Source organism: Pinus tabuliformis, chromosome 9, assembly GCF_031772625.1.
Source record: "Pinus tabuliformis cultivar Carrire ecotype Pingquan chromosome 9, CPIR1, whole genome shotgun sequence".
NCBI classification, from domain to species: Eukaryota; Viridiplantae; Streptophyta; class Pinopsida; order Pinales; family Pinaceae; genus Pinus; species Pinus tabuliformis.
In genome coordinates, this window is record NC_142307.1 from 1890726120 (window position 1) to 1890870298 (window position 144179).

At 37.6% G+C, this 144179-nt stretch overlaps 1 pseudogene; it reads right to left on the reverse strand.

Moving 5' to 3' along the window:
* Positions 1-23811: 23811 nt before the first annotated feature.
* Positions 23812-102772, reverse strand: LOC149156495 (galactinol synthase 4-like; annotated as a pseudogene).
* Positions 102773-144179: the final 41407 nt, after the last annotated feature.

The window sequence follows — 144179 nt, forward strand, 5'->3', positions numbered from 1 at the left end:
TTGGAAAGACTCATCATTAGGAAAAATAAAACATGATGTATTTTTTCTATACACTTGCTCCTAACCTCAGACATCAAGGAGAAATTGTTATCATGGAAAAATCATACAAATAATTGTACAATTCAAGCTACACTCAGCATTAGAAAAAAAACATATACAAATGTAAAAATTATCAATGAAAACATTAAAAGACCCAAAACAATCAAAGGTTTATAAAGGTTAATTAAAAAATCAAATTGTGCAAGTGCGCTAATATAGTTTTGCATAGTTCCCCACGGTTATTTCTCTCATAGTCAAACGAAACACTAAAGTGATGATTCAATAGCCCATGGACAATATTTGGTAACCCATTTTCAAACCATGCAATCTTGGTGGGAAGTTATGGAACCTTCAAAGGAATCATCGTGTCTTTTACCCATCCTAATCTCATTAATGGGTCAAGGGGATCCATGAGTTGATTTTGAGCCTACGAAGATCAAAGGAATTAAATCCAAGAAGAATAATATTTGAGTAAGGTTATGTTTTTGATATTTCCTATTCAATCAACATCATCTTGCATTGACAGAATTCACCATTTGAGGATTTTCTTTTCCTTCTTTGACATAATATTTTCTTGCAATTGGATTTAAGGGAACATCCTTTTAGAGAATTTGAGGGCATCATCTCTCACAAAACTCCCTCAAGTCCTCTAAATTCAGCTATTGTATCTTTTATAGTAGTCAATAAAGAGGATTTGGTTCTATTATCTTCATTTTTTATTTTTCTTTGTGTTCTTCATTCCCTTCTATGTATCTTATTCTTTGTTTTCTCCATTGATTACATGGAATTTGTGATTTTCCTTTAATTTCTAGCTAATATTATTGTGGGCTCCTTTGTAGGTTGCAACCAAGCTGCAAAAGAGTACTAGATTTTTTACACCATTACTCAAAATCCACAACCACACCCCTTCTATCCCTAACTCTCTCTGCTTCTCTCCTTCTCTCTCTCTTCCCTCCCCACCTCTCTTAAACACACTCTCTATCCCCCATTATTCCCTCTCTCTCCATATCTCTTACCCCTCAAACTCTAATTCTATCCCTCCCTCCATCCCTCCCTCTCTGTCACTCTCTCTTCCTATAAGTCTCCATCATCTATCTCTCTCTCCCACCCTCCCTCTCTCTATATCCATCCATCCTCCCTCCTCCTTCTTCTATTTCTCTATCCCCCCTCCCTCACTTATTCCATGCTTCATAGCAACCCCCCTCCAACACTCTCTCTCCCTCTCTACCCTTCAGTTCTATCTCTATATTCATTCCTTTATCAATCCCTATCTCTCCCTCCTCTCCATACCTCTGACTCCCTACCCTCTAGCTTGGTTTATACCCCCCCTCTCATTTTCTCTCTTTCTCCCCCCCACCTCTCTCTCTTGTCTTGCTATGTGTGTATCTTCATCCCTTTATCCTTCTCTATATCTCCCTCCTTCACTCTCTCTCCCTCACTCACTCCACAGCTACCATTCTCTTCCCCCTTGTCTCATCTCACTATCTCTCACTCTTCCTCTCTCTTCCCCCCTCCTATTTCCCTCTCTTTCTCTCTCCCCCCCACTCACTCACACATCATCTCTCTCTCTCTCTCTCTCTCTCTCTCTCTCTCTCTCTCTCTCTCACCCCCCCGGCCCCGGTCCTCATTCACAACACCACTCTCCAATTTTGTCTCTCTTCCTCCTCATGCCAACCAAAAATATCTCCCTCATCTTCCTTCCTCACCCTCTTTCCTTGTCCCTCTCACTTTTTGACTCTCACTCACTCACCAACTCATTCTTCCCCACATACTCTCTCCCTCTCTCCTCTCTCTCTCTTGGCCTCTTTATCATTCCGTCTCTAACCCTCTCCACTTCCCCAATCCCATATCAACCATTTCCCACCAATTCATTCTTCCCCGCCCCGTGCTCTCTTGATGTCTCTATCCTACTTTCTCTCTTTATCTCCCATTTCCCATCTATCCCTCCCTCTCTCACCATTCCCAACCTAATAAATCGACCTTGATAATTTCCCATCTTCATTATTTGCATGAACACAAGTGTATTCTGAGCACTAGGAACATGAATGTATTTTTCAAATGTGCACACATTGTTGGTACTAAAGTGTGTAAATGCTATTAACACAAACACACATTTTTTTGAATTTAAAATTTTCCTTGCAGGAATCCTACATGCACAGTGACTTGGGCTTTGGACATAGATTCAGGATCACTAAATTAGTGGTTCAGGCTACAAATACTTAAAATGTCCATTCCTGAGGAAAAACACACACACACACACAAACAAATATATATATATATATATATATATATAAACTAATATTTTTCACTATTTTCAATACATTTTTCTCCTAACATATCAAAATCTTAAAATACATCCCTTGTCTATTTCCGTTATAAGTGTTTAGGGCTTAAACGATTTGGAAAAATAGTTATATAGTGCACTAGATGGCATTAAGATATATAATCTATAAAAAAGGAATGTTTGATAATGGTAAGACCCTTTTATGTTGGGGCAATTGAAGGCCTTGTAATTTCAAAGATATAATGAATTTCATGATTTAAAAATATATAAAATTAAGATTATAAACTTTGGTAAAAATAATTGTGTACAAAAACAATATGTTCTCTACAACTCTATAAGTTTTTGTAACAAGATTTCATTATTTAGATGCACAAAGGTTGCATTATATTTTGCATGAAAAATAACTTGAAAATGTTAAAAAAACTCAAAATTCACATAGTTAGACACAATTTCCATAAATTAAAATTATATATTTAGAAATCAAACTCATTTCCCAATATTTCTCGTTTTTACACCAACTTCATATTAATCGGGTAACTACCTCTAATTATCCCTCCAAGTTAGTATATTGTTATTTTACTAGGTTTACATTACCACTAACGTGTTATGAGAGACCATCATTCATAGGAAAACCACCTAATATTGAAATCCTTGAAAATATCTCATACTCACTTAAATAACCTATTTACCATCAATTATTTCCCACAATAATTTAATCAAGTATTGGCATAAAAAATGGGTAGGAACAAGATGGAAATAAATGTACCTACCAAGTCTACCATTATGCACAAGTAAAAGTATAACTATGAAAACTTAGTAGTAGTTACTACCCAACGAAAAATTAAATTCCTTATCCCTTAGTAGGCAATTAAAGGATGAAGACTTTTCATGTTTGAACATAAACAATTTTGTTTATTTTACATAATGTTTTTAAGGATTAAAACTAATAATACTTTGTTCATATATTTAAAATAACATGAAAAACAAAAGAAGCTTCCCCCAAACAAATAAATTCAACATGTATATACATGGCTAGTTGAGGTAGTTACGTTTAGAGTCTAAATGGTTTCCCTAACCATTTAGATGTAGATTTTGATTTTGGTTTTGTCATTCTATTTCCAGCTCTTAAATTGCAATTAATGTCATTATCACTTTAAAACATTGGATTCTTCATTGATGTAAGTATTGATATGAGTATGTCATTATGGGTTTTTGAGTTTTATTCTAAAAAAAAAATTATAAACATTCTTAGGTTCTTTCATTCGTCGTGAAATATATGTGTTACACGTCATTTTGTCACCATTATGAAAATTGCCACCAATCTAGATCTTTCACTATCCATTCAAGTGTTCCAAAGCACAACCATGCAATGTTAGAAGAAAACAAACCCAAAGACAACGAGAATTTTGGATTAGATGGTCCAAAAACCCACTTTTTAGCAATTGCATAGTTCCCTAGCTAGATTTTGTGCAAATGAAAATCTTGCCATTATGGCCAGTGCAAATATGTGCTTTGTCTTCCACTATGAACTGTACAAATAACCTAACGTAACTAAAAATAAAAAGTGATTTCTAGAAGCTTTGCTGGAGGAATATTTACCAACTAAAAGATTCAAGCTTCTACGTACTTGGGCCTCATCCCTCTGTTCATGGAGCAAAATCCCTCTATTTGTGGAACCCTAATCCCTCCTTTTAAGGATCTCATCCCTTGAGAAGAGTATCTCAAACCTCCTCCTCCTATCCTATAAATTCAACACAAAGAACAGAGCTAGAGATGAATTTTGATTGTTAACTTATGCTAATGGAATAGGGTTGGAAATCTTGTCACCTAAGGGGAGGATTGGAGACTTTTGCGAGGAGGCTTACATCATCAAGTCAAGGTTGTATTGTTTCTTCTTACTCAAGATTAATAAAAAAATAGTGTTTCTTTTCCACTATATTGTTTAATGGAGTTGATGTATTGTGTGTTTACTTCCATTTTTCCATTGACAATAATATTATGCACTAGTTTCCTTGACCACTAGAATGGGTTTTATTGCATCATTTATCTATCATATGCTTTGATCCTTTTGTAGAAATTACTTGTAGATTTAAACTACTAATTGTAATTTACAAAAATAATAGACTTGAATCTACTCTACTCATTAGTAGAAACAATTAAATGATCATGAAATCATGAAGAATACAAGAGAAATAAATCAATCAAAACATTACACAATGATTTCCTAGGGAAACCCACAGCTAAAAACACATGTTATCTGTATACTACATTAGTAAGAAAATATGAGAACATTACAATGCTTTGCTGAAGCCTCAGCAACCTCTACATTGTCTCTATCTATCTCACTTCTTCCTAGACAATCTTCTACCAATAATTAACCAAATTTTGGCCTGCCCAGGTCCCTATTTCCTTGCATTGTTTTTTTGGGAATTAGCCCCTTATTAATTAGGGAAATTACTTTATATGAATAAAGCAGTCCTCATAGGCCTTCCTCTGACTAAATCCACCACCTATACAATTCAGATGATTATACAACAGATAGTACACCACCCTTGAACTCAAATCTCAACTAGGTAACTATCATATCTGACATGAATGAGTTATTTATGAGTGAATAATTAGTTAAATGATTGACCACATGAAGAAACACCCCATTGTCTGACCTCCTACTAGTTCCTCCATCAGTTGGAACTAGTTTAACTGACTTCAACTTAGTTAAACTGAATTAATTAATTACAACTCAAAATAAACTCAACCAGGGCTCCTATAATGTAGGAGACACTCTACATGACTCTATCTAGACCCTCAACATGAATTAACTAAGCCAACTAAGTCGACTTAACTTAGTTAACTCGTCCAAGTTGTCTTATGATGTGGAATTACAATTTTATTCCTAATTTATTTCAATGACAAAATTAAAGTAGGATTTTCTTGTTGTATTTTCAACACTCCCTATCAACAAGGAATGGATTATCATATACCCCCATCATGCCTCTATGGAACTCAAATTTTCCTCTTGACAGTGCCTTAGACAAGATGTCTACATCTTGTTCCTCTATAGGAATGTACTCCAGCAACATTATTCTCCTATACACACAATATCGTAGATGGAGATACCGGATGTCGATATGCTTGGACCGAGAATGAAAAAATGGATTCTTAGAGAGTTTGATACAACTCTGATTATCAAAGTAAATAATTGTAGGATCCATTTGCTAACCAAATAACCCAACAAGGATCTTCCTCATCCAGATAGCCTCACAAGCTACTTGACTAGTAGCCATGTACTCTGCTTCTACCGAACTGAGTACAATTGATCTCTACTTCTTTATGTACCAAGAAACTATTGTTGATCCAATACTAAAGATTCCCCCTGATGTGCTCTCGCTATTGGATGGACTCCCTGCCCAATCTGAATTTGTGAAGCCTTGCATCTTCACTCCCTCTATCCATCTATACCAAAGGCCAAACTGAGTGGTGCCTCTGATGTGTCTCAACACATGTTTATCTTCCTTTCAATAGATTTTGGTTGGCTTAACCATTTCTTGACTAAGTTGGTTAATTGTAAAACATTTGTCCGGTCATGTGCTTACCAAATACATAAGTGAACCCATAAGCTGCCTGTAAATAGTACCCTCCACTACTTCACTTGAAGTAGCATATTACTACATCCAATTCCCTGCTAGAGGAATCTCCATGGATTTACTGATCTCCGTGTGGAACGTCATTAGTATCTCGTTGGCATAATTTCCCTTAGAGATAAATAATTCCTTATCTCCTTGCCATACTTCCATACCAAGGAAAGAAGGTATGAGCGCCAGGTCATACATCTCGAATTCTCTTCCAATATCCTCTTTTAAAGATTTCACCAACTTCTCATTACCTATTAGAATTAAATCACCAACATATAATACTATAATAAAAAATTTACCTTCAACCACAATATGGTAAAGGTTTTCATCTGCTTCAACTTTGTTGAAGCCCAACTTGGTGAAATAGTTTTAAATCCTGATGTGCCAAGCATGGGGTGCTTGTTTCAATCCATACAGTGCTTGCTTGAGTCTGCACACATGTGACTCTTTGTTGAAGGTCTCAAATCCCTTTGGACACTCAATGTGCACCTCTTCCTCAATCACTATGTTCAGGAATGTTGTCTTCACATTCATATGATGTATCTTCCATCCCATGTACAAAGAAAGTGCTAGGATAGATTTGACTGAAGATTACCTTGCTACTAAAGCAAAGGTCTCCTCGTAATCAATTCCCTCCACGTAAGATAATCCTATGGCTACAAATCTAGCCTTGTTTTTCTCCAAACTCACATATGTTGCTTTCTTTACCTTGTAAAGCCATTGGGAACTCACCACCAACTTGTCTGCTAATCTTGGGACTATTTCCCAAACATTGTTTCTAATAAAGGAGTCATACTCCTCTACCATGGCATGAAGTCATACTAGTTGTTGCGTTGCTTCCTCGAATGAGGATGGCTCAATCTCTACGCTCTCACTCATAAGAGCCATGTAGCCAGTGTACCGATCTCATGAACTCCTCTTCCTATGTTGTGATGTGGGTACTCCCACATTCTCTCTAGCATCATTCATCAATCTATCAGCCTCTTTGTTGTGATTCCTTCCATCTCTGGAAGTCTTTGCATGAGTGGGTTCTTCCACTCTCTTCTCCTCTGCATGTGGCTGCTCCACATCATCCTAAAGCTCCTTCCTTAGAGATAAAATATCCTCATTTGCATGTAACTGAAGCTCCCTCTCAAGGGGACATCTCATGGTATTCTCTTCATCAAAGTTCACATCCTTACAAACCATTTCTATCCCGTAAGATGGTAGGTACACTTGATAGTTGTGAGGTGTATCAACGTACCCCACCAATATGCCCAACTCAGATGTTGGATCTAGATTTTTCCTTGCATCCTTGGTAACATGATAGTAAATTGATGAACCAAATATCTTGAAGTGTGCCACATCTGGTTTCTTCCCTCAAAAAACTTCTTTTGGTGTACTCATCCCTAGAATCTGATGAGGATTTCTATTTTGCACATCTATAGTTGTGTTGCAGGATTCAACCCACAAGTGTAACGGTAGGCCCTGATCATGTAACATCACCCATGAAACTCCCACAATACTTATATTCTTCCTTTTAGCCACCACATTTTGTTGCGGGTTATGGGGTGTTATTAACTCTGATCAAATTCCTTCTGATGCACATAAGTTCTTGAATTCATTCGACACATATTCTCCATTTTTATCACTCTTGAGAGCCTTCACTTTCCTACCATTGTCTTTCTCAACAAGTGCTTTAAATTCACAAAATTATAGAACGAATGATCTTTCTTTTGCATGAAGAAAATCTAGCACTTACGTGAGAAACCATCTACAAATATTACATAATACTTGTGCCTAGTCGTGGAGGCTATCAAGAATAGTCCACACGCATCTGAGTGAACTCTTTCAAGGATCACTTGCGCTCAACTATCCTTATCATGAAAGGTGGATTTGGTGTACTTCCCCAATGTACACTCCTTTCATGTATATCGTTGCTCTAGTGCACCCTTGGGAAGTCCTGTGGAAATATGTTGCATGATATTCAAAGGCCCGTGGTGGAAGTGGCCTAATATTCTATGCCACAATTCATCAATGTCTCAACTCTGCGCCTTCTTTGCTTTTGTGATTAAATTAGGACAACCTTGTACATCCAGTTTGTAGAGTTATTCACCCAAACCCTGATCCGCTTCACTTTTCCTGAGGCTATGTGATGAAGGAAATCCTTTCGTTTGCTAAATATCACATCGTAGCCACAATCCTTCAACATAGAAACTAAAACGAAATTCTTCTTTGGACCTGGAACATGCATGACATCTTTTAATGTGAGAGGAGAATAAGACTCCCTCTAAAAATTAACAGTATTAATGTTTATGTATTCACGCTTCTGTGATCCATAACGAATTAAGCAAAGTCTTTTGGTAGAAATCACATAAGAGAAATTTTTGGCCAACGCGTTTTGAACCAACAAGTGTGGTTCATCATCAGAACTAGATGAAGAGGCGGACCATGAAAGAGGCTTAAATAGAGAGAAATGTAGAGACATAATTTCAACGGCTACATTTGGACAATAATATTTAAATTATGATATTAATTTGTTAATATATTAAAAACAAATATTATTAAGTAAGGACTAGTTTTCGCTAACCTCATTATTATTATTATTTTTTAAGCCGAGTGATATTATTATTATACAAATTAATATTATTATTATTATTATTATTATTATTATTATTATTATTATTATTATTATTATTATTAGTATTAGTATTAGTATTAGTATTGATGTTGGTCGTGATATACCTTCCATCATCTCCCATTTTGATATGCATCCGGTGGTCCTTCTCCTCCAAATCACTGAAGAATGCTTTGTTTTCAGTCACATAGAATGAGGCTCTACTATCCAGATACCACACACTACCCATCACCGATGTCACCATGCAAGCAATGAGGGTGAAATCCAACCTAAATTATGAAGCAAGAGCTTCACCTTACACTCCTCGTGAGGGCTTCTTGCTAGCCTTCTTGTGCAGACTCTTTGTGGCATAGTGTCTAGCTCATGACAATGAAAACATTTAATCTTTGACAATTCCTTCTTCTTGCTGCCCTTATTAGAATCTAATTTGGAATGGGATGAATTCCCTTTCCCTTTATTTTCCTTTCCATATAAGGAACATTTATCCTCGTCATCATGCTCGGATGAGGATCCATCTCTGGTGTTCTTCCGAATTTCTTCTTGTACCAAGTCTGACCACAAACGCTCCCACTCTGGTAGCTTCTCCCTTCCATTTACCAAATCCTAGTAGTTGTGCCAGCTCTTGGGAAGGCTTAGAAGTGTTATATTGACCACATCATCTTTAGAAACTATAACACCAACAATTCCAATCTCATCTCAACATTGGGTGAAATTGGTTAAGTACTTTGGTATTGTGTTTCCCTTCTCCATCTTGATTTTCCTGAGCTTGTCCTCCAGTGACAGCTTCTTGTGGTAACTACTATTCTAAAATAGATTTTCCAAGGCCTTCCACATTGCATATGGAATCTCCTTCCCGTGGAGGTTTGAGACAATATGATCTCAAACTCCTTCTAGTATGATCTGTCTTACCTTTGCAACAATTTTTGTCCACTCTGCCAGATCTTGATCATTCGTTGTAGGAGGGTTAGGAATATCTTTGTCTATGAATTCCTTCAACCTGTTGTCTTCCAAAACTGCCTCCATCCTATCCTTCCAAACAATATAGTTTGAACTACCCTCAAGGGCATATTCAAGTCTCAATTCATAGAATGACATCCTGTTGGATCTAAAGAAGGATACTTCAAATTCGATTTCAGCTGCAAAAAACAAACTCGTATTCTCCTCTTCTAGAGTGAATTCTTCTATGATACCATGTAGAAATTCCTTATAGATTCAAAATGCTAATTGTAATTTACTAAAACAAGACTTTAATACAAGAGAAAGAATTCAATCTACACACTACATAATGATTTCCTAGGGAAAGCGACAACTAAAAATCCCTACTATCTGTATATTGTGTTACTCACAAAATATGAGAATATTACAATGCTTTGCTCAATCTCGAGTAACATTTGCACTATCTCTATCTGTCTCACTGCTTCTTAGACAAGCCCAGGCCAATACTTAACCAAGTTTTGGCTTGCCCAACTCCCCATTTCCTTGTGTTGTTTCCTTGGGAATTATCCCCCTATTAATTAGGGAAATTCCTCAATATGAATTGCGCAGTTATCATAGGCATTCCTCTGACTGCATGAACCACCTGTACAATTCAAATGGTTATAGAACTGATAGTACATTTCCCTTGAACTCTAACCTCAAATGGATAACTCTCACATCTGACATGCATGAGATATTTATGAGTGAGTTATCAGGTAACTGGTTGAACACATGAAGTAACACCCCACTCTCTAACCTCCTACTAGTTCCTCCATGAGTTGGAACTAGTTGAACTGACTTTAACTCAGTTAAAATGAATTAATTAATCACAGCTCAAAATAAACTCAACCAGGGATTCTATAATGTAGGTGACACTCTACATGACTCTAGTTAGGCTATCAACTCGAATTAACTGAGCCAACTAAGTAAATTTAACATAGTTAACTCGTACAAGTTGTCTTGTGATGTGGAATTACAATTTTATTCCTAATATAATTCAAGGACAAAATTAAATTAGGATTTTCTTATTGCATTTTCAATACCAATTTTGTTATTATGTTTGCAGGTCTGGTTTTTGAGCATTGAGGAGCTGCATCAAACCATAGAGAGGATCTTCATCAGGAATTTCATTGAAAGGTATGGATTTCATATTCAAGCATTCTTTCTTATGATTCAATAGGAATGAACTTAGGGAAATATTTACTAGTTTGTTTATTTGTTACTATATTCAACCATTGAATCTAGGGAGATTTCTCTTGTCCGCAAGAGTGATTTGTCTACCACAAAAAAATTGGTGACCATACTGGGGAATGATTGTTTCTTCATTATGTCCTCATGTGACCTCTGATCATAGTTTGTAGCCTTGTTTGACTATGATATGAACCTTGAAAGCTTAAAGTTCTAGATTTTTAGCTTTTTTTACCATTTTTCTTATTTTTTCTCAGCCTACACACTTTTTCTTTCGAAACAGTGTGCAAATTTGCACACTTTTCCTTTAGAAATAGTGAATTTGTGCAATTGACATAACTAGTTACCTACGCAAGCCTCTTAATTTTTGCAAAAATAGGGTTTTCATTTGTTGGGTCCAAAATATTTTGATTGTTGTAATTTCTTGGATCTATTTAGATTCTAGGAAGGTCCTTCTTATATGGCTTGTTTATTTTGAAGGAAGCATTAACTTTTTAATTTTGGGTATGCAAGAAGTTGTTAAGATTAAAATTTTACATTTTCTAGCTTCGATTTTAAGGAAATTAGGTTTCATTTTTAAAAATGAAACCTAATTAGGGAGGGTAAGAATCATGTATTCTACATTCTCTTTGATTTGTATTTTGAAAATGATTCACTGATTCTTGTATTGTTGAAAATTGAATGAAACCTTTCTCCTTAATTTGTTATGATTAATCAAAGTGAAAATACTACATTATCATATTCGATTGCATACAGTTTTGACTCTGGATTATAACACCACCGATTACATATCCATTAACCTAGTGATTAAATAAAACTTAAAAAAACTGCTGATAAAATAAATTATACTTTTTATATGTATAGGGCTCATTACACCTACATTAGATAAGATTGTAGGGCTTTGGAATAGGAAAGTGAGTTAACTTTCCAAAGTTTCAGACAAACAATGGAATCTTTAGGTAGGGACTAAATCCATTTATTATAGTTTGACTATGGCAAGGTCCTCTTATAAGGGACTTAAGCATGAGAGCATATCAAACCCAATGAAGTGATCATCCCTACTTCATTGCTTACGGTAGCACAATTTTCATGCATTACAAATGGTGACAAAAAGTGCTTGGGAGTCACTTGAAGGATAATCCTCAGGGTGACCATGTTGAGGAACCTTCAAGGGGATTGAGCTTTGTTACTCTACCCTTGCGTGTACGTTCAATCTTTGATTGTCCCCTAGGTTAAATTGTCATATGTGGTAACCTTAGAGACCATTATCTTACAGATTTTACACAAGGTGACGGCGGGGGGTAAATCCCTATTGTATCTGGAGCAGACGTTGACTAGACTCACTTGGACATTTTTGGAGGGTATCCTTCACTCGAGATGGAATAAGTGAAGTTACTTGCACTACATTGTGCTCATTAAGCATGTTGTCAATGTAGTTGATTCTACCTACTCTATATCTATCCACTTTTCACATTGATCTCTGTGAAGTTGGGTTTCATCACCAACTAACGATTTCGATGTGAAAAGTTTGTTCGCATGGTTTGACTCCTTAGATTGATTAGCGCATGTTGTTTGCTTATTTTACCTTCTGCAGACCTTAGGTGTGGATTGTGAATTTATATTATTAATATTGTTTAAATTCTTAATAAACTTACTAAAATTGAATCTATGGAAATAATTCTAGAATTTATCAATCAAGGAAACCCTTTTAAGAGAAACCCTAACCGTTTTCCTTTCTTTGAAAATGTTTCTCCTCCTTATATGGCTGCGTTGTCACTTCCCAGATTCATGATAGGTTTACTAGTGTGGTTTTTTTCAACTTCTTTAGTCCCAAGTACCCAAACGTTTCCACCTCAACTGATTTCATCACCTCAACCAAGTTCTCCATCACAAAAGACCAATTGTTTATTGGTCCTTTACCTTCTTTACCCAAAATGTCTTCCTCCCTTTCTTCTTCTTCACTTAGTAAAATCCTTCATGTTAGTAACCATGTGGCTAATAAGAAGAGAAAACAAAATAATAATAAGAAGAATCGAGATAAAAAAGAAGTCAACTAGCCAACCATTTCTTTGAGTATGAAAAAAGTTGAGGAACTATCGAAAATACGCCACAAGCCCAAATTCACTTGAAAGATTTGTAAGGGTGACCACCTTCTTATTGATTGTCCTAGTATTCCAAAGGTGTTAGAAGTGTGATATAAAAATTCTCATCAACTTACTATTGATCCATCAACCAATGACTGTCAAGTTTTGAAGAAAAAGGGTAAAGTTAGGTTTCCTTGTAGGTTATGAAAAGGGAGTCATCAAACTCACCTTTGCCCTCACATGGATGAAGCCCCAAAATTATTGGAAAATCTCATTATTCCATAATAACAACCTCCAACATGTTACCATATACTTTCTCCCAACCTCCCATCAGTTGACAGGGTGATTAATCTAATTCCGAGTACAGACAATCCCACTCTTCCATTGGAGAGTGAAACTCTTGTCACTGGAGTTGATGAACCATTTTTTGATCAAGTGGTCGAATCAATTCCATATTCATTCGATACCACTGTCTTTATAGAGAGAGAAATTAATACCACTCAGGTTCTTCTTATTACTTCAGATTCTTCTACACAAGGGAATTTCAACTGTTTCCATAGAACCCCCTCCAAGTACTAAGGTCATTTCCTATGATTGGAATAGACTGACAAAGTCTTGTAATCCTTCCTCCAACCCTTTTAGAATAATTGTGAAATATTATGGTAAGAATATATGTCACACAAATGTAAACGAAGGTGCTTCTATTAGTATTTTATCATCAACTTCTTCGCAAGTTTTGGGTTCCCCTAAGCTTGTTTCTATTACACAGAATCTTTTGGCTTTTAATAAAACCATCAATGAGCCTTTATGGATCCTTCCGAAGTTTCTTACTACCTTGGAAGGTAAACTATCTATATTGATCTTAGGGTAGTCCAAGACCCCTTGGATTTAAATTTGCTCCTTGGGTAAGACTATGTCTATTCCATGAAAGTTTTCGTCTCCACACTCTTTTGGGTGATGTATTTCCCTCACAATGGAAACATTATGACTATTGACGAGATTCTGTTCATTGGTCTTGATTTGATTACCAACCATCCAACACCCCTGAATCTTCCTTATATGGAAGTGGTATCTACCCCACCACGAGTTAATTATGTGGCAACTAGTCCCATAGTTTCAGTTACCAGTATAAGAAAGCCTCTAACTATTTTCTCGATTATTTTGTCTTAGATCTAGTAATTGACATGGTGAACACTTCAATGGGGACATTTTAACCCAATTTCCTTATCCCTATTGAGTCCCTTAACATGTTTTCCTTATAGAGAATTGTTCTTCCATCTGATGAAGATCTCTTGGAAGCCATGATCGATTTGTGTCCCTTGGCATGTCTTCCTTCAAGTTGGAGGCCATGATCAAGTTTCTATGAGGATAGTTCTTTTACTATGTCAACTTCATTAAAAAATTAAACAACTCCCTTTGAGTATGGTTCTTTTACTATGTTAACCTCGTTAAAAAATGAAACAGTTCCTTATGAGGATGGTTCTTTTACTGTGTTAACCCCGTTAAAAAAAGAAACATATCCCTATGAGGATAGTTCTTTTATTCTGTCAACCTTGTTGAAAAATGAAACAGGTCACCTTGAGCATAGTTATTTTCCTGTGTCAAGCTTGTTAAAAAAATGAAACAAACCCTCCCCTAATTAAGTCATGTCTTTCACCTTACCTCGTAAATGGACCTTCATTTCATCCACCTATTAGTAACGGGTAGTCTACTAAGGTGAATGAAACAAATTTTTGGGGCATGTACCTCTCCAGGTTATGCTAAGGGGGCATTAAAACTTATCTCAAGCACAAATTCCTCTTTTTTCCAAGCTTGTGTAAAAAGGAAACCACTCTCAAGCATAGTTTTACTCTATTTTAAGATTGAAAAAAAATGAAAACTATTTAGTGTCCATTTTGGTTATTATTTTCAAGACTTGTTAAACTCATGAAAATCTTGAGCATCTTTTGCTATATATTCATGCTTGTAAAACGTACATGGAAATGTTGAGTTCTTTCTATCTTTTCCTTCTCATTAATTAAATTGAAATTTAGTTATATGAGTATACTGTTATCACTTTTTGAGCTCTTTAAACTTTAAAAAAGGAGAAACCTTGGAGTTACCTTTAAGCTTTTTTCTGACTCCTGAAATATGAAAATATTGTCGAGTATGCTTGTTTATTTCAATCTCATTAAAGTAAATGAAAAATGTCTACTTGATATAAGTTTTCCCCTTTTACGGATCATGTAGACTATTTATGAAAAAGGTATACTTTGACTAATCATTGTTAAAAGAGTTATCTACTACATTATTTTACCCTTTTATGGGCTGGAGAGACTAAAATTACAAAACAGGACACTATGGAGTTTACTTATGTTTTTCTCTTGACTCTCTGAAACTAAAAAACATTGAGATTTACTTTTTCTGAGCTCGTTAAAAATATACGATGAAAGAACTCTATGCTTTTTCTTTTCACATCTTTTCCAAACTCTTTAGATGTGAAAATGACATCGAGTTACCCATTCATTGGACTCGTTAAACATAACAGTGTAGGACTCGCCAATCATGATGAGACCAAACCACAACTTCCTAGGGTTCGTTAAAAATACTCCAAAGCACTCATCCAAAGAATGAGCTTAAAGGACAAGCATATGTTATCCTCCTCAAGATTGCATAAAAATAAAAAGGTACTTGCCAATAATGGTTGGGGGGAATTGGAAAGAAATGTTTTTTTTATATTGTTAAAAGGTAGTATGTTTCTCTTCAACATGACACTCCATCACCTTTGTGTATGGGTTGGGAAATCCATTTTCCTCTTAATTGACCGCATCTTATTGAAAGTATTCAAATTGTTTTTTGGTCTTATGCTTAAGTCAAATTCTTCCAAGTCGAAATGCCATGTCACAAATATGTTCAAGAGAAGTCCAACCTCAGTTAAAGTTACCTTGCAATTCATAGCCCTCAATTGCGTCAGCAATCCCTATGTCAGTCGTGAACCACTCTGAAATTTGTTCTTCAAAACTTGACATGACTTTCGTGTTGCAGGCTAGGAATCACTTCCTATCGAATTCAAGTCATTGTCTAGGAAGTTGATCTAGAAAACTCCGTTAGTACCTTGGAGCTTCCATTCCTTAGTGGCAGGTTTCTCGCTTTCGATGACATATTCTCATTATTTACCTTCGATTGAATGCTTAAGTGAGTGTTCTACTTCAGCACATTCAATCACACTTCATAGATTGTACTATGGTACCTTGAGGACGATTTTCATTATTAGTGGTTTCTCTAGCACCCATTAATAGTTCACATCATTGATTGGTAATCAGACAGTTTCTACCATGTTTGACTATGAGAGATTCACTCGCATGGTTAGATTCATACTATGGATCGATAGAGATGAAGATTAATAGCCTGGATCTAGTTTCATCCATCCAAGCTGCATGGAGTTTCAAGATATTCATGATTGAAAAGATAGATCCATATTTGTGGCTACATCCATACTTTGTTTACTGTTGACATGGATTTTTGTATATTTCCATACTAATTATTAGAGATACTTTTACTCTATATGGAAATTCCTATCTCAGTGATGTTTATATGAAAATATTGTAACGTAGTCCTTGATTATTTGTTTCAGGTCTCCAACCAATTGGTCTCTAATCCAAAATTTGGCATGATAAAGTGCTTCAGACCTCAAATGTCCCTTTCTAACTTTGCACTTTAGGGGGCAATATGTTACATGGAATTTTTTCACTATTAGGCAAATCACCACAAATCTAGATCTTTCACTATCCATTGAAGTGTTCCAAAGCATTACCCTGCCATGTTAGAAGAAAACAAATCTTGAAGAAAATGAGAATTCTAGATTACATGGTCCAAAAACCCACTTTTAGCACTTGCATGGTTCCCTAGTCAAATTCTACATAGTCACAGTTCTTACCATTATGTCCATCGCGAATATGTGCTTTCTCTTCCACTATGAATTGTGTAAATAACTTAATGTAAGTAAAAATGAAAAGTGATTTCTATACGCTTTGTTGGAGGAATATTTCCCAACTGAAAGCTTCGAGCTTCTACATACTTGTGGAACCCTAACCCCTCCTTTTGAGGATCTAATCCCTTGAGAAGAGGATCTCAAACCTACTCCTCTTGGCCTATAAATTCAACAAAGAACAAAGGGCTAGAGAGGAATTTTAAATGTAAACTTATGTTGTTGGACTAGTGTTGGAAAGCTTGTCACATAAGGGGAGGACTAGAGACTTTTGGGAGGAGCCTTTCACTGTCAAGGCAAGGTTGTATTATTTCTTCTTACTCAAAATTAATACAAAAGAGTGTTTATTTTCCACTATATTGTCCAATGGAGTTGATATATTGTATGTTTACTTCCATTTTCCATTGATAATGATATTAGGTACTAGTTTCCTCGATCACTAGTATGGGTTTTATTGGCCATTTATCTATCATATGCCTTTGATCCTTTGTTGTTATTATGTTTGTTGATCTGGATTTTGAGCGTTGAGGAGTTCCATCAAACCATAGTGAGGATCTTCATCGGGCCTTTCATTGAAAGGTATGGATTCCATATTTCAACATTCTTGCTTACGATTCAAAAGGATTGAACTCATTGAAAGATTTACTAGTTTGTTTGTTTGTTTGTTACTATATTCAACCATTGAATCTAGGGAGATTGCTCTTGTCTGCAAGAGTGATTTGTCTGCCATAAAAATACGTACATAGTGTTTTATATAATTTCTTGTGTTTTTTTAATTTGTCAATCTTTCTTACTATTATAACAAGTTTTCATGTTTTTTATTCCTTCATATATAATCTATTGTTGTTTAGGTTTTGTAATTCATTTGATGTTTTCAGCAATAAGAAACATTTTATTACAATTTCTTTCTATAAGCATTTGGATACTTTGTAAATTATAGTGTTATGGTGATTGTGACTTCAAGAGATCTAGAATATTGCAACAACTATAGATCCTGTAATTATATCATGCTCTACAAAAGAATTTTGATAATCACTTAGGCTATTAAATAGATGTTTTATTAAAAGGAAAATATTTTTCATTATATTGCATTGTAATGTCTATGTAAATAATAATTTTGTCCCTCGTGAATTAGCACCCACACTTTTTCATCTGTTACATTTTTGACACCTTTGATGGATTTAAAAATAATTTTTTTAACTTTTTTAACAAGAATTGAACACAACTATTAAATATTAGGTTACAAATGATTTGATGCCATGGTTATTTACAAGAAATTTCTCCATATCAATATATTCCATAAAAAATTAATGGATTTGATGCTCGTGTGATGCTTCCCCATCGACAATTGGTCATACTTGGAAATTGTTGGCAGAAGCGATAAGTTTGAAGCTTTGAAGCCATCGTTACTTGTTTCTATTTCTGTAATTTGTGAGCGTTACAATATTGAAACCAATAAGAACACATTCTTCCCTTTAATTTTTTTCGTACATCAATAACATCCGTAGTCAAAAAAATCTACTCAATTTGATTTGAACTAGGATTGTGGATTCCCCCACTATACATGTGTATAGTTAAATTTTTCAATATAATGCCAATTTTACATTGTATATATTATTATTTGTTGTTGTTGAATATTGTATGACTTTGAATATTGTGAGAAGTGTAGATAAGAATCACAAAATGTTATAATGCATTTCCACTTACTTTATAAACAAGACAGAGTAATGGCACTTCTCATGTAATGGAGAATATTATAGTTGGTGATATCTTAAAGGTATATATATATATATATATATATAGATATGTGTGTGTGTGTGTGAGTGACAAGTTGTCTTATTCCTGTAGTGTGCTAAAACACGCTATTACCACTAAATGTTTTTGGAGAAAATGTAGGTATTTGGTCACAGTTGAGCATATCTTGATGTTTTTGTAGCCAAAAGCGTTAGCATATTGTTCTTTCATGAGACTTGAGGTTAGTAGATGAAGATCACCATGGCCTTGTTTGCAATGTTTTTCCTTAGCATATTCTATAACATGTAAGTAGACATCGGTTTATTTGAATTAATTTTGAAAGCTTAGATCTAATAAGCTTTCAGCAAGAAGGAATTAGGCTCATTAAAAACATTTGGCAAGGATCAATAGCTTCTCTTTGCTTCAAAGGTAAACCATTATTTAGAAAAATGGTTGATATATTACATTATTATGTTAAAGATATAACTTATTTAGAAAAATTCCTCATGTGATTATTTTAGAGATATACAATCGTTCTTTGGAAAATGTCTACTAAATTACATTTTTACTTCTTAAGATATATTTTTATTTAGAAAAATGCATCATACATGACATCATTTCTTTAAAGAAATATGTATTTAATTTAAAAATACATCATGAACTATATCTTTATTTTGCATATATATAATTTGGTTTTCTAGAAATGGCCTAGTAAATTATATTATTATTTTAAACATCTATTTTTCCTTTGCTTTAATGATATACAAATTTCTTTTGTGAAAAGCTTCATAAACTATATTAGTGTTTCAAAAGATAATTTCTTTTTAATAATCATTTCTTCTAACCATTTCAAGTAAACTCAATGGCTAAAAGCATAAACACATTTTATTTAAAAATTATTTCATATATTATATTATTATTCATACACAATTATTTTAATAACCTTAGTTTAAAAATATAATATAATTTAGTTTCATATATGACATTATTGTTTGTTTTAAAGATATGCATACTTTGTAAAATGCCTTATATTTTATATCATTGCTTCGAAGATATACATTTTTGTAATGAAACATTCATTTCATATTGTATTACTGCTTTAAAAAAATGAAAATGCCTTATATATGTCATTGTTACATTAAAGATGTAGGCATTTTGTTAAAAAAAATTACAAATTCAATGTTTTTAAAATTTACCGTTTTAATTTTTTTCTCAAACATGACATTATTTCTTTAAAAACATTTTTTTCCCAAATTGGAATTGGCTCATATGGCATTGATCATTTTAAGTTTAAAGAGAACACATGATTTGAAAGATGGCTCATGCATTACTTTCTTGTTTTAATTTATATATATATATATATATATATAAATTTCTAAAATTAATTGAAACAATTGAATTGCTTCATATATCATTTTAAAGGGTAAAGATATAAATTATTTTTGAAGTTGTTTAATATGGAGAATTTTTTAACAATATATAAGTTTTACTATATTATAAATTGTGATTTTTATGATTTCTATTTTAATTAAAACAATTACAAAAGAATAATACTTCTTATCAACATAATAATTTTAGTTGATATGTGAGGGTGTTTATTGTACAACTTTCTCCTCTTTCTTTGCTTAAAAAATAATATCTATAACAATAATTCACAATACTCTATTTCACATACTTTTTACAAAATATTAGTTATCAAGTTCCATATATTTATATATATATGACATAAACGCCTCTCTATTAAAAATATTGCTAGACATATATCAATTCCCTTTTTTTCCTCTCAGTAAATGCCTCATATATTGTATTAAAACTAATTGTTATGTTCTAGAGCCAAATAGAACTCATTGAAAGCCCCCTAGATATGAAAGGGAACAATATTATATCTATTAGACCCAAGTTAAGGTCAATCTAATTTCTTGAAAATGACAATCATGACACATAATTTGATGACCAAATCTAACATACATACATTGCTTCTCAAAGGTTTTTCATTATCATATATGCAACACAGACTTGTTCTAATTAACCTCCATGGATTCTATACACCATTACATTACCATTAATAGTTTTGTTCGGGAGCCAAAGAGAAGTCACTGAAATCCCCCTCGATACATAAGGGAGAAAGAATATTTGTATTGGCTTGAAGTTAAGCCGAACTTTTTTTTCTTAAAAAAGACAATCTTGATAGATAACTTAATGACCAGATCTAACATAGATTGTTTCTCAAAGGTTTTTCGTTACCTTGTATGCAATGCATACATATTCTAATTAACCTCCTTGGAATCCATACAAACCGTCTAATTTGTAAGTAATGAAACAATAGGTTCATCAGTTAAATATCAGTATAAGAAGAAGAGAAAATATTTAAATAATGTATGTATAGACATTTGTTAAGTTATTGGGTATCAATGACACAAACTAAATAATCTTCCTCAATTTACTATGAAGTTTAAAGAAAATAAATATGTCTTTGTGTAAATTAAAATATGTTCTTTAAAATTTAATTAACATTGAAATAAAAATAATAATAATAAGAAGAAAATAAATAAATAACCATATTTATAATTTATTAAAAAAATTATACATTATAATTATATATTTGTTTAAATAATAATATTAAAATACAAATACAATTTTTCCATCATATATCAATTTACAATTTCACAATTCTTTTGAAAACATAATATCTACTCAAAGACAATGACTACCTATTGATCGTCATTGACTACCTATTGATCTCTATTAAATATTAATAGTTTTAAGATTTTCAACGATCAATAAAATAAAAAAACAGCGTTACATAAAACCATTTTTTAAATAAAAAAAATTAATAAACGTTAAAAGAAAAGTAAAGTAACAAAAATAGAATAGAATTGATGCGATAAATTGAAACTTAGATTCCAATAGAAAGTTATTATAGATGTCGTGAATTGAAAGATACCACGGCTATCTTATAAATTTCTTGGTCTATGAATTTAGGTGTTAACTGGTTTTCTTCCTGGCACATAGCAAGCTTATCAATTGCATTGTATGTTTTTATTTTATTTATTAATAATTAATTTTATTTTAAGGTTAGTTTTTTTTCAAATTTTTAATTATATAATGATAAATATTTATAAAATTTATTAATATTATTTCTTTTAAATAATTTATTAAAGATTATTTATAAGTGTTTAATTTAAAATACTTTATTCATTGTCTTTACCGTGAGACAAGATTTTTTCCCTGATATGATTTTAAACAAATTTATTTTATATAAAAATTTATTATTTTAAAGTTTTATATTAACTTATTATTATGTTAATAGAGATGTCTAGTTTGAAATAAAGTTTTAATAATTTTGATTTACTTATAAATAATTATTAAGTGGATGGTAGAGATTTAACCTTTATAAAATATTCTAGGATATTCACAATAATATATACAAATCAAAAATTAAGATTTATTTCCAAAATAATAATGTCTTTTTTAACTCTTTGAATTAAACTCATTAATTAAAAAAATATCATATGAATAAATGTTATGGTTTTTTAGGCATGTTATAGATTAAGAATCTCCATAATAAAGTGTGAATCTCATAGCTAAGAATCATGTTTTTTTTTTAAATATACATGTTCAACTTAGATATTGATTCTTTTTCTTGATAATAATAATAATAATTCCTGCCTTGAAAAACACATTATACATCCCAATATGAGGATGATGTGTGGTTTTGTTTGTGGTCAATCTAGAGGTTATATGGGCACCTTTTAGAATAAAACTAATAAAATATTTTGATATCCATTTGAAGTAATCTAATTTTATATTAACTTTAAAAAGAAATAAAATGACTAAAAGCAAAAAAGCTTATATTTTTGCTTTTAATTATGAGTTAGATATATAATTTATATAGTTTTTAAAATTGTTTCAAAACAGCTATATGTACTAATTTTTACCTATATGTATTATTTTTATGAATATTTATATCTGCTAATTTATTTCAAGATCATTTTCATATGTATATAGAGAATGAGTTAAAAAAATTGTTAATGTTGACCGTAATGAAATTATTCATGGTCTAAACAAGTCATTAAAAATAATAAAATTCAATTAGTTATTAATATAAATAATAACAATTATATGTATACTTCATTCAATTCTTAATATAAAACTAACATGTGGAGTGATCTACATAATTTAAGTGGTCAAGGAAATTTTCAAGGCATTTGAAAATACAATTTAAACTATGAAAATGATATAGAAATATGTAAATAGTTTCATTTCAACCAAAAATCTATCAAACAACAAAAGGCACGAGACCAAATTTATTAAGCTTATTATAAAATTCCCATCAAAATTACCAATCATTTAATTTATATAATTACAATGGTTTCTATTAGAAATCTCTATAAATATAATTTTTAATTTTTAAGAAACTCTATCGCTGACTGCTTTTTGTTTCGATGCTTAATTTGAGAATGATAACTCGTTTTTAAAACTAATGTGATATCACTAATCATGAAATACGATATTATGTTCACAGATTTCTTTTTAAAAATTCAATTAAAAGTATGGCAAGCATTTGTTATTTATGTTCGTGCAAATAAAACCTTGATATATTTCTCATGAAACTGTGAACGAACAGCTCACATTTAAAGCCAATCTGTATAATATATGGGTGTCATCAAGGTGAGTGGACTTTTAGTAATAATATGTAATGCTTTGTTACGTCACTTCGCAAGCGTGTAGTCTAGTGCTATTATTGATGTTCATTTAAAGAAAAAACTAAATTATTCTTAAATTCCTGGAAACAAACTCTTGAGCTCAAAACTGATTTGTCCATCCACGCTTAGTGGACTTTATAATAATACTTAATGCTTTGTGACATCACATGGGAAGCGTGTAATGGTATTATTAATGTTTATTTGTATAAACAACTACATTATTCTTGAAGTACCGAAAGCAAAAGAGTTCAAACTGATTTTTCCATCCCATATGATTGGACTTCATAATAGTTATCATAAGTAATGCTTTGTGACAGAACACCGCAAGCGTGTAGTGTTATTATTGATATTCACTTAAATAAAAAACTAAATAGGTATGGGTGCCGCAACTCATACAGAAGGCAATTTGTATTTTCTCAAATATTAATCCAATGACTTTACCATCAATAACGGTCAACGAAACATCAGCATTTTATCTTCAGCATGTACAGTATTATCTTTTGGATACACAATATTGTCACCATCTACACCGGCGAATTATAGTATATATACAGTGTAGACAACTTTTAAAAAAATTCAAATCTCTTAAGCTGCAGGCGGAGCAGGCATGAAGTTGGGGGACGTTGACATCTCAGAAAGGAAAGAATTATCAGACACTTGTTGCAGATTATTTGGTTTTCTGTCACCCTCAGAAATCGGATCGGGAATTGTAGCGTGTCCTGTTCCTGAGTGATCGAGAGAGAGGTCATTGTATATGTCCCACCATTTCTGCACCAACATCTTTATATCTTCCTTCTCCATATTTTCTTCGTATCTTCCTTCTCCATATTTTCTTCGGAGTAGTCTACTCAGGTGGAGGAATTGCCCGGTTTCCATCGCCGCTGGAAAAACCTCCGGCTCCGGCGGCCGGCAATTCCTCCGCCCAGCTCCACCACCCTCCCCATTTAATGATGTCTGATAGGGGTTCCATCGCTGTCTTGCCACCATTCACACCTCAATTCGAATTTGGGAATTAACCGCGGGCTGCATTCGACCCAACACTCCCCTGCAGCTCACCAGTGACTAGAACAAGTGAAATCGGAAGGACAAGAACAGGTTTGAGGCTGCGAGCTGTGGCATCTCATTCGTTCATGCAACCATCGTTTGCATTCTCTCTACTCACTACATGCGCAGTAACCCATGGAAGCTTGATGCACCCAACACAGATTTAGAGAACAAAATCATGGAGTTAAGCACCTGCATATTTCATTGTGGACTTGCTCCACTATTTGCTTGCCAACCCATCTGATCACCTCTTTATATTTCACCATATTGCAACTTCCTTCTACCGAGTAACTTGCAAGTACTATGCACACCATGGACGGCTCTTGGCCATCTCTCTGATAGCTGCAAGGGAATCGATGACTCCATTACAGAATGTGTGGACTATTTCTCATATGGCTAAAATGGAGTCTGCCTTGGCCACATGATCGATAGTTCTGTTTCTCCATTTTTCACTGTGTATTTTACCGTGGTGAGGTGCATTGTTGTGCCTTGGTTGGCATGGAAGTTGGCCTCCTTCCACCTCACTGGTAAGACAGATGTCGTTATTCCTTACTGGAGGGCTAGATCATTGATGGTTACTATCATTCTGGCTCTTTTCGAGAGCCCCATCTGGGTTTACAAGCTCTGGACAAGTTTGATCCATTTCTATGTAAAGAGAGGGACTCCGGAGGGCAAGCTTGGAGCCCAAAAAGAAGAGTAACCATAGTGGAGCTTGATGCAATTGTTATAACTGCAATGCTTTTAGTTGAATTAACCAATTTTCCTGTATTTTTCTTTGTGTAGGTGTGGTATTTTAACTGTTCAAATTGATAATAATAGTTTGCTTTGAGGCCCATTTGTAAATATTGTACTTCAATCAACAAACTCTAGAAACAAAAGCCATGGTGCTATTCACTAGCAATTTTCAGGATTTTGGTGTTGTGTTATTTTTAAATTCTTGCTGAATCCTCAGAATTGGGGTAATTTTTTTCATTATCTTTAAAAGCCTGATAGGAAGATTACTAAAAGGGATGCAAAAACCATCATTACATCGAATTAACATCCCTAGGTTTCCCCACTATCGACGTATGCCAGGGAAAGTGCACTGGATCTAGATTGTACATTAGCTTTACACAAAATTTCTTAAAGCAATCAGATGATATGAAAATTGAATGGCTATATAATTGGAAATTGAAAATCCACCAATTATAGGTACCCTTTGTCTGGACAGATCTTCAAACATTTTGGTATAGAGGAGGTGAGAAGTTCTTTAAGCACTCATAGAGTTGCACACAAAGTGGGGGAGTTGGAGTGAGTAGAATATTGGTCCTACAGCCAATCAAGCAATATGTTAGAACTAAGCATGGGGCTCTCCTCCACTGTGGCACAGATCATCTCTTACGCTACTGAAAATTACCCTGATTACCTGCCATACATTCCAAATAGATTTATAGCAGTACCAAGGATCCTTGAAAAGGACAACCTATCAATAAAGTTATAATGTAAAAATACCCATAAAATGGTCTTATATCCAAGTCTGACCTCCTTAGCAAACTTGCACCTCCAAATAGGCATAGCTGCAATTTTGATCTATTAGTCCGGTTTCATGGAGCTTTCCTTTAGTTAGGAGTGCCATATAGATAATGGACCAAGCAAGGAATCTCATCCTAAATGAAACCTTTCATCACAAATAGCTAGCGCACTTTTGTGTCACAAAAGCATGGTCAAGCTGCAATTCCAGTTCCTGTTTTATGACGCAGGTTGCTTTAGTTGGGAGTGACATAGACCGAATGAACCATGAAATAACCACATCTTAAAAGGAAACCTTGGATTACAACCAGATAGGGGAAAATTTTGTGCCAGCTGTGTGCCATTCATGTTTGTCATCATTCGAATACCATTTTCTATTTATGTTTACTTTCAATAAAAGGTTTAGGGGTCATATTTTTATACAAGTTTACTAGCCTGCACATTAAGATAGGTGCCTAATAACTCTATCTCCAAAGACTATCCTGATTACCTGCCACGCATTCCATATAGATTTGTGGTATCACCAAGGATCTTTGAGAAGGACAGCCAGCCAATATAGTTATGATGTCAACATACCCATAGAATGGCCTTCTATCCATGACCTATTTCCTCAAAAAAAGGCACCTCCAAAAACATGATCAACATAGTCTGGATAACCCTAATATCTGCAATTTCTAGCTGTTGATCCTGTTCCATAAAGCATTCCTTTAGTTCAGAGGGAGCGCCCATATAGAAAATGAACTAGGCAAGCCGCAAGGAGTCTCATCTTAGAGGAAATTTTGCATCACAAATAGCTAGCATTCTTTTGTGCCAATTATGTTCATGGTCATTGGATTTCCTCCCCTTAATCGTAGTATCAATAAAAGGTTTTGGGATTATATTCTTTTGCAAGTCTCTTGGCTTGTGTATTGAGATAGTTAGTGTCTAATAACTCCATCTCCAACCTCTCCAATTCTTGGAGGAGGACAATGGGATTCATGTTCTGTTTTATCTATTTGTCTTCTCTCTTTACACTTTTTTGTCAATTCATTGATTTTTGCTCTTTTTTTCTTTCTGTGCTATTTGATCTGATTCATATGTAATCTATGCTTATGGATCATGATTTTGGACTTATGCAGAATCTAGAATTGATTACATACATATACATTTGCAAGAAATTGATGGGTTGCTAGACTGAGCACTTGTACTTCAGTAACATCTACAGTCACTAGTTTTGGAGAATATGCAGAAGTGAATTTCCCAAAAGCCTTTTTTCTGCAAATATTATAGTTGATACTCCTTTTCCCACCGATATCCATGACAGTTACATGGCTGGAAACTATATAGGGTACAGAAGCAGGCAACACAGGGCATGTTATCCTTTAGATAGCTATTCTACGAGCATTCACAAAATGTAATCCACATGAGCTTTGCTATAAATTAAATCGTTTGAATTGTGCTAGAGGATGATGCCCTAGCAGAAACCATCACCACAGCACCTAGAATTGCATTGGAAATGCCTTTTCTCTTCTGCATTATGCAACTGATTTTTTCAAGCATAGGAAGATCAACTTCCCCTAACTTCACTAGGTGATGGAGGATGCCTCTAACAGGTAGACATGAACATAGGAAGATTCAGAAAACACACACCCATAATTCAAGCAAGCTTAGAAACCAGATAAAGTTCTAGTAGCATTGTTCTGGCCAACTTGAATGAAATGGAATAATTGGATGCCCAAGATGCAAATGAAACACTCAAAGTCTTGTGGATTCAAAGAAAAATTCTATATGAACAGAGTCTAGAGAGAGCTCTTTGGTCATGAACCTGAAAAGAGTGGCATGCTTGTCAGATCTGCTTTAGATGAACTCACATTTTGCATTTGAAAATCTAATCAGATGTAAGAAATCAATTGTGTTTTCAAGCAGACTGTGAAAAATGTAAGACATGTAAGTTACAAGCTTATATATGTGAAGTGTAGTAGTCAATTTGTTGATGAGTATTCATTCCAAAGTAATAGATTGCCACAAATTGGAATGAAATATTTTTACGCTAATAGCTTTCACAGCAATGAATAATTCTAAATACTTAGAAGTTCATTCTATGGTCTGTTGAGATTGAAACAAGATGATGGGGCTTAGTGAAAATAGTCACCTTCACTAAGTGGGCCCGTAGGCAAATTATGGTGCAAGTTCTATTTTTGGATCCCAGCAGGGATGATCACAGTAGGAGTGACCACAGTAGGGATGATCACAGCAAGAGTGACCACAACAGGAGTGATCACAGCAGGAGTGATCACAGAAAGAGTGATCAAAGTCTATTTTTAGACTGGCTGTCCAAAATAGAAAAAGTAAAATATTATTGTCTCATAATAATATTTGGACTATAAACTTGATCTTATTCTCTTGGAGCACTTCAGTTTGAGCTAAGATGTGGCACATGCAGCTGTCAGAAGGAAGTATGCTTTTCTTATGGGTCAGTTGATTTGTTGCATGCATGACTTCAGTTAGAACTCAATCAGTTGAGTTTGGTGGAGTTGATTGTGGAGTTGATGGAGTTGTGTTCAGTTTGACTTGGTTAAACTAGTTGTAATTAGTCTAACTGCAAATAGACTAATGATGAGTTGTTAAACTAATTATTAACTCATAATGTAACTATATAATACATCAATTAACTCAGTTGCATGTCAGTGCATGTTCAGTTCAACAGGGACAGGTGTTAGAGGATCAGATTGCTATCAGTTGTGACTATAGTTGTGCATGAGGATTTTCACAATCAAGGGATTGAGTATGCCAATGAGTTTGCCCAAGTCTTTGCCCAGTAATATAGCCTCTTCTCACATCTTTCCCAGTGTGATTGATTCTTTGGAGGTAAATACGAGTTTGGTTAATCCATTCTAATTTCATTCTTGAGCAGGTATTGAGCAGTGGAGGCAGGCAAGTAGTGGAATAGATTTGGAGATCAGATCTTAGCTGTATTGTGTGTAAGAGGTAGAGCTGGTACTGGATTGCTTGTGATAAGCATTGTACTTTGTAATGTTACATGGTCTCAATCATTAATATACATATAGTTGGGATTTTTAGCGAGATGCTTTCCTCAGGTTACATATTGTGTTAATGTGTGAATGCTCTTGATGTTTTATTGTTATTAATGCTGCTATATTGATGATCAACGTAGAGGAGCTTATGTATTGTGTATGTATTCCGCAGTGGTACATGATCAGGATAATCTCCATTGAATATGTGTTAAATTATTCAAAATTTCTACATGGTATCGGAGTTGTTGATCATCAGATCTACTATTCAGGAAGTGTTTACATTCTATTTCTTCAGGCAGAGTCTGTAATCGGGCCAGGTAGCCTCTGGATTCATCCTTCCTTTGGAAGGTGAGATATCCGGTGAATGCCCATACAGTCAATCTCTCTACGAGAAATATTGTGTTCTCACGAATCTTAGATCCGAGGCGGTTGAGTTTGGAGCTGGTGGAGATCGAATTTGCAGCAGTGTTGTTGAAATGTCTTTCAACGGATTGCAAATGTTATTCCAAAGCAAGAGCGACCTGGTGCTCAAGGATAAACTCAAAAACAATAAGTGTGAGAATGGATCTTCATCAAAGGTATCTGATGAAGAAAATTGTGCTTTGGCTGCCAAAGCAAAGAAAGGGAAGAGCAAGAAAGCTTCTCAGTCTGGTGCGAAAGGCAAGAAGCAGGACATGTCCAAGGTGAAGTGTTTTAACTGTCACCAGCACGGACACTATGCCACTAATTATCCGCAGAAGAAGAAGAACAAGCAAGCTGCTGGATCTGTAGCAGGAGAGGCTCTAGCCTCGCAGTTTGAGCTTGATTTTTCATTGATCACATTCTTGGTTTCAAGTGTGATGGGATCGGTGTGGTTCTTGGATAGTGGTGCGTCTTTTCACAAGACGGGAGATAGAGATTTTTTTTCTAATCTCGAGGACAAAGATCTTGGAGTGCACATCGAGATGGGCGATGATGGTAGATACAGTCGACCGGTATCGATACCATTTCCTTTGAGAGGGATCTGGTAAACCCTTCGTATTGAAGAAAGTCATGCATGTTCTAGGATTGAAGAAGAATCTTATCTCTGTGGCGATGTTAGAAGACAAGGGGTATGATGTTGTTTTCAGTGAGGGAAAGGCTTTCCTGCGCAGCAAGACAACTGGTGAGACCTGGAAGATAGGGGTTCGAGTGAGAAACCTTTATCAATTGCATGTAGATGGATGCGCAGCAATGGTAGGCAAGGCAGAAGGATTGGTGAGCCGGGATGATGGCGAGTTGTGGCATAGGAGATTGGGTCACCTTCACCATGGAGCCTTAAAGATACTGCAGCAGATCACTACAGGGCTTCCTAAAGGCACTCTTGCGCAGTCAGATCAGTGCAAAGGGTGTACTTTGGGGAAGTTTGTGAAAGCCACCTTTCATGAGAAGGATAGTCGTACCATGAAAATCCTTGAGAGAATTCACACAGACGTGTGTGGACCTTTCTCAGTTGCTTCGACAGAAAAACACAGGTATTATGTGATTTTTGTTGATGATTTCTCTCGTAAGTGATGGATCTTCTTCATGCAGAAGAAGAGCGAGACATATTCAAAGTTCTTTGAAGTCAAAGAATTGGTCGAGAAGGAGTCGGGGAAGAAGGTGAAGGCTCTTAGGAGCGATAATGGTGGTGAATACATCTCGGACGAGTTCAAGGATTTATGTAAGGCAGAAGGGATTCAAAGAGAGCTCACAGCTCCCCATAACCCACAACAAAATGAGGTAGTTGAGCTGAAGAACAGAACGATTGTGGGTGCTGCACGGGAAATGTTGCATGATCAGGGCCTACCCCTTCACTTGTGGGCGGAAGCATGCAATACAACAGTTTAGGTGCAGAACCGTTGTCCTCATAGGATACTTGGCATGAGTACACCCAAGGAGGCTTATTCTGGTAAGAAGCCTGATCTTTCTCATTTGAGGATTTTTGGTGCTAACGTTTACATGCATGTGACGAAGGATGCCAGGAAGAAGTTGGAGCCAACCGCAGAGGTTGGGATATTTGTGGGGTACATTGATACGCCTCACAACTATCGTGTGTATTTTCCAGACAGTGGTAAAATTGTTGTGTGACGAGATATAAAATTTCAGGAGGAGAAAGCCATGAAGTGTTTGCTTGAGAGGGAGCTACACTTGCATGCAGATGAGGATCTATTAGTTCTTAAGGATGAGCTTCAGGATGTGGATCAGCCACAGGACGAGGTTCATGTAGTGGAAGAGAACACTCATGCAACGACAACAATCAGAGGGTGAAAGTGCTTGACAGAAGCTCAGTGACTGGCTCAAGATGCAGAGAAAGTTGTAGGACCACATACAGCCCAAAGCAGGCAGAGATAGTCACTTGATCGGTACACTAGATACATGGCTCTTATGAGAAAGTGTGTTGTGACTGAGCCATCCTCTTTCGAGGAAGCTGTGGAGGATCCCGCATGGGTAGACGCCATGGTGGAAGAGTATGATTCTATTGTCAGAATCAGTGCATGGGAGATTGTTCCTAGACCAGAAGGGAAATCAGTGGTGGGTTCGAGATGGATCTACAAAGTTAAGCAGGTAGCTGATGAGAGTTTGGAGAAGTACAAGGCAAGATTTTTTGCCCGAGGCTTTTCACAGATAGAGGGGATCGATTATGAGGAGACCTTTGCACCTGCTGCAAGGTATTCTTCCATACAGACGATTCTTTCTCTCTCAGTGTAGATGGGATGGCACATTCATCAGATGGATGTGAAGATTGTGTTCCTCAATGGAGTCATTGAGGAGGAGGCCTACATTGAGCAACCCGAAGGCTTTGAGGTCTTCAGCAGCGAGTCGCATGTGTGCAGGCTCAAGAGAGCAATATATGGGTTGAAGCAAGCACCATGTGCTTGGTACACACGGATAGACAGCTATTTCACAGGACTTGGATTCTCCAAGAGCGAGGCAGATCCTAACCTATACCAGATTTTGGTGGAGGGTAAGTTGCTTATCATTGTACTGTATGTTGATGATTTGATTCTAACGGGTGATGAGTTGTTGATACATTCATTCAAGGATGATCTTGCTAAGGAGTTTGAGATGAAGGAATTGGGCCTCCCTCACTATTTCCTAGGATTGGAAATATGGCAGCGCAGTGGTGGACTGTTTGTTTCTCAGGGCAAGTATGCTCGGGAGATACTGGAGAAGTTCAACATGCATGGTTGCAAGCCTATTGATACTCCTCTTCCTGGAGTTTGGAGGAAGGAGGATGCCACTTCGGGAGAAGAAGTGGATGCCACTATTTATCGATAGTTGGTGGGGTCGCTGATGTATTTATTCAATACGCGACCCGATATATGCTATGCAGTTAACCTGCTTTCACAAGCTATGGTTAAGCCTACCAAGCTCTTCTGGAAGGCGGGCAAGCATGTATTGCGTTATTTGAGAAGCACATCAGGATATGGTTTTTGGTACAGACAGGAGGATGAGGTGAAGCTATGTGGCTTCACGGATGCAGATTGGGTAGGGAGCCCAATGCACAGAAAGAGTACATCAGGAGGGGTCTTCAGTATTGGATCGACAGCATTTTCTTGGTACCGCAGGAAGTAGAGATCCGTGGCACTCAGTTCAGCGGAGGTCGAGTATATGGCAGCAAGTTTGGCTGCATGCGAGGCTATATGGATGAGGAAGATCCTGGTTGGTTTGTTTGGTTCTCATTTGGATCCTACTGTGATTTACTGTGATAACCAAAGTTGCATTAAACTCTCGGCTAATCCTATATTTCATGATAGATCTAAGCATATTAACATTAGGTACCATCATATCAGAGATTGTGTGCAGCGGAGGATCATGTTGCTCTCATACATTCCAACGGAGGATCATGATGCTGATATTCTGATGAAGGCTCTCACCATGAGCAAATTCGAATACCACCGAGGTAGGATAGGGGTTGCTGATAATCCATATATTGTCGAGAGTGAGTGTTGAGATTGCAACAAGATGATGGAGCTTAGTGAAAAGAGTCGCCTTCACTAAGTGGGCCCGCAAGCAAATTATGGCGCAAGTTCTATTTTTGGATCCCAGCAGGGATGATCACAGTAGGAGTGACCACAGTAGGGATGATCATAGTAGGAGTGACCACAGCAGGAGTGATCACAGCAGGAGTGATCAAAGTCTATTTTTAGACTGGTTGTCCAAAATAGAAAAGTCAAATATTATTGTCTCATAATAATATTTGGACTATAAACTTAACATTATTCTCTTTGAGCACTTCAGTTTGAGCTATAGATGTGGCACATGTAGCTGTCAGAAGGAAGTATGATTTTCTTATGGGTCAGTTGAGTTGTTGCATGCATGACTTCAGTTAGAACTCAATCAGTTGAGTTTGGTGGAGATGACTGTGGAGTTGATGGAGTTGTGTTCAGTTTGACTTGGTTAAACTAGTTGTAATTAGTATAACTACAAATAGACTAATGATGAGTTGTTAAACTAATTATTAACTCATAATGCAACTATAGAATACATCAGTTAACTCAGTTGCATGTCAGTGCATGTTCAGTTCAGCAGGGACAGGTGTTAGAGGATCAGATTGCTATCAGTTCTGACTATAGTTGTGCATGAGGATTTGCAAAATTAGGGGATTGAGTATGCCAATGAGTTTGCCCAAGTATTTGCCCAGTAATATAGCCTTTGCTCATGTCTTTCCCAGTGTGAGTGATTCTTTGGAGGTAAATACGAGTTTGGTTAATCCATTCTCATTTCATTCTTGAGCAGGTATTAAGCAGTGGAGGCAGGCAAGCAGTGGAATAGATTTGGAGATCAGATCTTAGCTATATTGTGTGTAACAGGTGGGGCTGATACTGGATTTCTTGTGATAAGCATTGTACTTTGTAATGTTACATGGTCTCAATAATTAATATATAGATAGTTGGGGTTTTTAGCGAGATGCTTTCCCCGGGTTACATACTGTGTTAATGTGTGAATGCTCTTGATGTTTTATTGTTATTGATGCTGCTATATTGATGATCAACGTAGAGGAGCTTATGTATTGTGTATGTATTCCGCAATAGTACATGATCAGGATAATCTCCATTGAATATGTGTTAAATTATTCAAAATTTCTACATGGTCAAGGACTAGTGCTTTTTTCTAGTGAATGGAATTTTGATCCATCCATATTTCAATTACTGAATTTAATTGTCAGTCATTTATGCTTGAATGCAATAACAAAAAGAAATAGTAAGGTTACCTCTTGAGCATGATACCCCAAAATTCATCAAAGAATGAGGAGTTGAAGGAGACTATCACTATGGAACCATGTAGTACAATTGTAATGCTTCAGTTCATTCAAAGATTAGGCTTCTGAGTACCCAAAGAGCAGGGATCAAGGTCTTAATCACATAGGTGTTTAATATAGTTATTTCTACTCTATAGGACCATGTTAGTCATGTTGTGTTAATATTTGGAGTCCTTAAATAGCTTTTGTTCTTCATCTCAATATTTATTCTGTCCGCTGAAAACTGGCAAGAGATTTCATAGTTGCATTGTGGTAGTCACCATATTACCACTGACAACCAATACTACTTGAAGATATGATAGTGGCTATGTGGAGTCCGTAATACACCCTTGTGAGTATTGAATGGATTCTTCATTGTATTTTTCCGTAGAAGTATGTAATAACTTGTTCAGGTAATTCATTATATTGTATGGTGGTTTCTACCTTTTGGACAATGTGACTCCAATATGTGGGCTACAAATAAATTCATCAGCTATTCATGAAGTATTTTAGAAAAGCTTGAAGTGTGAGAGGAAATAAGTTATTTAGGCCACATTTATGAGTCTGGATGGTGTTTTGGATCTTCTTTTATCTTAAAGAGAATGACTTGACCATGCTATTGAGCAGGACAGTTAAAAGAGTTAAATGGCAAGATTTACCCAGTTATAGAGCCAGTCAATCACTTGGCCGGAGTAGTTCTCTCAACGAATTGTGTTGGTTTTATACCCTTCCCTTGTCAGTCTGTTCTACCTAGACACTTGCAATAATGTTTGTTAAATTCCTATAGCAGTGGAGTAACTTGTACTTAACTGTAGTTTCATGAAAAGGACATAGATGCAGCTGCAGGGAAGCTTGCAGAGTGCCAGGAAACCATACTTGTTCTTAGTAAGCAGTTGAAGGCTCTTGCTCGCCCAGTGGACTCCATGGAATTTCCATACGAGGCAGTAAAGGTATAGTCAGGAAAAGGTACATCTTTCACTCTAGGGTGAGATTTGTTTTGCTAATAAGAACAAGTTGAGACTAGAGATTCAAAGCACGCTGAGGAGAGCTTGACAGATTGTCAATTTTTCTGTGGCAGAGAGCTGAAAGGGACCAAAGATATGAACTGGATGCTCCTTGGAGTCCTTGTATACAAAGTGCTTCATGGGCATCAGAACCTGAGAATATCATCACAGCAAATGGCAGAGGACGTGCTAGTGAGTGGACAAGTGAATATGGCTTTGTTGCTCTTGATATATATAAAGTGAACTTACCAGATTCACCAATTGTAGATTATTTGGATGGACGTTTAACAATGCATACCTACTCTGATACGGAAGAAAGCTCTCCAGTAGGGTCTCTAGTGAAATCTACATAACAGAGAAACAATTTCACATGTTTCTCATCAAGAAGTGAATTCCCAAAGTCTGTCAAAACATATGGAGGGGAGTCACCTACATCTTCTTCATCATCATCTTCTTTAGCATCCACTTTCTTTTCAAAGTCACAGGAGTAACTTATGTAAGCATTTTCACGTGCCAGAAGAAGTCACTAAATGGATAAGCAAGGAATTGGGAAAATTACAATCCGTTTTGCCAGCAAAGAGAATAAATGTCACTTTAATTCAATCTAGCATGGCTTGTGATGTGGCTATTGAGCGGCAATAGCCTTGCAATTAGAATGCATGTTACCAGGAACTTCAAAATTGTTACATTCAGTTTTGTATATTTACAGCTTTGGAATATGGCCTTCGTTTATATTGAAAACTTGTGGCCATGAATATATTGCCAACTAAACTTGATTTGTAGCTGTACTTAGTTTGGAAGTTTAATCGAGTACTTTTGAAGAAAGAGTGAAGATTTAGCAGGTTAATAATTGCAAAGCCATGAACCTATGCTATTTTTAGATGTTTTTGAACATTTTTCTATCTTTAGTTCATTTCGTGTTGAACTGGTAACAAAGAAAATTATTCCCTTATTAGTAAAACCTATTTTCAATCTTATGTGTTGTCAATTACCTAATTTTCCATTACCAATTGCAAGTAGAGAGGTGTCTACGTACAAGTAATTCTAACATCACGCCTTAGTGTTTACCTGGGGAAATATTATTGCATTATCTCATTTTTATAAAAGTATCACATCATTAACTTATATTGATAGTTTGCATTGTATTGAGCACTCCCCTTTATTAACAAGTTTATTCAAATTTTGTACCATTTCATCTCTTCAGACCTCTCTTTATGGGTCTTTCAGGTCTGATAAGCCTTCCTTTATGTTGCTTTGTGATGGTTTATGTTGCCTATCATAATATCTTCCCCATATGGGCTCTAGCTGAATATCGTCATCATGTTGTGCAATCATAATGTATATGTTTGTCAAATCTGTCATATTTCTTAAAGGTAAGTTTTTGGCTATAAACTGAATTTTGAGGGAGGTTAGAATGATCTCTAAGCATATGAAATAAGATGGTTTACTAGTTTGTAATATTTAATGATTGCAATATAATCTTGTATATGTAATAAGTTGGTAAGATAGTGTTTGCTATGCAAGCATTGCATGAATCAAGTACCTGATGATGTATCTCTGAAATAGTAATTAACTTTCTATGGCTTGGACTATCATTGAAACGGTTTTATCATTAATCATGCTTGTGGTGTTAATATTTATATCGCTTATATAATGATGGAAGAATTTGTGTTACCCATAATGCTTATGGTTTTTGTTCACCATTAGTTTCACTTTTCTCACAAATAGTTTGAGAATGAACAACAAAATTAGTGTTGCCCTTGATTCTTCTTGCTTTGCTCTCTCTTAATTGTTTTCATTCCTTATTATGAGAAGAATGGGTGAAATATAAAAAGAAGCCATATATGATGCACTTTCTTAATCCCGTCATGAAACTTTTGGTATCTTGTAAAACATAAGATCTGATAACTATCACATCATATTAAAATTGTTAACAATATGGACAGCGTTAGACAAATTGATTTTCAGGTTCCTAAAGATTGCAGAAAGTATTTGATTACTTTCAACAATACCTGAATTTTTTTATTTTGAATGGAAAATCTAATTTGACAATAACAAAGTCAGAATTATATTTTTGAAGTTCTTTAATAAAATTTTTGCCATCTTGTTTAAACATTTACGATCTTCAAAACTACATGGCTTGGACATTTTTCCGAAAAGATCAGTTGTATCATTGAATGTAATCGCGTGCACTCTTTGTTGTTTGTGATGTGAAATCTTATTTTATCACACAAACAGAGTAATGCTTATGAAGATGCCTCTAAGATCCTTGTCGAAAATTTGAAAATTTAAGTTCTTTAAGCTCAGACATAATTTAAAGCAATGTGAAAATACCAAAACTACCCTATATTTATCCACATTTTATAAAATAATGCAAAGGATCTAAACTAGTTTCTATTCTCGACAACAAATGTAGAAGTTTGTTTCTTGTACTCTTTCTTGTATTGTTTCTTGTCACTAATTGCAAGTAATCCTCTTAGCTCTCTTACAATAACAGCCAGAACACCAACTGCATATTTTCTAGTTTTTATCTAAGAATCCCTTAGTAGAGGAAAAACTAGTGCAATATTTGGAGGAAGTGGAGTGGTCACATGGGAGATTTAGCATAGTAGACCATCATGATGGATGTGATTTCTTGGAGAAATATTAACATTTCATTACTTATGAAACACTGGGCATGAGCAAGATTTTCTTTGATTTAAAAAGACTAGGTCCTTACTATCATGATAAATCCACAAGCACAAGATATGAAAGACAGAGAAGTCAAGCCAAAATATAGTTGTGATCTAGGAAAACTATTCGGATGAAATCCAAGGTGGAGACGGGAAGAGCGACTCGGTGATTGAGAAATAATAATGTTATTAAGATTAAATTCCTTATAAACATAGTAAAGAAACCTTTCATCACTGATCAACAACCAATGAAGAATCACATAGCATATCAATATCTCTCCAAAATTAAAGATCTAAGGTGTCTGGAAGGATCAAACAACACCAAAATTTATTAATGATAATCACAAAACCATGAACTAGTTACTTTTCTCAAAATACATCTATCCATGTACATGGAATATATTACATTTGTCAATATATTTGGGGAAAAATAAAACATTAACAGGTTCTTCTTTAGTGAAAGAACCATGCTATGATAAACCCCAGAAAAATGATAACAACCTATTCGCACAATGGGGATCTATATTGATGGTCATCAATGAGTTCTGTTGCAGTGGATGGTGATCCTATGTCATATTTGACATCTACATATGTGCTTAAAAATGCACTGGACATTATATTAGTGGACATCTTTTCAATATCTGCAGAGCGATTGATGGTAAAATGTTGAAATTGACAACTCAAATTTATTGATTCCTTATAAAGAGGTTTTAAATTGTCCTTCCGAACCTGATAAATGCCTTTCATCTGATTACATATCAACTCCGAGTTGGTGAAGACATCAATATCATTGACATCATGTCGTTTTGCCTCTTTTAGCCCTTCAACAAGGGCAATGTAATATGCCTCATTTTTTGTCGTAATTCTAGGCAATTCTCTCTTTCCATGAAATAAATGATTTGTTGTCATATTGTAAAGGACCAATTTAATAATTGCTCGACCTGGATTTGGAAAGCGGGACACTTCAATGCATAAACGCCACTTTTGCACCATTTTTTACACTTAAAAAACCTGAAAAATAAAATAACAATAAATTCATGTTAAACAAGTAGACAATTATCTATTTCCTAATACTCAACATGTTTTTCAATCATATATAATTCAAAAAGCAAATAATTTGTGTTCATTTACACTACAACACTTTCAATATTGGCAACTATTCTACAAAAAACACGTCTAGCAATCACCACTTTATTGGAATTGCTTGCAAACTCTAAAAATATTTATCCTTACCAACTGTCCATACACCAAAAACCACATAACCCTAGACTAATAGAGCATTGTATAAGCAAAGCATGATTCATGTATATCCTTATGTGTGAAAAAAATGTCATTTGTCATATAACATCACAATTGTTTTCACTTTTGACAAGGTGTGTGTTTTCTGAATCTTCCTATGTTCATGTCTACCTGTCAGAGGTAGCTTCCATCACGTATTGAAGTTAGGGGAAGTTGATCTTCCTATGCTTGAAAAAATCAGTTGCATAATGAAAAAGAGAAAAGGCATTTCCAATGCAATTCTAGGTGTTGTAGTGATGGTTTCTACCAAGGCATCATCCTCTACCACAATTCAAACGGTTTAATTTATAGCAAAGCTCATGTGGATTACATTTTGAGAATGCTCATAGAATAGTTGTCTAAAGGATAGCATGCCTTATGTTGCCTGCTTCTGTACCCTATGCAATTTCCAGCCATGTAACTGTCATGGATATCGGCGGGAAAAGGAAGAATGAATAGTCCAGATGTTGCTTATTTGTATTCTGTTCTCAATTCCTGTTATTTCTCCATGTTTTCCTCTGAATTAGTCCTAAATATGGATACTTCGTTGCTCATATTTACACTAGTTATTTCATATATGACTGTTATTTAGGAATCATTGATTGCTCCTACATAATGTTCATTCGCCTTCCCTCTGTTAGCATAATGAAAGCTGCTTAGCTATCTTTCATTCCCTGACATCCATTTCATCCTTATCCCAGCTTTGATATTGTTCCTTGTTTAAACTATTATGCTATGTAGTTCATCTTGTGACCAAGAAAACGCACCAACAGCCTTAATCCTTGACTCCATGCCCAATGGTCTAAACTTCTCCCACTATGCATCCCAACTCTGCTTGAAAACATCCTCCTTCCCACCAAAATCAAAACAAAACCCATGTACACCATAACTAGCCTAAAATCAACCCAAAAAAAAGGTAAATTAAAAAGAGAGAGCCCTCTCTGACTGCAGGTAGGCTAGGACCTGCAGTCCAAAGATTGGTTTGTGGTTACCTCGGTCGTATCCCTTAAGGAGCCAAGAGAAAACCTGAGTGATAACATACTAGCGACTCCACTGGGGAATCTTCAAAAAATTCCAAAAAATAAGTTAGAAGCTGGCTCCTAAGAGGAATTCACATTATACAAGGTCAAATCAAGACCCAAACCCCCCAGCTGCTTTTGAAAATCCCAATATAATCCCAAGGAACCTTAGGAAGCTAGAGCGAAGAGAGGATTCTAGTCCTGAAACAGTCCAGCCAAGCTATGTTCCAACCGCTGTCAAAGTTTTATTTCGTTCAACCCCCACCTCTCCTAGTTTTTCATCCACCCCTCAAAGAATCTTCTCCACTCCTCCATTCACTACACATACTCCTCCTATTACCATTGTTGCTACTACTGTTCCAGTCGTTCCATTTCTTCCTGTTGTTCCACTTATCCCTATAAATATGGCTAATATATATGCACCCCTACAGCTACCTACAAATCCAGGGGCTATGCCTCAGGATTATCAGACCAAAATCACATATTTTGATGGTACTGGTTCTTGCATAGCCCTGCAACATACCAAGAAAATGCAGGACTATTTTGAGAGTTATGAAATAGATGATGATCATGTAAGAATGAAGATTTTTGTCCAAAGTTTAACAGGTGATGTAAGGACCTAGTTTAGAGCTCTCACTCCAAATTCCATAGCTGATCCAGAGGCTCTTTACCGAACATTCCTTAACAGATGGGAGAAAAAGAAAGATCCCCTACACATATTATCAGAATATGATATTATCAAAAGAGGCCCTCAAGAGGCTGTCTTAGACTATTGTGCAAGATTTAACAATATTTATAATGCAATCCCACAGAATCTCAAACCTCCACCTGATCTTGCTTTGTATAAATTCCCAGATGGTTTTAATACCGACATGGCATATCAATTGAGGGAGAGAGCCCCTCAAACCTTAGCAAACATGCAGAATGTAGCTGTTAGTGTGGAGGAAAATCTGATTGCCAAACGAAATAGAGCAAGAGCCGAGAGAAGAACCACTTTTAAAGAAGAACCTTCAGTTTCTGATCAAAAGTTGGATGCAATCTTAAATAAGGTGAACAGTTTTGAAGATAGAATGGGAACCATGGAAAGAAAAACATCATGGGAAGGACAACAAGCCAATACTATCAGAAACCCAAATTTTAGGAAAAACCAAAACTCAAACGATGGAAGGGCTAGCCCAGACCATGATATAAGACCTCCTTTTCACAAAAACTATGCTGAAGCATCCACATCTAGTGAGCAGACAGAGGACCCTCATATTAACTTGATGGGTTTGAAGGGTGAGCAACAAGTTTTCCTAACCCAAGAAGACAAAGATGATCATGATATAAATCAATTTCAGACTAAGTCTGGCAAGTCTTTTGATTTTAAACAGGGTTATGATTCAGCTGTTTATGAAGTCCACAAACAGTATAAGCTGAGTACAAGAACCATAGATGTGCCCGAAAAGATTAAACCAAATGATACCAAGCAACCTAAGAAGATCAAAGAAAAGGCTGCCTTCATACAAACTACTGATAAAATAGTCCCAAATCCAAAAGAAGTGACCATAGAGGAGGTCACAGATATTCAACCCTCTAAAAATCAGCCTTTTGTATCTTTTCCCTCAAAGAAAAATGTAAACAGCACTCCTAAAAACCTTTCCAAATCAGAAATAGTTCAACAAATCAATGAAGAACAAGAGAAAAACACTGAAACTCCAATGGAAAGAGGGAAGCCTGCCTCTCACAATACTAAAACCCAATTGGATAAACCATTTGATTTAGAGGCAGAAATAGGTAAACTAAAGATATCTATGCATCTCTCTGAACTTGCCAAGCATGATATCTATAGGCAGAAAATCAAAAGATCACTGCAAATGCCAGAGAATAAGGATGATGTCAATGTATTAGATGATCAACCTGAGCTAAGTTTCGGTCTAGAAGTCGATGGAAAATTAGCACATGGAGCTGTTCTACCCTTTTATGTCAACCTACACATACATGACAAAGTTTTTCATAATGCCATGTTTGATTCAGGTGCCTCACACAACATTATGCCCAAAGCTGTAATGGAGAAGCTAAACCTTGAGGTTACAAGACCCTACAAAGACTTATTTTCCTTTGACTCAAGTCAGGTCAAGTGTTTAGGCTTAATCAGAGACTTATGTGTGTCTTTAGTCCAATATCCCAACAAAACAATCCTAATGGACGTGGTGGTTGCTGACATTCCACCAAAGTATGGCATGCTGTTGTCAAGATCATGGGGAGAAAAACTCCAAGGATCTCTCCAATTAGACCTCTCTTATGCCACTATATCAGTCTTTGGGCAACCAAAGAGACTGTATAGAGAAACACTAATGAAGTATGTGGTAAGTAGTGAGGAAAAGCCCCAAAAATTTCCTATCTATTCGATCTATTCTGATATGGATTCTTTTATTTTTTTTAATGATGAAACAAGTCCTCCAACTGACGATAAGCCTTTGGCTTTAGAGCAAGAAGAATGCATGAATGAGGAATCGGTTGCCCATACCCGTGAAACTGACAGAACAATCAATGCAACCAGAACACAAGAAGAACCTCCTGAAACAGAAAATTCAAATCCGCCCACTCCGACAATGGTTGAAACTCTCAATACTAGTCAAGAGCAAGAAATCCTATGGTATTTGGAGTTTGATGGTTCAGTTAATAAGCTAGGAGCAGGGGCAGGAGTGTGGATCCATAATACACAAAACAATCATGCAGAGGGTCATGCTTATAGATTAAACTTTAGATGTACCAACAACATGGCAGAGTATGAGGCCCTCCTTTTAGGCCTTAAGCTAATGAAATCTCTAGGAGTTGCCAAAGTTTCCATTCTAGGTGACTCCGACCTAATCATACAGCAACTAAAAGGCAATTTTGTCACTAATGATAGAAGGCTTAGAGCTTATAGGACTGCTGCCACTGCAATACTCAATACCTTCACTGAATCCCAGCCTGCTAAAATTCCAAGAAGCCATAACCTACATGCCCACAGCCTAGCTACTTTTGCGAGCACTTGCAAGCTTCCTTTTGAACCGAATCACCACTTTACAGCTAAGATAAAGCACAGGCCTGCTATCCCTAACAATGTCAAAGACTGGCAAGTGTTTGAAAATGATGCACAGATTAACAATTTCTTGACTTTACAGCAAGAATTTTCAAGATTAAACATTGATATGGACGCCATGGATGATCCACAACAAGCAGTAAACCAAAATGACCAGACCATAAGAGCTGAAACAACAAAACAAATGCTGCACCCAACTATTTTCGATGACAAAAACATTCAAGAGCTTAAACAAATGAATTTGGATGAAATAGATGAAGGAGATGCCGAAGTGATGGATTTAAAGGATAATTTTCTGCCTGCTGGTCTCACTCCATTAGAAGACATATTTGATGCAAATGATGAAAATGACATTAACTCAGAAAAATATATAAATCACATATATAAAAACTAGAGACACAATATGGCAGAAAAAGGCTGAAGCCTCATGCTTCTCTCTCACTCTCATTCTTACTCAAATAATTGAATATAGTGTTACAAATAAATAGATGAGAGATATTGGTCTCAAGATAGAGCGTGCTATCTTGGACACTTTTGGTTGAGATAATTTCTCCTTTGGTGGAGATAATTTCTCACCAGACACACCAATATAGGAGTTACCTAAACTAACTCCTATCTTAGAGGAACAACCCAAGAGATAGGCACAAATTCCTAACTTGGAATTTTTAATATATTTTGGATTTATTATTGTTTTATGAGAGAGTCTAACATTCCCCCCCTCAATGATAAATCCAAAAACGAGAACCATCTTCCAAGTTCTCATGTTGATCCTCAAAAACATTGCCTGAAAAAACCGCCAAAAATGGATGCTGGAAAAAACTCAAATCTGAAGAGAACATGAATCAGCTGCATGCTTGATTCATCTCTGAAGGACGCTTGACAACTCCATCATGTGCCAAGCAGCAAAAGGATCCAACTGTCCTTTTCTTGAAAACAGCATCCGGTGTCCACTGACACAATTTGATGATGATTGCCCACTGGCTGAAGATGTCGAAAAACAACTCAATGTTGCTTTTGCTATGATGAAAGCTGCCCACTGCTGCTTTGGTTGTCAATCGCCCACTGGCGAATTTGCTGATGCTCACTGCTGATGATAAATGCCCACTGGCTGATGAAGATGCCCACTGGTTGCTTCACTGATGTTGTCGAGACTTTCAGTCTGACAACCACTTGTCAATTTCATTGACATTTTCCCCCCTTTGTCAGCTGAAAGGAGAGACAATCTGCTCCAAAATATATTTGAACTCCCCCCCTTCAGGTGTAGGATAGTTTCACTGTTGTACTCCCTCATTCAACTGCATGAGAGTACCATCATCTGTTCACTGTTGGCTGCACTATGTAAGATTGTAGTCAGTTGTAGAACTAAGACAATCGTTTGACTGTGGATGACCATTCCCAAGGATCAATCCAGTCATAATGTATCTTCAATCTGCCTGATTTTTGGTTGTTGCGACATTTTGTTGAGGAATGATTGGGCTTGCCACAATGGCAACATGGATGGAGATCAAAACACTGATCTTCCAAATGACCGGCTCTTTGACAATGAGAGCATTTCGGTTGAACATGAACTTCAGGTTGCATGCAATTTCGTTTGTCTACAACTTTCTCTGAACCTGCTGAGGTGAGTGGTTCAAGAAATCCTGCACTCACAAACTTAATTGGCTTGGAATAATCCGGGATTTGTAAGTTGGTGTCATCAGGGACATATCCTAAGCCACGTCTATTCTTGTTATTTTGAATTTCTTCCCAGGGCTTGATGATGGCTTTGGAAGAAATTTGAATTTTATCATGAACAACTTCGACACTTGAAGTTGTTGGGATGAATGACTTATCATCTGGATGGTTCAAAGACTTGAAAGTATCACTCTTTTCTTGCAATTCATTCCTTTGAAGTTGGGACTCAAGCTGAAGAAACTCAATGGTTTCATGCGTTTGCTGTAGATGCCGTGAAATATCAGCAATAGTTTCTTTGCTGACGTGCACCATGTCTTCATCACTGGAGATGATCAAAATGTGAAGAATGTTTAATAACTAAATATGCTGCGCCATCTGAACTTGCTCACTTGAAGTCAGGCTCTCTTGTTGTAGATGTCGTGCACTTTATTTTGTTTCACTTTACTTGAATGACAGGCTCGCTTGATTTGTTGATCTCAACTTGCTTGATTGGTGTTAGAGTTGAACTTGTTGTGGTTGCTGTGATGGTTGTTTCAAGGAGTTAAAACTCATGGACTCACTTGATTGTGCTTTAAAGAAAGGGTGTCGAACACTGTCGAAAATGCACCCAAAAAGCTTACAATGGTTTGAATGACTCACATAAAACAAGGAATTCACTTGTCTTAATTTGACTAAGTTGAAGAGAATTGACGTGCTTGACTTCTGATCAAATCAAAACATGGGTGTCGGTTTCAACCGAGAATGCACCCGTACAATGCAATGTAATTGGAATTTGATTCACAAGTTCTGAAATTTGTTTGCAAGAATGTTGATGTAGACTTTGCTTTGAAATGCTTTAACTTGATTAAGTGAAGTTGCTTGTTGAAGTAGAATGTCGATGTTGAAAACTTTGATGAGTTGTTGTATGTGTGGAGCTTAATTATCCTTCCTTGCAACTATTTCGATATAGGTGTTGTGCTTGCTGGCATTGTATTTTATGTGTGCATGAAATGAGATCATTTATGTGTCAAAACTAGACACAAATCATAAGCAAAAAAACATGAAGCATGCACCATCATCAACTCACTCTTCGTGTACCTAAGATCCCCTTATTCAATTTCGGGCGGATCTAGGACACATCAACACCAAAAAAAATGATATCTTTATTAATCATGGAGTACATCTGAAGCAATGATAATGTCAAGCTGACAAATGCTTGAAACAACTCGCCTTCAAAATCTGAATGGATAATGACACGACAATACTTTGAATTACAACTTTCCCTTATCACTCCAAATACAAAATCACTTCTTACTTCAAAAATACAAAATATACTCCTTATCTCTCCATTACAAATAAATGATTTTATCCACTCCTTATCTCTCCTAAAATTACAAAACACTTCTTACTTCTCACTCCAAAATAATTTTACAATTTAAAAAGCATACCTTATCTCTCCATTAAAATAATTTATGATCACTCTTTAAAAAGTGACTTTACATACTTCCCATTAAAATAGTTATTAAAACTTTATGAGATCACTTGAATTCACGTTGCTTATGTATGTAAAAGTGTATGAGCCATTCCCTTTACGCATATAAAAATTTAAGGAGTGTTAACCATACATGTCTTCTCAAAAGATTCTCCACGGTAAGGCTACTTTCACGATGCTAAATCACTCATCTGTAAATCGATTTACTTTTTCAACACAGTGAGAGTGTTTACCTTTTAATGGACCATCTATTCACCTTTTTAAGTCAGTTTGAATTTGAGATTGCACGTGGAAACTTCGGTCTTCATTTGTCTAGGCAGCTATTAATAACAACAAGTTTTCTCGGTCAACACTTCTTCTCTGAATGTCAGTGGGTGAACAACCCTTCCGCGCAGTTTATTTTTTAGCAGACTTTCAGGCACAATGCATCAACAATGTGAAAAGTGGCCGGGCTTTTCACAAAAATTCACGTAGACAGATTTTTCACAGAACTTCAGGCATAAACATCACGCAAGGGTTAAAGATGTGGAGAATCCCATCAATGCTGCAATTTAGATTGTGCAAAAAAACACTGTGAACTTCCCAAAAAAAAATCTTTCTCCACGTTACCTGGTCCTTGTGGCTTCCAAGGAATACTCAGCCAAATAAAACTTCTTGTGCGCTTGTTCACAGCAGCTGCTCTTAATTTTTATTTTGTTTTGCGGATTCTGTGATCCATATGTTGTCCTTTTGATAAAGTTGGATGAAGAGTGGAGAAACATGCATAATGAAATGCTCCCATCAACCAAAGATGAGAACCAATTTAGGGATCTCGTAAGAAACAAGAGGCGTTCAAATGACGAGGAAAATTACAAAGAAGCTTTGTCTGCTTCAGCCAAACTTTTGGACCCTCCTGGAATAAGTTCACATCGCTGTAATATTATAGACAAAGTTCTCATACCAATTGAAGAAAAAACAAACCACTTGATTCTGCAGTGCTTTCTCGGTTGAAGCAATTCTCAACAATGAACAAGATTTTAAAATATGGCTCTTCGTGTTATAGCGGAGAGTCTCTCAGAAGATGAAATTGCTGGTCTTATCGAGATCATAAACACAAATCATAAACTCTTTGAAATGTGTGCAGACTAAAGAAATATCTTCATACCTTAAATTGATAAAACCAAGATGGAACTCGAACCCGATAATAAACTCGACGAATCTATCTCAACTTCAATCCTCTGCCTTATCGATGATCATCCTTCCTTCACGAGAATTTAACTGGAACACCTCTGGTGAGATTTTCACACCTTCTGAGTCCCCACGGTGATGCTACGAGTTTCAAACAGTCAAGTCCGAGCCGATAACTAATCTGCTCTTATGGTGAGATGAGTGATGTGTTTCTACATTACATGTTGGCTTTGCACTGTGGAAAATCTTGGTTTAATGCATATCAGAAAACAGTGAAAACTAGCTCATACCTCAAACAGTGAAATTTAGCACAAAATCGTTCCACAAAATTGTGCAAGGAAATTCACTGTTTTTTTGTGCACAGAATTTGTCCAGTTTGGGGAAATGACCCACGATTAGCAATGCGAATCGCTTTAGCTGATAATGAACTCGGCGAGCTTCAGGAATTAATAAATTTGGCTTTATACAATCTGTGATGGCTCATTCATTGGAGAAGAAATGCGGCCCACGTCCTATACTCTTCGGCTCTTGCACCAGTTTGCAAGGTCATGTGATGCTGGTTCCCATACAATGTTCACAGAAATGGGACCTTTGCTCCAGTGCTTTACCACAATGCCCGACAATACTGACAAGGGATCACTCAACAAAATCGAGCACCCAGCAAAATCGAGCACCCAGCCTAATCTCACTGCAGCTCCGATACCACATAATGAAGAATGAGATTAACTCACACAAATTACAGAAAAACACATATAAAAATCAGAGACACAATATTGACGGAAAAAGGCTGAAGCCTCATGCTTCTCTCTCACTCTCATTCTTACTCAAATAATTGAATATAGTGTTACAAATAAATAGATGAGAGATATTGGTCTCAAGATAGAGCGTGCTATCTTGGACACTTTTGGTTGAGATAATTTCTCCTTTGGTGGAGATAATTTCTCACCAGACACACCAATATAGGAGTTACCTAAACTAACTCCTATCTTAGAGGAACAACCCAAGAGATAGGCACAAATTCCTAACTTGGAATTTTTAATATATTTTGGATTTATTATTGTTTTATGAGAGAGTCTAACAGCAAACGGTATCCCTAAGAAACCAAAGATAAAGCCCTTAAACGTTGCAATTGAAGACTGTAATATTGGGACAGCTGAAAAGCCCAAAATGATAAAATTGTCCAAGTATTTGCCTCCCGATCAAAAACCAAAATATGTTGGCTTGTTTAAAGAGTTCCAATATGTCTTTGCCAAGATTTATGAGGACCTCAAGTCCTATGACACCTCAGTCATTCAACATGTCATTCCTTTGAAACCAAATCAAAAGCCTTTCAAACAGAAACTAAGGAGAATCAATCTTGTGCTTCTCCCCCTGATTGAAAAAGAAGTGAAAAGAATGTTTGAGGCTGGTATCATAGCAACCATTAGATTTTTAGAATGGGTATCCAATCTTGTTCCAACAAGAAAGAAAACAGGTGAGATTAGGCTATGTGTAGACTTAAGAAATATGAACCAAGTCTCCCTTAAAGATCACTACCCATTGCCAAAAATGGACCATATTCTACAAAGAGTAGTGGGGTCATCTAGAATTTCATTGCTTGATGGCTTTTCAGGTTTCAATCAAATACTTGTTCACCCGGATGACCAAGACAAGACAGCCTTTACAACACCGTGGGGAACCTTTAAATATGTGAAAATGCCTTTCGGACTAAAAAACACAGGTGCTACCTTTCAAAGGGCAATGGACATTGCATTTTCCAAGGAAATCCGTGATTTCTTGGTGGTCTACCTTGATGACTTAACCCCTTTCTCAAAATCGGATCAAGAGCACCTAAAACATTTGAGACAAGTGTTCCTAACCTATAGGAAATATGGCATTTCCTTGAACCCCTAGAAGTCTCTCTTCGGCCTAGAAGAAGGCAAATTACTAGGCCATATTATCTCAAAAGATGGAATTAGAATCTATCCGGAAAGAATCCAAGCCATTCTTCAAACCCCTTATTCAAGAAACATCAAAGAGTTGCAAGCTTTCTTAGGAAAGATCAATTTCCTAAGGAGATTTATCCCAAACTTGGTTGAGTTAACAAGAATGCTGAATAACATGTTAAAGAAGGATTCCAAGGTAAAATGAACCTCAGAAGCCAAGCAAACCTTTGAAGGCATAAAAACTACATTAACCCAAGCACCAGTCCTCACAAGTCCTCAATTTGATAAGGATTTCATCATTTTTTCATTTGCATCTGAACACACCATAGTTGTTGTCCTTTTGCAGAAAGATGATCAGGGAAATGAAAAGCCAATTGCATTTTTTAGCCGAGCCCTTAAAGATGCACCCTTGAAATATCAAATAATGGAAAAGCAGGCCTATGCCCTTGTTAAGGCAATCAAATACTTCAAAATTTACATTTTATATTCACATGTGATTGCTTATATGCCAAATGTTGTTGTAAAAGACATATTAACTCAAGAGGGCATAGAAGGCAAAAGAGGCAAATGGATTGCCAACATCCTGGAGTATGGCATTGAGATAAAACCCACCAAGCTCATAAAGGGACAAGGTTTAGCCAAACTGATATTCGAAACCAATTTTCAAGCCTTAGACATTAATGAACTGGACAATGAACAGGAGCTGGCAACTCCACAGATCAGTGAAGCTTTTTTACAATCCCCATGGTATGCTGATATTTGTTTTATATTGTTAAACCTGTTTGCTCCCCCAGGGTTGTCCAGAACCAAAAAGAGATTTTTAAAGATGAAAGCATCAAAGTTTTGTGTCTTAGATAGTGCCCTGTTTTGGAAAAATCTTGAAGGAATATTGCTGAATTTTTTAACCATGAATGAAACTGACAATGTTATGAAAGAATTCCATGCAGGGGACTGTGGAGGGCACTTATATTGGAAGTCCACTACTAACAAGATTTTAAGGGCTAGTTTCTATTGGCCCTCTTTGTTCGTTGATGTGAGAAAGTTTGTTGTTTCATGCCATAAGTGCCAAATCTTTGAAGGAAAAAGAAAGCTTCTTCCCTTACCCCTTAAGCCCATTTCAATTGAGAAACCATTCCCATAGTGGGGTTTAGACTTCATTGGTGAAATCCACCCATCCTCTTTAGGCTAGCATAAGTGGATTCTAATAGCCACAGATTACTTTGCCAAGTGGATTGAAGCCATCCCATTTAGGCAAGCCAATGACTCCACCATTATCCAATTCCTTGAAACCAACATTCTGTCCAGATTCGGCTGCCCTAGAAAGATCATTACAGACAATGCTATTGCCTTCAAATCCAAGAAAATGATCAGTTTTTGCCACAAATTCCACATTACCTTAGGTCACTCTACAGCCTATTACCCTCAAGGTAATGGCTTGGCCGAATCATCCAACAAGAGTCTGATTAACATTATTAAGAAAGTACTGGAGGAAAACAAGAAGAACTGGCACAAAAGGCTTGTAAATGCCCTATGGGCAGACATATTGTCAACCAAGAGTTCCATTGGAATGAACCCATATGAGCTATTATATGGCATGGAGGTCAGATTTCCTTCATCTTTGGGCATTCCTATCATCAAGCTACTGCAAGAGATTCAAGCTGAGCCAAATGATATACAAAGGAGAATAAACCAAACCATTCATTTGCAGCAAACAAGAGAGCAAGTTTACCACAGAAGTCAGATTTTGTAGGAAAGGCTAAAGAAAATGTTTGATAGAAGAACCAAGGCCGAAGATTTTCTCATCGGCAACAAAGTTTTAAGATGGGATTCGAGAAGAGAGGACAAAGGAAAGCACGGCAAATTCGACTCCCTGTGGAAAGGCCCCTTTATTATTTCAGTTGTGCAAGGCAATAATACATATTTTCTGAAAAGTTTGGATGGCACAGAAGCTGAAGAAGGCCCTGTCAATGGCCGAATGCTAAAACACTATCAGGAGCCCTTTTGATGTACATAATGCATCTGTATATTATTTTTGTACATTATTATTTGTATTTTCAGCATGTCTATTTACAGCAGTCCGACAAGGGAACAACGCAGCAAATTTTGATGGAAGGATCAAAGCAAATGCACCATTGGATCTCTGTTTTGAATTGATTTCAAAAATAAGTTCTCAGGCAGATTTGAATATGTTTACGAGCACCCAAAAGGCAAGAAGCAGAGCTGTAATTTTTCTGCAATTCAGCTCAAAAGGATACTGCATATCAGCTTATAAAAATTCAGTCAAAGGCATTGAGAAGAAGGAGAGTTTCAGTTTACAACAACAATTGAAGACCAAGGCATTCTGACCTGCTGTTCTTGCCTTTTCATCTGGAAAAGCCATCCCCAATTGGAGCCACTGTTAGCCTCCTATTGCAATAGGTGTTCATATTTCATGATTGACTGTTTTACATGCCAAATATGTCACCTTTTCATGCTGCAAAGTTCCATATTTTCATCAAATTCCATTTTTGAAGAATCATACCATTTTTTAAGAGTTTCACAGTTAAGGGAAGGCCAAACAGCTTAATCTTGGCTTCCCTAGGTTTAAATTTCTTGTTTTAGAATATAGAGAATAAATATCTGTCCAAACTGTTTAATCTTGGCAGATTTGTAGATAGGTAGAGAATCTTGGGTGCTCAACAGCTTAATCTGAGCCCCGGAAGAAATAAGGATCGATTTAGATAGGAGGATAGCCAAAAGAAAAGTTGAAAAGCTGGGTTTGCTAGTTCAAGTGCACCCAAACCAAAAATAAGAAAAAATGTTAGGTAAGTAGGCTGGGTAGGTAGTTTTTTTATGACAGAATGAAGAATTGTGATCCATTTCATGTTTTCAAGTGTTATATCCATTTAGATCACAAGTATGAGGCAATTTTCCCCTGGAGTAGCTCAAGCGAGGCATGTCTAACTTTCCCTTCTTCCTCTTCCCTAAATCACTCACTAATTCCCCTAAAGAGGTCAAGATCTGCTTGATATCTCTTAGATTCATCATGTTTCATATCATTTCCCTTAGTAAAGATCTGCTTTACTTAAGGAGTGTTCATATGTCCTCTACAAAGTTCTATCTCCCCTTTCAAGCCTAAGATTTCTAAAAACTTAGCGCTTTCTTCACACTTTCATGTTAACTACTAACTTTATTATATAAATCCCCATCTATTTCCCCTTCCCCTTACTAAATATGTATAAAATCCCCCTATTTACGTATCCCCTCCCTTTGGTTGAAAAATAACCGTAAATATTGCTTGGGAATTACTAAGTTTACTCGAAACTTAGTAAGAACCCTCATTTTGCTCAAAAACCATCTTCCTAAGGTGTTTGGACTCCTTCTGAAACACAAGAACCCCCTTCAAACACTATCGGACCCCTTCCGATGCATTAAGGACCCTTCCTAAAGCTTAAAAAATCTTCATCCGATGCACTAAAACCCATCTCTGATCGCATTAAGCCTTCTTCCGATCATAATAGGCCTCGCCGATTAACAAAACATTTCTCTGATCCGTATTCCCCTCCCTCCGACGCGATATCACTGTCGGAGGCAGCAATGACTTTTTTGGCCCAAATATATTCACGCTTCGATGGCAAACCACCGATCGCGATATCACGATCGGCAGTCACAAGGTTTCTGTACCTATATATATATATGCCCCCCTCTCATCCACCGATGCGATATTACTATCGCACCCAAAAGCATATTGCATCGCGATCCACTCATTTTCGCAACCGCATCATTTATCCATATATACCTTCGCTTCCTCGTAAAACTTGGTTATATTGCAAAACTTAAGTTTTACCGCTAACCTCATTTTACCTCAATATTTGGCATTTCCGCAATATTTCCCATTTTCGTGCAGCCGCATGCCTTATCGCTTTTTTGATATCGGCAATTGCTCCCATCGCATCACATATAAAAAAGCCATCGCCCCCTATCCCCACCGATTGCCGATCGCCGATTTAATCCCTGCTCTACTACCACGTCACCCTGCTGGTGGGCTCCAGTATTGTAGCAATAATGCTACAACTCCTGGAGCTTCCTTCTTTAATTTTATCAAACCGGTAGTTCGTAACAAACTTGGAAGCGACGGTGCTGTATGCACAAGTACTAGCTCTTGCCGCAGCTGTCACTTGGTCATCTGGCACAAGTCTGCTAGGGGCTCAAGCCAACTTCTATGAGCTCTTAGAAGAAGCTTTTTAACTGATGGACGAAAGCTAACTCAAAGGAAGCTAATCTATTTGCAGAAAGGAACTGAAAGCCAACAAGAAACGCAAACCCTAATTCTACCAGCTAGTCTTACTGATGCAGAGATGGGAATGCAAACTACTGAAAGAGATGCCATTACTTCTATGAAGGTAAAATGCATGTGTCTAGACTACCTCTATCTGAGGAAAACATTTTTTTGTATTTTTGTTTCAATTATTAGAATTATCATGCATGTGCTTTTAACTAGCTTTTGACTGTGCAGAGGTGGATCAAGGGGGAGAAGGGCTTGGAACAGGCTGGGAAGGTTCAGAGAGGGTCTAAGGGTTTCCTAACACCCTTCCAAAGAGTTTCACAAAGTTTGGCTGCCAAAAACTGAGTTTATGAGCTTCTACAGGAAGTCTGCAGGGGTTCTACAGGATGTTTCAGAATTTCTACAGGATGTTCGGTAATTCCTACAGGAGGTTCTACGATTGGATTTTGGATGATGGGTGAGTGAAAAGAGCTGCATGGATGGATAGGGAGAGAGGAGAGGGGTTTGTAATGACTTAGTGACAGGGAGATGAGGTGATGAGAGGGTGTGGAAAACCAGTTTGTCTTAAAGAGGGTAGAGGGAGTGGAAGGCCGAGAAGAGAGGTAGGATGTTGTGGGTAGTAGAGTAATTGAGAGACAAGGGAACTAATTTGGGGATGAGCAGTTGGCCTGGGCAAGGCTTAGAAGGACGAGAGAGTGAGGGAGTAGCACTGCACAGTGTAAACTGAACCAAATCATCCACGTCCTGCACATAATCAAAACATTCCTAATCTGTCCTAACTGTTTAATGGAACCAATGAACAACAACGTTATTTCTAAGGAAAACCATGTATGGTACTGAAGCAAAGAAACATTCCAAGAGGTCTGAGCGCATGGACAACTACTACAAACGAGAATATTGCACCAAAGATTGCATGAGTACGTAAACCAATGTTTTTGGTGGGTAACACTGTCTGCAATTCCAGCCCCTAGAAAGAGGTGAAAATGAGAGTGCAGGCAACCCTTTTTTGAGCTTTTATCAATTCTAATCTCTTTACTCTATTCTAAACATCTGGAGCAACTCTATCTTCTAACAATAACCTACTTAACCATACCACGAAATCTAACTCAACAAACTGCGTTTAAAATGCATGTAAAGAAAACCATAATGCTGAAAGAGAAGATAACAATACAGAAGAAGGAGGCCTTGGGCTCTCAGGTTGGGCCCAACCCCGAGAGCTATGTCTCCTTTAAAAGCTCATAATTGAGATCAAATCTGACTATTTCCCATTAAAAGATATTAATCATAAGTCAAAGAGTATGCCAATAATGGCTACAAAAGAGCAAAACCAAGCTAGCAGCTTCTAGTGCAGAATGTGCAACAATGTTTCAAAAGTCCTTTTCGAAGGCTAAAGCCTTATCATTTATACATCACGAGGCCCCAAGCTGGCCTCCTAAATCAGTGGGACTTGGCTGACCAAACTAGGAGTGAACAACTGCTTCCTCAAAATTCGTTTGGCTGCCTTCTAAATCCGGTTGTGGTGGCTGTTGGAGCTCGGAGTTGGGGGTGAAGATCCCGAGGAAGGCCATTTAATGCTGTGGACAACCCTCCTACGAATCCGCAACCCGATCTTGGCTGTCTCCTAACCCTTATCTGCTCGGTTTTGTTCCAATCATGTGTCAAAAAACCTGAAATGTGCACGTGTTAGCCACCTAGGAATAGTGACTGCCCTTATTCGTACAAATGACATAAACATACTAAAAAATGATGCATAAGTTATGAAAAATGAAGGATTGAGCAAAGGTAGTTAGGCCAAATGAGCCCAAAATGTTACCAAATTTGGGGCTCATCACCTGCCACGTCACTACCGTACCGGGACCCACCGTTGATGTCATGTTGATGTCATCACTGAAAGAAGGCGCGAAGGGCGAAAATCGCAGCAAAGATAGACCGGAATGAAAAACAGAGACAGTTTTCGATCCGTGCTAAGAAAAATTGACCAAAATGGAAGGCTTCATATTGCTCGGCTACCAGTAGGCCCGAAAATTTTCAGTTTGACAGGATTGCTTCATTTATGTTCATATTCAAATCGGCTAGCACTGATAGCATTCCAAAGGCCACAAAAAGCATTTGCAACGGCCATTTTTGCCTTGAAAGGGCTGAAAAGGGGCGATTTGACAGTTTCAAGCATATCAGAGGAGAGATGAACCCCAACAAGTCAAAGATTATTAGTGTAGCAGTAAAAGCCATTAAAAGCTTATCAGATCGAGATTAATGAGAATCAGTGCCACCTAAGAGGAGCGCTTCAAGTTCCAAAGCATAGTTATTGCAGAATGAAAAGTACAGAGCTCAAAGGACACCTCAAAGCCTCATTTTTGATGCAGCTACCTCCAGCGCAGCTGAGATAGATAGTTCTTGCATTTATTTCAGTACAAATTAGGTTAAGACAGTTATTTCATCAGATCTGTCTCGGATCTACTTGTTGTAGATATTTTTCCTATATAAACCACCCTAAGCATTATTTAAAGGGTTGGTTGGTTGATAATCCTCTTTCTAGACTTGTGCTGTATATTTCGAGAGATTTATTGAACATAGATTGCTGGAATGTTTGGCTTATGGACTGTCTCTTTGTGGATTTGATCGCTAAAGATCTGATTGCAGAATTCTAATGATTTCTTCATGGAACAATAAGTCTTTCTCCCTTGTTTTCTGTTTCTATGTATGCTATATCATCTATATGTCATGATCTAAATTGCAGGAAGAAAGAATAGTCTAGATGTTGCTTATTTGTATTATGTTCTCAATTCCTATTACTTCTCCATGTTCTCCTCTGAATTAGTCCTAAATATGAATACTTTGTTTCTCATATTTACACTAGTTCTTTCATATATGACTATTATTTAGGAATCATTGATTGATTCTATATAATGTTCACTCGCCTTCCCTCTGTTAGCATAATGAAAGCTGCTTAGCTATCTTTCATTCCCTGACATCCACTTCATCCTTATCCCAACTTTGATATTGTTCCTTGTTTAAACTATTATGCTCTGTAGTTCATCTTGTGACCAAGAGAATGCACCAGCAGCCTTAATCCTTGACTCCATGCCCAATGGTCTAAACGTCTCCCACTATGCATCCCAACTCTACTTGAAAACCTCCTCCTTCCCACCAAAATCAAAACAAAACCCATGTACACCATAAATAGCCTAAAATCAACCCAAAACAAAGCTAAATTAAAAAGAGAGAGCCCTCTCTAACTGCAGGTAGGCTAGGACCTGCAGTCCAAGGATTGGTTTGTGGTTACCTCGACCGTATCCCTTAAGGAGCCAAGGAACAACCTGAGTGACAACCTGAGTGATAACATGTCTAATTGAATTATTCCCTACTATTTTTTCAGGTTTCAGCATTGGAGAAATGCTTTCTCGGTGATTGTCAAACGCTCCGTGGATGCATGCATTTCTTTGTTAGCACTTAAGGTTGTTGGAATTGTTGAAGAATAACTGGAATGCTGGCTTCTCTCAGCTTCTATCTAGTAAAAAAGGTGGCAAATCTCATTTTGTTTTTAGTTGTTTCCAAGCTCTCGCGGCTGTCTCTGATAATTTGGTGTAGATCCTGTCTGATTGAATTACTCCCTACCATATTTTCAGGTTTCAGCATTGGAGAAATGCTTTCTCAGTGATTGTGTTTTTAATTGTTTCCATGCTATCGCAGTTGTCTCTCATAATTTGGTGTAGTTCATGTGTGATTCAATTATTCCTTACTATTTTTTCAGGTTTCAAAGGCATTCAGAAATCGATCTTACAGGTATGTACATTTTTTCTTTCCGCAATATTTTTCCACTTTAATTCAAATGAGATGACTAGACCATAGAAAGAAAGAAGGGAATCATTGTGTATAAAATCTTCGTGATGTCACTAGCCCGTAGAAAAAAGAAGGTTCTGGTCTTTTTTTTAAACACTTTCCCAAAATTTATTGCTTCTCTGACATTGATCTTCTTCCGAAAGATCGGGACTTAAAACCACTTCACAACCTTTACAGAACCTTAAATCACACATATATAAGCTTGTCCTTACAAAACCTTTGGCTACATATGTTTTTAAAAATAAATCTCTTATTGGCGCATATTTCCTTATAAATCATTTACAAAGAAAAATGCCCGCATAAGCATACCTTTCTGGCCTTTCGTATAGCCTTGTCATGTTTCCCGAGGTTTAACCTCATCGTAATCGGCCATCAGTCCTTCCATGGTCGTACGTATATATATGTATCTTCATCACCCTTCCACTCTGATATGCGATATCGGAGCGTTAACGTATGTTTTAGCATTAAACCACTTTAACAGAAATATATGGATTCCACAGGAAACCCGCTGCGAATCATATATATAGCGGATCTCAAATTTTATAGATTCACCACTATATGCTCATCGGTTCCAAATCTCCAAGCCTTTCCATTGCGCACTCCGATCTGCGCTTCCTCCAATTACGATTTGCGATCAGACCTTGACCGTCGATCCGATCTGCGATCTGACGCTTGAGATTAAGTCGCTCGATCGCATATCACTCAAGCTCAATGCCATACTCCTTCCGCTTCCATACGCTGATTCAATATCATTACGGACCCGATAGCGATATAAACTAATCCTTATAATATTTCAAGTCCGGCAGTTGATTCCTACTCTGTTTTTCACCGTTTGTTTATGTAATTGGGTTTTCCACTTGCGGGAGTTAAACTGTATAATGAGCTCGCTGATGCGATATTTCGTCTTCCCGATTCGATCTACAATCCAATAGTGCAGATTAACTCGCGTGATCGCATATTGCCCATCCTCAATGCCTGACTCCTTCTACTTCCATATGACGATCCAATATCTTTACAGACCCCATAGGGATATAAACCATTCCCTATAATATTTCAAGTCCGGCACTTGGTTCCAACTGTGTTCTTCATCATTTCTTATTGTAATTGGGTTTTCCGCTTGGGGGAGTTAAACTGTATAATGACCCCGCCAATGTGATATTTCGCCTTCTTGATTCGATCTCAAACATTGATCTTCCCATATCTAACAGTTCTTGAGCATCAATCTTCGCTCCTCCACTGGTTCCTTTTACTTAGAATTTATGCTATGTCTTCATTTTTGTTCTTCTTTAAAGGTTTCATCCTGCTATTATTTTTCCGCACACTCTTTCTCCTAAGCTTTGATTAGTCCTTCGAATGGATTCAACACCCCATCTCAATCCTCCTCTTTATGTATTCTCTGTGTGATTGCTGCACTTCAACTACACACACACACACAGATATATATATATATATATATATATATATATATATATATATATATATATATATATATATATATATAGATATATAGATAATATATATATATATATATACATATATATATATACATATATATATACACACACACACACACATATATATATATATATATATATATATATATAGATATCTATATATATATATATATATATATATATATATATATATATATATACATATATATATATAGATATAGAATGGTATAGTTCGCTCATCTTGCACCATTCAATGCTTACACTTATTCAATTTGGGATTAAATCTCTGGACATATATATAAATCAATACATAATTACAAATTAAGTGTAAGCAATGCAATTTCTCTGTGACATTTTATAAGTATTTCATCATTACTTATGTTTCCTACATTTATACACAAATTATTAGTTTGGAAATCATAAGGTTCAACAGTCTCAATTGTTGCTTCACATATCAGCTCTTCAAACTAAACTTCATCTCCTTCTTGCACAACAACTTCTTCCTGTGTTTTCACAGTTTCAAATATCAATGTATTATCCAGTTCTTCCTACTGCAATAAATCACTGCTTCTCTTATTTAACAAACATTCTCCATCCTCCTTTACTTGAGAGTTTTTTATCTTCTGAAAGATACTTCTCCATACTTCTGACAACTTCAAAAGATTGGTCATCCTCTGTAAAACACTCCTTTGTTAGTGTTCCTTCTCCCAAGGTTAAATCGTCTGCATAGGTTCCTTCCTTCTTAACATCTTTCAGCAGATGTCCTTCCTTCTTAGTGACTATCTCAATAGCTTCCATGGCTATTTGCATTGTGTCTATCATCATGGTGGATTCATGATCCTTTACTATGTTTTCAGTTATTTCAATTAACATAGTCTCAACAAAATGGAAAATTGTGCGTGGTAAATTATGTATTTATGTTACTTTTAATTTTATTCAACATTAAATTGTTTTGTTGATGTCAAATGCCTTTCTTTTCACTATTAGGTGATTTCACTGTTTCATCATGGATCCAGCGATTTGGAGCTCTCTTCCATTCGAAGTTCTTGAACTTGTCTTATTGTGGCTCCCTTTATCGGTTGTGATAAAGTTTGGCACTGTATGTAAAAAATGGAAGAATTCTTTGCAGAACCCTTATTTCTTTTTACGTTGCAAGAATTTCTCCACGAACCAATTTGGATTTCTCATTCGTTTCCTCAATAGTGAAGACAATGGTTTTGCTGCCCAGTACCTTAATCAGAATGGCCACATATATCAATTTCATTTGGGATTCATAGATTCAAGATATAGAGTAGAGTGTGTTGTTGGACCAATGGTGGTTTTATCCTTACCAACAGAATGCTCCCAAACACACAACTATTTTGTAACGAATCCATTTACAAAGTCATTTAAAAACATAGGGTTAGTATGAATTGGAGACTCAGGGTTCTTTTCATTATTGGAAATTCTAAGCAGCATAAAATATGACTGGGTTGTTCTAAAACATATCTATGATGGAATGTAATCTAAATTTTATGTTTGTAGTAGTCTTGATAGGGTATGGCAAAGGGCCATTGTTCCATTTGGTGGCACTTCACCCCCCAGGAATGTAGTGTTTTATAAAAATAAATTACTTTGGTTGTATCTCGACAAGGAGAATGAAGATTATCCTCAATACGAGTATACAATCTACTGGTTTGAAATAATTAAAAATGAGTGGGGTTTTTCATTTGTTCCAATCAGTGACATACATTGTATGTCGTTAACAATATACGTGAAGCAGTTGATATGCCTTGTCAATGATGGGTCCACTTCTGTATGGTCAATTGAAGAATTAGATCATTTCCAATTTGGTCAACCATGTTTTGAACGAAGAATTGACTACTTTGAAGATGATTGGGATTTCAGATGGAAGTTGTTGGAAGAAATTTCTGCAGATATAAATAGCAAATGTCCTGGCTATCTTCCGTTCCGAACAGTGCATGGTCTGGTTCTTAAGTGCAACTACAGTGAAGTTCCTTTCCTATTATATGACATCGTAACTCGCATCTGTTTTCCAATAGATATTGATAATTCAACTAATGAGCAGATGTCTCGGTTTTGGTACCCAACATAAGAGGATTGCAATGATCTGATTGAGTATGGAGATGTTTTTGCAATTGTTTCCTGTATGGATTCTGTTGATGAGATTCCACCATTGGATATGGTGATGGATTCTTAGGATATTAGTATTCTTAGGAGTTCTTATAAATATTTCCATTTTATATACTCTCTATGGTTGTGGAAAATATTTCCATTTTTGCCTCTATACATACTATGTGTCTTTATGGTAATACTTTAAAATTACATTTGTATTGATCTTTGTGATGTAAAATGTTTAATATTGTTTCCGCTAAAATTTTCTTATTTACATTTAGATGTTTCTTGATGTTATTCTTTTCTCTTTTTTTGTATAATTATAATTTTTATGATTTCTGTTATACATTATATTTGTAATGGTTTGTTTCATTGATTCTCAAGCAGTTTTATATGTTTATGTTCATTTTAATATTTATATTTATATTTTGATAGTATATATAGTTCCAAATTTTTAGATTCTTGTGTCGCAATAGTATGGGTTCCATTTTGATTATAATATGATACATGGAAATTTAGACTTCTTTTTTTGTTTGAGCCATTTGGAAGAATTCACTTGTTTTTTCTTGCCATTTTGAAATTTTTTGTTTTTTCTTTTAGGCATTTGGAAAAAGCCTTATACATTTTCATAAGTTTATATGGTTGGAAAAAAAATAAGATATACACTTTTTATGTTCCATGTTTATGATTGCATAATGAATAATTATTATTCATTGTAGACATGTCATCTGAAGGCACAAGCATGCGTGCAAGAAAAAGAACTTTGTCATCACAATCACATGAGAGGTCTAATGAAAGTCATTGTTTGCGGTATCAACAAAATAAGGATGCGATAAATGAGCATACGAGAACTACATATAAGAGAAAAACGAGTGAAGGCACTCTTCAAATGATTCTATAGTTCCTTGTAAGTATCGTAGAATGGACGATGTAATGGAAAGAACATTTCATGTTTATAGTTCATTATCAAGATATGCTCCTCCTCAGCATAGTGTTGTTGTTTGATGCTCTTCTGAAAATGTTCATAAGATTTGGTAAACATCTTGAAATTGGGAAGAATGCCATATCGATATTGTGCATGCAAATGTCCACCCTAACCCTTCTGTGTGTCCAATTGCATGTTTTGATGGACAAAGGTTGCAAATAAGCCATGTTAGGATATTCCGACACATAGGATATAGTTAAGTTCAACTTGGTCTAGTATAGAGTTAGGTTAGAGTTAGGTAAAGTGTGTTTCTTTACCGTTGTACATTTTGTAACTTACAATCCGACGGTCACGATATGTAGTGATCCGACGGTTCACTCTCACCTCGGTATTACCGACACTTGATCCGTGGCTTGACACCCGATTGGTCCATGAGTTCTATTTAAAGCGCATGGAGGGTCATTGTTCGGGTAATCCGTGCATGAGAGAAGCTTATGTAAATTTTCATTCTTTGATTAATAAATTGTCTGTACCCACGTTGGGACAGGCCGTGGACTGTTTCCCTCCTTGCACTCTGAGGGTTTTAACCACGTCAAAAATACTGGTGTATTGATTTGAGATCTGGTTGTGAGCGGTGTCCTCTTGGTATTCTTTCTGAGGAACTTACCCTGTAAATTCCTACATGGTATCAGAGCTATTTGAGGGCCGCGTCCGTTGGTGATCCAAATCTGAAGCCGGTAGAACTGCATGCGGCTGTCGTTTCCTAGATCTGCTGTTTCTGACTGCTTTCGGGCCGAGAGGACTGCTCTGTTGCGTTCGGAGCATCTGTTTCAGTGAGGAACCCCTTTCGTTTCACGCGAAAAGGTTTCCGGTAGCCCTAGCTGCGTCATTTTTCAGATCGGGAGGTATACAGTGTTTTTTTTTGCAGTTTACTGTCATTTTCTCTCTGCTTATTTCGGTTTCGGTTTATTTAGCCTTTTTTTTTTCCGGATCTATACCTTTCATTTCTGCGTATGCTCTTTGCCCTGCGACTCTGTGTGATCTGGGCAAATCAGAAACAGAAAGAAAGGATTTTTCTCATGCGTATGCTCTTTTCCCTGCACCTTAGTGTGATCTCGGAAAATCAGAAACATTGAGAAAAATATTTAGTTTTTCGGCTAAAAGCTAACTTTGAGATTTTTTTTAAATTTCTAGTTTTTTGGCTAAAGCTAACTTCGAGCCGTAAGGTTCGTTTTTCTTTGGATATTCGTGTTGGGTTTTGTGTTTTGTGTTTTGTAGGGGAAAAGAGTCTTCCCAAGGCAAGCACGCAAATCGAGGCCCCCCCCCCCCCCCCCCCCCTCTCTCTCTCTCTCTCTCTCTCTCTCTCAAATATTTTGTATAGATCAATTGGTTCAAAGACCTTTTAAGAGAGTAGAGGTCTTGGGTTCAAGTCTCCATTTTGTGGGGGCGGATTTTTTCATTCCCGCACATTCGCGCACTTTGCCGGCAACGTCAACAATTTTTTTTCAAAAAGCCATAACTTCTTCATCCGGAAGCCTTTTTCAGAGCCGTTTTTTTTAAAACCGCCTATTTTTTCGAGATCTATCCATTGGACCACTTACTTTCAGCATCTTCAGCTTCAGTTGTTTTTCAAAAAATGGAAAGTCCATGCCAAGTCATTCTTGACAGCACTAACTACTTCCAATGGGTAGCCTACATGGGAGATTTACTTAGAAGTAAAGGTCTCTTCAAAATAGCCACAGACCAAGAGAAGAAACCCAAAGATGAAGACAAGGCCGAAAAATGGGAAAATCGACAAGATCAAGCACGTGGTTTGATAGGAATGTCTGTTTCTCCTGATCTTAGATTCCACATTGCAGAAATTGAAACTCCTCATGAAGCATTAGAAAAACTTGCTAAAGTTTTTGGGATTAAAAATGAAATTAGAGCCCATCAACTTGAGAATGAGTTGCTTACTTTGGATCCTAATAATTTTTCTTGCATTGAAGATTTCTTGTCCAAATTCAAGACCCTTAGATATCTCTTGGAAGGTGTTAAAGTTAAGAAAGAAGATGGTAACCTTATTTATTCCATCCTTACTAAGTTGGGACCAGCCTACTCTGTATTTGTTTCCACTTTCCATTCTACCAGGGAAGCTTTCATTTGTCAAGGCAAAGACTACAAGCCCCCTTCCTTTGACTCCTTTTGTGATTCCTTAATAAGAGAACAAGAAAAACTCTTACACCTTGGTCTTCTTAATCTTGGAAACTCTTCCTCGAAAGCGTTAGCCGCCCAGCAGCAACCAAATTCAAAGAATCCTAAGAAGTCTTATCCTCAAAGGAATGGTCCTAAACCAACTCAGCCTCAAGATGAAAGATCATTTCAGCAATATGACAAGACCAATAAAAACAAATGGAAGAAGACTGACAGACATTGTAACTTTTGTAATCGAGATGGCCACTTAGAATCTAAATGCTTTAAGAAGATGGAAGCCTTGGAAGCCGCAATGAAGAAACATAACATCCATCTGGAGCCTACTTCAACTTCAACTTCCGGAACGGCATTTTCTGCATGTCATCGTCAATCATCTCAGTCTGGTTATGCATTAAATGTATCTTCTTCTTCTTCTCATTCTCATGAGTGGCTCATTGATTCTGGAGCCTCTTGTCACATGGCCAAAAACCAAGCCATGTTTTCTTCTTTAAATGATTGTAACACCAAAAATATATATGTTGGTGATGATAGATCTCTTAATGTTGTAGGGACTGGAACTGTTCATCTAGACAATGGTCAGTTCAATGATGTATTATGTGTTCCAAACTTATCCTGCAACCTTCTATCTGTCTATCAGATAACTCATTCAGGTGAAGGTAAAATTGTTGAATTTTCACCTCATGATGTTGTAATCAAGGATCTAAAAGATCCTAAACAGATTCTAGCTACTGGTCTTGCTGATGATTCCAAAAGGTTGTATAAGTTTCACAACTTTGGGTCATCCCATCTTCCCTCAGTATTTGTTGCTCATAATGATGAAGTGAGCAAACTTTGGCATGAGCGGTATGGTCACTTAAACTATCGCTCCCTTCAGCATCTATGTAAAGAAAACATGGTGACAGGTCTTCCTATGGTATCTTGCAAAGATGGTGTTTGTTCCGGATGTGTACTCGGAAAACATCATCGGGACAGTTTTGACAAACGTGCCTCTTGGCACGCCTCAGCCCCTTTACAGCTTGTGCACAGTGATTTATGTGGTCCTCTTCCTGTTGCTTCATTCTCTGGCTGCAAGTACTTCTTAACTTTCATTGATGATTTCTCCAGACGCACTTGGGTATACTTCTTAAAACTCAAGAGCGAAGTATTTACCACCTTTTTGGCCTTCAAAGCATTCGTTGAAAAACAATCTGGACATCAAATTCTTAAGCTAAGAACTGATAATGGTGGAGAATATGTTAAAAATGCATTCATCAACTTTTGCACCGAAAATGGAATTCAAATGCAACATACTGTTCCATACACTCCACAACAAAATGGTGTAGCTGAAAGGAAAAATCGCACCTTAAAGGAAATGGCTAATTGTATGCTGCAATCTAAAGGACTCAGTCTTAGTTTTTGGGCCGAAGCAATTAATTGTGCAAATTATATAATCAATCGCACTCCTACTAAGGTTCTAGAGAATATCACTCCAGAAGAAGCTTGGAGTTCCATTAAACCAGATGTAAGTCACTTTCGTGTGTTTGGAAGTGAAGCATGGGCCCATATTCCAGATGAAAAGCATAAAGCCTTAGAACCTAAGAGTGAGAAATGTACTTTTGTTGGATATTCTGAAGATGTAAAAGGCTATAGACTTATTCCATTTAAGTCCAAAAATGTTATCATTAGAAGAGATGTAAAATTTGATGAAAATAAATCGGCCTGCGAGCCTAGTCCGGCGGATGTGCCACCTCTTCCTATCTCTTCTATCTTTGAAAACATTTCTTCTTCTGATGATGAAAGCGAGGATGATAATCCTTCCCCACCTTCTCAGGATCCTCAACTTCCAAGATGGGTCCGTGCTACTCGGGATGCAGCAGGTGATCTTGCCGGTGATCCTACAGATCAGCGACGTACACGTTCTCAGTTTGAAAGAGCCTCTTCTTTACTGGCTCAAGCTCCAGTAAATCATGATCCTGACACTTTTGCAGAAGCTTCAGGCCATCCACATTGGGAAACAGCTATGAATGAAGAATATCATTCATTGATGACAAATGATACATGGGATCTTGTTCCTCTACCAAAGGGACGCAAACTTGTTAGATGCAAATGGGTTTACAGAACCAAGTATGGACCAGATGGGAAAGTTGATAAACATAAAGCTCGTCTAGTTGCTAAGGGCTTTTCACAGGTTGAAGGCATTGACTACACTGAAACCTTCTCTCCAGTTGCCAAAATGAACTCTATCCGCCTTGTTCTTTCCCTTGCTGCCTCTTTAAAATGGGAAGTCCATCAAATGGATGTTAAATCTGCCTTCTTGCATGGTGACTTGCAGGAAGAAATCTATATGGAACAACCCATTGGCTTCATACAAACAGACTCCAGCCTCGTTTGTCGACTTAAGAAATCCCTTTATGGCCTCAAGCAAGCTCCTCGAGCTTGGTATGCCAAAATGGATAGCTTTCTTTTAGAATCTGGCTTTTCTAGGTGTCATTCTGACAATACTGTCTACACCAAGAAAGTGGGCAACTCTCTCATCATCCTTGTTCTTTATGTTGATGATCTTATTCTTACTGGTAGTGATCCCAACCTTATAAACCATGTGAAGTCCAGCCTTAAAAAGAAATTTGAAATGACAGACTTAGGACACTTACACTATTTTCTCGGTCTTCAAGTCTTGCAATCCCAAGAGGGTATTTTCCTTTCCCAGTCCAAGTATGCTTGTGATATTCTTCGTCATTTTCACATGGAAGACTGTAAGCCAGCCACTTCTCCCTTTCAGTCTGGAGTCAAACTTTCAGTCTCTTGTACTTCTCCTGAAGTTGATGCTACCTTATACCGTCAACTTGTCGGAAAACTCTTGTATTTAACCCATACTCGTCCTGATCTTTCCTTTGCTGTTGGCCTTGTTGCTCGTTTTATGCAAAACCCCCGTGAAAGTCATTGGAAAGCAGCTAAAAGAATACTTCGTTATGTTCGAGGTACAGTACAGTTTGGGATTCATTACAGTGCCAAAGCAGCTCCTCTGTTAGTTGGTTTCACTGATTCTGATTGGGCTGGTGACCTTGATGATCGGAAGTCTACTGCCGGTTATGTCTTCACTCTTGGTTCAGGACCTATTACATGGGCTTGTAAGAAACAGGCTGCCATTTCTCTTTCATCAGCAGAAGCAGAGTATCGTGGTGCCGTGGAAGCTAGTAAGGAAGCCTTGTGGCTTCGTCAGATCCTATCAGAGTTTGGCTTTGAGCAGCAGCATCCAACCACACTTTGGTGTGATAATCAAAGTGCCATTCAGCTATGCAAAGATCCAGTCCAGCATCAGCGCAGCAAACACATTGAACTACACATGCACTTCATCAGAAAGCTCATTCATGACCATGTTCTTGAAGTGCAATATTGTCCAACAGATGATCAGGTTGCAGACATCTTCACAAAGGCTCTCACAGAGGCGAAGTTCACTAAACTTCGATATATGCTTGGAGTTCAGGAAGTTGTCACTAAGGGGGGATAGGCTCTAGTGCCTCCTTCCTTCTCCTATTGTGTCATATTTGTAAATCCTTCAATCCTATCCCAAGTTGTTCTTAAGGGGGGATGTTAGGATATTCCGACACATAGGATATAGTTAAGTTCAACTTGGTCTAGTATAGAGTTAGGTTAGAGTTAGGTAAAGTGTGTTTCTTTACCGTTGTACATTTTGTAACTTACAATCCGACGGTCACGATATGTAGTGATCCGACGGTTCACTCTCACCTCGGTATTACCGACACTTGATCCGTGGCTTGACACCCGATTGGTCCATGAGTTCTATTTAAAGCGCATGGAGGGTCATTGTTCGGGTAATCCGTGCATGAGAGAAGCTTATGTAAATTTTCATTCTTTGATTAATAAATTGTCTGTACCCACGTTGGGACAGGCCGTGGACTGTTTCCCTCCTTGCACTCTGAGGGTTTTAACCACGTCAAAAATACTGGTGTATTGATTTGAGATCTGGTTGTGAGCGGTGTCCTCTTGGTATTCTTTCTGAGGAACTTACCCTGTAAATTCCTACATGGTGGAGGTAATGATGACATTTTGTGTGATGATTTGAATGATAGTTTACTTGGCCATTTGTTTGATAATTTGGATTTAGCGACTCAAAACAAAATACCTTCAAATCCCGCTTCTCAAAGTAATGTGGTTCCACCAAGAGAATCAGTCATCCTTGATAGCATTTTGCATGGCACAGTGGAGGTAACAAGATTATATTTTGGTGTTCGCTCCATAGTGGTTGTTCAGCTACATTCCAGACTAATGTAAATTTTTAGTGTTTTTGATTTTCTTTTCATTTTTTAAATTTCTAATTACTTAGACAATGAATTTTATGGCATCTTTTATTTTCTTTGAATAGGACAGAAGTCATTCCAATAGAGACATAGAAATTAACTTCATAGATGTTACATCTATTGATGTTAGAAGTGAAGAGGAACTATCTCATAACATTCATCCACATCACCAAACAAAGTAAATGTTGAGTGGATTTGATATTTTTCTTGTTTTCTCATTTACAGTTTCCTTGAAATTGTGTTTTGTAACATTTCATGGAGAAACCATGATGTCATCTTGTTAGGTTGGCCAATTGGAATCCAAAAGATAAAATTTTAAAACTGTTGTAGATGTATTTGATTTATTTTCAATTTTTGAATCTTGCCCTTTTGGACATTTAGTTTTATAACGGATTTTATTTTTTTGAAACAGGAAACAACTCATTTGAATAGAGGCAAAGAGATTACCAAAAATGTTCCATCCACTATTCTTAAAATCCAAGAGAAACCATCTCATAACCATTATCCACGTGAAGTCAAAAATGTAAATTTTGAATGCATTTGATTCTTTTTTCATTTTCTTCATTTATAATTAGTTGCAAATTAAATTTTAAAGTCTTTTATGACAAAAAGACCTTTACATCCTCTCATATTTGTGAAATGCAAACCATAAATTTGGAAACACATTCTCATAGATGCATTCCACGTGCTTGAAATTTGCGAAGGGAATCTCATGTTCTTGAAGATGAAGTAAATGTTAGAAGAGATTTTACTCATCGAAGTGGTTTTCAACATGGTTTGGCAAGTAAAGATCATATTCATTTTGATGAAAATGTGATTTTAGTGCATAAAAGGTTTCAAGCAAAGATAGATAGCTTGTCAGTTGTCCAGATGTGCCACATTTGCTAAGAATCATATCCTGAAATCCTTGTTTTGAGACATTCTGAAGGACTTGTTTGTAGACGATGTAAGAGTGAAAGAGGAGCCCATTTTTTTTGTCGGTATAATAACACGGATCCTAGTGAGCAACCTCATATTTTAAGAGTTCTTACTCAAGTTGAAGAAATGCTAATAGCACATGTGAATCCCATTTTTCAAGTGATACGTGCTCGAGGTGGGAAATATAAGTATAGTGGTCATACAATTAGCTTTCCTCAAGATATTTATACAATTGTACAAAGCCTTCCCCAACGCGTTGAAGATATTGACTTTCTAATTGTGAGGAGACATGGCACTGAGTCTAAATATTATGAATGTTATGTCAAAAGATCTCGATTGATGAATGCATTGCTTTTCAAAATCCAGCGTGATCAATACTATCAATATGTTGTAATTGATTATGGTTCAATGAATGCCCTACCCGAAGGATCAACAAATGTATCCTCCAGGCTTAAATTTTTTGATTATCATATTAAAGAATGTGAGATCAATGAAACGAATAATGAAGAGTTTCATGTTGAGCATTTTTCCTCTCATCCTTCTTCCTTTGTTGCTCGCCTACCAAATGAATGCAAAGAAGTAGAAGAAATTAGAGAATTTTTTGATAATGTTCATTCTTCACATGCTCAAGACATGGATTGGCCCACTATTGGAACCTCTCCAGTGAATGAAAATAATACAGAGGAGCTGCTCAATATGGCATTCCCAACATTATTCCCCACTGGTGATGCTGATTGGTTGCAACCACATATTTGTAGTGTTGAAGTTCATGAGTATGCATTGCATCTTCTTAGGTACTATGATCAGAGATTTGGAAGGCATCCTTGGTTTTGATATTACCTATTAAACATGATAATGCGGCATCGGAGCCAAGAAACTATTGCAATTTTTTCAAAGAAACATTTACATGATAACTCACCTACAACATTTGAGGAGTTGTGTCACCAACTATCTGATTTACGAGATAATAAGTTGGTTGAGCATATTATGCGGTATGGTTCTTCTCTAAGAGGTACAAGGGCATACTGGACTAAGTGTCGACCTGAATTGACAGACATGATTACTCAGTTAGGATGTCCATCTTTATTTTTTACTTTGAGTGCAGCTGACACAAAGTGACCAGAGTTTCATAACCTCATGCCCATACATTCACATTCTCATTCTTCAAATGAGCATTGTATGAAAATTCATAATGTTATCTAGTACCCTCATATTGTTGCGGAATTTATGCACTGCAGATCCAATATTTTTCGAGAGGAAGTTATCCAAAAATATCTTAAAGCTAGAGACTATTGGTACAGGTTTGTGTTGAATTTTTTTCTATAATTTTTCAAATTTTATTGTGATTCTATTTACATTGCTTGTAGTAACTATATGTTCATTTATTTCAGATATGAGTGGCAACAGAGAGGTTCAACACATATCCATGGTTTCCTATGGTTGGAAGGTTCTCCTGACATGGAAATACTTGATTGGTCAAATAGTTCTGATGTACAACTTGCAAAGATGTTCTTCAACAAATATGTAACTACATGGAATCCACGTGACATACATCATTGCAACATAATGGTTCCACGAAGCCTCAATGATGACCCTTTCCTGTTGAATACTGGTTAGATTTTCTCTTGTAATCCTCATAATGATTACAAAGAATTGTTAAACTGTGTCCAAAGGCACACAAAGTGTATTGTGGATTCTTGTTTGTGAAAAAAGGGAGCTATTCTAACATGTCGGTACAATGCTCCATGTGATCTTTATGGTGAATCAAAATTTTTCATAGATGATCAAGCAAGAAAAAATATGAGCCAACAAGAAATGATGGCAGGCTTAATGTACATAACATTGACCTTCTAACAATGTGGCGTGAAAATGTTGATTGCTAGCCAGTGCTTTCTCGCTATGTTGTGTTGAAATACATTGCTAAGTATGCATCGAAAGAAAAAAAAAGGTCTGAAAGTTATCATCATATGTTAACTAGAATTTCGAATTCGATTGGCTCTAAGGATGGTGCTTTATGTGCATATAGAAAGTTTCTTGTAGAAACGATTGTTGACTGTGACATTGGAGCACATGAAACATGCCATATGTTTCTTAAGATGCCTCTTGTTGTTTGTAGTTAGAAATTTGTTTCCTTAAATGTTGGGAGAAAGGTTTTTAGGAAAATATCCAGGGATGGCTTGCAATGTTCATCTGATAATACTTTCATTCAACATTATCAGAAGAGACCTTTTTCCCTTGAACATCTATCTTTGATAGAAACTACAAGATCTTGGACATTTGATAGCAAGCGTAAACAAGATCCATGGAAGCCTAGAGATGTTCATGCTATTGTTCGGGTTTGGCCACGGTTTTATTCTATTCCCAGTGAGGCTTCAGAGGAATTTGAAACCTTTTGTTGGTCAGAATTGTTATTGTACAAGCGATTTCATGACATTTCTATAGAAATTGGCCTTTTCATGACATTTCTGATTTTCGATATGGAGCATGGCATGTTTATCAGCACCCATCAACTATAGAGAATATTGAAGATGAAGAACATGGTGATTTTCTAACCACGAAATGAATGTTGAAGATGATTTTCAAGAATGGCAGATTTTCTCTCGTTTGGTTCCACCAAACGATGTGAATGTTTCTGATCTTCGCTCCCTTGGTCGAAGGGACTTTGATATATCCTTTGATTGGGAAAGTACAACTATTTCTGATGATGTTGTAGAGGAAGCTACTAATTTTATAAGGAATACAAAATCAGTGTGTGATATTTTTGGCCTTTCAAACAGAACATTTGCATCTCCAGATTCTTTGTCAAAAAAACAACGACTTGCTTTTGAGATTGTGTTAAGGCACTTTGTTGGATATGAAATTCGTGAAGCTCTTCTTATGATTATTCAGGGCACTGTGGGCACTGGGAAGTCCTTCCTTATCCATTGTATTTTTGAAGCTCTTTCTAATTCGTCAAGTGATGGAAGAAGCCCTTTGCCTCTTCTTGCGCCAACAGGAATATCTGCTTTTAATATACGTGCAAAAACAATACACTCGACTCTAAAAATCTCAATTAAAGATATGTAGCCACTATAGGGGCATTCACTTGCAGTATTCCAAGAAGAAATGTGACATGTTAGATATATATTTATTGATGAGATGAGCTTTCTGGGATCAAGGTTGTTTCTGTAAATAGATGCTCGGTTACGAGAAGCATTTCGAGAGAAAAAGAATTGTCCTTTTGTTGGGAGATCCATCATCCTTGTGGGTGACCTTGGCCAACTGCCTCCTGGCAAAGATAAGCCTTTGTATGCAGGTAATAGAACAGGGAAAGTCTTGTGGAACAAATTCAACATTGCTGTCACTCTTGACACAATCTTTCGCCGACAAGGGAATAATGAGAAACAATCTTGTTTTCGTAGAGTGCTCATTAACATAAGAAATGTGGAGCCTGTTCTTGAAGATTGGGAATTTCTTATGTATTGGGTTGATATGTGGTTGCATCCTACAGAGAGAGATTTGTTTAATGCATCAGTTCACATGTTTTCGACAAATAATTTGGTGTCCTTGCATAATAGGCATATGTTAAAATCATTAAATTCTCCAATTGCACGATGTGTTGCTGAATATTCAAGGCGTTCAAAGATCGGTGGTGCTGATGATGATCAATTGGACCATGAAATTTTGTTGTGTCGTGGTCAACGTGTTATGTTGACATGTAATTTATGGGTTGAAGCTGGCTTGGTGAATGGCGCATTTGGTTTTGTTAAGGATATATTCTATCCACCTACCTCTAAGCCACCTCTACTTCCAATGTTGATAACTGTTGTTTTTGATAAGTAAGTTGGTGTCCATTTGATGCAAGCAATCCAAACATTTTCCCTATCACCCCAATGATAAGAGGAAATCGAAAACAGGCTCCTTTGAAGATGGCATGGGATCTTACAATCCACAAGTCATACGGATTGACTTTAGAATGAGTGTCAGTTGATATAGGGAATAAAGAGCAGCAAGTCCTTACCTTCATAGCCATATCGAGAGTGAAATAAATATATGGTTTACGCATTGCACCGCCCCTTTCTTTCCGACGTTATGCCAAGATGAAAGATAGCGCATATGTTACAATTAGGAAGAAGGAAGAGGAGCGATTGAAGTCCATATCACTATGAAATACAAATAATAACATTGTGACCTTCTTTATAGTTTTGAACTTCAATTTTGTAGCGGATTATTTGATGTAGAAAAAACAAAAAATATATGTTGAGACTCAATGTTCTTTCTGTGGTTGCAATGTTGGTTAAATTGTGATTATTTTAAGCACTAATGTTGTTTTTATGTACAAAATTGTATATCTCTGATTTTAAAGTGTCCTATTATGTTGTCCTTCTTCAAATCCAATGTGTGCAATTTAGATGTGTTTTTTTTCGTTTATGTTGCTTTGCTCCAATGGGAGTGTTACTGTTTTATATCTTTCTCTTTCATTTTTTATTGTTGTGGTCTTCTGTGTGGATCCCTTTGCTTTGTTCAGCATGATCCATAAATGAAAATATTGTTTACATTTATAATATTATTGTTCGGATTTCATGCTCTGGGTGTTTATATCAATATTCTTGAGATTATACTATTAATACATTCATGTATTGATATCAATGTATTTATGGCCTAGATTCTATTTACTGTTTACAATGTAGTGATATAAATGTGTTATTATTAATGTAGTCATGATTTATCATGTTTTAGTGTTTTATGGTTTGCAATGTGGTTCTTATATTGGTTTTGGTTTACATCACAATCGAACTAATCTATTCTGAATCTTCTATAGGAAATATTAATATTGCCACAAGCATCTTAAACAAAAGAGTCACATTTACTTCATCTTCAAGAACATGAGATTCGCTTCGCAAATTTGAAGCATGTGGAATGGATCTATGAGAATGTCTTTATCCTACAACTCAAAAATATATAAATATTCTTATCTAAGCTGGGTAATTTATAAACAATGCGATCTTTGATTATTCCTAAAAGACAAATAATCATATAGATGGCTTACTTATCAAATAGAAAGATGCATTCATATAATGATTACTTTGTTTAGGAAATTAAACAAAGTAATTATATAAACATTATCACATTCATCAAAATATATATATATTGCTGACATATATCCTTTGAAATATAACAATTCTGAATCTTCAGAAATTGTATGATAAAGAATTATTTGAGAAAAAATACGTATATCAATAATAGCAATTTTTAAAGAAGTGTTCATTCACTTAAGGAAATAAGACAAAAACAGTGATAGAAATACCGCATGCATTTGAATCCTTCCGATGTGAACAATACTTCGATTCCACTTTCCTATTTGAAAAAACCTCCAGAAGATGCAAAAGCGCAAGTCTTGAAAAAGCTTCTTGGTTTGCAATGTGGTTCTTATATTGGTTTTGGTTAAGATCACAATCGAACTAATCTATTCTGACTCTTCACAATAGCAATTTTTAAAGAAGTGTTCATTCACTTAAGGAAATAAGACAAAAACAGTGATAGAAGTGGGGTATGATCCAGGTGGATGTTGGTGGCCACCCACCTATCCCATTTGGACCCCCACAACTGTCTCTTTCAGTTTTTCACTTTCCTTAATTATAGCGCAGTTTACTATTTTTAGCAGTTTTTCGGGTCCTAAACTTCCGGAGCCGTTTTGAGGCCCTAAACGACATTTTTTGGGAAATCCACTACTAGCAATTTTTCCGATAAAAATCGTCTTTTCTGTCGTAGTCCTCAGAGAGATCTTTCCAACGGGCTATCATGCGCGTCAAACGGAGATAATACGACCAATTCGCGGCCCCAGGAAGTTGGCTGTCCAACTCACCCTAAAACGGGGCCACAATTTGGCATTTCATCTTCTAGGGTTAGGTTTTGGAATGTGAAGGGTTTTCCATTGTTTCTCAATAATAAATAGGCCTTTCAGCCTCATTGTAAACACAGTTCGGAATAGTTCAGAGGCATGTAGCCACCACATCTCTTCTCAGAGATAAGCTACCATCGCCCTAGCTGATTTATTTCCATTTCTGTTTGTAAGCATATTTCAGTATTTTACAGTAATGAATTGAGGTATTATTTCCACTGCATATCTGTCTTTATGGTTATCTCTATATTTTATTGCGTTCCTGTTTAAATCCGGATCAGTGGTATCAGAGCGGTTTGCTTTTTCTCTATTTTTCTTTTCATGTCCCCAACGAGGTTGGGATATAAGGAGTTAGGGCTTGAACTCGTCGACCCTTTGCAAGACCAGCCTCGCAAATCCTGACGGCCTCCACATGGCGGATGAGAAGAAAGACAAGGGAGCAGGAGATCCTATCAAAATCTTGCTCGAAGAAGCGCTCGAGCGGCAAAGGAACGCGATGATGGATAACTTTGCGCAGATCCTTCAGCGGCTACCCAAAGGCGACGCATTAGCTTCCAACAGCTACTCTGCAAATGCCACACCGTTCAAGGTACAAGTTAATTTTGAAATCCCCATATTTGAGGGTCAAATAGACGCAGATGCCGTAGATAAATGGTTAAATCTGCTAGATGGGTATTTTTCTGTTCACGAATTTTCAAGTCAGGAAAATATTGTTTTCGCTCTTCTCAAAGTAGCCTCCCACGTCAAGGACTGGTGGGAAACCTACTGCGAGCAGAAGGATGAAAGTACAGGCTCACTATTTTTAGCCGCACCCACTTGGAATGACTTCCGGGATGCCATCAAGGAGCAGTACTACCCTGTCGGAAGCTATGAGGACAAATACATCAAATGGACCACACTGCGGCAGGGACGAGACCAAGATGTGCCGGAGTTCACAAACATTTTTCATACCCTTCGCACACAGTTGGGTATCAAAGATTCTGAGCTGCATCTGGTACTCAAATACCGCGGCTGCCTACACAGATACATCCAGGAAGAGATGGGGTTCCTGAACATCTCCTCACTCGGCACATCATACCGATACGCTGTCAAAATCGAGCAAAAGTTCAAACAGAAGAAGCGAGACTTTGGATTTGCAAATCCGAAGCCCAAAGGACAAAGCCAAGGCGGGGTGACCCAAGACAACCTGTCGAAGCCGCGAGAAAATAACACCACCACGAAGCCGAAGAAGGACACAGGAAAGTGGTGTGAGTTCCACAAGAGTCCCACTCATAACACAAGTGAGTGTTGGACAAAGCAGTTGCTGGTGGTCGAGTTGAAGGCTTCTGAATCAGATGCATGTTCCGACTCTGAGCTAAAACCCGACAAGGGGAATGGCAAAGGGAAGCAGATCATTGATGCGGATCCTAGTGCCACTGTTGCCACTGCCAAGATCCAAAAGAATGAGCCCAAAGAGCCAGAGGAGGGGTAACATCTTTTCCACTCACAGATGTGGGTGAAGGGTTCCCCGCTACAATTCATTGTCGATAGTGGTAGCCAAAAGAACCTCATTTCAGCAGAGGTCGTGAAGCAGTTGGGCCTACTGACTACACCACACCCACAGTCGTATAGTATCGGGTGGCTTCACGAAGGACGAGATCTCGAAGTTCGCCAGTAGTGTCACCTTCCCTACAGCATCAAGCCCTTCACAGACGAGGTATTATGTGATGTTACACCTCTGGATGTTTGTGATGTACTATTAGGCCAGCCATACTTGTGGAGGCGACATGTTGTGTATGAGTCAAGGCCTCGCACTGTCGTTATTTCTTTGGATAATTCATTATACAGGATACCGTAGGTAGCCCCACCTACTGCCACCTCTTTGATCACTGCTACGAAAGGCAGCAAGCTCATCTCACAGACTAGGAAATTTATTTCCTATCTGGTTCGCTCCCAAAGTAAGGGAAAGATCGTTGCTACATCCATGACCCCCGCGAAGGGTTCCTCCACGCAGCAGCAACAACAGAGGGATACAGTCAGAACAGAACACAGGAACAACTTCTTCTCACCCACAGGGGTACCACACAAGTTTCAGGTGGGGAAAAAAGTTTGGTTGCATCAACAGAAAGAACACCTTACAGAACCCATCAGAAGCTTAGGCCACTCCGACATGGTCCTTACACCAATACCAAGGCTACGGGTAACAATGCTTTGAAGCACAACATTCCTCCATTCCTTCACTTGCATCGAGTGTTCAATGTGGACAGTCACCAACCATGCTTCCCACCATTTCTGGACACATTAGAGATTGCAGAACAGCTCACCAGAGACCCAGCTCAGCAGAAGCTTCCTCATCTCAGGGAGGAACTCAACGCAATGGGGACCATTGCTTCCTAAGGGGGGAGGAATGATCCAGGTGGATGTTGGTGGCCACCCACCTATCCCATTTGGACCCCCACAACTGCCTCTTTCAGTTTTTCACTTTTGTTAATTATAGCGCAGTTTACTATTTTTAGCAGTTTTTCGGGTCCTAAACTTCCGGAGCCGTTTTGAGGCCCTAAACGACGTTTTTTGGGAAATCCACCGCCAGTGATTTTTTTGATAAAAAACGTCTTTTCTTGATAAAAATTGTCTTTTGCATCGTAGTCCTCGGAGAGATCTTTCCAACGGGCTATCATGTGCGTCAAACGGAGATAATACGACCAATTCGCGACCCCGGGAAGTTGGCTGTCCAACTCACCCCAAAACGGGGCCCACAATTTGGCGTTTCATCTTCTAGGGTTAGGTTTTGGAATGTGAAGGGTTTTCCATTGTTTCTCAATAATAAATAGGCCTTCGAGCCTCATTGTAAACACAGTTCGGAACAGTTTAGAGGCATGTAGCCACCACATCTCTTCTCAGAGATAAGCTACCATCACCCTAGCTGGTTTATTTCCATTTCTGTTTGTAAGCATATTTCAGTATTTTACAGTAATGAATTGAGGTATTATTTCCGCTGCATATCTGTCTTTATGGTTATCTCTGTATTTTATTGCGTTCCTGTTTAAATCCGGATCAATCAACAATAGCAATTTTTAAAGAAGTGTTCATTCACTTAAGGAAATAAGACAAAAACAATGATAGAAGTACCGCATGCATTTGAATCCTTCCGATGTGAACAATACTTCGTTTCCACTTTCCTATTTGAGAAAACCTCCAGAAGATGCAAAAGCGCAAGTCTTGAAAAAGCTTCTTGGTTTGCAATCTGGTTCTTATATTGGTTTTGGTTAAGATCACAATCGAACTAATCTATTCTGACTCTTTTGTAGGAAATATTAATATTGCCACAAGCATCTTAAACAACAAAGTAACATTTACTTCATTTTCAAGAACATGAGATTCGCTTCGCAAATTTGAAGCATGTGGAATGGATCTATGACAATGTCTTTATCCTACAACTCAAAAATATATAAATATTCTTATCTAAGCCAGGTAATTTATAAACAATGCGATCTTTGTTTATTCCTAAAAGAAAAATCATCATATAGATGGCTTACTTATGAAATAGAAAGATGCATTCATATAAGGGTTACTTTGTTTAAGAAATTAAACAAAGTAATTAGAAAAAAATTATTGCATTCATCAAAATATATATATCGTTGACATATATCCTTTGAAATATAACAATTTTCAATCTTCAGAAATGATATGATAAAGAACTATTTGAGAAAAAAATGCATATATCAACAATCGCAATTTTTAAAGAAGTGTTTATTCACATAAGGAAATAAGAAAAAAACAGTGATAGAAGTACCGCATGCATTTGAATCCTTCCGATGTGAACAACACTTCGATTCCACTTTGCTATTTGAGAAAACCTCCAAAAGATGTAAAAGTGCAAGTCTTGAAAAAGCTTCTTGATAAAAATGTGAAACCTTGATGCGTTTTTTATAATAAAAAAATATTTAGAAGTACAGTAGTGCAACTTCCCAAGTCAAAACTTTATACAAATTGAAGACCCCTTTCTAAATACATGAAAGGGTCTTAAATAATAAAAATAAAAACTAATATCAACAAAAATCGCTACAAGCTATTCAAACTGTGACATGAAAATTTGGGATTTGGTATAAAAATAGCAGTGCGATGGCAGTTGAACTAATTCATTGAGTCGACTTCTTCTCTTGTGCTTGCAGCTCACAAATTGCTAGCATTGGCTAGATTTTTGGAGGCTGACTCATCCTAGAATGTAGTTTGGTTGTATGGGTGGCATCAGAGAGTTCGGGAACCATGCAGTTGACCGCATCAGACAGGCATGTCATGGCCATCTGCTAGCTATGAGGCTTGACTAGAAGAAACCAGAATGCATCCCATGTCAAGTTTTGAAGTTCTCTGATCTATTTTTCTCTGCTTGCCAGCTCCTGTCTCCAATGGTGTTCCCATGCCTTTGATTTTGGTAGTTTACCTAGAGAGAAATTGGAAATCAAATTAGACATATGTAAACTGTTATTTACTAATTCGATTACACCATTCATTGTAGCTCTGGCTCTAGAGGTTTCTCTTTCGGCTTTCATTAGCTGAGATTCCCATTCCAAAAATAGGATTTCCTTGTGCGATTCTTGTATTTTTGGCATATTTGCAGCCATTCCTTCCTCTGAATTTTTCCAAGAGAGAAAGTTTGTTATTTTTTCATCTGCTTTCTCCAATTCCAATCTTCTGTCAACTGCGTTCTCAATCAATGATGCAGAGATGTCGCACAACAGGTCGGCCAATGATATATTATGGGAAAGGATGTTCAATTTCCAGGACAAGGCTTTGGTTATCTCCAAGGCTTCTTTTTTGAATTTAGTAACCTGTGGATAACCCTTGTATTTTTCTACCTGTAATTGTACTTGTGAAGTTTGATCATCCTTGGCCTTCTTTTCTTTCTCAATCACTATCTGAAGGCTGCTTAGTTTTTCAGAAAACTTCTGTTGTTTCTGGAGAGCCTGCTTATCAATTTTTTGTTTCTCCATATTCAACTGTTCTTTAAGTTGCTCATTTTGTTGCCTTTGTTCTACTAGCTATTGTTCTAGTTGATTAATCTTTGTTGTTCTTCTGCCGATTGCATCTCAAGCTGAGTGATCCTTTGATCTTTATCCCTGATTAGTTGACTAACCTTTGAGGCTTTGTCCATTGTTGTTGTTGTATAAGCCCCTGCATACTGAGATAATTTAGTTAAATCCTCAGAAGGATTGACTTCTGACTTCCATATCACATTCATCATTTTGTCCTGAGGAGTTAAAAGATGTCCTTGATTAGTTTTCCTCTTTTTCCTTTGTCTTTTAACTACAGCCCTGTGCTTTGGACTATAGAATACATCAAGGGGTCGTATTTCTTCTATTTTTAGTACAATCCATTTTGTCAGATTTTTGGGAATGATTTCTATATCCTACTGCATCCTGGGTAGGCCACTTGTCCCTTCAATGGGAACACTAATAACCTTAGACTGTTGTGCTATGGGTGGTTTTGGTGTAGTGAGGTTTTGGGAGTCCTTTGGGTTTTATATGAGTATATCAAATTGCTCCCATTCCTTGATTAAAGTTGGATCAATATTTATATCAGTATCAAGGAGCTCACTAGTTCCTTGCTTTTTCCTCTGCCTTTCAGGGCTCTTCTTCTTTTCAGGAATATTTTGGGTAGTTTTTCCTTCACTTTGGCCTTCATGTTGTAGCATAGGGGTGGTATTTAATAAGTCCATTGGTAGAGTTTGCAACTTCCTTGTTCTGAACTTTACAAATGCTTCTACTCCCTCTGCTCCCAATTTGATTTTCACAAGTTGTTTTACTTGAGAAAATAACTCAGTTGAGGTGAACAAATAATCATAATCATCTTTCTCATGTTCAAACTTGGCAATTTTGACATGAGAGGTGAAGTTATAGGCTATTTCTTTTGGATCATATTGCCTCCGTGGAATGATTGCTAAGTTTAGCGCTTTTATTTTCTCTGCTTCTTTCTCTGCATGTTTGAAGTCATGCAATGTGAAAGTACCACATGGGAGGGAGAATGAAGGCCACATTTTCTTTTTGGAGTCCTTTAGTTTTCTGGACATCCCTGCTTTTGTGATTTGATAAGCTATTTCCCTGGAAAATAGTTTATCGAGAATGTATAAGTGGAGAACATATGGAGCAGCAGTGCTTCCCAAAAGTCTAATGTAGGTGAATTTTTCTTCACCAAACCAATTACCAATTGATGTTAAGTCGACAGTGGCTTCATCAGATAATCGAGGAGTGGGTTTATTGAATATAGGATAATGAACAGGCAAGACAAAACCATGATAGATTCTATAAAGATGGTTTTTATAATGGGTTTTCCACAATTCCTTATGATAGATGTGAATGGGGGTTGGGTCTTATGGAGTCCATTTCCAACCTAGAATGGGGTAATCAGAATTGAAACAGATAGTGTCCATAATGTAGGCACTCATATAAAATGAGGGTATTACCCGGGTAGTCACGAACCTTTTTCTTCTATAATCAAGGATATGGTTGGCCATTTTATCAGACAAAATGGTTGCCCAATCCATGATATACGAGTTAACCACTGCCTCCATTAAAGGAACCATTTCAATTGAAAACCTAGTGGAATCGGAGACTCCAAAGGGTCTACATATCATAGCACCAACATAGTAGTAAGGAGATGCTAAGGAGTCAACGGAATACATACCCGATGATTCATGCTTGTGTTTGTTTGGGTAATGCCTCCACTGCCTAATATGATCTGATTCCAAATCATTTTATTTGGCAAAGGCTTCAACAAATTCCTTGTTGTAATGCTTCTGCAGTTCTGCCAAATGGTACATATTTTTTATATCTTCTGCTCTGAATGACCCAAACATCCTTCCATCAGCCGTAAAAAATGCTCTGTCTGTTATGTTGATACTCTTGATTACCCATCTAAGTAATTGTAGGGTAATGTTTTGGTGCAGGAAGGTATTCTGTGGAGAAAAGAGCTAGCCAAATCCTTGAGAGTATTCTCTAATTTGTCAGTGGAATTAGTTGTTCCCTTTTCTTCTTCAATTTTTTCTAGATATTTAGCTTCCAATAAATTGTATATGCTTTCCCATGAAGCATTTCCCAGGCCGATGTAGATAGTATCATGTATCAAGTCCTTCTTTACTAGTTCCTCTTTGGTTAATACTAGAAACTTTACTTTCTTTGATTTCTTCAACATCTCTTTTGAATTGATGAATTTAAACTTGCTATGCAAAAGAAACAGATGGTCGTAATAGAGGAGAAAATTCATTCCAAGATAATGCACAATACACAATATTAACAGCAATTAAGTGCAATAAGTGATATGGATTTGATATATTCTGTTACCATGGATGAAATCCTCGAAGGATTCAACCATAACTGATTTATTAATGATTTCGGCAACTACCAATCGTGATCATTAAATGCCATAATGATGTGTCACATCGCACATATTAATAATGGTTCTTTAAAGTAAATATCGTGACTTCCCCGATCAGTAACTAGCAATAATCGCATATTGCAGATCGATTGGCCCAACTTTATGCGTTAGTCATTTGCTTTGTATAGCTCTGATTGCGATAAAGAGTGAGTTGTCATAGGGAGGCAAGATAATCTTTAAGAAATCAATAAATCGTTTATTTCTCATTTACTAATGATTTATTCTCTTAAAACCCGCAAGCATTTGTTTAACCGTACTATTTCCACTTTATTGAAAAGTGTGCCTTTATTTATGATTATGAAATTGCATCGGCAGATCTCAAATGGGCATTCGTTATGTGTTTTATGACCTTACTGATGTGCAATTGCGATTGGCTTGTCGCATCGGCGGAGTTGTATGACCCCATGGAATGTTTCCTTAAGAAATTTGCGATATGCGCTTTCCGATTGTGTTATCGCATCAGGGAATGCCAAAGGAAATGTTAAGTCCATATTTTAGCCAAAGGATGTGCGCGATGCGATATGTTTCATTTATAGTTTATCTTATGACAAGGTTTTGTTTCGCATTTACATTGGATCGGACCTCATCATGAGGATTTTCATGTATCATATGGATTTTTTGCAAAATGCGATTGTTATTGAAGTTATCCTAAAAGCAAAAAAGACTTATTATTTAGACCTATTGATTTTAGCTAAGTTTATTAAAAAAGGGACCCATTTCTTGTTAAAATTTTTATATAAAAATTTTGAAATGGGGAAGGTTGTTTTATAGCACAATAGGTTTCTAATATTTTTCCCTTGGGTTTATTAATTCCCAATGGTTTATAATATCAAATTATTGGTTTTCTTCCTTCTTCAACTTTTTAATATTAATAATTCCTTGGGTTTATAATCCCTTGAGGTTTTATTGTTAATCCCTTGGGTTTATTATCCATTTGGGTGTATTATATCAATCCCTTGGGTTCACCTTTCCCTTGGGTTTATATTATTATTCCCTTTTGTTTAATAATATTACCTTAGGTTGATAGTCGCTTGGGGTTTTAGCATTAATCCCTTGGGTTTATAATATCAATCACTTGGGTTTATTATTCCCGAGTCAAACATGGTTTATTATAATGTCAACCATGGCCCAACATGGAATTGTGATAGGAATTGTCTCAATATGTAAATCAATGATGGTCGATCATGTTTATTTTAATGTTTATAATATTAGTCCCTTGGATTTAATATTATTCCCTTGGGTTCATAATCCCTTGGGGTCTTAGTATTAATCGCTTCGTTTTATTATTCCTTTGGGTTTCTCATATTAATCCCAAGGGTTTATTATTCCCTTAGGTTTATAATATCGATCATGGTAAACCATGGTTGATTCTCACATTCTGACAATGATTGTCTCACCATCAAACTAAATCATGTTTATTTTGATGTTTGTAGTATTTACATTTGGGTTTACCATTGTTGGGTTTATAGTATTAGGCCCTTCGATTTAATATTATTCCATTGGGTTCATAATCCCTTGGGATTTTAGTATTAATCCCTTGGGCTTATTGTTCATTAGGGTTTTAGTATTAATCCCTTGGGATTATTGTTCATTTTGGTTTATAATATCAATCCCTTGGGTTCATTATTGCATTGGGTTCAATCATAGCCAAGCATGGTCAATCATGGTTGAATGTCGCATTGTGACAAGATTTATCTCACCATCAAAATAAACCATGTTTGTTTTATTGTTTGTAGTATTTATATTTGGGTTTACCAATGTTGAGTTTATAATATTAGTCCCATGCTTCAAAGTTGTTGGGTCTATAGTACTAGGCCCTTCGGTTTAATATTATTCCATTGGGTTCATAATCCCTTGGGCTTTTAGTATTAATCCCTTGGGTTTATTGTTCATTTGGGTTTATAATATCAATCCCTTGGGTTCATTATTGTGTTTGGTTTATAATATCAATCATTGTAAACCATTGTCAATCATAGCCAAACATGGTCAATCATGGTTGAAGGTCGCATTGTGACAAGAATTGTCTCACCATCAAAATAAACCATGTTTATTTTAGTGTTTGTAGTATTTATATTTGGGTTTACCAAATGTTGGTTTTATAATATTAGTCTCTTGGTTTAATGTTGCACTTTGACAAATATTGACTCACCATGAAAATAAACCATGTTTATTTTAGTGTTTGTAGTGTTTATGTTTGGGTTTAACAATGTTGGGTTTATAATATTAGTCCCATGGGCTTAATATTATTTCCTTAGGTTCATAAACCCTTAGGGTTTTAGTATTTTCCCTTTATTTATTATTCCTTAAGGTTTATAATATCAATCCCTTGGTTTTATTATTCCCTTAGGTTTATAATATCAATCATGGTATCCCATTGTCAATCATAGCCAACCATGCTTGAATGTCACATTGTGACAAGGATTGTGTCACCATGAAAGTAAATAATAATCCCTTGGGTTTATTGTTCCTTTAGGTTTATTATATCAATGCCTTGGGTTTATTATTCACTTGGGTTTATATTATTAGTCCCTTTTGTTTAATAGTATTCCCTTTGGTTCATAATCCCTTGGGGTTTCAGTATTAATCCCTTGGGTTTATAATATCAATCGCTTGGGTTTATTATTCGTGATTTAAACATGCTTTATTATGATGTTGACCATGGTTCAACATGGAATTGTCATAAGGATTGTCTCAATATGAATAATTCATTGGGTTCATAATCCCTTGAGGTTTTTTTGTGTTAATCCCTTGGGTTTATTATTCCTTTGGGTTTATTATATCAATCCCTTAGGTTCATTATTCCCTTGGGTTTATATTATTAGTCCCTTTTGTTTAATAATATTTCCTTAGGTTCATAATCACTTGGGGTTTTAGTATTAATCCCTTGGGTTTTATAATATCAATCGCTTGGGTTTATTATTCCCGAGTCAAACATGGTTTATTATAATGTCGACCTTGGCCCAACATGGAATTGTGATAGGAATTGTCTCAATCTGTAAATCAATTATAGTCGATCATGTGTATTTTAATGTTTATAATATTAGTCCCTTGGATTTAATATTATTCCCTTGGGTTCATAATCCCTTGGGGTCTTAGTATTAATCCCTTCGTTTTATTATTCCGTTGGGTTTTTCATATTAATCCCTTGGGTTTATTACCATTGGTTTATAATATCAATCACGGTAAACCATTGTCAATCATAGCCAACCATGCTTGAATGTCACATTGTGACAAGGATTGTCTCACCATGAAAATAAATAATAATCCCTCGAGTTTATTATTCCTTTGGATTTATTATATCAATCCCTTGGGTTTATTATTCCCTTGGGTTTATATTATTAATCCCTTTTGTTTAATAGTATTCGCTTTGGTTCATAATTCCTTCAGGTTTTAAGTTTTAATCCCTTGTGTTTGTAATATGAATCACTTGGGTTAACTATTCCTGAGTCAAACATGGTTTATTATGATGTCGACCATGGTCCAACATGGAATTGTAATAAAGATTGTGTCAATATGAAAATCAATGATGGTCCATCATGTTTATTTCAGTGTTTATAATATTTGTCTTAGGGTTTATATACGTTGGGTTTATAATATTGGTCCCTTGGGTTTAATATTTCTTTCAAAAAAAAAATGTTTAAATAAATCTCTTTCTGGCTGTAGGGAAATTGTGCTTAAGATTATTTAATGTCACTTATTTGTCACTTAAACATATGTTGTGTCTTTAAATGAAGGACCTGGAAACTTGGTCTTTAACGCTTAGTACATGTATGACCAAAGCATCTTAAACCATCGCAATCGCAATCACAATCAGCCCTTTATGCACCCTTAATAACATTGCATTTATATATAAATCTTTTGTATCTACGCTTTTGAAAATATAACATAAAATTTTCTTTCCCACTTTTCATATTGTTAACACGACTGTCGAGGGATATCCCTCATCGCAATCAGTAATCAGTGCTTCCCCATATATATATATACATTATATCGTTGATATGATGGACCCGTCACAGTCATGAAATGTAATACATAGGTTTTTAGGTCCGGATTACCCATATCACAATCAGCAATAATTTCTATTTTAATCTCTTTATAATTGAAATATATAAAATGCACAATCATAAAAATACTTTTCGACATGCCGGACCTAACATGACTTACAACCATAATGAATATACCTTTTGGGTCTAGCCCGCAATCACCAAATCGCAATCGCTAATCATTGAATGCACCAACATACGTATTCAACGTTTTATGAAGCCGTCAGGATGTTAAAACATAACGTTTTATGTTTCGGGTCTGGCTTACCTGTATCACAATCGCCAATCATTGAATGCACCAACATATGTATTCAACGCCTTGCGGACCTGCCGAGCTATTAAACATAACGTAAATATGTTTCAGGTCCGCCACCATTAATCGCAATTGGAAATCTTTAAATATGTACATACATATAACTGCAGACCTGCCTGGACTTTACAAGAAAATATAAATGTGTTTCGGGTCCACACTGTTCATCGCAATCGGGAATCGGTGATTCCTGTGGTAATAACCTGCCCGCTGCACTTTTACGATTGCGATTTATTTGCATTATATATAAGGGGACCACTCCATATAACTTCTTATATTATGAGTTGATTTAATTCTTGCCTATATCGGGGTTGATTCTTTTACACCTCTTTCTTTTGCCATTTCAATGTATAATAAACAAAATACTTCATTTCCCTTAGACTCTGCGAATGTAAAGAAAATAATAATAATATAAAATCCTAATAATATTATAATAATATTGATTATATTATTATTATAATAATAATTATATTTGGATATTATTATAAAATATAATAATAATATAATATTATTATAATATTATAATCAAATATTATTATTATTATTATTACTATTATTATTATTATTATTATTATTTAAATAATATAATGATAATCTAATATTATTATGGGCTATTCTTATTATTAATTAATATATATAAGGAGTTTATGTAATTATAGTTATTTATAACCCTAAATCTGTTTGATAATATTTATATAGTTATTAATATTCCTATATACTGATAATAATTAACCCTATGTATAGAAACCCTAAGATAAATATTAAAAATACTAAAGCCTAATAATAATAATAGTTTATATTATTATAATAATATTAATATAATAATATTAATATAATAATCATAAATATATAAGAATATAAGAATATAGCTTCTATTATTTGTATAGTTATTAATTATCATAAATAATAAATAATTGGTCTTTATTGTTCTTATTATAATAATATTTTTTTTCTAAATAAATTTGAGATCTATTACTGTAACAAAATGATACAAGGAGGCTTTGGCCTCTACAGTTTTTAGCCAAGGTTCATGGCATATTGCAACAAAAACATGATGAAAACTGCCCAGGAGTGGGAAACGAGTCCAATCCAAAATAAATTTGTTGTCCTCGCAGGGGAAACCAACATGTGAACATAGAATGATATTCTATTGAATTCAGTTTCAAAACTTACTGTTTTGCTCAAAAATGCAAAAGTAAACCCATAGACTTGGTAGCTGAGAACCTGAAACTTGAAAACACGTGGTGTTCTAGTTTTCATGTGGTGATGACGGGTGTTCTTCAATAATTAGACACCTGTAGGCATTAGGTTCATCCTCGTCATTCTGTAGCTCACCCGTGTCTTCCTTTGCCAGAGTTTCTCGATTTTGCTCTGCTGCGGAAGGCTTGCCCTGAGCAGTATCACTCTTCTCCGTTGCCCGAGTGGGATGACCTTCATCTCTAGAAGGCTCCTCCTGAAACATGACTGTAATGGTGGCCGTGATAATAGGTCGATTCAGAGTGCAATGGTATGTGAATTCGGCAGAATGGTTGTATTACTGAGAGTTGGAAGAGGGAGCAGTAGTGGAAGGATGGGTTTGCGAGGGCTGGCAGCGAACACTGCGAGTGTAGCCTCTGCCGCTACGTGTATCTGGATAATGAGCAGAGATGGAATTAGATGAGGGGGAGAGGAGTCAGAGACCATTGAGGGCGAAGGACGGAGTGGTCTGCCTCTGTTGCTACCTCTCCTGCTACGCATTCGCTGGCACATTCGAGGCATAATGGCGTGGAGAGGAAGGGATTATTTGTAAGAAGTCGACACTGAGCTGAAATTGGAGATAGAAGGCTTAGAGGCGAGAGTCAGGTTGCATATCAGACTTTGAGAGAAATGGTTGCCCTTTCCTATTTCTATGCAGCAGAGAATATTGCATCTTCTGCCTATTGTAGTGCGGGTGCTTGGCTCCATTGCTGCCAGGGGGCAATTGCAATTCAAAGGCAGAGGAGCAAAAACATAGGAGGTGGGCCAAATATCACCTAAGGTATCCATGATGCAGAGTCGAGGGCGGATGGCACTGGTGAATTGGTTCGAGTGCCGTATTGAATGGCATTTACGAATGTTGTGTGATGGATTTATTACTTTGTATTCGAGCTTACGGGTGCCATGTAACGATGCCACTTGCTAGCCCGTTCCACTATCGTCCTGGCATCCATTGTGTGCACTCGAATCCAGAAGTAATAATATTGATTATATTATTATTATCTTAATAGTTATATTTTTATATTATTATAATAATATAATATTATTATAATACTATAATCAAATATTATTATTTTTATTATTATTATTATAAAATATAATTGTTAGAATTTTTTTATAACTTTATATTATTAAGTTATTTAGATGATATAAAAATAATCTAATATTATTATGAGCTATTCTTATTATTAATTAATATATATTAGGAGTTTATATAATTATTATAATATTAATATAATATTTACACATTAATATATATAAATAATCTAGCTTTTAATATTTATATAATTATTAATAATCCTATATAGTTATTAATAATTTTAAATACCCATAATAATTATTAATGTGGTTGATATAAACTTATCCATATATTAATCACATTAGAAAATATGGTAGATATATATGTTGATATAAGCCTATCGGCCTATATCAACCATATTTTCCTTGGTAAATATGGCTGTGCAGTCGAGGCGACTTAAAAAAAAATCAAATCACTAAGCTATAGGGAGAATAGGCATGAAGTTGGGGGATGTTGACATCTCAGAAAGGAAAGACACTTGTTGTAGATTATTTAGTTTTCTGTCGCCCTCCGAAATCGGATCAGAAAGTGTAGAATCTCCTGTTCCTGAGTGATCTCTTCCCTCTCCATATTTTCCTCCTCCTCACTGAACCTCCACGGCTTCGATCCCTGCACATCCACATCTATCAATAAACATAACCCCGCACCCTGCATGCCCAGAACGCCGACCTATCTCATCTTTTACATATACATCATATTTTTTTCTATATAATGCATTTTCACGAATCTGGGCAATAAAGAAAAGCTTAAAGCTGCACAATAGTGAACAACTTTGACAGTGTCCAACTCCACATTATGGGGATGTCTTCATAGCATGGTTAGAACCAGATTGTACACCAATGGCATGGGCTTGTATATCTTTTCAAAAAACATGTTCAAGAAATCCTACAAAACATATACCACAATTCATTCAAAATTAGATCTGGTAAACCAAACAAAAATCTGCATAATCCTAACTGAAATCCATAACAGATGTAGACCTGTTCTGCGAAGGGAGTTGGCACAGTGACCATTAGAGTTTCCAAAAGGTAGTCGAAGGTCAGCTGAATCGGCTCAAACACGAACATGCCAGTGTTGAAGTATGGATAGGGTCGTTTCCCTAATTCGATCGGCCATGACACCTTGTCAGGGCACTGCTGGCAGTATCCGATGTTGTACTGCGGAGTGTGACTCCATGTCTTCTCGTAGAATCAATCCATCACCGCATAGAAGTATCCATCGGGCATGTCAAATAGATGGTCAATGTTGTCAAAGACCTGCATGTCTGCATCCAGATATACCATCTTGTTGTACTCCTCAAACTGCCCACCACCCAAAACACGATTCTTAACAACTATATGCATGCGTTTAGAGTATCTAAAGTTGCAAAAAAAGGAAAGAATTGAAAATACCTCCCAAATACGATGTTCAGAGTAATTGAGGACATAGTAAGCCATTGTGAATTACACTTGATTCTCAGGGGGTTCGATGGGCTGAATCTCACGAAACAATACAACCCTGCCTTTATAGTTGCATGCGATGATCCTCTAGAACATCGCGCAAAATAGCAATGACAAGAGGATAAGTGCTCTTCACCTTCCGCAAACCCTTTGCAAGTCCAACAACACCTTTCACGTAGTCAACGGATCCAGCCAAGAAAGTCACATACGCTCTACATGTCTTCCTGGGCTCCTCTCTGATGTACTGGAAGAGTTAATCTTCTGGAGAAATTCCTGGATTCATGGTGAGAAAAGTGTTGGGAATTTCTGATAATTCCAGAACAAATAAACAGAGAAAAATGCTCTGTTTCTTAACACAGAAGACATATTTTTTCACACACAAAAACAACTTGTATTCATTAGCAAAACTAACTATCACAAAAAGGTCTTCCTCTAACAGAGGGATTACACCAAGACTGCTTCAGAGGCAGTTCAAATTTTCACTCTGTCTCTCACTGTATAAATTAACATTGTTGTGTGTAACTTTCTTTTACTTCATACTTTTTCACTACTGCGTATTACATTGCATCTTAAAAAAATATATCATTACATTTTACTTGTATCGTGAAAAAACAACTCCCGTGAATTAAAAACAATAAAATTAAAAACTTCACTTACATTCAACAACCGTAATAAATTACCTTAATTACTTCACATGGCGATATATTTTTTTTTATTATTAACCGTAGATTTTACTCCACGTCCATCCAACTCTTTTCAATCAGCCTTGCATCCGACTCAGTCATACGGCCATTGTCAGAGAATTCTACTTCCAATGCTGAATTTTCTGTACACATCAATACATTAGCCGCACAGAAGATCCAGGGACAGGCAGCAGTGAAGTACCCTCAAAATTTTCAGAATAGATTGCATTACACTCTCATGAGCTACGGAGGTCCTCCCGATAACTAAAAAAAAAACATGCCGCCGCTACCATAACCATTGATCTGCCCCACATTAATCGGACGGTTGTCAGTCAAAATCGCACGGCCTCTTTTACCGCACTTTACGTGTCGGGGAAAGGTTGTATTTGCAAAACTGCTCAGGGTACGTGTCGGCTGATGAGTGTGCTCGCTGCCCCCCGGAGAATTACCACCATTCGGTAAAAAGCGGTGCGGGGAACTGGCGGTTTTGACGCTGCAGTTGAAAGTAACATTTCAACACTCCCCTTTAATTTCAACTGTTGGGTTATCAGTCATACCTATACATTTCCTCAAAAACTCAAAATTTTTCTGCCCCAATGGTTTGGTCAGAATATCTGCAACCTGCTCCTGAGTTCTATAGTGTTCTAAAACAATTTCTCTTTTGTTTACCAATTCCTTGATGTAATGAAACTTTGTGTCAATGTGTTTCGTTCTCTTATGAAACACAGAATTCTTGAATAATGCAATAGCTGAGCTATTGTCATAAAAAATCACAGTTCCTTTTGCTTGCTCTTGGCATAGACTCCTGAACATCCTTCTCATCCAAATTGCTTGACATGCTGCTACTGTAGCTGCCACATATTCTACCTCTGCTGTATACAATGCTACAGTAAGCTGTTTTTTAGAAGTCCATGAAATGGCTCCTGAACCCATGTGAGAAACATAACCTGATATGCTTTTCCGATCATCTACACTTCCAGCCCAATCACTATCAGTGTATCCAATTAAATCTGAACATTCTGAAGCAGTATATAAAATACCAAACCTTTTAGTACCTTTAACATACCTCAGAATCCTTTTTGCTGCATGCCAATGTGCTTCTTTTGGCCTCTCCTCGAAATCAAACTAACAGCATGCATTATATCCGGCCTAGTTGCAGTCAAATACATGAGGCTGCCAACTATGCTCTTATACAAACTAGGATCAAAATCCTTGTTGTTGTCCTCTTTGCTGAGTTTTAATCCCATCACTGTGGGAGTGATTGCTACTTTACTCTCCTGCATATTAAATCTTTCCAACACTTCATTAACATATTTCTCTTGTGAGATAAAAATCCCATTTCCATTTTGTTCTACTTCTATTCCTAAGAAGTATCTCAGCAAACCCATGTCAGTCATTTCAAATTCTTTTTTCATGACTATTTTGAAATTTTCAATAAGGTAATCATCATTACCTGTGAAAATAACATCATCAACATATAACACAACAATTAGTATTTTACCATCCTTTTCCTTGATGTAGAAGGTGGGTTCTCCCTCACACTTTTCAAATCCATTTTCCAGTAGATAGGAATCTATTCTACTGTACCACGCTCTTGGTGCTTGCTTTAGCCCATAAAGAGCTTTCTTCAATCTGCACACTTTGTGCTCTTGACCTTTTTTTCATAGCCTAGAGGTTGTTTAATGTAAACCTCTTCCATTAACACTCCATTTAGGAATGTTGACTTCACGTCCATTCGGTAAACTTTCCACTTGGTTTGTGCTGCTATGGAAAGCACTGCTCTCACGATTTTCATTCTAGCAACTGGTGCGAAAGTTTCCTCATAGTCTCTCCCATGTTGTTGCTTATATCCTTTGACAACAAGTCTTGCCTTGTGTCTTTCTATTTTGCCTTCAGCATTACTCTTGGTCTTGTAGACAAATTTAACTCCAATGACTTCTTTTCCTTTTGGTAGTTCAACTAAATCCCATGTCTTGTTTCTTTCTATGGCATTGATCTCCTCATCCATAGCTCCTATCCATTTCCTATCCTTAATTGCTTCTTCGAAATGAACAGGGTCATCAACATGACAATATAAAGCAAACAAAGAGTTCATACCTTCATTTGTTTCCTCTTGTTCATAAATGTCACTTAAATTTCTAAACTTCTAACCTCTTTCATTTGGTGTACAAGTGCTTGAAGAAGCACTTGAATTTCCTCCTTGTGGTGTGCTTGGAGAAGCACTTTCATTTCTCCTCAAGGGTGTCTCTTACTGCCCTTGTGTTGGTGCTGCTATTTGGGGATGTATTTCAGCCATCTCCTCATCATCTTCATCATGAGACAAAGAGTTTTTAACATTCATTGTTTTCTCTATGCTTCCATCCCAAGCTTCCTCCTCAATGAACTGAACATCTCTACTCACAATAAGCTTCTTGGTGGATGGGTTATACACCCTATAAACTTTGGATTCCTCACTGTATCCAATGAAAATACATTTCTCCCCTTTGCTATCCAACTTCTTCCTTAGTTGATCTAGAATGTGTGCATAAGCCACACATCCAAAAACTTTCATGTGAGTGACTCATTGCTTTGTCCCACTCCATGCTTCTTCCGACACTCTTTTCATGACTGCTTTTGTAGGGCATCTATTCAAAATGTATGCTGCACAGTCTACAGCTTCAGCCCAAATTTAATTTGGCAAATGCTTTGCCTTTAACATACTCCTCACCATATCCATGATTGTCCTATTCTTCCTTTCAACAACTCCATTTTGTTGCACAGTGTACCTAGTGGTAAACTGCTTATGCATTCCATTTTCTCTACAAAAACGTAGAAATTCTTTGGAGATATACTCACCTCCTCTATCAGTTCTTAGAACTTTGATATGCAACCCACTTTGGTTTTCTACAAGTGCTTGGAAATTGCAAAATATTTCAAACACTTCACTTTTGTTCTTCAGGAAATAAACCCAAGTTTTTCTAGTAAAATCATCAATAAATGTTAGCATATAGTGGCTTTTTGCAAGTGATGGAGTTTGCATCGGTCCACATAAATCTAAGTGGAAAATCTCTAAGGGTGTTTTTTCCCTTATGCTTTTTCCAAATGGAAAACTTTCTCTGTGTTGTTTCCCCAAGATACAACCTTCACAAAGGTTGTCTGGTTTCTCTATCAATGGTAATCCTCTTACCATTCCTTTTCTATTCAACAAGTTAAGACCTCCAAAGTTGAGATGTCCAAATCTCAAGTGCCACAACCAATTTTCATCGTTTGGTTCGCTTTGGAAAGCCTCTTGTGTCACTGTTGCTATCTCTTCTCCATTTTTAAATCTTCTTTCATTCTGAGAGGGAACATCATGTTCCTTGTCATCTTCACTTCAGCAATACATTGTTTGTTGGGTGTTTTATCCATGATGGTGCATATATCATCCACAAAGAAAACATTGTACCCCTTTTGAATAAGTTTTCCAATACTTATGAGGTTACATTTCATTCCAGGAACATAATAAACATCTGCTATGGTTTCCTTTTCACCTTTCTTTGTTAAGACATTTACTTCTCCTTTTCTCATAACAGAAACTTTACTATCAGTCACTAGTGTGACTTGTGACTTCACACTCTAATCTAACATAGAAAACAAGGCTATGTTTCCTATCATATGGTTATTGCAACTGGAGTCTAAAAACCATACATCTTCACTCTTTGCTTGAGCCATATTATAGGCTAAAAACAAATTATCTTGGCTGATATTTTCTCTAGTGAAATTTGCACTAGTTTTATTACTCATATCATGTTGCTTCTTTCTACATTCATTTGCATAACACCCATATTTTTTACAATAGTGACATTAGACATTAGATTTATCATACCTTTGTCCTTGAGCATGATGTTGTCCACTTTGTTGGCTGCTACCTTGGTCTTGGTTCTGATTTGGATTGCTGCGTCTTCCTTAAGCATTTCCTGGACTGTTTCTTCCACCTCTATTTTGGCTTTTGCCTCTTCCTCTCTTGTTTCCTCTGCCTTGACCTCTTCCTCTTCCAAAGAACATATGGGTCTTAAAGGCATGCTCTAGAGATGAATTTTCATTTCTACTCAATCTCTGCTCATGTGTCATCAATGATGCATGTAGTTCATCAACTGAGAAGTTTGTGAGATCCTTTGTCCCTTCTATGGTGGTGACAATCACATTGAACCTTGAGAGTAGGATCCTCAATAGTTTCTCCACAATCCTCCTTTCTTCAAGAATCTCTCCATGAGAACTTATCTGTGTGACCAGACCAATCACATGTGTGAATAATGAGTCGATATTATCTGACTCCTTCATGCAAAGAATCTCAAAATCTCTCCTCGGCGACTCTAGTTTTGTTGTCTTCACTTTCTCCATGCCTTGATAGGCTATCTTGAGAGTTTTTCATGCCTCTTTGGATCTCTTGGCTGCTGCTATCCTTGGAAACACACTCTCATGCACTGCATGATAAAAAATGGTAGAGGGCTTTAGAATCCTTCTTCTTATTGCTCTTCAACAGATCTTTCTCTGCCTTAGTTAAATTATTAAACTCATTTTCATCTACTGGTTCTTCAACACCATCCTCAACAAATTCCCATAACTCTTGGGAAGCAAGCATAGCTCTCATAGTTATTGCCCAATAGCCATAGTTTTTCCCATTAAATTGTAGGAGCTGAGTATTACAGATACCCATGCTAGTGTTGGCTCCAGCCATTCTTGCACTCTTAACTATGCTTTAAAATACTTAACTATGTATTTAAAATAACTGACTGTCCTCAATAGTAACACAAAAAACTAACTTGAGAAATACCTTGGATTCTTTCTTGACTGAGTCTTCACTCTGGTGGAGAAACTGCTGCAACAAGAAATCATTCCTTCAGCTTATTTGACACCTTCAAAGAGCCTGAACAAGCTCTGATATCATGTTGGGAATTTTGGATAATTCCAAAACAAATAAATAGAGAAAAATGCTCTATTTCTTAACACAGAAGACAAAGTTTTTCACACACAAAAACAACTTGTATTCATTAGCAAAACTAACTATCACAAAATGGTCTTCCTCTAACAGAGGGATTACACCAAGACTGCTTCAGAGACAATTCAAATTTTCACTCTGTCTCTCAGTGTATAAATTAACACTACTGTGTGTAACTTTTTTTTACTTCATACTTTTTCGCTGCTGCGTATTACATTGCATCTTAAAAAAATATATCATTACATTTTACTTGTATCATGAAGAAAACGACTCCAGTGAATTAAAAACAATAAAATTAAAAACTTCACCTACATTCAACAACCGTAATAAATTACCTTAATTACTTCACATGACGATATAATTTTTTTTATTATTAACCATAGATTTTACTCCATGTCCATCCAACTCTTTTCAATCAGCCTTCCATCCGACTCAGTCATACGACCATTGTCAGAGAATTCTACTTCCAATGCTGAATTTTTTGTACACATCAATACATTAGCTACCCGATAACCAAAAAAAAAAAAGCATGCCGCCGCTACCATAACTGTTGATCTACCCCCACATTAATCCGATGGTTGTTGGTCAAAATCGCACAGCCTCTTTTACCACACTTTACCTGCCGGGGAAAGATTGTATTTGCAAAACTGGTCAAGGTAAGTGTCCGCTAATGAGCATGTTCGCTTCCCCCCAGAATTACCACCATTTCGTAAAAAGCAGTACGGCGAACTGGCGGTTTTGACACTGCCGTTGAAAGTAACATTTCAACAAAAAGGAGACTCGACAGTATGTACGCTGAAAGTTAATAATGTGTTGTAAAAAAGATAAACCAATTCCCCGAACACCAGTGTAGTGTGTATGTTTGGGCCGGAAGAGGGTGTGCCTTTATACACAAATTAAAGATCCCCTGTAGCGGATAATGTTTAAAACAATAATACCTAGCAATAAAATGCCGACATTTTAGTATGTACGTGTCAATTATTCTGGTGTCCACGATACCGATGAATTCAACTGTCAAACTCTGGAACTGGATAAAATTAGCCCTAAATTGTTGGAAGATACATAGGAAAGTTCATACAATTTGAAAGAACGCATCCCGGCACACACAGAGACAAAGAGAACGATTGGTGGACTTATGGTGTCGCGTTCGGTGAGCGATAGCATTTTCTGTTCATTTCAATTTTTTATGGAGACGAAATTGCTACCGAATCTGCTCACCAGATAGAATATTCGAAAGCCGTTGGCGACGTCTACAGAACCATTCACTTCCAACGCGTAACTAACGGTGCTAACGGGTCGGCTAGGCTCCGGTGAGTGTGCAGAAGGTTCAGTAGAATAAGGCTACAGATATTGTTTTTATGTAGAAAAAATAGTGTCGTGGGGATCACCCACGTTCTTTGAGTTTGAAGCACCGACAGGAAGTTGAGTCGGTGGTGTAAAGCGCCGGATTTGACCAAACTGCACTTCACAGTCGGTGGGTGCCAAGATTGAAGTGTGGAACACGGCAACATGGTTCCACTATAAAATTAGGCCATCTACAAACCAAGTCATTGAAGATAATTTTAGTTACATATATCAGAAATAACTTTAAACGATAATCATTAAAGATAATGCTATATAATGAATATTCAGATATATAATATATATGTAACTCGGGAAGAAAAGTCCAAGAAATCGTACGTGCAAATATATTGCAGAAAAGAACCATTGAGTCCATTGCACATTTTTCACTTCACCATCTCTATGTTACACGCAAACTTCCTTAAGATAGAATGCGACATGTAATCTTGTTTTAGGTGTTAGGATTTGGTTTGTTTTAGGTATTAGGATTAGGTTTGTTTTGTAGATATATTTGGAAAAGAAAAAGTATTGCATTATTATTTATAATTATAATTCAAATTAGTGTTAAAAGAAATTTGTAACTTGTTTTTATCAATAAGCTATTTTTTAAAATAAAAGAGAGTTAATGTATTAATTATTTTTAAACCTTTGTAAATTGATTAATTTTTTTCATGTAACACATGACATGATTATTTTTTTGTGTGAATAAGATAAAATATATTATTGTGGAAATTTGCACATTCCATAATTTGGGTTGTGTGCGAGAGAGAGCTTGACTCAAGATCCAACCGAAATCCCTGAAATGGCCATAGAATTGTCTTTTTCACAGTGCAACCATGACAAAAGTGGGTTCTGAGTACATAGGTGGAAACCGAGAGGAACTCTCTTTACATCATTCTCAAAACTGAGAGAATAGAAACCAAGAGAAGAGAAAAAAATCGTAGCGAGGTCGACCATGCAAAAGTCATTTTTCTTCGCGACAAATAGCCCTTCGCGGAGGAAGAAAAACAAAAAGGAAAATGATAAAGTCACTCTTGGTTGATTGTTACCAGATCCTCGTCCAGACTAATGCGAGTCTCCTAAGAGCTTCCCTCCTGTTGTGCGATGGTGTTCTGTTGATTTGTGGAGGCCCCAGCGGCCTCTTTCTAGATGCTTGGGGATCCTTCAGCAGTCAAATGGACCTTCATCATCAACTTCTTCTTGACAACCATGTATTATAGTGCATCCCAATTAATGAATCTACAGTGATGGATGGCTTCGACATACATCAAAAACTTCTCGGTCAACCAATCAATCTTTGTTTCCAGTGCCCTGGTGTGCTCCTCGTGCTCCTACATTGCGAACCCCGTGATGGTTTTCATTTGCCACCATGTTTCAATAGTTTGCATGTAGAGGTTTTCACGCGCTCGAGTGAAGGCAGGGTCCAGAATCTAGGTAAAATCAGCGTCGACTTCCTCAGTGAACTCTCTACAGAGAACATTTGCTTGGGATTCTAATTTGGGAATATGCTGCTGAGTTTCAGGATTTACCATCGCCACATAGCATAGAGCTACGCGCTTAGCAGAGGTCTCCATGCAAGTGGTGGGGGGCAAACCCAGGGACTGCCAACTGGCGGTCGTGTGACTATGTGCACCTCCTCGATTGGAGCTAGGGATGGAGCAATTCTCAGGGCCATGAAAGAAGCAGAAGGGTGAGGGAGTGAGGGGAACCAAAGTGCGAAGGACCAACGGAGAGGGATAAAGGTAGAGAGAAGAATGAGGGAGAGAAGGGGGAGGGGAAAATATATAGAAGTCGAGTGATGGTGGGAGGTCAGGAGTAAAGAGAAGGGGCGGGAAGGGGAAGCATGCGAAGTTCTGATGCTTGGTTGTGGAGGAATGCCTGAGCAAAGAGGATGTGACTGCGAGGCGGCGGTCACATAAGGGAGAGGGGATGTCACGCCCCCAGGCTGGCGGTAGTCTTTCAAACGCTCTTGGCAAGGTGCGGCACCACCAAACACTTTCTTTTCACCAATACTTATGTTCACGGACTATGCCTAACCATATGTCCTACTTAGTTTGTATTTCTCAACCAAGAAATTATTTTGTTTCCTTTATACCAATGAACACCCATAGACATTCATTATCAATAGTAATTATAAACGAAGAACATAATTTCAAGGTATAAAGGGAGGGGCAACTCCCTGAACAATGAGTCTGCCCGAATACAATATATTATACAATCTTTCAATGTTACAAAGCTTTACAAGTATACTTGGGAAACACCAAGTTTCATACTTAGCCAAAATTACAACTTCTCACACCTCCGTGTGATAACCAAGATTCTTTGCCCAAGTCGGGCGGGCGCGCCCTCACACGAGCTGCCTTCCGCACTTCACAACCGAACCTTGTGCATAATGGGCGGGTGACTTCACCAAGTCACCAAGACACCCTTGTTTCACCTTCGCACGGCTTCACCAAAACTCCACCATTTTATGTTTACACGCCGGGCGACTTCACCAAGTCTCACCTGTGCTCCTTCGTCCGAACGACGGGCACTCCTGCCCGCGCTCTCACCCAAGACTAAAGACTCGTGCGTTTCACCTCCATGCGGCCTTGCCCAAAGCTGGGCACATAGAACTGCGCCTCACTTTTCAAGTTGCGGCTTCACTCTTGAACTGCGCACTTCTCCTTCTCGCTTGAGTGCCTTGAGCAATGTTCGTTGATGTCCAAATGAGTCTCTAACGCGCTAATATATATGCTACACGCATGGTTAACCAACTCCACAGTCGTCCTGCGTTATATTTCCACCGACGCCATTTTCCTTGGTCCTTCATACGGTCGGCTTCATCCACCAACGCCCTCAACCAACTTCCATCACCGTCGGCTCACTCCATGAATGCCCACACTGTTCATCATATAAACACACGACTTGCTCCTCACTTGTACGCACGCAAGCTCCCAAGTGTTCGCTCTGCCATGTCTTGTTAACTCGTGCGCACACCAAGTCACACTCCACAGTGGTCTCAGTAAGAACCGCAGATCCTTACATCCTCCTCCACCTAAAGTTGTTGTCATCCTCGACAACATACCATCCTGGTAGCCATCCACCAAGATCAAGATTTCCATATCCGAACAGTCTTATCCATGATATCAACTCCTCCACATACTGCAAACATCCCTGCAACATATGTAGAACCACTATCTCCATCATGTCTCATCCCTCCATAGGCTGCCTATAAAGATACTCTCCTGATTCTATCATCTGTCTGTACACTAGTACCCCTCATGACTTGAACTAGTTGGGTAGCTAATCCAACCATATGTCCAAACCATAAGAATGCACATCCTTATGCCACCATCAGTCTTTCTCTGAATTCTACTACATCTCGAACTCGTCAAAGTATGCTCTCAATCCCATGCTCAGGTCCATGGAAACTTCATCCCATCTGCAACATGTTCGGTCCATGGTATTGTTGCACAAAGAGTAAAACCTCTCCATCGGATCATCCAAAACACCTCCATGTCACGTCAGAATCTGCACAACATCTCTGCCTTGGCACTCCATAGAATGTCCATGAGTGACATCTCTATACATGCTCCTGCATCATGTCCCTACATAACTCATGCTCAATGTCTCCAACCTAATGTCCATGACTCTAGTTGTCCATGATGCCCAACGAAGTGGCCTCATCCCAACATCTGGTCATCCGCATCCAAGTCTGCAAGTATGTCATAAAGAAGCCTCATCCAAGGCCCCTTGTTAAGTTGGTGTAGCCCCTCCCAAACAAGGTCCCTACACCAACCCTTCCCCAAGGTTGTCTATAGAGAAAGGAGGGCCAGGAAGTTTCCTCCCTGACTCTCATCCACCCATGTATCAGATTGATACTGTGTCCTCAAATATCTATGCACAGCCTCAACCTCCTCACATGTGCATCCAAGCTCACCTAGCTTGTCCTTTGTCAACTGAAAGTCATATATGCCCATAGCATATCTACAAAAATCCATTATACCAGCCGGATCTCTACCTTCATAATCTTCTCCAACCACTGCTTCTGAAGTAGTGCTCGGACTCCCTTCTTCTGGAACCCTGTTGTGAAGATCATCAGTAGAAGATGTCTCTGTCAAGTGCTCCATGATTCGTGAGATTGTCCTCTCACTTCCTTCCCTCTTCCTCGCTCTTGCAACAAAGTTAATCAACTACCCTTCCTTCGTTATTTGAGTCATACCCTCAAGTCCTCTTTGCTCCACATCCTCATGCTTCACATTTAGATCTTTGGGATACAAAGTCATAGAATTCATCCTTGGTCTATACCCCAAGCAACTCCTCCTATTCATCAGAACCAACATAGTTCTTCCTCTAGCTGTGTTCAAGAGAATGTACCGGTCCACCATTGGTATGGCTTGTGCAAGCTTCATGAAATCTTGCCCCAGCACCATAGAATGTTCATCCATGTCCACGATCCTCAAGTCCAACTTTCCAAACCACGAGCCCACTCTCACCTGGGTGTTCTCCATCACACCAATAATAGCTTTCATGGTAGAGTTGACTTCTTTTAAAGCACTCCACTCCCTCTCCATCTTTGCTTTCTTTCGAAAAGACTTTGCTGCTTTCCTACTTAAGAAGCTATGAGTAGCTCCCATATCCACCAAAGCTGCATATCTCTTGCCCTTCACGATTACCAGCATAAAACTCAGCTTCAAGGCATCACCTCCTTCTGTCGGCTTTATCTTGTGTTTCACATCAGCAACCTTCTTCAAAAACTCGGCCTTAGAAGTGTCCATTGGCTTGTGCTCCAATCTGACATTCCTCCTAAGGTACTTCACTTCCTTGCTTGGCTCTTCTAAGAAATTCAATCCTGGCTCAGCTTGACTTCCTTCAAGCTTGTCCTCCATTGCATCCTGCTTAAGTGCACCAACCAAGTGCCCATTGACTACCTTCATGGAACTAAGCTTCCAAACATCCTCTGGATTATCTCGGTAGTGAGTTCCCAGCCTGTCAATGTAGTCGAGCTCATCCTGCTCAATTACAACAACCTTCTTATCAAGAAGTTTCTTCTTCATCTCGTCCTCAAGTTGCTTGATTTCGGTCTCCACCATGGCACTTTCCTTCCTCAACCAGGCTCTTTCATCCAAGAGCTCTTGAAGATCAAGTCCATTCTGTTGGATCTCCTTGTCAAGTTCCCTGAGTTCATCATCTATCGTACTTCCGCATTGAAACTTGAGTTCTTCAAGTTCCTTCCTTAGCTTCGAACAACTTTCCCGAATCTTCATATTCTCAGCCTTCATCGAAACCCAGTTAGAACTCCATCTACTCATCTGTTCCAACACTTTGTACCGGAAGACTTCACCTGCATTATGGCTAGACTCACCTGTCATAGGTTCATCCACCATCTTTGCCATTCAGCCTTCTCCACATTCACCAGCTTCACCAAGTTCCTGCAACCCAAACCAGTTCTTGTTCCACTTGTTTGTGAAACCAACTTCCTTCACCTGCAAGTACTTGTTTCCACTATCACCAACTGTCAAGTGTATATGCACTTGCTTCACCCAGCTTCTTGCAAGACTTCTCCAAGTATTCAGATTAACTCTGATACCAACTGTCATGCCCCCAGGCCGACGGTAGTCTTTCAGCCGCTCTTGGCGAGGTGTGGCACCACCGAACACTTTCTTTTCACCAATAGTTATGTTTATGGACTACGCCTAACCATATGCCCTACTTAGTTTGTATTTCTCAACCAAGTAATTATTATGTTTCCTTTATAACAATGAACACCCATACACATTCATTATCAACAGCAATTATAAGCACAATATAAAGGGAGGGGCAACTCCCTAAACAATGAGTCTGTCCGAATACAATATATTATACAATCTTTCAATGTTACAAAGCTTTACAAGTATACTTGGGAAACACCAAGTTTCATACTTAGCCAAAATTACAACTTCTCACACCTTTGTGTGATAACCAAGGTTCTTTGCCCAAGTCAGGCGAGCGCACCCTTACACGAGCTGCCTTCCGCACTTCACAACTGAACCTTGTGCACGATGGGTAGGAAACTTCACCAAGTCACCAAGACACACTCGTTTCACCTTCGCACAGCTTCACCAAATCTCAACAGTTTTATGTTTACACACCGGGTGACTTCACCAAGTCTCACCCATGCTCCTTCATCCGAACGATGAGCGCTCCTGCCCACGCTCTGACCCAAGACTAAAGACTCGCGCGTTTCACCTCCGTGTGGCCTTGCCCAAAGCTAGGTGCATAGAACTGCGCCTCACTTTTCAAGTTGCAACTTCACTCTTGAACTGCGCACTTCTTCCTCTCGCTTAAGTGCATTGAGCAATGTTTGTTGATGTCCAAATGAGTCTCTAACATGCTAATATATACACTACACACATGGTTAACCAACTCCATGGCCGACCTGTGTTATATTTCCACCGACACCGTTTCCCTTGGTTCTTCATATGGTCAGCTTCATCCGCCAACGCCCTCAACCAACTTCCATCACCGTCGTCTCACTCCATTAACGCCCACGTTGTTCATCATATAAACACATGACTTGCTCCTCACTTTTATGCATGCAAGCTCCCAAGTGTTCCCTCTGCCATGTCTTTTTAACTCGTGCACACACCAAGTCGCACTCCAACCTTTGCACTCCATGGTGGTCTTGGTAAGAACCACAAGTCCTTACAGGGGAGGTGGCATCATGGGTGCTAGAATCAGGTAAGCCAAGGATGAGTCTATGTGCGTGTGCCATCCACCTATCCTTCCAACGGAACAGAGAATCGACCTTACAATGATGAATGGTACACGAAAAATTATTGTTCAGTAGAGTGGATATCCTCGTCATTGATTGATGCGCATTGCAAGCGAAGTTCATCTTCCTCCAATTCCTACCATGCTCGGGACTTCAATCATAGGGTACCAGCCATACCGTCATTCGCCAGTCTATCCATGAGTTTAGCTCCCTTCCTTCTGATTGTTTGAAAGTGGAGACCTGCCATGTTGTTAATTCCTTGCTTGATCTGTTGTATTATTTTGTTTAGGCACCAGTTTTATGATATTGTTTCCACCTCGATGCCCTGTTGAAGTTTTTTACCAATTTGAGTGGCGAGCGTGGAATCTCCTTCTACAATCAGAGCACTGAGCTTTAGGTTGTGCACTGTCGTGATGCCATTTTTGAGGGCATGAAGTTATGCGACATTGTTTGTGGTTGAACCTATATCTCCCTCATATATCCATATTACCTCTCCTTTAGATTTTATGAAGACTCCTCCAAAACTGGCTGGGCCCAGATTCCCCTTAGCTATGCCGTCGTAGTTGAGCTTGAAAGTCCCCTTCTCTGGCAGCCTCCAGGTGTTTTTTTTTATTTTCAAGCCTGGAGAGGGGGGTGACTTCATGGACCTTGATCTGAAGGAGATCTAGCATTGAGAGAATTCTCTCTTTGAAGAAGGTGGGAGGGGCTTTGATAGTCTGAGTGGGTAGAGAGGTCACTATTTCTTGGATCACACTTTTGATCTTCGAGATTATGATTTCCTCCTAGGTGGAGATGCCACAAAATATTCTTGTGTTGCGCTCCTTCCACAGAGCCCAGCAGATCAGACTAGGAATTAAATTCCATGCACGGTTAACCAGAGGATGTGAGGAGAAGACAAATCTCCAGTTCGTGATGGTACTTTGAATAGATGAGGGGTCCCGATCAGAGCTGTTGAAGACCAGAGAAATCCAATCCCATAAATTGGATGCGAATGGGCATACATTTAACAGATGATTGGGGGTTTCTTCTTCTTGCTGGCAAAGAGGGCATCTCAATGGGCCAATAAAACCTTTTCTTCTAAGGTTGTCCCATGTTAAAATATTTCTATGCATGAATAACCATAGAAAGATAGATATTTTCAGCGAGTGCTTCCTGTCCCAGATTGCATTCCACTTCGGTTCTGTTTGAAGTTGATCTTGCTTCACTCTGTATCTATAAGATTCTCTTAAAGTGAAGTGTCTTGCTGAGTTTTCCCTCCATATGAGTTGAGCCTCAACAGAGTCAAGGAGGATTTGTATTTTTTGTAGTTCTTATGAGAGGTTCGACTAGGCTTGGGGGTTCATTTAGGGAGTCCAATCCTCGTGTTCCATCCAAATTCTCTATTTGTCCTTTTCATCACTAGTTTTCCAATACTGGTTCACTTTGATCTTCCCTCTGTTTTCCATATCAGCCTTGATTTGGTGATAATTCTCTTGATCATGTTCTAGCCTTTATTTCCAGGCGTCCTCCCAAAAATGAGCCTTGTTTCCATTGCCTATTTCCTAGAAACTATGATTTTGAATGATATCCTTGTTCTGCCATGAGTGGTTCCAGATGACTGAACCTTTGATATTTCCATTTAGCCTGATAATTTTCTCTTGCGAGAGGGAGGGGGTATACTTTTCTTTCCATAGGATTCCCTAAGGGGAATTGGGGTTTGCAATCCATATCCATAATTTTTTGGCTCACAGGGCCTTTCCCAGGAGGTCTATGTCTCTAAGACCAAGGCCGCCATCTTTTTTAGGCTTGCAAATTTCATCCCATGCCACGAGAGCCCATTTCTATTTCACCTCTGCACCTTGTTGAGCCTCAAACCTGCACCTTCCTATACACCCTCTCAGCCTTCTTTTTCCACTTACTTCATCCACCAAGCTATTAAATCATTGCATTATAGTCTAAAAAGAGCTTCTGACATGGTTTTCTAACTATGCTTATGACTGTTGTTTGGTTTAGATTTTTGTTCAGGTAGCTGCGGAAACTTGTCGGTTTCCGTAGCCAGCACATGTTTCCGCAGCCAGCACACGTTTCCGCAGCCATTTTGTTAATGGCTATGCTACATGTGTCCTATGAAGAAACGAGCCACATGGGCAAGCTACAGGTGACGTGTACATGGAACGTGTCCCTTCAGATTAGCCAAATCATCCATAAAAGGTCACGGTCAACAAGGGTCAAAGGCAAAGCCAACTAAGGAATTTAGCGGTGGCACGTCTCTGTTTTGAGCACGTGAAGGCTTACGTGGCACAGTCCTCAGCTCACGAAGATATCGGCACACCTGGAGATCAACCCCGTAACCTAAATCCAGCAGCTACCACTCAGAGGATTTAATGGACATGATGACCATTACGCTAGATCTCGGGCTGAGGAGATCTACGTGTCTCTGGCAACAGAGTTAACAGCATAGGATTGAGGAGTTAGTTACAGCACTTTTTCATTATAAATAACGCATTGATAAACGCGGTGTAGAAGCTTTTAGAGATGTAATTTTTGAACTGTTGTTATTATCACCCCACTGCACTCTGTTTTACGTGTTTTGTTGTTGCTTTAATACATGAGAAGACTACTTTCCTGAGCTCGTTTTTGTGACTGTTCGTTGACTGGCTGAGGTGGCAGAGGGCCCCTGTGCACTAAAGCCTTGTATAGTTCTCATTTGATTTTATTATGTTTCTACTTTCATAATTATTAGCTTGTATATAACATGTTGTTTTGATGTTTTTAATTCACTGTTGTTTACATTTTCATTTATATTTTCTTATAGTTGTCAGCTGATCAGTGCTTTTCTACAGGTTTTCTTAGGCAGCCCGGGAAAATTTTCATCTTTTTGACAACTACTGACATATGAGATCATCTTCTCCTTCCTGCTAATTTTCATTTTTTGAAGTTTAATTCCAGCACTGTTATCTTTCAAATTGTGTTTTGCTTATTTATTTTTCTGCTACTTAGACATCATACTACTCATTTGTTTATGGTTTCTTTCTATAGTCAAGTGACTCTATTAGTAAGGAATCAGAATATTACTTATTGTAGTGTGATTTAGTTTGCTTTCTTGCAATTTAGATATCATATTCCTTAACTTGTTCATGATTGCTTCCCATAAGGTAGATTGAGCTAAAGGGTAAAGGATCAGAAGAGTTGAAGTAGTGGGATTAGTTTCCTTTATGCAATTTAATTTCCTGCAATTTAGATATCATATTGCTTAACTTGTTCATGATTGATTCCCATAAGGTAGATTGAGCTGAAGGGTAAAGCATCAGAAGAGTTGAAGTAGTGTGAATTAGTTGCTTTTCTTTCAATCTTTGAATTTCTTTAAGTTCAGTTTTTACTTTCTTTTTCATACAACAGTAAGGATACTGGGCCATTGTCATTAGTTCATTGTTTGATACATTTACTTCCTCTTAAGAATTGATTTCATTACAGTTATTTTAGAGCTTTCTTTTTGAACACTTTTAAGTTTGGAAAATCATTGTAGAAATCACCATTATCATCCATACTTAACTTTCATTTTCGCCATCACACACTAGGGAATCCATAAAAGATAACTCAAAAAACAAACTAAAAAAACTCAAACACGACAAAAGACTAAGAAAATGGTTATCTTGTACATATAGTACACTTCACTTCGTTAGTTTACGAATCCTGGATTGACATTTTAATCAGTAATTTAGAACACACTAAATTGACCAAACATTTTGGCGCCGTTGCCGGGGAAGTGAAATTAGGTAGCCAATTTCTTTAAAAAAAAAAACAAGAAAATTTCAAGGAAGGTAAAAATTGATAATTTCTCAAAGTATGCTCTCCTCTTGCACCTAGTGTGATCTGGAGGATCAGAAAAGACAAGAGACACCTCCATAATCTCCAACCTACACTCCTAGCCCTAGGATTCCTGGAATTCAAGAGGCAGTAGTTGAGTTAGGAGACTCTTCCTCACCATCCATCGAATCTGAATTAGGAAAAGATCCTTTCTTTCCTTCTACAGGGAGACACATTGTAATTGAAGAAGTAGAATTATCTGAGGAAGAAGAGGGAGAAATTCCTCCTCGTTCGCCATTAGTAGAGGAACCAGAGGACTCTGAAATCTCTGAGAAAACTACCATGACAGAAGAGGGCGTTAACGGATTTGGTAGAGGTAGAGGTAGAGGAGGGGGAGGAGGAAATAATGGAGGAGGTAGAGGTAACAATGGGGGAAATAGGGATGGAGATAACTCATTTGGATTTCCTATAGTCGATGAGGATTCTCAAGCAACAATGAAAAATATTTCACCATCTGTCCTCCCAAACTTTCATGGGTTAAGAAATGAAGATCTTGAAACATTTCTATTTGAGTTTGAGGTCGTGTGTCGAACCTATTATTATTTGGAAGACTCTCAAAAACTCAAACTGTTTCCTTCAACATTGAAAGGAGCTGCTTTGAAATGGTTCATGGGATTACTCACTCAATCCATTAGGACTTGGAATGATATGAAACAAACATTTCTGGATAGATACATGGATTATTGTATGCCTACCAACCATAAGGATGAAGTATTTAAAATGGTACAAAGAGAAGATGAAAACTTGGAGGATTTACTTGAAAGATTCCAATACAATCTGAAAAGAGCAAAAATGAGTAACTTAGATGAGGAAACCTTGAAAGCCCTTCTATTAAAAGCCATTAGAGATGAATGGATAGATATTTTGAACATGATGGGAAAAGGAGACATATCTTAACTTCCACTTCATGATATAGCAGAACTGTGTGTCCATCTCTCAAGAGGAAAATCTAAAACTGGAAAAGGGCCTAGAGATCCTTCTCTCATCAGAGCAAACAAATCTGCATCTGGATCAGTAAGTAGGGCTGAGATTGGCAATATGCTTGATGAATTCAAAACTGATATCTTAGGGAGTCTTAGTGAGCAACTAGATACTCTTAAGATCCACAATAAGCAGAAAGCAGAAGCTGAAGCTTTAGCCATCTTTTGCCCAAAATGTAGAAAAAAACATGCTCTCAGGGAATGTCCCTTGGATGCAAAAGTTGTAGAAACATGTGCGATTTGTTCAGAGAATCATGAGACCAAGGATTGCCCTTCAATTCTTGGGCTCAAAGCTGTCTTTCAAGAAGATCCAAATACAATTGAGTCTCTCTGTTTTGTTGCAAGGAGACCTTGGCAGGGGCAACAAAATCAAGGGTTTAACAACTCTATGAACTTTCAACCCCCACCGAATTGGAATCCTTGGCAACAACCTTGGTCCCAACCTCAAAATCCTTTTCAATCATGGGTAAAAGGTATGCAAAATCCTTATGGGAGATTTGCTCAATTTTATCAATATCCTCCATCTTTTCAAAACCAACAAGCTCCACAACTTCCAAATCAAAACCCACAACTATCATTGCCATTTCAACAAAAAAAACCCTCTCAACAGAACCCAAATTCTCAAATCTTGCTTCCATTCCAATAGAAGTCAAATCAACTTCCTTCTCAGCCATTGCCAAACCCCAATAATAAAAACCCTCAAAATGCTTACATGGTAGAAGGTCAACAATTTCCAGCCTATATGTTTGTTCCTCTCAATGATGTACAACTCAGATCTGGTAGAGTTCTAGATAAACCTTCTATAGATGCCCAAAATCAAAGCATTTCTGAGGAAGAATCTCTTGAAGCCAATAAGGGTTCTGAAGCATCTCTTCAAAACCCAAACACTCAGAAAGAAAAAGAAAAAGAACTAACCCCCACAACTCCTATAGTTGAGCAACCTGCATCTTCATCCACACCTCCTTTTCCTGAAAGATTACAAATTGACAAAGGAGTGGAAAAACAAATCTTGTTGCCTGACTATGATTTTCTAGATGGATTGAAGAATGTCAGTATCAAGATTTCCTTGTTACAAGCCATTAGAGAGATTCCTATTCTAGCAAAAAAAATAAAGGAGTTTGTTATAGACATTTTTGGACACTGCAACCCCAAGCATGAAATGTCCATAAACCAAGGGCTCCTAAGTTCCTAAAAGTTTTTTTCTAACCCCTAAAGGAACAAGGTCAACTGATTACAACTTCTCCCAGAAGTTCTCCATGAAAAACTGCTCAGAATTGGTCAAAACAGGATCATTTCAGCTGCTCCACTGGCCAAGTGCGTTGCATCTCGCCTAAGTACACTGTGTGGGTGCGTTTCATTTCAAAAATCCCTTCTATGGGGTGTGATGGGCGTGAAATGACAAAAGGCAGTGTCATTCCGCGAGGTGGAGAGGCAATGGAAGCTTCCAGAAACTTCTCCTGTGACACTTGCCTCTCTGAATTCGACCAAGGATGAGTAAGAGATCATCAATCTCCAAGTGGAAGCAAGAACTATCAGAGGGAAGACACTAATCAAATCACAAGCTGACTCATCCCCCTTACAGATATCTATATATGGATCCCTCATCCCAGAGATCTAGAGGCTGGAATTTTGCATATTGTAAGGAATTTTTGTTGGTTTCTTGAGACAAACATCAGATTGTTGGGTGATCTAAGCTTTGTATGAGGTGAAGAGGGGCTTCCTTGCTGAGAGGTTGATGCTGGGTCAGAAAAACTGGTTGTAACTCCTCTTGGCTCTTTCTTGTTTATCAATAAAAGCTATTCAAGTTTTCCTCCATAGATCCATGTTCTTGTATAGTGTTGTGCTACTATGATCTTACAGGTACTCTGTGAAGCTGGGCGTGCAAGGGAACAAGTAGCGAAAGACTATCAAGGAAGAGAGGAATCGAACCAGGAGATTAGCGCAAGACAGAGGTTGGTCTTCTTTGTTCCTCTCTATCTATACTTCATAAAGGAAAAACGAAAGTAGCTTTACTTTGTTTGTTTCTAAGGCAGCTATCACACCTTAGTGGGATAAGCAGTTCTGAGTAGACACTTTTCCCTGTAACAAAATGGCGACTCCACTGGGGACGAATTAGTTTGTTTGTTTATCTTCCTTGTTGTCTATTTCATAAACTTATAGATGGAGTCTGAAGTTGTGCCAGGTAGCATTCGAACTACATTTGCTATGCAAATGCAAAGTAGATAAATGCCACTTCAGTCCATCTCCGGGATCTATTTATGATTTAAACAACTAATTCACAAACTCTCTGATTGCCCTTGTGATAGATCTTAGATCCTCCTTAGATCTACCCCTGATTATTGCATTACTGATTGCCTTTTGCTCGGCCAAAACCCATGAACTAAACTGCAAACTGTGACCCAGAACCCAAGCAAAGTCTCGTTTCTGGCCCAATGCAGAAACTGTTCTGAGAATCTGAACTTCATCGCACTTCCTGAGTGGAGAAGGTGCGTTGCGTTTCAAATTCCCTGTGCTACAGGTGCACTGATCAGACTAGGCTTTGAGTAGTGTTGGTTTCTGTGATTCATTCTTTCTAGTCCTATTCATGAATTTTGTTGCCAATGATCAGTATATGTCTGTTTGAACCCCCTTTTCCTTGCTGTTATTCCGCCTCCTTTGTACAAAAGAACTGTAAATGTTTTTGTGTGTTTGTTGAGTCATTATCTGTTCTCCTTTGCAAGAAGTAACATAATCACACTGTCATCCTTTGATCTGAAAGTGTCACAAGTGTTGATTTTGATCATAGGAAAGAGTTTGATTGCTATTGATGGTCGATTATCCTGTTACTATTGTTTTTGGTCTGAATTTGTAATTTTTCTAGTGTCGAAAACAAGTATTCATTTCAAAATTGTAAGGTGTTGTTATTGTCTCCATTTTTGATTTCGAAAAGAAACTTGTTGATATTTGTCGCTTGAAAAGAAATTCAGATTTGTGCATCAACTTTCTTTTTATGATTCATATACTAAGAAAGTCGAAAACAAATACATGCATGTGCATTTGCATTTAGACAGTCTGATTGGTTTGATTCAGGAAAGTGCATTTAGAGTGTGCTCTTTGCTCTTTGTGAAAGGATTCTGTCTTTCTTTCCTTAGTAGCTAGGATTTTCATTGCACAAAGAAGATAAAAAGATTGTTTATCATCTTAGATTGCATTTTAGGAATTACATCTACATCTCGTGGTGAACCTGAAAGGCAAACTTCATAAACAATATCAACTATAAAATAAATTCAATGAATCTAACAACGCTTTGGAACCTAACGCACAACATTTAGAAGTCTAGGCTAGAGACGTATTCCGACGTCGTAAAGCCTAGTAACTGTTGTTCTCAATGATGGTTGGGTGATTCCTCCACTTTGAGACAATAAGTGCCAGTACGGACTTGTGCTCCCACATACCGTCGAGTATATTTTGGGAGACCACAATAGGCTTAATCCTTTATCCATAGGAAGCTGTGTCTGCCGCCCTATCGATCGCAATGCATTGAACACAACATTCGGGAAGATTGACTGTCGTACCATAAAAAGTATTCTGCAGTTTTGCGATTGGTTTGGTAATCCCTCTACCTAGATTTCCAGAGCAGTCCCTTTCATTCCTTTTCAGACTCTTTAACAGAAAAGGTCCATCTAAGCACTTGTCACTTCAGGCTCATTAAAAATCGAAGGTGACTAGAGTCATCTTTTGTTTTTTCTCGACTCTTAAAAACTGAAAAAACAAGTTGTGTCAAAGCGTCTAAAATTTATTTTAAACGGAATATTCATTACCCATTCCTACGTTGATCTTGGGTTGAGAAAATGGAATCCACCAACCAAGGAATTCCCCTTGGAGGAAATCCTAGTCCATTCTCCTCTTGGGGAGATGTTGGTGCACCCCATATGGCCACATTGTCGCTTCCAGGACTGACAATCGGCTTGCCTATATGGCTCTTCTCAACCTATGTCGTTCAGAACACCGCAATTCCTGAACAATCGAATCAGCAACTAGACGAGTCCAGAGTTACCCACCAACCTTCTAATTCCTCTAATTCTTCCTCTCCTCCTTCCTCTTCGCTTGATGGGGCTGGTAAGCCAAAAGTCAAGTACCTGAGAAGAAGAAGGAAAAGAAGAAGAAGGAGCGAAAAGTGAATGGGGGCAAATGAGCGTCGTCTAGCGAAAATCCACACACTGCACCGACCAGGCCTAAATCGCCATGTGTCATTTGCAAAGGAGACCACTATCATAGAGATTGTCCTTACATCCCTCGGACCTTAAGGGACTGGTCTCCTCGTTTGCACAACCCGGTGTCGTCAACCTCTGATGATCATGTTGAAAACACACCGTCGACTAGTGAAAGTGAAGCCCCAGGACAAAAAGGAAAATATAGATTTCCTTGTAAACTGTGTGAAGGCGATCATGCCATCCACCGTTGTCCCTTCTTAGACGAGGCTAAAAGAGTTTTGGACGATCGTCCAGTTTCACTGTTACGACTTCCTCCTGGATATAAAAAACTCTTGCCGAGTCCGTCACTAGTTGAAAATCCAGCTGGCCCGCTCAAGTGGTCAGCTGAAGCACCTATCATTGAAGACAAACCATCTGAACCCATACCAGACGAAAGTCAAAAGGTCGAGGCAGCAGTTGACCCGGTCTTACCTTCAGAGGTTCCATCTTCAGATGATACAGTCACCGAAGATAATAAGGATGACATCGTCCAAATTATTTTCATAAGCACAGAATCCAATGAACATGGGGGCAATTTACCCGTTCCTTTACCGCAGGAAGGAAGTTCGTCAGATTCATACCCAGCCATCTATTCGGTCCCACCTCCAAGCAACCTAGTTGTCTCCTTTGATTGGAATCAACTAGGCAGACCCCGTTTTCCAGCTAGCATACCATTCTGAATCATTGTTCAAATATATAGAATGGTTATGGATGGTACCATCATGATGAAGGGGCTTCTGTGAGTATCCTTTCCTCGACTGCTTGGAAAGCGCTTGGTTCGCCATCGCTTTTGCCTGAGATGAGAAATCTAACAAGATTTGATAAAGGAACCAGTCGACCGTTAGGGATCCTTCCCAATGTGCCAATAACATTGAGAGGGAAAGCCGTTCAAATGAACGTAATGGTAGTTCAAGGACCCCTGGATTATAATCTACTCCTTGGATGAGACTATATTTATTGCATGGGAGAGATTGTCTCCTCACTCTTTAGAGTAATGTGTTTTCCTTACGAAGGAAGAGTGGTCAAGCTCGTATACCAGCTTTCATTCCCCGGTTCACGGATAGCAAATAGTCATATACCATCCCTGAATGGTCTTTTCACACAAGAAATGTCTCAACCTCCAGTCTCTCCGCCTGATGAGCGCAAGTGATTGGGGGACATGACAGAAACCCAGGGGGCATGCACCCTGGCCTGCTTCGGCAGGAAAACTTCGGGTATAAGATAGGTTTCCGCGAGAAAATATGACTAGTCTGTACTCCCGTCCGTGATTGGAAGAGGGGGTTATTCTGGAATAAAATTCTCTTGTCAAAGTTATGTGGGTTGGCAAGCATCGCCACTCACCTTTGTTTATTTAGAGAAACATCACCGAAGAAGCGTTTTGTTTACATAGTAAATAGAACAATCTTTGGTAACCTGTAAGAGGTAGACCTCTCTCGGCAAAAAAAATGTTTTGACGGAAAGAAGAAGGGGTAACCTTGAAACTCTGTTTTATACCTGGGGGCATGCAAACCTTTTGGCGTGCAAGCAAAGAGCAATCATTTATCTGTTTTTTGGATTGGTCGTTTCCTAACTTGCATTAAGAAAGGATGTGGGGAAAAACTCTAAAAGTTGTCGTTTTTATATATGAGACATTCTTATCACATGACTGGATTAATCGAGCAATTTTAGCGCGGACTTCATGCTCGTTAAAAAATAAACATAAGCAATGAGCACATGTTCCTCCAGAGTTTAAGCTCATTAAAAAATGAACCAATTTCCGGTAAATAACCATCATGAATGAAATACTTCAGCCTTTAAAGCCTTTGTCGTGTTTGCACCGTCACCTCCATTTTTGCATTAGCCGATCATTCACCTCCATTTGATTGTTTACCCATTTTGAGGAACAGTTGCGAAGAGTGATCTCACTAGCCATCCTTGTAACACTGCCGTGATTGGAAAATTCCAAGCCTTACCTGTGATCAGTAGCTACCCATTTTATCACTCGTTCCTCAAAAGACGAGTCTCCTTTAAGCTCTTTTCAATTGACTCGTAAAATATGAAAATATTGTCGAGCCATTGGCCCCTCCAACTCGCTAAAGAGACCGGAAGTGTTATCCCTCCTCTAAATTTTAATCTTTTTGGACCTGAGGGATTATTACACAAAAAGATCGAGCGCTTGTTTTGTTCGACTCGTTAAAAGTATCGAAAATTCATCCCTTTTGTATTGTTTTATACTTTTTCGGACTTAAGGGATTAGATGACGAAAAAGGAATTTTGGAGTTTCCTTTACGTTCCTTTTCAGACTCTCTAAAATTGAAAAGGACCGAGTTATCTTTGTCATTAAACTCGTTAAAATTTTAATAGCGACAAACTTGTCTATAGATGAGAACGAGTTTCACTATCACTAGGCTCGTTAAAACATAGCGATGGGTTTGCCGGAAGGGAAAATTATAGAACAAGCATATGTTACCCTCCTCAAGCTTGAAAAAAATAAAGAGGTACTGGTCAGCAATGACTGGGGAAAAATTGGGAAGAAAACTTGAAGAAACTTTGTTGGTAGCAAGTCGCTCTTGAACATGACACTTTCACTCTGCATCCAAGTCGGGTCAGGTTGTTTCATTCACCGGTCACATCACCATGGTCCCATCATACCATCCACATTTGGGGTTAATGCTACCAATCCATCACATCAGTGTCGCCGATATGTTCAAGAGAAGTCATTCAGCGAATTCACCTGTGTCTCACCCACTACAATACATTTATACTCCATTCTTTCATGACCGCCACCCTGAACCTTATATCACCAGATCGTTTTCACCTCCATTAAAATCATTTGCTCCGTTCCGTGTCATTAATGTGGGATTCATTAAGGCCCTCCTGTGATGGATCGCTTCTTGTCGACATCATCTCATTATCCAAGAAGTTGATCTAGGAACAACCCATTCAGTACTTTCAAGCTTGCATGCCTCAATGGCAAGTTTCTCACTTCCGGCGACAGGTTTACATCAATGACCTTCGACCGAAAGATTTTGCGTGGTGTTCGACGCCAAGTCCTTTATTCACACCACGTGAATTGTACTGCAGTACCTTGAGGGTCATTATCATTATCGGTGATTCCTCTCGCGCCTGTTAACAGCTTACATCATTGGCTGGTAATCAGGCGATGTCTTTCCATGTTCGACTCCAGAACATCTCTCACATGGATGGACTTGTACTTCGAGTGAAGATCGAACGATATTGAAGACCTCGGATCTAGTTTCATCCATCCGGGCTGTGATATATATTCAGGGAAATAAAGACATTAAATGTACATTGTTGCTGCACAGATAATCATTCAATCAAAGGGATGATGGCTCTATAAGAATCATCCGTCTACACTCAGACGATTGTTTGTCCTATGTACATGAAAATCAATTTATAAAGCTGAGCATGGGAATGCCCGCCTCAGCTAGATCATGAAAATATTATGAAGATAATGTATTGTATTGTATCTTATTACAGGTCTCCTCCCAGCTTGGAAGAACTTCGGATCCTCATAATAAAGCATTTCACCCGACATCAAAAGATTAATGACCTCATGCTTTAGGGGGCAACTGTTATAGACATTTTTGGGTGCTGCAACCCCAAGCATGAAATGTCCATAAACCAAGGGCTCCTAAGTCCCTAAAAGTGTTGTTCTAACCCCTAAAGGAACAAGCTCAATTGATTACAGCTTCTCCTAGAAGTTCTCCATGAAAAACTTTCAAAACAGGATCATTTCAGCTGCTCCACTGGCCAAGTGCGTTGCATCTCACCTAAGTACACTGTGTGGGTGTGTTGCATTTCAAAAATCCCTTCTATGGGGTGCGATGGGCGAGAAATGACAAATGGCAGTGTCATTCCGCAAGGTGCAGAGGCAATGGAAGCTTCCAGAAACTTCTCCTGTGACACTTGCCTCTCTGAATTCGACCAAGGATGAGTAAGAGATCATCAATCTCCAAGTGGAAGCAAGAACTATCAGAGGGAAGACACTAATCAAATCACAAGCTGACTCATCCCCCTTACAGATATCTATATATGGATCCCTCATCCCAGAGATCCAGAGGCTGGAATTTTGCATATTGTAAGGAATTGTTGTTGGTTTCTTGAGACAAACATCAGATTGTTGGGTGATCTAAGCTTTGTATGAGGTGAAGAGGGGCTTCCTTGCTAAGAGGTTGATGCTGGGTCAGAAAAACTAGTTGTAACTCCTCTTGGCTCTTTCTTGTTTATCAATAAAAGCTATTCAAGTTTTCCTCCATACTCTTGTGTTATTTATGTTTGCTACATTTATATGGTCAATTTACATCTAATCCTAGATTGTTTTTGATTATAGATCCATGTTCTTGTATAATGCTGTGCTACTGTGATCTTACAGGTACTCTGTGAAGCTGGGCATGCAAGGGAACAAGTAGTGAAAGACTATCAAGGAAGAGAGGAATCGAACCAGGAGATTAGCGCAAGACAGAGGTTGGTCTTCTTTGTTCCTCTCTATATATACTTCATAAAGGAAAAATGAAAGTAGTTTTACTTTGTTTGTTTCTAAGGCAGCTATCACACCTTAGTGGGATAAGCAGTTCTGAGTAGACACTTTTCCCTGTAACAGAGTTGAGTCTTAAAAGACCAGGAAGGAAACCTAGAGACACAAGAAGAATCCACCTGGTAGGGAAAATTGCAGACATCATGATGGGAAAAATTACTATGCAGAAGTATGTAGATCCCGGTAGTCCAATTGTCAAAACACATATCAATGGGGTAGAAATTTCAAATACTTTGATTGATTTAGGGGCTGCTATCAACATTATGAGTAGACAGACTATGGAACAGCTGAAACTTCATAATCTTCTTTTTACACCTACTTTACTGCAACTTGCAGATCGATCAATTATTAAACCAGATGGTGTATTAGAAGACATTTCAGTGTCCTTAGACTCTTGGGAATATCCAATGGATTTCATGATTTTAACTCCCAAGAGTAATTTAGGAGGACATCCTCTCATCTTAGGAAGACCTTGGCTAGCCACAGCTGATGCTTTTATCAGTTGTAGGTCTGGGGATATGTATATTTCTAATGGTAATTCGACAAAGAAATTCAATCTGTATCCTCCAGCAAAATAAATTACAAAAATAGGAGATAATGAGTGGATTGATGATGAAGATACTATACAACCTGTCTTTACCATTTCTGAAGTTAGTGAAGATAGTCAAATTCTGAACACATTAGAAAACTTTGAAATATCTTTAGAATATGACCACACACAATTTCAGTTAGATTCTGACATTGAGTATCTATCATCTAGACAAATGTCTCTTTTCTCTATGGAAGAGTTTGGTAGTTCCGCCATTGAGATCTTTCCAGGAAAAACATTGAATATCAACAAAAATTTGGAAAGATCACAACAGGAAGAACTAACCAAAATCTTGCAAAAAACATTCTACTGCATTTGCATGGGAGTATACCGATATGAAAGGTATTGACCCTAAGACTTGCATTCATCACTTCTACATTGAGGAAAATAGTAGACCAATCAGACAACCTCAGAGAAGGATGAATCCAAACCTTAGGGAGATAGTGAAAGAAGAGCTCCAAAAGTTACTTAATGTAAACTTCATTTATCCAATTTCAGATAGCTGATGGGTTTCTCCTTTGGTTATAGTACCTAAAAAGAATGGTAAATGGAGGGTATGCATTGATTACAGGGAATTGAACAAAGCAACTTTGAAGGATCACTTTCCTTTACCCTTTATCGATCAGGTATTAGATACTTTAGCAGGCAAAAAGTATTTTTCATGTTTGGATGGTTTTAGTGGTTACAATCAGATTCAGGTAGCACCTGAAGATCAGGACAAGACCACATTTACCTGTCCATGGGGAACTTTTTCTTACCGAGTACTTCCTTTTGGATTATGTAATGCACCCGCAACATTTCAAAGGGCAGTACTAGGAATCTTTTCCGATCTAATCCATGATTGTGTAGAGGTTTATATGGATGATTTTACAGTTTATGGTAATTCGTTTGAAGAGGCATTAGAGAATTTGGAAAAAGTCCTTATAAGATGTAAAGAAACAAACCTATCATTAAGTCATGAAAAATGCTTTATGATGTTTACTGAAGGGATTGTTTTAGGACATCATATTTCAGAGGATGGGATTAAAGTTGATAGATCAAAAGTTGAAGTCATCTCCAAGTTGCCTATTCCAAATTGTCAAAAAGATGTTAGAAGTTTTCTTGGATTTACTGGATACTATAGAAGATTTATTGAAAACTTCACCAAAATAGCATCTCCAATCTTCAAATTACTTAAAAAAGACTGTGAATTCAAATGGGATCCTGATTGTCAATATGCATTTGAAACTTTGAAAACAAGAATATCTGAAGCATCCATTTTGAGAGGGCCGAATTGGAAACTTCCTTTCCATATTTCCACAGATGCTTCAGATACAGCTCTAGGAGCTGTGTTGAGACAAAAGGATTTAGTTCCTTATGCCATTTACTACACCAGTAAAAATTTGACTCCCACTGAGTTAAACTATACTGTGATTGAGAAAGAGTTCTTAGCTGTTGTTCATGCAATCAATAAGTTTAGACACTATATAACTGGCTATGAAAATTTTGTCCATACTGATCATTCTGCAATTAGATATCTCATGAATAAACCTGTTACTAACGGCAGAGTTACAATATGGCTCTTACTTTTACAAGAATTCAATATTACTGTGTTGGATAGACCAGGGAAACAAAATACAGTAGCTGATTTCTTGTCTAGAATCCAAAATACTAACGAAGATTCTCCTATAGAGGATAAGTTTCCAGATGAATATTTGTTTGCAGTAACTACTAAGACTCCTTGGTATGCAGATATTGCTAACTATTTGGTTACAGGGAAGCTACCTCCACATTTATTTCCTAATGAAAAGAGAAGAATTATTCAGGAGAGTTCGAATTATTCATGGAATTCTAATGAATTGTTTAAAACAGGGCTAGATTGTGTGATCAGAAGATGTGCTCGGGAAGATGAAATGCCTGACATCCTTAAGGCATGTCATGATGAACCATGTGGGGGGCACTTTGCTGACAAAAGGACGGCCTATAAAATCCTTTCTTTAGGATATTATTGGCCTTCCCTTTTCAAAGATGCAAAACAATATGTCAGAAGGTGTGACAACTGCCAAAGATTTGGGAGACCAACTCTTTCAAATGAAATGTCATTACAACCACAGGTACTCATCGAACCCTTTGAAAAATGGGCTTTAGATTTCATTGGGCTTATTAATCCACCATCTAAACAGAAAAAGTATATATTGGTATGCACTGATTATGTCACTAAATGGTAGAAGCCAAAGCATTGCCTTCCGCCACTGAAAATTCAGTTGTTCAATTTCTTTTTGAGGATATTTTTACTCGTTTTGGTGTCCCAAGAGAAATTGTGACAGATCAGGGAAGTCAATTTACATCTAACTTGATGGAGAAGCTGATGGAAGAATACAAAATCAAGCACAGAAAATCTACTCCTTACCATCCGCAAGCAAATGGCCAGGTGGAGTCTACAAACAAAGTTCTTGAAAGCATCATCACCAAAACTGTTCATCTACACAGAAAATATTTGGCAGAAAGGCTTCCTGAAGCCTTATGGCCTTACAGAACTACATGGAGGAACACAACAGGACATTCTCCCTATGAACTTGTTTATGGGAAAGAGGTCCTGCTCCCCATTGATTTTCAAGTCAAGACTTTCAAGATGGTAGTCCAGTTGGGGATGAATCTATCAGAAGCCCAAAAGCACAGAATGGAGCAGCTAAATGAGCTAGATGAGATCAGACAAGAAGCAATTTTAAGGACTAATCTAGTTCAACATCAAAGAGCTAAGTGGCATGATAGATACATCAAAGAGAGAAAGTTTCAAGAGGGAGATTGGGCGTTACTGTTTGATTCCAAGTTTAAAGACTTCAAAGGAAAATTTCAGACTCATTGGCTTGGGCCATATGAGATTGACAAAGTCTTTAACAATGGAGTGGTAAGAATCAAGACCATTGATGAATTTCGAACTCCTCTCATTGTGAATGGCCATCGATTGAAAATTTATCATAAGCCACTCTCAAAAGAGGAATTTTTCAAAATGTTCCAAGAGAATTCTGCAATAAGGCTGGTGGAGAAGAATCCTTCTCCCCCACCAGCCTAGCCTTTTATTCTTTCAGTTAAAAAAAAAAAAAAAAAATTGTATAAGCCTGAAAACCAATCATAGATTGGCAGTCTTATACAGAAAATATGGAGTGAAAATCAAGGACACTTGACACTCTATATTTTCTAAAAAAAAAAAAAAATCTCCTCTCCTTCTCTTTCCATCTTCACTCCATCTCATTTTCCATTTCACTTCACCTCCATCTCATTCTCATTTCCATTTCACTTCACTCCACTTCATTTTCATTTCATTCCACTCATTCCATTTCATTTCATCAATAAAAGTCCCTTTCAGGACTATTTTCATTCAGTTAGTTATTCTCTAACTATCTTTGTTCAGCTAAGTGGGTGCTATCTCAGTTTCCGCAGCTGGAAGCCGTTTCCACAGCCAGAAGCAGTTTCCGCAGCCAGAAACGATTTCTGCAGCCACCATCACTCTGTTTTTCAAATTTACAGTCAACTGTTAGTGCAATAATCATGAAATGCAGGTGTAATTGAGCTGAAGACATGGGGCATCTCCAAGACATCAAGGAAAAGCAATTGGTTAGAAGACTTGAGCAAGAAATGGCCAAGTTTCCAATGGTATGAGCAAAATTTTTTATCAAATAAAAATTCAAGTCATAATTACGCATAGTTATCAAACCATAACAAGTTCTACTACGTGCAATGATTTGATACGATGGCTCCATTAAACCACTCCTATTCCACGATATCACTCCACACACCTTGCATTCATTTCTCCAACGGTCTCATGATTATTTCAAGTTTAAACTCAAGACTGACTGCACTTTCATTTATTATCCGTACTCTTGAGACGTAACCTATTTCGTTACGGTTCTTCTTAGCCGTATTTTCCGCAGCCGTCCATTGAGACGTGTAACATTTCATACACAGTCATCCGATTCAAAAGAATCCCGATGTTACTCCATTCGTTTACCACTCCATTAATACCATACTCCTCGCATGCATCCGCATTTTATTTTATGAACTTGTTTACTGCTGCTCACCCTCTGTTCCTCCGGTAATTCAGGTATTTCCATTCCCTATTCTCCATTTTCGATTGCGGCCACTACAGTTACCCTAAACCCCGATTGCAGCCACTACAGTCTATCCTAAACCCTATAACCAAGCCATTTTTTTCTCTAAACCCTCACACACAGAAGAGCTCTCAGTTGAAATTTAAAACAGAGGATGGGAAAATTACTGAGAGCAGAACGAGAAGGACTGAAATACTTGGAAGGTTATCCTCAAACTAAAGAATTGTTGAAGAAATCCAGATGGTTACGATTTATCCAAAAGTTTAAAGGCCATAACAAGGAGGTGACCAAAGCTTTTGCACGGTCTTTTGATGGTCAAACAGTGGAGATTGGAGACTTGAAGCTCGCGGTGACTGAAGCCACATTAGTTGCTGCCACAGGCCTACCTCAGGAAGGTGAGAGGTGGTTTAAAAATAGAAGTGTGGATGATTAGATATGGAGAATTATGCTACAAAACCAAGGTATGGATACCACCGTGTTTACAAGAGGCATCCATGTTCATGCACTAAAAGAGGAATGGTCTAGTCTGCTATTAGTTATCCAAAAATTTATCACGCGTGAAGGACGTTTTGGTTCTATGTATATGTATCATGCTAGACTAATGATGAATTTCTTAGAGGGTCACACTCTTAATTTGCCTCATTTTCTGCTATTGAGTTTGAAAAAGATGAGTATTACAGTTCAAAAACACATAGGCAACATTGAACCTCATCTATATCATCATGGACTCATAAAAATTCTTATTGAAGACCAGCTGAAGAAAACTAAAGATACTTGGGAGCAATTCTTGATAAGAAACTACTTCCAAGAGCCATCTGAGGCCTCTGGAAGTAGTCCACCGAAGATTCCAAGAAAAAGTAGGAGGAGAGAAAAGAACACTACAGTCCAAGACTCCCCTACTATAGAAACTCAAGAAACTGACCAAAAAGAAGAAGAAGATAGAGCTAAAGACAAGAAACAGAAGAAAGAAAAAGGCAAAAGAACCATCCAAGAAGTCTATCCATCCCCTGAGCAATCCATAGAGGAGGATTATCAACCATTGTCAGAAAGATTAGTACATCTTCAGGCTGCTACTATAGCAAAGAAAAAGCAAAAAGGAAAATAGAGTACACAAGAGAAGAGTACTAGTCCATACTTAAGGAGGAGCACTAGGCTAAGAGGAAAGGGGAGTAAAACCCAAGAAAAACAGCCTCACTTTATCGATTTAGGTGAAGAGGCACTTGAGAAATCTCCAACTCAGCCAAGCATTGAATCAAGTCCTCCACGTGATGAAAGCCCTTTTCGGCCAGAAATAGAGAGCAGTCCTCCTCCTCCACCAGATTTTGAGCTTAGTCCGAGAAAGACACCTGAGGTAGATCCCAATCAGAAAGAGGTATATAACTACCTGGAATCCTTAGAACAATCAGCTGCAGGTCCGAGTACCACTCTGCCACTAGATACACAAGTTCAGTCCTTGAAACAGGAGGTATTTGAATTAGAAGTCCTAAATAGGCATATCAAGCAGGAAAATGAAGCACTCAAAGAGCAGAGCAAGGTAGATAAAATTATCCATGATAACACTATGCTCCATTTAGGACTGTGGCAAAAGAAAAACAAGAAACTGAAGAAAAAGTGCAAAAAGTTAAGTAGAGCATTGATTAATCTCAAGTTCAAATGTCTAGTCAGGAAACCCAGGATGATGTTAGCACCAAAGAAGAAGAAAAGAGGGCTAGATGTCCTAGCAGAAGCCTTAGAACATATGGATTAGAGGGAAATGACTAAATTTTGGTTGCATGAGGACATGCAACACCTTCACAGTGGGGGTATGTTGAGCCTCAAACCTGCACCTTCCTATACACCCTCTCAGCCTTCTTTTTCCACTTACTTCATCCACCAAGCTGTTAAATCATTGCATTATAGTCTAAAAAGAGCTTCTGACATGGTTTTCTAACTATACTTATGACTGTTGTTTCGTTTAGATTTTTGTTCAGGAAGCTGCGGAAACTTGTCAGTTTTCGCAGCCAGCACAGGTTTCCGTAGCCAGCACAGGTTTCTGCATCCATTTTGTTAAAGGCTATGCTACAGGGGTCCTATGAAGAAATGAGCCACATAGGCAAGCTACAGGTGACGTGTACATGGAACGTGTCCCTTCAGATCAGCCAAATCATCCATAAAAGGTCACGGTCAACAAGGGTCAAAGGAAAAGCCAACCAAGGAATTTAGTGGTGGCACATCTCTGTTTTGAGCACGTGAAGGTTTACATGGCACAATCCTCAGCTCACGGAGATATCGGCACACCTGGAGATCAACCTGTAACTTGAATCCAGCAGCTACCACTCCGAGGATCTAATGGACATGATGACCATTACGCTAGATCTCGGGCTGAGGAGATCTACATGTCTCTGGCAATGTAGTTAACAACATAGGATTTAGGAGTTAGTTACAACACTTTTTCATTATAAATAACGCGTTGATAAACGCTGTGTAGAAGCTTTTAGAGATGTAATTTTTGAACTGTTGTTATTATCACCCCACTGCACTATGTTTTACGTGTTTTTCTGTTGCTTTAATACATGAGAAGACTACTTTCCTGAGCTCGTTTTTGTGACTATTCGTTGACTGGCTGAGGTGGCAGAGGACCCCTGCGCACTAAAGCCTTGTATAGTTCTCATTTGATTTTATTATGTTTCTGCTTTCATAATTATTAGCTTGTATATAACATGATGTTTTGATGTTTTTAATTCACTGTTGTTTACATTTTCATTTATATTTTCTTATAGCTGTCAGCTGATCAGTGCTTTTATACAGGTTTTCTTAGGCAGTCCGGGAAAATTTTCATCTTTTTGACAACTACTGACATATGATATCATCTTATCCTTCCTGCTAATTTTCATTTTCTGAAGTTTAATTCCAGCACTCTCACTTTTCAAATTGTGTTTTGCTTATTTAATTTTCTACTACTTAGACATCATACTACTCATTTGTTTATGGTTTCTTTCTATAGTCAAGTGACTCTATTAGTAAGGAATCAGAATATTACTTATTGTAGTGTGATTTAGTTTGCTTTCTTGCAATTTAGATATCATATTGCTTAACTTGTTCATGATTTCTTCCCATAAAGTAGATTGAGCTGAAGGGTAAAGTATCAGAAGAGTTGAAGTAGTGTGATTAGTTTCCTTTATGCAATTTAATTTCCTACAATTTAGATATCATATTGCTTAACTTGTTCATGATTGCTTCCCATAAGGTAGATTGAGCTGAAGGGTAAAGGATCAGAAGAGTTGAAGTAGTGTGAATTAGTTGCTTTGCTTTCAGTCTTTGAATTACTTTAAGTTTAGTTTTTACTTTATTTTTTCATACAACAGTAAGGATACTCGGCCATTGTCATTAGTTCACTGTTTGATACATTTACTTCCTCTTAAGAATTGATTTTATTACAGTTATTTTAGAGCTTTCTTTTTGAAAACTTTTAAGTTTGGAAAATCACTGTAGAAATCACCATTACCATCCATACTTAAATTTCATTTTCGCCATCACACACTAGGGAATCCATAAAAGATAAATCGAAAAACTAACTAAAATAACTCAAACATGACAAAAGACTAAGAAAATGGTTATCTTGTACATATAGTACACTTCACTTCGTCAGTTTACGAATCCCTGATTGACATTTTAATCAGCAATTTAGAACACACTAAATTGACCAAACACACCTCTCCATAAGAAGTTCCTCTGAAGGTTTTTTATTTTGTTTGAAATCACTTTTGGGGCTGTGAGAGCCAAGTACAAGTAGAGCAGGATGGCCTGTTAAACAAATTTGACCAGGATAAGATAGCCTATCAAATTGAGAGATCTAAAGATCTAGTTGGCAATTCTTTTCTCCATCTTGTTAATGAAGTTCTCCCAAGTGGCTTGGGAGAGAGGCATGTCTGTAAGGGGAACACCAAAGTAAGTGGAGGGGAGGGTACTAATAGGAATGGCAAGGAGTCTGGTGATGTTTCTACAAATAGGCAGTGGAGTGTTAAATAAGAACAACTTGGATTTCACGGGGGTGATGGAGGTTCCAGATGCAACATAGAAGTCCGACAGAATGGCCATGAAAGATGAGGTTTCTTGGATAGATGGGAGGCCCATGAGAAGGGTATCATCCACAAATTGCTGGTGCATTGATGGGAGAGTACAGGCATGGGGCTAGAGACCAAAGAGCTTGTTATCTTGTAGGTCAACAAACATAGAGTGACTTAGCCCTTCAGCCATTATAACAAAGAGGAAGGGAGAGATTGGATCCCCTTGCCCTATAACCCTGGAAGTATTAAAGGGTTGCGAAGGGGATCCATTCACAAGGATGGAGAAAAATCCTCCTGACACTATAGCCATGATCCACTTGATGCTTTCTTTGTGTAATCCAAATGCTACTAGGACCTGTCTCATATAGTTCCAGCTAATTTTAGCAAAGGATTTGGACATATCTAGTTGTATCATCATACCAAGTTTTTTTCAGGATTTAAGAGAGTGGATAATCTCATGAGAGAGGATGACATTATCCATAATTTACCTTCCTTCCACACAGCCAGACTATTGATGGGAGATGAGGAGAGGGAGGATGCATTTAATTCAATTGGTGAGAACTTTGGAGATTATTTTCTAGATGACATTGCAAAGGGCTATGGGACTAAATTTGTCCACAGAATCAATAGAAATTCCCTTGTAAATCAGAGTTAGGAAGGTCGAGTTAAGGGCTTTAAGGATAGACTTCTAAATTCGAGATTCTTCCACAAGGGCATGCATTTCCAAATTGATGATAGGCCAGCAGGCTTTGTAGAAATCAATGGTGAAACCATCCAGACCTGGTGCTTTGCCATTGGGCATTCCCATGACCACATATTCCACTTCCTAGAGGGTGATTTTCCTTAGGAGCATTTTGTTATGGTCCTCCATGAGGATTTTGGGGATATGCTTGGTGATTTTTTTGATGTCCTGATCCTGGTCATTCCTTGGCTCTTTTAGAAGAGAGACGAAATAGTGATTGAGCTTTGTTTCCAACTCCTCTTGAGAGTGAATGAGATGACCATATTGGTTCTTTAAAGGTAGAATTATGTTGCATCTCCTATGATGTATCATTGTTTTATGGAAAAAATTTGTGTTCCTTTCTCCACATTTTAGCCAATTTATTATGGATTTTTGTTGCCATAACGTTTCTTCCCGGATGGCTCTTTCCACCCATCTTTGTTGTAGTCATTGTTCCTCTTTCTTACTGTTCTCTGTTAGCCCTTCTTCAATTGTTTTTTGTTGGAGAAGTTCCAGTTGATGCTCCAAGTTTTTTTAATTTGTAATGATGTTGCCAAATGTTTCTCCATTTTTTGATTTCCTCTTTGATATGTTTAACTTTTGTTGGAAAGTGTACATTTTTTTTCCTATTCTGATGGGAGTGTAAGTCCACCATTGTTTCATTTTTTCCATGAAGTCTTGGTGATCCAACTAGAAGGCCTCGAATCTGAGAGGCTTATTTTTTGGACCATTAGAAATTTGAATCTTGAGAGAGATTGGCCAATGATCAGAGCCTTCTTGCGATAGGATTCTAGCCTCTGTTTCCCAGGAAGTAAGATAAGTAGCCTCGGATAAGAGGAAGAGGTCTAAATGGGAGGAAATTTGATGGTCTCCTCCTCTTCTTTTATTCCAGGTGAAAATGCCATTTCTGGTGGGAATGTTGATGAAGTTGAGGTTTTCAATGGTGGTGAGGAAAGCCTCAAAGTCCTTATTGAGCTTTCGGATACCTCCTTTCTTCTCAAACAAGTTATTTATCATATTAAAATCATGTCCTATGATTTTGAGAGAATGGTGAAGAGGGTCAATGAGACTGGAGATGTTTTGGAGCATTTTGATATGGTCTGCCACCTTGTGCGGGGCATAAATATTAGCTATGAAAATGCTCTTGTTGGTACCTATGATTCTCAGGATCACAGTTATGGAATGATGAGTGGCCAGAGAGGATGTGAGGTCAAATTTGGAGTCTTTCCAAAAGGTCATTATGCCCCCCACCATACCTGTAGCCGAGTTGGCCAACGAGTTTTATGGCTTGAAGCAAGAGTTGAGGAGGGGGGGGGTGAGTCGAATCAAGTTTAGTTTCTTGGATTAGCATGTCAGGATGATTAGACAGGATTCTGTTTTTTAAGATACTTTTCTTCCCAGGATTGTTTAGTCCCCTAATATTCCAAAAAATGCAATTCATTGACATGGAGATGGATATAGAGCTAGAGCCTTTACCTTTCCTTCGTTGATTAATTTGGTGCCCAATTCTTGGAGGAGTTGACTAGTGGTTTTTTGACCTCGATTTCGGCTTGAGCCTTTGATGTTGAGTGCTTCAACTAGAATATTTGCTAATATTCCCTTTGAAACTGTACTTCCTTGTGCTGAATGGTGAGCTTTGAGTTTTAGTTCTTCCCATAAGAGATAAGTTCCTTCAATTTTTTGTAACCATTGTTCTGATATGGAATTTATTCCTTTTTGTTTCCATTCCTCTAAAATTGTTGCAAGGTCTACCCCCTCCAGAGCTTCCTCTATGGCATTTTCCTCTAGTGTTTCCTCTGTTTCTATTTGCTCCATTTATGTATCCTCTTGCACATGTTCCTTTCCTCTATTGGTATAACCTGTATCCCTCTCATCGTGATTGTTGTCTACTGGGATCATTTCTTCCTCTCCTGCTTCATCTCCTGTCAGTTCGTTAAGCTCCATTTTCTCCTGGGTATTGTTCAATACATTGAAATAGTGCTAGCCTACTTATTTAGATTGGTTCTTCTTAGGGATAACCTTTTTCCTGTTGTTCTTGTTACCGGAGATGAATTTAGTAAATCCTTCACTATATATTCTTTTATTTGCTTGCTCTTGCGATTGAGGCATTTTATTCATTAGACAGTCTCGAAAGAGATGCCCATGCTCATGACACTTCCTGCATTGGAAGGGAATTTGTTCATAGTCTATACTTTGCAGCCATACTTTGTCGTTGAAGATTAATTTAATTTCTTATGGCAAGGTACCAGAGATGTCTATATATGTGCAAATTCAGGCGTAGGAAACATAATGACCTGTTTTCGTGCCTTCAGAAATTTTGACATACTCCCCTAGCTAGTCTCCTATACCTTTTAAGACTGAAGTGGCCCAATAATTAGTTGGTAAGGAGTAGACGCGTACCCAGATTGGAATCCTCGTAAAACACTCTTTTTTTTTATGTGAAGTTCTCCCTCCAAAATCTCATGTATAAATCGGTTGAATTGTAGAAATAGGGTCCTCCTTCAAATATTTTGTCTCTATATTTGAGGAGGTCAAAGATGACTATGAAGAATCCTTTGGAGCTTAGAAGTTTGATCTCCCCTTTGGGTATCCATTTTCTTTGAATCCACCAGTTCAGGGCTCTTTTAGTTGGCCAGGTGACCATGAACTTGCATATTACTACATGTTCTTTCTTATATTCTCTGTATACTGCTACCCCTAGGTCCTGGAATTCCAGTTCTGAGATTCTCTTGGCTTTGGGGTTGCAGTTATTCTTAGTATTTTTCCCTTGATCCTACAACTACTCCTAATTTTTTGATGGATTGACATTAGCAGGGAAGGGCGTGTCTACGGCCTTGCCTTTTCTGCCCAAGTATCCTTGGTTATCCTTTTCACTATGTCTTCGTTCCTCTTAAGCATCTCTTTTTGGTGTGGATGTTTTGTTTCTTCTTTGTCATAGTTTCCTCCTGGTGGCGCACAAAAGGTGGATATGGAGGCAAACTTGGTGAAGAATGAAGCTCGGTATCACGGCCAACCAAAGGCCATATCCTTGAAGGAGCGGGCACCAGGATGCTATTGTGGATCCTCCACGGCAAACTTGTTAGGATATTCCGACACATAGGAAATAGTTAAGTACAACTTTGTCTAGTATAGAGTTAGGTATAGAGTTAGGTAAAGTGTGTTTCTTTACTATGTACATTTTGTAACTTACAATCCGACGGTCACGATATGTAGTGATCCGATGGTTCATTCTCTCCTCGGTATTACCGACACTTGATCCGTGGCTTAACACCCGATTGGTCCATGATCTCTATTTAAAGAGCATGGAGGGTCATTTGTAGGGTAATCCGTCTATGAGAGAAGCATATGTAAATTTTCATTCTTTTATTAATAAATTGCCTGAAGTGGCCGTGTTGGCTCAGGCCGTGGACTGTTTCCCTCTTTGAGGGTTTTAACCACGTCAAAATACTGGTGTATTGATCTGTGATTTGTTTGTGAGCGGTGTCCTTTGGTGTTCTATCTGAGGAGCTTACCATGTAAATTCCTACATGGTATCAGAGCTATTTGAGGGCCGCGTCCGTTGGTGATTCAAATCTGAAGCCGGTAGAACTGCATCTGACTTCCATAGATCTACTGTTTCTGACTGCTTTCGGGCCGAGAGGACTGCTTTGTTGTGTTGGGAGCATCTGTTCCAGTGAGGAACCCCTTTTGTTTCACGTGAAAAGGTTTCTGGTAGCCCTAGCTGCGTCATTTTTAAGATCTGGAGATATACAATGTTTATTTGCAGTTTACAGTTATTTTCTCTCTGTTTATTTCGGTTTCGGTTTATTTAGCCTTTTCTATTGCCGGATCTATACCTTTCATTTCTGCGTATGCTCTTTTCCCTATGACTCTGTGCGATCTGGGCAAATCAGAAAGAGAAAGGAAGGATTTTTTTCATGCGTATGCTCTTTTCTGCTACGCCTTAGTGTGATCTCGAAAAATCAAAAACATTGAGGAAAATATTTAGTTTCCGGCTAAAGCTAACTTCGAGCCGTAAGGTTCATTTTTTTTTGTATGTCCGTGTTGGGTTTTGTGTTTTTTATTTTGTAGGGAAAAAGAGCTTTCTCAAAGCAAGCACGCAACCCAAAGCATCAACCCAAAGCTTTCGTTGGCGACTTCGTCAATTTTGTTTTTCAAAAAGCCATAACTTCTTCATCCGGAAGCCGTTTTCAGAACTTTTTTTTTTGAAACGGCCTAATTTTTCGAGATCTTTCCATTGGTACACTTAGTTTCAGCATCTACAGTTTCAATTTCTGTTAAAAATGGAAAGTCCATGCCACGTCATTCTTGATAGCACTAACTACTTCCAATGGTGGTCCTACATTGTGATTTACTTAGAAGTAAAGGTCTTTACAGAATAGCCACAGGCCAAGAGACCAAACCGAAAGATTAAGATAAGGCAGCTAAATGGGAAAATATGCAAGACCAAGCACGTGGGTTGATAGGGATGTCTATTTCTCTAGATCTTAGATTCCATATTGCAGAATTTGATACTCCTGATGAAGCACTGCAACAAATTACTAAAGTCTTTGGAATTAAAAATGAACTTAAAGCCCATCAACTTGAAAATGAATTGCTTACATTGGACCCCAATAATTTTTCTTGCATTGAAGATTTTTTGTCCAAGTTCAAGACCCTTAGACTTCTCTTGGAAGGTGTTAAAGTTAAGAAAGAAGATAGTAGCCTTATCTACTGCATTCTTACTAAGTTGGGACCAGCCTATTCTGTGTTTGTTTCCACCTTCCATTCTACAAGAGAAGTCTTCATTTCTCAAGGACAAACCTACAAGTCCCCTTCCTTTGATTCCTTTTGTGATTCTTTAATAAGAGAACAAGAAAAACTCTTACACCTTGGTCTTCTTCATCTTGGAAACTCTTCTAAGAAAGCGTTATCTGCCCAGTAGCAACCAAATCCAAAGAATCCTAAGAATTCATATCCTAAAAGGAATGGTCCTAAACCAAACAAGGGTCCTAAGCAATTTCCGCCTCAAAATGAAAAATCATTTCAACAAAATGATAAGACAAATAAAAACAAATGGAAGAATACTGATAGACATTGCAACTTTTGTAATCGAGAAGGCCACTTAGAATCCAAATGCTTTAAAAAGATGGAAGCCTTGGAAGCAGCAATGAAGAAGCATAACATCCATTTGGAGCAATCTTCAACTTCAATTTCATCTTCAGGAATGGCACTTTCTGCATGTGGTTTTCAAGCATCTCGGTCTGGCTATGCACTAAATGTGTCTTCTTCTTCTCATTCTCATGAGTGGCTCATTGATTCTGGAGCTTCTTATCACATGGCCAAAAACAAAGCCATGTTTTCTTCTTTAAATGATTGTAACACCAAAAATATATATGTTGGTGATGACAGATCTCTTAGTGTTGTAGGGACTGGAACTGTTCATCTAGACAATGGTCAGTTTAATGATGTATTATGTGTTCCAACCTTATCCTGCAACCTTCTATATGTATATCAGATAACCCATTCAGGTGAAGGTAAAATCATTGAATTTTCACCTCACGATGTTGTAATTAAGGACCTAAGAGATCCTAGACAGATTTTAGCTACTGGCATTGCTGATGATTCTACAAGGTTGTATAAGTTTCACAACTTTGGGTCATCAAATCTTCCCTCAGTATTTGTTGCTCATAATGATGAAGTGAGCAAACTTTGGCATGAGCAATTTGGTCACTTAAACTATCGCTCTCTTCAGAATCTATGTAAAGAAGATATGGTGACAGGTCTTCCAATGGTATCTTGCAGAGATGGTGTTTTTTCCGGATGTGTACTCGGAAAACATCATCAGGAAAGTTTTGAAAAACGTGCCTCTTGGCATGCCTCAGCCCCTTTACAGCTCGTGCATAGTGATTTATGTGGTCCACTTCCAGTTGCTTCATTCTCTAGCTACAAGTATTTCTTAACTTTCATTGATGATTTCTCCAGACGCACTTGGGTATACTTCTTAAAACTCAAGAGTGGAGTATTTAACATGTTCTTGGCCTTTAAGGCCTTTGTTGAAAAACAATCTAGACATCAAATTCTTAAGCTAAGAACTGATAATGGTGGAGAATATGTTAAAAACACATTCATCAACTTTTGCACTGAGAATGGAATTCAAATGCAACATACTGTTCCATATACTCCACAACAAAATGGTGTAGCTGAAAGGAAGAATCGCACATTAAAGGAAATGGCTAATTGTATGCTTCAATCTAAAGGACTTAGTCTTAATTATTGGGCAGAAACAATTAACTGTGAAAATTACATAATAAATCGCACTCCTAAGGTTTTAAAGAATATCACTCCAGAAGAATCATGGAGCTCAAACAAACCAGATGTAAGTCACTTTCGTGTTTTTGGAAGTGAAGCATGGGCCCATATTCCAGATGAGAAACATAAAGCTTTAGAACCAAAGAGTGAAAAATGTATTTTTGTTGGATATTCTGAAGATGTCAAAGTATATAGACTTATTCCACTTAAGTCCAAAAATGTTATCATTAGAAGAAATGTAAAGTTTGATGAAAATATATCGGCCTGCGAGCCTAGTTCGGCGGATGTGCCACCTCTCCCTATCTCTTCTACTTTTGAAAATATTTCTTCTTTAGATGATGAAAGTGAGGATGAAAATCCTCCCCCACCTTCTCAGGATCCTCCTTCAGTTCCTCAGCTTCCAAAATGGGTCTGTGCTACTCGGGATTCAACAGGTGATCTTGTCGGTGATCCTACAGATCAGCGACGTACACGTTCTCAGTTCGAGAGAGCCTCTTCTTTACTGGCTTAAGCTTCAGTGAATTATGATCCTGACACCTTTACAGAAGCTTCAGGCCATCCAGATTGGGAAGCAGCTATGAATGAAGAATATCATTCATTATTGGCAAATGATACATGGGATCTTGTTCCTCTACCAAAGGGACGAAAACTTGTTAGATGCAAATGGGTTTATAGAACCAAGTATGGACCAGATGGGAAAGTTGATAAACATAAAGCTCATCTTGTTGCTAAGGGTTTTCACAAGTTGAAGGCATTGACTACACTGAAACCTTCTCCCCTATTGCCAGAATGAAATCTATCTGCCTTGTTCTTTCCCTTGCTGCTTCTTTCAAATGGGAAGTCCATCAGATGGATGTTAAATCCACCTTCTTGCATGGGGACTTGCATGAAGAAATCTATATGGAACAACCTATTGGCTTTATACAAACAGACTCCAGCCTTGTATGTTGGCTTAAGAAATCCCTTTATGGTCTCAAGCAAGCTCCTCGAGCTTGGTATGCCAAAATGGATAACTTTCTTTTAGAATCTGGCTTCTCTACATGTCATTCTGACAATACTGTCTACACCAAGAAAGTGGGCAAGTCTTTTATCATTCTTGTTCTTTATGTTGATGATCTTATCCTGACTGGTAGTGATCCCAACCTTATAAACCATGTGAAGTCTAGCCTTAAAAGGAAGTTTGAAATGACAGACTTAGGACACTTACATTATTTTCTCGGTCTTCAAGTCTTGCAATCCAAGGAAGGTATTTACCTTTCTCAGTCCAAGTATGCCTGTGATATTCTACGCCACTTTCACATGGAAGACTGTAAGCCAGCCCCTTCTCCCTTTTAGCCTGGAGTCAAACTTTCAGTCACATGTACTTCTCCTGAAGTTGATGCTACCTTATACAGTCAACTTGTAGGAAAAATTTTGTATCTAACCCATACTCGTCCTGACCTTTCCTTTGTTGTTGGCCTTGTTGCTCGGTTTATGTAAAACCCACGTGGAATTCATTAGAAAGCAGCTAAAATAATACTTCGTTATGTTTGAGGTACAGTTCTGTTTGGGATTCATTACAGTGCCGAAGCCTCTCCTCTATTGGTTGGTTTCACTGATTCCGATTGGGCTAGTGACCCTGATGATCGGAAGTCTACTGCCTGTTATGTGTTCACTCTTGGTTCAGGACCTATTACATGGGCTTGCAAGAAACAAGGTGCCATTTCTCTTTCTTCAGCAGAAGCAGAATATCGTGATGCCATAGAAGCTAGTAAGGAAGCCTTGTGGCTTCGTCAGATCATGTCAGAGTTTGGCTTTCAGCAGCAGCATCCGACTACACTTTGGTGTGATAATCAAAGTGCCATCTATGTAAAGATCCAGTCCAACATCAACGCAGCAAACACATTGAACTGCACATGCACTTCATCAGAAAGCTCATCCACGACCATGTTCTTGAAGTGCAATATTGTTCAACAGATGATCAAGTTGCAAACATCTTTACAAAGGCTCTCACAGAGGCGAAGTTCACTAAACTTCGATTTTTGGTTGGAGTTCAGGAAGTTGTCACTAAGGGGGGATAGGCTCTAGTGCCTCCTTCCTTCTCCTATTGTGTCATATTTGTAAATCCTTTAATCCTATCCCAATTTGTTCTTAAGGGGGGATGTTAGGATATTCTGACACATAGGAAATAGTTAAGTACAACTTGGTCTAGTATAGAGTTAGGTATAGAGTTAGGTAAAGTGTGTTTCTTTACTATGTACATTTTGTAACTTACAATCCAACGGTCACGATATGTAGTGATCCGACGGTTCATTCTCTCCTTGGTATTACCGACACTTGATCCATGGCTTAACACCCGATTGGTCCATGATCTCTATTTAAAGAGCATGGAGGGTCATTTGTAGGGTAATCCGTCTATGAGAGAAGCATATGTAAATTTTCATTATTTTATTAATAAATTGCCTGAAGTGGCCGCGTTGGCTCAGGCCGTGGACTGTTTCCCTCTTTGAGGGTTTTCACCACGTCAAAATACTGGTGTATTGATCTGTGATTTGTTTGTGAGCGGTGTCCTTTGGTGTTCTGTCTGAGGAACTTACCCTGTAAATTCCTACAAAACTGGGCACCAAAGGCTTGAACCAGAGGCACAAGGGGAGGCCGTGGAGAGTGCTCAAAACCGAACCTCTGATTTGTTGGTTCTCTTCCCGTAAACCCTGAGTTTCTAGATACACATAACATGATTTTTGAAATTAATGGAGAATATGTATTATTGGAGAGAGTCTCTTCATTAGTTGTGCATGTGTCCTAGTTTAGGATTAGTTCCTACTTTCTAGGTGTTAGTTCTAACTCTCCTATTCTTATGTAAACTTATATATTCTTGATGTTAATGATTAATGAGTAGAGAATTCTGTGTGAGGTAGTCTCCAGGTGCAGCTTGCTCACCTGTGAGCTGCTAAGTTTCATAATATATTTGATTTATTTCATTTTTAACATAGTATCAGAGCTTCGCTTGGGTTTCTAATTGTGATTGGTGAGGCTACTATGTGTGATACCAACTTGAGTGTGGACATTGTTCAATATGCCTATGCATGGAAGGATTTGTTAAGGACGATTGGAAGAGGCCGATTTTGTTAAAGAGCAAGATGTTGTGTCGATTGTTTGGATCAACGTGCATTTTCTGTTAACAACATAACTATTCTATGTTATGAACAGCACGAGATTTGGGAGGAAATCCATGTCGTTTTCCATTCACTCAAAGGAATTATCTTCAGCGCGACCAATCAACACGACCACATTGTGAAGGTACCTACTCTGGTCAACATGGAGGTTGATGCCTAGTCGACGTGGAGGGTGGTTGCCTAGTTAGCATGGTCATTGACTCGCTTATTCAATGGTTAGTAGTTGTTGTGGCATGCCAGATAGGGGACACGAAACCACAATCCCTACGAACTATGGTTGGACGGTGGTGTGGCATGCTCGGTGGCACATACATCGCGGGCCACTGTAGTGATCAATTTTTTGGGGGTCGAAGTGGAGCAACGAAGGTCGCGATCGAGTGGGATGTGGTGATTAGTTTTTTGTGGGTTGAAGTGGAGCATCAGAGGTCAAGATCGAGTGGGTTGTGGTGATCAGTTTTTCGTGGGCCAAAATGCAGTAGCAGAGGTCGAGATCACTCAGTTGTGTGCATTGCTTGGTGGCCAAGATCCATAGATCCAACTCAGGAATGGTGCCCTCCTGCGAGCTTTTTTTCTTTTAATTATCGCATCTCAACCTAACTCGATGCGTGGGTGATTTTTTTTCTCATCCTCCCTCCTCCAGCACAGTAAAATAGATCCTAGTATTGCAATTTTTTTTTTCTTATCAATAAAATACATGTTATTTAGTCCATGCTTGTTGGCATTGTCCATACAATTTTTGTCTCCCATGATTAGTACAAAAATTACACACAGTCAGTGCTTAAAAAGTTGGCCTAAGTTCTGTTTAATTTGAAGCAATTTCTTGGTGTATGAAACCTTGGGTTTTCTCTGCTGTCAGGACTCAGGAGGTGATCCTTTAATGGTTAAATCAATGTGAAAGTGGATTTTGAAAATAATGGACAACAATTTTTTTTCCTCTGTGTTATTTATTTTGGAGGTGCAGTGTTACTTCTCTAAGGCCGAGATTGCTTGAAGCCAAGATCACCTGGTTATTTGAAGCCAAAGGTGAGTAACATACTTTGGTGGCTGACTCTTTTATGTCTCCCTTCAATATGTTTTTTAAAAAGATTGAGATCGCCAGTGTTGGTAATTTTTGTTTCTTTGATGTCGTAAATATTGTTGTAAGATCACCCACCCTTTTTTATTGAAAGAATTTATTGATAAAGGTTGAGGATCTTGAGGCACATCCATAGATCGACCTATGTCACGATGAATAAGCATATGGCAGAGGCATACTTGAATGAGAGAAATAAGCTCGATGGGTCCAATTATTCTAACTGGAAATTGAAATTGCAGATGTTGCTTGAGGGGAAAGTACGTGGGCTATTGCAAATGGGGATGAATTGAAGCCGACTATAGCTAGAGGTGAAACAACTGTGGCAATTTAGGATTGGGAGAAGCAGGAGAACAAAACGAAAGTGTTATTGAAATTGTCAATTCAAGACTGCATTATCCCTCACATTAGAGAGTGTAAATCACCAAATTATATTTGGAAAACTCTCAAGGCTTTGTATGAGATAAAGAATACAAATCACCTATTGTTCCTCAAGAGAAATATTCTCTCCATTAAAATGGAGGAGAATGAATCAGTCGTTGCATTCATCTCTTGGATCAAGGAGTTGAGAAATAAGTTGGCCGACATAGGGGAGATAGTGTCAAACACTGATCTTGTCATGGTTACCATGGATGGTATGACTGATGACTATCAGATGTTTATTATAGACCTGAATGCGAGGGAAAAAAACCCCAATTTCGAAGAAATGACAAGGATCTTGATGCAAGAGGAAGAGAGGCGAATGACCCTAAAACCCCAGAATTCAGATCTTGCATTAATGGTAAAGAAAAGTCCTATCAGAGGGAAAGCAAGAAGATGATAGAAAGAAGGAGGTACACCACAAAGAAAGCCACCTCAAGGTATGTCTTCGACTAGAAATGATTCAGGAACCAAGTGATTTTACTGTGGTAAAGTTGGTCACATTGCTAGAAATTGTCATAAGAAGAAGCTTGATGAAACTCGACATAGACAAAAGGAGCATGTAGGGCACTTTTCTGATGAAGATCAAATTCAGAACCTCAAACCATTTGTAGCTGATTCTTCTTTCTCTACTAATAATGATGAAGCAAAAACTTGGTTTTTAGACTTAGGAGCTTCCACTCACATGATAGGTAACATGCACTGGTTTGAAAGTTTTAAAGAAACCAACGGTGGTGTTAATATCTACCTTGGTGATGATAAAGCCTACTAGATCAAAGGACATGGAGACATTCTTGTGATTTTTCTTGATGGAAAGATCAGGAAAATCTATAATGTGATGTATGTACTAGGAATTAAAAGGAAATTAATTTTTGTTTCAATTATTGCAAATCAAAACTTGAAGGTACAGTTTTTTAAAACCTATTGTGTCATTAAGGATTTGTTGGATAAAGAGAAACCGGTTGCATCTGGAATTCAAGCTCGAGGCCTGTACAAGTTGAATATCACAAGCGTACCACACTAGGATTTGACTTCAACAACAATGACAATAGAAAATCTTTGGCACCAAATATTCGGACACATCAATATTCCTCATTTAGTGTTGGTACAAAAACAATGTATTCTCAGTGGACGCCCTATTTTAAAAAATGCACGTATTGATTGTGAAGGATGAGCACTTGGGAAGATGCACATGGATGAATTTCCCTTAAGTTCAAATAGAAGAAAGAGAGATATCCTAGAACTTGTGCACACTGATATATGTGGACCAATGCAGACAAGATCATTAGGAGGAGCATATTATTTTTTATTATTTGTTGATGATTGCACAAGATATACATGGGTATATTTTCTCAGAAAGAAAAGTCATACATTTGAATATTTTAAAGATTTTTGAAGTATGATTGAAAAAAAAACAGGGAAAGTCATCAAAATTCTCCACTCAGATCAAGGGGGAGAATACAAGCTGGGAAACTTCGTCAAATATTGTAGGAACCATGGAATAATTCAACAGTTTACAATACCCCACACTCCACAGCAGAACGAGGTGGTAGAGAGGAAGAAAAAAACTTTAGTGGAGTGTGCACACAACATGTTGAAAGGTAAGAACCTATATAATGGCCTTTGAGTAGAGGCTATAAATACTGCAATTTATTTAAAGAATAGGATTCCAACGAAGAGCCTTGATCTTAAAACTCCATTTGAGGCGTTATATGGTTTTAAGCCTGCAATTAGTCATCTAAGAGTATTTGGTTCAAAATATTTTGCTCATGTTCCAAAGGAGGATAGGAAAAAATTAGATTCTAAGGCCATCAAATGCATATTTGTAGGGTATTGTACTGAGTTTAAAGAATACAAATTGTTTAATCCATCTACTCACAAGGTGTTTGCGAGTGGAGATGTGATATTACATGAGAAGGTTAATGAAGGGAACAAAGACAAAGGAAATGAGGAGTGGCACATTCCTTTGTTGATGGAGGACGGTAGTGAGGAAATTAAAGACAACCATGTGAAACAACAACAACAATAAAAATAAGAATCAAGTGATGCAGGTATAGTCAGCAATCCAAATCCATCAAGACATGGGAAAGACAAGTTTGAGGCAAGTCCACCACTAAGGAGATCAGGTAGAAAGACTGAATTACCAGTAAGATATAGGGATCATGCTCTTATAACTAGTATTTTAAATGTTGTTGAGGCATCAAATTATAAATAAGAAAGTCAATATGATGAATGGAGGGAAGCCATGGAAGAGAAATATGAGTCAATACTTAAAAGCTAATCCTAGGATTTAGTTGAATTGCCAGAAGGAAAAGAACCTATAGGTTGCAAGTGGTTATATAAACCTAAATTTAAATCCGATGGTAGTGCAGACAAATACAAAGCTAGGATGGTAGCTAAAGGTTACTCACAAAGAGAAGGAATTTATTATGAGGCAACCTTTGCTCTGGTAGCTAGGCTAAACATTATTAGAATGATGATAGCTTTATCTACAAAACATCATTGGTGTCTACACCAACTAGATGTGAAGTCTGCAGTTTTAAATGGAGAATTGAAAGAATAGGTTTATTTAAAACGACCTAAAGGGTTTATCAAACAGGGGTAGGAGCATCTAGTCAACAAATTAAAGAAGGCATTATATGGTTTAAAATAGGTACCCAGGTCATGGTATGAAAAAATTGATCCATTTTTCCTGTAGCATAATTAGCATAATTATAAGAAGAGAAAAAATGACCCAAATATGTATTCTATGTTTGATGAAAGGGGAAAATTGTTTTGATTTCTTTATATGTAGATGACTTAATTATCACTAGAAATGCTGATGTCTTGATTAAATAAATCAAAGTGAAGATGTCGCAAGTTCTTAAAATGAAGGACCTCGGAGAAGTACATTACTGTTTGGGTCTGGAAGTTTGGAGGGAATCTGAAAAAAATTTCTCACTCAAGAGAAGTATGTTAGAGGGTTATTGAAAAAGTTCATAATGGAGCAATGCAAAGCTGCCTTGGTGCCTTTACAATGGAGGATGATATTTGATTTCTTCCATTTTTAACAATGATAGTTAGCTATTTAATTAACGACAGAAAAAAATAGTGCTAGTTATAAACAAATAGCCATGAAAATCAATAAGAAAGGCCTAATGGAAATTTAAACTAAAAAATCACAGCATCAACCTAAGAAAAATTGTTGTTACATGTGGGAGAATATAGGACCTATTTAAGCACATTCTTAGATTCATCAATATATTTGTAAAAGACTTCGGATTCATGCTCCTCCTCCACCTATATTTTAATCCCCTAGCCTATTGGTAACTCATCTTAGGATTTTGTTCTTAGCTAGAACCCTTGTGGAAACCATTGCTACAACCTAATGATATTTCGATTTAGAGTGCAAAGGTTTAAGCTTCAAGAAATCCTTATCATTGGACATTGAAATTAGGAAGGACTTGGGATCTAGTATGTCCCTAGTTGGAACCTTTCCAGAAATTGTTGGGTCATCCTCATACAATAGGAATTAAGTGCCCTCTGAAGAACTATCAAGGTTTTAAATCCATTTAAATATTGTAGGAAATGTGTGGGATTGATAGGCTTCAAGATCGTGTATTGTTAGTTACTTAGACATGCATGGATGTTCATTTAATAATGGGAGACTATACCTATTGAATTGTAAACTACTATTTATATGCCATTGGATAGTCCATCACAAGAAACCTAAGAAAATAAATAGGAATCTATACTATGAAAGGGTAATTCCTTTTAGATTCCAAATTTCTTATTCATTTTGTTATTTGTGCATGAAATAGATAATATGAAAAATAGAGAATAGGTCAATACAATCACTCACAAACTACAACAAACGCCAAGATATTATATGGGAACCCTTACTAGAGGAAACGGGTATGGAAGTTGAGGTTGCTTTATTGTATTTTGTTCAGAATGGAGATGATGCAAGTACAAAGGAGAATGCACTCTCTATGGAGTTTCCTAATATGTGTGTCCCATGGGCTGCTACAAAACACAAAGCTCCTATCTTATGCTCTCTCTCTCTCTATCCACACCGAACTACTTATCTCTAATATGATATAGGTTGTAAGGAAATAGAATCAAACCTCTTTTCCTAATTGTAGTCTAGTTATACTATGGCCTAACATCCTACTAGAAATTAGATTTTGCAGGGGTCTACCATGTGACATGAGTTACAAATCAAGACTTATAGAGTATTCTTCATAGCCACCATGTGGTTAGACCATTTTCCATATGTAATAGGGGATGACATGGAATCCTCTAAAATTATGGTGGTCAATCATTGTTAGGTCCCTATACTACTAGTGTAACCCCTTATTGTTATTAGTACAACCCACTTATTATATTGTTGTGCCCATGTACTCCCCATATTGTTACTATTGTGCTCCATAGAAGCCCCCTATTGTTATTATTGTGCCCTTGCATTATTATTGTTATGTCGACTCTGATTATATTATGACCCCTTAGACTCCTATACATAGAAAGGAGGTCTTGTCATTTGTATCATCCAAGAATTGTTCATTTGTGTAATGTAAAGGAGGTTGCCCCCTAGAAGAGGCTTATTTTTAAGGAGTTGATCTATCTTTTCTATCTTTTTGTAAGCCGGTTTCATAACATTTGGTATCTGAGCTTTGGATTCTAGGGTTTCGTTGTTCCAAACAAGTCATCATGGTATTTTCGCTATAAAGTTTTTTCTGCAATGTTTCAAAATCTAACAACAAAACCCATTTGAGAAGAAATATTGTTGAACCACGCGTTCGAATTTTAGATCTTGTCTCACTACATTTGCAGAGATATGATATGAGGAAGTTAGGATTTGTGCAAGCTCCAGAATTTCATCTAAAACAGGTCATCGTGGTATTTTCGCTATAACCTTTTCGATACGAAATCTTAGAAGCTAAAGAAAAAACCCGTTTGAGAATATATCATTCTGAATCGTGGGTCCGAATTTCAGATGTTGTCTCGCTATATTTTTAGATATATGATCTAAGGACGTTAGGGTTTTTGCATACTCCTCAATTACATCCTAAACAGGTGACCTTGGGAAAATTGTCATAACTTTCTCTCTGAGCAACAAAATGAAATTTCGTAAGAAGGTAGAGAAAGAAGATGGACTATAGTTTGTTGGCATTATGATACAAGTTTTGTCCTTGATGGAAACACACTTAGAGGTATGATACAGGTATTGTCTTTGGTGGAAACTCACTCAGATGACAGATCTTAGTGCAGCAGGTCAGGAGAGATGTATATGTAGGTTAACCTTGATGAAAATGTGTATACATGCAGATTCGTAGAAAAGAAGATGTGTATACATACACACACAGGTTCAGAAAAGGAAAGCCGCATACATGTTGGAAAACTAAGTTTTGGTCCGTGGTATTTGGTCCATGGTATTTGGTCCGAAGTGTTGACCCCAGGTATTGGGTCTGAGGTATTGGTTCTATGTGGTTTTGGACCATGGTATTGAGAGAAGCCTAAACCTATATAAGGAGAAGATCATTAGGCCAAGAGGTGTGCAAATGTGCAAGTGATGAATACGTGATCAAATGTGAGATCTAGTATGTTGGTTATGAGTTGCTCAAGCAGAACTAAGGAGGCTCCTATGCAGTTGATAAAGGTTGAGGGACAAGGATCTTGAAGACTAAAATGTATTATCATGATTATGAATAGATCTAAATACTGACGCATGTCTTATCCTTCATATCTTATTTTTTGGGTATATCTAAAGTTGAACACTGGAGCAAAAGT